Below are 144,179 nucleotides of genomic sequence, written 5' to 3'. Positions count from 1 at the left end.
ATAACTGTAATTTTGATATTGATGTGAATCATAATGCAAATATCTGATATGCAGGATATTTGATATGCGACCCCTGTGAGAGTCATTTGACCCCCACAGAGTTGTGACCCACTGGTTGAGAACCACTGCAGCTTTCTGAGGCCTTGAATAAGCTATTTCATCAGAAGGTTCTCATTGGTCACTTCTTGCTTCTATTTGGAGTCCCATTTAGAAAGTGGTTGCTCATTCCTGCAGTATTTCCTATGTTCTACTTTAGTAGTTTGAGTTGTCTCAGATCATACACTAAATTAAATTAGTTGAGTTTTGTACAGGAAAAGAGATCAGGACCTGTTGGCAGCCTTCTATATTGTTAAGGAAGCTGTCTTTGCCACTGTATGTTTTTGGTACATTTGTCAAGAATTAGATGGCTGTAGCTGTGTGAGCTGATGTCTGGAGCTGCAGTTCTATCCTGTCAGTCTCTGTTGTTTGTGTGCTGGTACCATGCTTGTTGTAAGTGATGATTGATTAATATTTACTATTGATATATCTTCTGGTAAAGCTGCTGTTAATCCTAAACAGCTGTATACCCAAATCACCACACAGACATTGGGTTTTATTTAATTAACCTAGAACACAATCCTGGGCAATAGTTGTTCCATCCTAAATCTCCAAACCCTCATAGTTTCCTAACATTTAGATTTCCCACGTTATACTTGCTTTTAGAGATATTTTAGGTCCAGTCCATCTCTCCATGTCGTTCCAAGATCTCTGCTCCTGCCTTGCTCTTCCAGCTGTGCTGCCCTTCTCTCTTCCTCTGCCTCCCACCTTCCTGTCCTCTGGATCCTCCTTCTCTTCCTGCTTCCTTTCCCTTGCTCAACATTGTGGCTAGTTGCTTTATTTTGGCATGTTAACACAAAGTTGAGACAGATGATGCTTAGAATAAATATCACAATGAAATGTCCAGATTGAAACCAGAGAGTGGGGGAGAGAAATCAGCATTTGAATGAACAAGGGTAAGGTGTATACATTTCAAAGGAACATTATACCAACATGTGCTGTTTTAAAATATTTTGCCTTTGTAGTCTTCTTTGTCAGCTGTTTGTTTTGTTCAGGATTGATTTGGGTAATCAAGGTCCTTTGTGCTTTCATATGAATTTTAGAATGATGCCATTGGAATTTTGATGGAGGGTACCATGGAGTTGTACATCACTCTGAATTTTTTTTCTTGACTTGATTTTTTTTTTTTTTTATGTTTCCATGATTCATTAACCTTAAAGTTTCAGTCCAGTAAAAGTGCCAAAGTCAGGATATATTAGTTATCTCATTTATTATTTCTTAATATAGTTTTTAATCTCTTTTGTATTCCATAAGGGTTGAAGTACAACATGTTGATTTCTATTGGAAACACCTGCTGAGGGTTTGATTTGGATGATGGGGAGCCTTCAACCTTCATATAAGGTGAACCTCTGTGATTCCCATGATGCTGAACATCCAGCCCACACAAGCTGAACCCCTACGATTCCAGATTTCTCCAAGTTCTTAGAAAAGTTATACACAGGGTCCGGTTTTGCACATTGCTTTTGAGTCTATAAATGTTAAATTTTTGTATTAGTGTTTGATTTTTAAATTTCAGATTATTCATTTCTAGTGTATAGAGACACAGCTAACTTTTGTCATTTGTTTATTGCAAAATTCCCTAGTTTCAGTTTCTGAAATTTTCTACCAGACTTTCTATAGAACCTTTCCTTTAAAAATTAGGAAATCTTACACTGTCCCCCATTTTGTTGAATTTTCTTGTTGTATATCATTGACTAGAACCTCTAAAAGTATGAGAATGGAGCAGGGGTTTAGTGGGATGACTCAGCAGGCAGGGGAGCATGCTGCCCTTGGAGGGGAGAGAGCTAGATTCTCAGCACACATATCAGGAAGGGGGCTACCACCTATAACTCCAACTCCACGCATGTGATGCCCTCATCTGTGGACACACGCACACACAAGAAAGTGATTTCTTTTTACAAATATTCACAACTTTTTCCAATCTTGGCAGACACACTAAGTTGATTATCACTATGTAGGGTATTAATTAGCTGTAGAAGTTTTACAGATCTCCATCCTTCAGTGAGGATTCCCATGAAGCCCAACAGAACCTACTCATGAGAATACAGTAATCAACTTATATGTTTCTTATATGAATCACACAAAATCAATTTATATGTTTCTTCCCTCTCTCCTCTCTCTTGTGCTTCTGGAAAGCTATTCCACTAAGGCAGATTCCACTAGTGGGGACTGCTCATGAGTTGGCCCTCTCCAGCAGCTCAGTAAGCCTCCATGCATTCCCAGCATGTTCACGTAGGCAGAGGTAGGTCTGAGGACTCCCTGAGCACACACAGCTAGCAGAGCACAGTAGTGGTACTAGCCTTGTCTAACTAGGTATACAAACAACACATAGTGTGAGATAGCTCTTCTAAATGTTCATTCTAAACCTGAACCTCCTCCACTCAAGGTGCATTGGTGGCAGCCCGGTCCCTAACCCTGTTCAAGTGAATCCTGACAGGCTTGATCTTGTGCAGATGAACATTTACGTATTTTGATGGCCATTTTCATAATTACCTTAATAACTTGCATTTTTATTGTGACTGTGGTCTTAGTTTCAGTTACTTCAATTTGTACGTTACTTCAATTTATATGTGCAATGTGTATCAGAATGTTTGTACATATATATATATATATATATATATATATATATATATATACACACACACACATACACACAGACAGACACAGATACATTTCTTGCCTTGTAATTTTTCAGATTTCCTGACTTTCTGTGTGCTTAGCACACCGGACACAAAGTGGAACTAAGCCAGCTGCCACAGGCCCCATTGCCTCCTCCTTATTGTTATTATGTAAATGCTTGTTTATGATGTATCATTTAAAAATTCTAAGTCTTCTGTTATTTAAAGTTATCATGCTGGTGTGTTACACTAAAGGCTTGTGATTCTGAATTGTGAGATAAGTGAGAATTTGCACCTGGATCATTTTTCCAAAAAGAAGTACAGGTGTGTGTGTGTTTGTGAGTTTTGCTAAATGACTCACCTATTTCCAGCAGGTTGCTAAGCTCACATATGTTCTCAGCTCTATACATATCATATATATTTGGATTTTTCAGCATTTGCATTAATACGAAAACAGCATAACCTAAAAGTAAAATTGTTTAAATAAATTTTACTGTTCTTATGTTGATTATTGTAGTTATGCTGTGAGACGACACTGCAAACAAGACAACTTATAAGAAAATGTGTGTAATTGGGGGCTTACAGCTTCAGAGTCCGTGATGGCAGAAAACAGCATGGTGCCAGGATCAGCTGGAAGATCATCTCTAGATCTACAAGATGGAGGTGGCAGGGCAGGGGGAAGTGTATGAGTCCTTCAAAACCTCAAAGTCTACCCCCAGTGACACACCTCCTCCAACAAGGCCCAACCTCCGAATCCTTCCCAAACAGTCTTACAAACCAGGACCCAACAATGGAAACATGTGAGCTTGTAATGGGCATTCTCATTCACACCACCACACTGGTTTCTGTTAATATTTAATCAAGCCACGGAACTGGTAGAATCTCCCTCTAAAAGGATCAGAACTACTGAGTTATTTGTGGATAAGCTACAGTAAATATCAAACTTTACTTTGGGTTTAATGTACTAGATTATCTCTCCAAATAACTCTAATTCATGAATGAGTAAAATGGTAACTCTCAGTAATAAAATATTCCCCCAAAGGAACCTGTGACATAATACAACACATACAATTAGAAATCAGTTGAAACCAGAAGCATTAGTGTAGTCCTTTATTTAAAATACACAAACAGCTGTTTCCAGGGAAATCAGGATTCCCTTCTGAGTTCTTAGTCTTTTAATTAAAGAATCTGAAGGTGGACACAGAGGCATCCTCAAGGCCATTTTATTAGATTTTGGAACAACAACAAAAGCATGGCAGGCAAATTGCAAATGTTGGCATTAGCCAGGAGGGAGAAAGGTTGAATTATGCCTTATGAGGGACCAAGAAGCAGGTAAGTTCAGCAACAAAAGTTAGCAAATATCTGCCTGGTGGAAGAAGTTTCAGAAGGAGTGGAAAGGCTTGGTGTCAGAGAAAACAAGCTTGCTTAGGCCTGTAACCAGTATCTGAAAGAAAAGGGGAGAGGAAGAAAGGGACAAGTTAGAACTCTGGAACATGCTGGCTCAGAAGGGTGTTGTAGGAGGAGCAGCTTTGGAGAGTGCTGAGGGCACCTGTGAGCAGCCATCTCACAGAGGGGATAATTATTCCTCCCATCTCTCTAACATCCCTTGGGTGCATAAACTTTCCTCAGGCATGGCCTTCTGCCTAGGCTATTGACAAGCAGGTCTGACTGGATTGATTAACTCTTATGGGAGCAGAAAGCAGTGTCCAGTGTTCTAATCTCTGAAGTGGATCAGATTGTCATAGCTCCTTGACCTTATCAGTTATTAAACAGGATTTGATGCCAAAAGTAGAGTGATGTTGGGCTCCTGAGAATTTGGTTCTGCTGCTATGGAAGGCTGGCCCTGAGTTTTCAGAGTCCCTTGCACACAGTGTGTAGAGTTAGTTTCTCTGGGTGGTCCTGTCTCTTCAGCACTACATGCAGTGAGAAGGGAAGTATGCCAGGAGGGTTTCTCCTGTATTCCCATGAATCATTGCTGCTGCTTTCCCAGGAAGCCTTGCTGCAGACCCACAGCACATCGAAAACCGTACATATTTCTAGTGTGACTGTGCCTCAGCTGAATGAGCTGTGTTTCACACTGAACACCATATTTAATTGAAATAACATCTGACAGAAAAACTATAATTATTCAGGCTTTGGTAGACATTTTCCGGAAAACAATTCAAGTGATTCTGACACTTCAAGTAAAACAGCTGTCAGCATTTGTTGCCAGGCAAAAAATTTGAGTTTCCAATCCTGCTCTTGACAGATTCTCAATACACAAAAGGGCCTTTCTGATGAGATTGGTGGTGTTATTAATAAAGGCAATTTTTGATGTTTTAGAAACAAAATGTGTCAAGATTTGGAATATCCGTAAAAACTCAGTGAACCAGTGAACTTTTAAATGACCACTGTTGATGTCACAATTTTATACGTGGATAAAAGTAGCATCCTTTGGAGGACAAAACAGACCACTGGATTTTAATGCTACAGAGCACGAACGTTTGATTTTATTTGTTTAAGATTCTACATTACTTGTTCCCTGATATCCATCTTCTTCTGATGTCCATCTTCTTTGCCTTTCTCAATGGGGACTGAGCATTTTACTCAGAGTCCTCTCTCTTGATTAGTTTCTTTAGGCAGACAGATTTTAGTAGGTTTACCCTATATTATATATGTCTATATGAGTGAGTATATACTGTATGTGTCTTTCTGCTTCTAGGACAGCTCACTTAGGATGATCCTTTCCAGGTCCCACCATTTACCTGCAAATTTCATGATTTCCTTGTTTTTTATTGCTTAGTAGTATTCCATTGTGTAGATGTACCACAATTTCTGTATCCATCCCTCAGTTGAGGGGCATCTGGGTTGTTTCCAGATTCTGGCTATTACAAATAAAACTGCTACAAACATGGCTACAAACAAATGTCCTTGTTGTGTACTTGAGCCTCTTTTGGATATATGCCTAGAAATGGTATAGCTGGATCTTGAGGAAGCTTGATTCCTCATTGTCTGCGAAAGCACCAGATTGATTTCCAGAGTGGTTGTATAAGTTTACATTCCCACCAGCAGAAGAAGTTGAAAACAGGGAACAAGTCAGGAGCCTGCCACAGAGGGCCTCTGAAAGGCTCTGCTCTGCAGACTATCAAAACAGATGCTAAGACTTTATGAAGTGGACACTTTCTAGAAACATACATTTTGTGAAGATAGAATTATTATGAAACTTAAAAAAATAGCTTGATAAAGATCAATATGAAGCATAACCTTCTAGGACGCCACCCTAAGTGTGGCTATCACCCTAACTTATGTTGTGAGTAGTTCCTCAGCTTGTAGAAATGCTGGATTTGGGAATTTGTCTGTCAGTTGTAGCTGTCTGAAGTTCCTTGACTCACTCTCACAGATCTGAGTGCGGGAGTTGCGGCTTACAACTCTTGTATGTTTACAAGAGTCATCTGCAAACACAAGCACATTTGCTCCTCCATTGGATGATTTTTACTTCCTCTCCTACCACTGCAACTTCAGGCAGAATACTGAATGGAAGGTGAGAGCAGCCATTCAATTTTAGCATGTTGAAGATCATCTCTTCTCTACCTAATTGTTTGGATTTTTTTTTTCATGAAAGAAAAGTTAAGTTTGGAAGGTACATTTCTGCAATGATATTTTCATGGAACTCATAAGATCTTCACTATTTACATACTGCATCCCACGACTGCGCTGTATCACATGAGAGTGTTAAACCATCCTTGCATGCTAAGAAGTAAATAGCAATTGTGGCTAGCACACGATCCTTTTAGTCTGCTATTGGATGAGGTTTGCTAACTGTCCACAAGGGCATGTCACTGTGCGCCTCTTTTCTTGCTGTGGGCCTGTCGCACTTTGGAATAAAACTCTCTTTGTGAAATGGATTGGGAGCTTGTCCTTCTCTTCAAAGTTTGCAAGGGTTCAAGGAAGCTGGCGCGGATTGTTGCATGATGTTTGATCCTGATTAGAATCCTGATTATTGATTCAATCTGTTGTTATTATTGACACCCTTTGTAGGTTGTATGTTTCCAGAGATTTTTCTATTTTATGCTAAATGATTTCAACAACACAGAGTTCTGAAGCTAAACTGAGACTATTCTGGTCAACACCCAATCTAATGCACAAGCTGCTTGCTAGTTGTGGGATTCAGTCTCATTTGTCATTTTACATACCCTGTGTTTACAGGAGCTTTGAAATAGTTACAGATCCAAGAAATAATATTTTCAGGTGGCTTACATTAGTCTGCTTTTATTTACTGTTCCATGTAGGTGTATTTTTTAGCCATTTTATTTGGGTTCTTAAATCTACTATCCTTCTCCACCCCAATCCCTTCTAACCCCCAACACTAGGTAGGAAAGGTTAGAGGGGAAAGGGGACATAGGCTTCTTTAAACTGCTTCCTGCTGCTCAGGGTCTTCTGTGTCCTAGGAGCAAGGCCAAGCTTCTCTATCAGAATATCCAGAAGTCCAGAAACCCAACAATAGCAAATGCACTAGCAGGAACCAACAACAGCAGTCGTGGCAGCTATAGGGGGAGCAGTAGCCACTACAAGCTCTCTCAGGCTTTCCCATTTATACCCTCTCAAGAGTTTCCAGAATTCAACTATCTAGAGCTGGCAAAGAAGACGCCCCTGCCAGAGCATGAGACATGTTATAGTTAGCTATTGTGGACAAAGTGAAGCAAACCCACATCTCATACCTATGATTAAAACAAAAACAAAATCATATAACATAACTGGCTGAACTTGGAGTGTTCTTTAGAAGAGTGGGAGGAAGGCTGGAGGGAGCTGGAAGAGTCAAGTACATCACCAGAAGACCTACAGAGTAATCTAATCTGTGCCCATGGGGGCTCACAGAGACTGAACCACCAACCAAAGAACATGCATGGACTGAACCTAGACCCTCTTACACATATGTAGTAGATATGCAGCTTGTTCTTCATGTGGGTCCTCTGACAATGGGAGTAAGGGCTCTCTCTGACTGTGTTACCTACTGCTGGGTCCCTTTCTCTTACCTGGGCTGCCTTGTCAGGCCTTGGTAGGAAGGATATGCTTAGTCCTGCTGCAACTGTCTGTTCTCATGAGAGTGGGACATATCCTATCTCCAACTCATTCTATCAAATCTTTCTCTGATTCATGTCTTTGTCTTCTTGATTAAACATCACTTTTCAAGATGGCTGCTTTTGTATTCCAGCCAGAGGGATTAAGGATGTGTCATTCTGGCCTAATCACACAGACCTAGGCGGCTTTGGATGTGACCTCTTGCCAGAGCAACTATGTTGCTGGATTAAAATTCCTCTGCATAGATAATAGATAGATGGATAGATAAATGGGAGATAGATAGATAGATGAAAGGATAAATAGTTAAATAGATAAGATATTGGTATGTTATAGACACATAGATAGATGATAGATATTTAAAGAAATAGATGTTAGATAAATAGATAGGTAGATAGATACATAGGTACTTAGGTGATAGATGACTGAGGAATGGGTAGATGGATGGATGGGTGCATGGATGACAGATGTCAAATATTCCTGGAACAGCGGGATCTTCCCATTCTCACATTAGTAAATGGAATATTTTGACTTTTTTTTTTCAGGTTACAGCATTAATTATCTATTCAAAGGGAGATTTTGGGAGCATGAGTGAAGCCTCATCTGGATAGAAAGTGAGAAAGTCTTCATTATACATGTGATGGCTACCTGACCTGGAAGACCTGAATTGATATAATTTTATTTCAAGGTTAAGTACAGATGAGGTATGTGTGTGCAGATTCTGATTTGACAACTGTAGACTGGCAATCTGCTTTTAGTGGTCATTATTGTGTCCCTCTCCAGGGACAACTCTGCAGTTTCAGGACAGTTCCAAGAATTCCTTTTAGATGGGGTTTGTTCAAGCTGGATGACTTGAATCATGGATTGTACATCTACTAAGTCTATTCAGTTCTCTGTCTTGTGCGACAGGCTAGGCATCATTGATCAGGCCTTGTGCCATGTTAATGATGGTCCTTATTCTCAGTCTTCTGGACCCCACTAAATTCTAGAGATATTCTAGATAAACCCTGTTAGCCTTTCCAGGGTCATGCCACTGTGGCCAATACCTGGCAGTTTCCTCAGCAGGATGCCTGGAGACAGATGAGTTCGGGTCAGATGTGGCTGTGGTCCTTCTAGAATCTGAGCTTCACTCTGTGCAGGATTCTAGTCACATTCTCCAAAGCTAAGAGGGGATGCCTTGAGACACATGCTTCATCCCCTCTCCAAGCATGTTAGCACATGTTTGTATGCTTATCATTAGTGAAATGTTTCACATTTCACTTAGCATAAAACCAGACATGGTAAACCTGTTAAAAGAAAAAAGTGGGCAAGAGCCTTGAGCTCATTGGCACAGGAGACAACTTCCTGAACAAAACACCAATAGCCCAGGCTCTAAAATCAACAATCAATAAATGGGACCTCATGAAACTGAAGAATTTCTATAAAGGAAAGGACAGTGTTGTCATAACATAATGACAGCCTACAGACTGGGAAAGGATCTTCAACAACCCTGTATCTGACAGAGGGCTAATATCCAGAATACATAAAGAACTTAAGAAGTTAAACAACAACAAACCAAGTAATTCAATTAAAAAATTGGGTACAGACCTAAGACCTAAACAAAGAATTCTCAATAGAGGAATATCAAATGGCAGAGAAACACTTAAAGAAATGCTCAACTTCCTTAGGGACAAGAGAAATTCAAATCAAACAACCCTGAGATTTTTACCTTACACCCATCAGAATGGCTACTATCAAAAACTCAAGTGACAACACATGCTAGAGAGGATGTGGAGAAAGGGGAACCCTCCTCCATTGCTAGTGGGAATGTAAACTTGTACAACCACTTTGGAAATCAGTCTGGTGCTTTCTCATACAATTAGGAATAGTGTGCTTCCTCAAAACCCAACTATATCACTCCTGGGCATATATCCAAAATATGCTCAAGTATACAGCAAAGACATTTACTCAACTTCATAACAGCTTTATTCTAATAGCCAGAATCTGGAAACAACCTTGATATCCGTCAACCAAGGAAAAGATACAGAAATTATAGTATGATTACACAATTGAATATGACTTAGCAATTAAAAATGAGAAAATCATGAAATTTGCAGTCAAATAGATGGAAAGAAAAGATCATCCTGAGTGAGGTAACCCAGAAGCAAAATGACACACATGGTATATATTCACTTATAAGTGTATATTAGCCATATAATATAGGGTAAGAAATCTATAGTCCTAAAGAAGCTAAACAACAAGGAGGACCCTAGGGTCCTTAATGTTTAATCCTCATTCAGTAGGACAAACAGTATAAACATTGTAAGTGGGAGAAAACAGGAAAAAGGGCAGGAGCCTACCAAAGAGGGCCTCTGAAAGAATCTACTTATTAGGGTATTAAAGCAGATGCTGAGACTCATAGCCAAACATTGGGCAGAGTGCAGAGAATCTTATGAAAAAAGAAAGAGATGAAAGAAGCCCCACAAGGAGACCAACAGAGTCAAAAAATCTGGGCCCAGGGGGTACTGCAGAGACTGATGCTCTAACCCAGGACCATGCATGGAGAGGACCTAGACCCCCTGTTCATACGAAGCTCAGTCTCAATGTGCATTCCTTAGTAAGCAGAGCAGGGGCTGTCTCTGGCATGAACTCAGTGGCTGGCTCTTTGATCACCTCCCCCTGAGGGGGGAGCAGCTTTACCAGGCCACAGAGGAAGACAATGCAGACAGTCCTGATGAGACCTGCTAGAATAGGGTCAGATAGTAGGGGAAGAGGACCTCCCCTATCAGTGGACTAGGGGAGAGGCATAGAGGGAGAAGAGGAAGGGAAGGTGAGGCTGGGAGGAGATGAGAAAGGGGGCTACAGCTGGGATACAAAATGAATAAATTGTAATAAATAATAAAAAAAGGAAAACTTCATACATGCATGAACTGAATTTTGGTTGTTTTCAGCCCCCACCACGCTCCCTCCTTTCTTCTGAAATGCCTTTCCCCCCAAAACAAGATCCATTCTACTTTAATGTCTTTTCATGTTTTTGAACAACTAGGTTTTATTATGGCTTATTTTAAATTTGCAAGACATGCCACATGATTAAAAAATGGAGTTTACAGAGAATCACTACCTAAGTCACTGCTCTGGTCACTCACTTTCTTCTGACAGCCATAGTTGTTTGTAATTGAGTTCTATCTGATCTCTCTCCAGAAACAGGCACACACAGAGAATCATACGCATGTCAGCACATACACCCAGAACAATATGTGCATAAATGAACGTGCACTGTGCATATGAACATATGTATTTGATGAACCACTTGGAAAAATTCGGTCACCTAAAACATTGAAACCTTACCCCTAAGAACTCATGGTTCCCTGTCCTGGACAAGTTTGTTGTATCATAGAACCAAGAATAAAAAGATTAAAATGATTTTAATACAATTTATTTATCCTACTGTGTGACTGCTTCTCCCCCATGTGTGCATGTGTACCTGTGGGTGCCTGTTGCTTCTGGGGGCCAGAAAGGAAACCAGATCCCATACGGCTGGAGTTACAGATCTCTGTGAGCTCTTGTCAAGACTGTGAACCAAACCCTGCTCCTCTGAAAGAGTAACAAGTGCTTGGAATCGCTGAACCCTCTCTCCAACCTCCAGCTGTCCTATTCTAAAAAATAATTCATTAATATCATATAATTATTTATTAGCCAATCATTGATCTAATCAACTATCCATATATGGCACATATATGGATATGTCATATGTATGGCATATAGCCACATATACGTTTACATATGTAATCTGCCTGCATGTGTGTAGTATGAATTTAATGTTTCAAAAATATAAAATGTGCTCACTTTTCTACTTGTCCCAGTGACTGAGAGTTCTGTTTGTTATTCTAATTTTCTTTTGACCACAACCATTTCTAAGCCATTATTTTTTTGGACACCCTACAGTTTGTATGTACCTTATAACTTTCTCATATCTGTATTTTATTTTTCTCTAAAACTAGAATTTTGTTCTAGAATGCATTCTTCCTCGTTGACCTGTGTTGGCAGGCATGGCCAACTGGCAATGTGACTCAGGTGGATGACAAGCCCTTTACTGAGTGAAAACCATGGATTGACATTTGGTCTTCATTATCTAGTTGGAGGAATAGTATATTATTGATGACAGATACTTTTGCTTTAGGTTTAAACTCTGGATAAGGTTCTTCTCTGCTTTACTGGTCCCGGACAACACTGAGAAAAACATGGTTTCCGGGATTTGTGTAAAATAGGTCTGTGCTGTATTGTGGCTAATGATTTATGCTACGTATGAGCTTCCATTTGTAATTCAGAAAAGCGTTCTATAAGGGAGTAAATAATTTAGTGTGTGAATTCTTCCGGATGTGACGAAATGGAAACTGATGCAGATCCTTTGTCTTCTTGACCTCCCACGACTTTGATGGAATGGTTAAATGAGTTGAGAGGCCAGTTCCTCACTGCTCAAGAGCTTAGCATCATTTCATAAGCGAGCCAATGTCAGCATGACTCTGGTGAAAAATTCCTTGTGCCAATCGGACTAATCGCTGTTAATGCTAGAGTGTGGCTCCTGGTATTAGCCGGGCACTCTGAGAGCCTGTGAGTTTAATTCAGGAGCATTATGGAGCATTAGGAGGCAATATGTACAGCATTAGCAATAACACCTTGTAAGACAACTCTGCTTCTGTGAATGCGAGCCTCTTCCAGCCTTGGAGCTGATTCACCTGGGTACCAACAGCAGTGACGGAGCGGTCTGCACCTTGGGAAGGTTCATCAGAAAACAGAGGGCAAAGCTTTCTTATGCTGTATGAACTGTGTCTTGGCACAGGACTCTGGTGGGCCCTACCACTGCTACAGCTTTTCCCACCAGACCGCAAAGGTCCCTCCAAATCTTGCAGCACTTAGCTTTCTGAGTTCTGTACCTGCTGTTGCTTTGGCTGCAGGGTCTGTCCCATCCCTTCTAATCAGGGCTTTCCCTGAACAGCCCCATGCTGCCTGGGGGCTCATCCTCATGGTGCTCTCCAGAGGCCTTCGGGGTCCTCACCTTCCTTCACTTCTGTCGCACTGGCTGTCTGTAAGTTCCCTTTCATTACTCTCCTTTGAGGCCCCTATCTCCTCTGAAGCGCAGTAGCCTAGAGCTCTGTGCCCAAAGAAGAATCCTATGAGTTGTCCACTAAGAAACACAATAATATGATATGTTGTTCTCCATTTGATTCCCCCTATGTGGGATGTGAGCTTCCTGCTGGCAGACACCTCATTTCATCCGCAGGCCTCTCCCAGCTGAGTGCAGCAAGCTGGCAGACACAAATTGTTGGGGTACTTGATCACCATGGAAATGGTCCTTTCTGTGAACTTGGGCTCTCAGGCTTCTCTGTGGTCTCCAGAGTTAGGGAAACGGATACCACCTAAGAGCTACCCCTGAATGTCTAAAACCCCAGGGACTGACAGGTTGGTTACCACCTTCATGGCTACAAGCAGAAGAATCTACCCTCATTCCCTTTCCTTCCCCTTCTATCCTCACTATATAGACACAAAATCTATGAAAGAATCCAATTAAGAAGGAGGGGTGGCAATAAATGGCCAGTTTTTCTACCAAACCTGAATCAATAGTCATTTCAGTGGAATTGTAGTCATTCCTTTGTGCTTCCCTCACATCCCACTATTCTGCCTTGATACTCTAGATTAATTTTAGGTTTACTATATGAAGAAAAGTTGCTATCTAGGAAGCTAATAGCTGTTAGTGTAAAATCATACAAGTTGATATAGTCATAGACCTTTTTTAAAGGTTTGGCACATTCCAATTCCTTGTAAATCAATCACACAGCCAAGTTAACATTATGGACAGTCTAAGACATCTTAGCATGCAAAGCTGGTTTCAGTAACATGAGCACAGCACAGCATGATGGCTTCCCTTGTTGATGCTGTGTGTTCTTTTGCTATCTTGCTGGCTTGTTTTATATCCTGACTTATGTCAGGTTCAGAACTCAGTTCTATGAGGAGAGTAATACTTGCGTGGGACCTCTGGCTTGATGATTAATGACCAGTGCTTAGTGTGTGTGTGTGTGGGGGGGATGAAGAAGCAGAAGGAAGGAAGCCACTTCCACTTGTTGCTGTGCTCTCTCTTCAGTTCCTGTTTTCTCTTGACTGAAAACTGAGCCAGTCTCACCCGCATTGCCAGTCTGGCAGACCAATTGCTGGACAGCTCCCCTGGTGGCCTGTGTGGAAGGCTGTCCTGAGCCTGGGCCCTGCACCAGTTACTCTTCTGTTACCATGACCATGACCATGCAACTTAGAGCAGGAAGCGCTGAACTGGGGACTTGTTTGCAGTTTAATAGGGTGAGTCCATGACCATCGTGGCAGGGAGCATGGCACTAAGCAGGCAGATATGGCACTGGAGCAGTAGTGGAGAGCCAGCGGCAGAGAAAGAGAGCCTGGGCCTTCTGTGAGGGAGGTTTCTACAGCCCACTTCCAGTGACACGCCTCCTGCAACAACCCTCCGAACCCTTTCTGAACAGTTTATTCACTAACTGGAGACCAAACACTCCAGTACATGGGTCTATGGGGCCATCCTGACTCAAACCACCACAGGCAACATCTAAAGCAGATGGTCTGGGCTTCTGACATGCCAGAGGCCACCTTTGGTGGCAGAAAGTGTTTTCTTAGTGTATGTTCTGTGTGGGATATTGAATTGCCAGATTTCGCCTTCTCTGGACTTCACAGTCTGTCCTGCTCTCTAAATATCAAATACAACTCTCAAAGGAGAAAGGAACCATGCTAGGGTGCTTGTTAGACTCCTGAGTGATAATGGATTTTTTTTTCTGTGAACACTTAAGCACTGAAAAATTGAAGGCTTGCTGCTGTATTTTACTGCAGACCCTTGTGATAATCAACACAAGAAATAAATTGTGATGATTACATTTCCTTTCCTATGCCATCACACTGTGAGGGGCATTTGTCACCATCATGCCATCCTCCCTTGCTTTCGTGTACACATCAGGAAGGCTGCTGTGATCAGAGTGATGGAGTCATGCGTGTCAGTAGCATGGTCAGTGAGGTAGCATGCTTCTTGGCTTTCACTCCTTGCATTTGTATTTCCAGCCATTTACAGATGGTATCTGAACACTGAAATGCAAAGGCTGCCTAATCCCAAAGGGTGTCTGTGACCTCCTGAAGCCAGGCTTGGGGGACACAGTGCATAGAGGATGCCGCCCAGGACAAGCTATCTAGGGTTCAGTCACCGCAGCTGCAGGTCAATCCTTAGTCATCAGACCTTGCCAGGATATTAGGGCTAATCTGGGACACGCGTGTTGCTCCGGGTAGATCAGAGGAGCACACGGTGCTTGGTGGGTGACAATCACCAAAGGAAGGTACCTGTCGTAGGGAAAACACAAACACAGCACAGGAGGGAGACTAGCCATCTGTCCTGCTCCTGAAAGGCAACGAATCCTGCAGAGGTTGGTGGACAGTTTTGTCTACTGCTACCATGATATGTGAACCACATGAGCGTGGCCTGGGATGCTTGAGTCTTTGGTCTGTTCTAAAAGGGTCTACTGGAGTCAGTAGAGCAATTTATTTCAGAGAGTCCTATTAAAGACTGATGAGGTGCAAGGGATGGGAATTATCAGTTTCTTGGTCACACCTCTGCCCTCCCTAATTCCTCTTGGGATATGCAAGTTTTGCTTTTGTCACTGGGATCTTGATAAAGTGTGTGTGTGTGTGTGTGTGTGCACAATACCCACACAGTGATTATTTCATCTAATGAAGCTGTAGGTCAGGCAGGTAGGCCAGAGAACCCCAGGGATTTGTCTGTATCCACCGCTTAGTTGTGAGACTATAAGTACACATCAGCATACCCACTGTTTTGTCTTATCCTTTTTTTTTTTTTACAAAGGTTCTGGGTATTAAACTGACACTTTTGTGCATGCATAGCAAAAACTTTACCTCTTAAGTCATATCCCCAACCCCCTCAATATTTCTTGAGCCAGGAATTGAAACAGAGGAGAAGGAAGATGCAAGCACTTTGTACTTGTGAAGAAAGTGTGTCCTTCTACCATGATGTCCATGCTGTCTCAGTTGGGACTGGTGAAATCACTAATTTGCATTTTACTTAGACAAATCTGACACCTGCCAATATGCATTACTGAAGAGGATCTGTTTTCTATCCTGGCAGTGTCCATGTCTCCAAGCCTTCATAGACAGGGGCATTTGCTTCAGAGATGCAATAGAGAGGGAGAGAGATGTCCCGTTGGATACTTCACAAGGCTAGTCAGGTAACTAGATGTTTATGGATCCCATCCACTCCCTCCAGAGCAGAAAGCAGAAGCATGTGTATGAAATATCTACCTATGTATCTATCTATCTATTATCTATCTATCTATCTATCTATCTATCTATCTATCTATCTATCTATCTATCATCTACCCACCTATTTAGACAGATAGATAATGCTGGAAAAAGAGTAAATCTGTAGCAAGAGGCCAACCAAAGTCAGTCATTTACATGGGATTCTGAGTTGCTTTTCTCTTTCCTACTTCCATGCCACTCCAGGGCAGATTTGTTCAAAAGAAGCAAGGATTCTGGGAAACAAACGTCATTAGCTCTGTACACTTACCCATTGTTCTGGTCCACATGGGTAGGATATAGAAGGAGCTTCTTAGATGTGTGAAGAAGACTTGGGTGATGTACAGTCACAGGAACTGCCCAGGGAGTCATGGTTGGACAGGAACAGGAGAGTGATGCTCTGTGAGGTGCAAATGAACACACACACATGGGAGAGGGTGGACCACCCCATGTTAAGCCCTGAGGAACTGCACCTTTTTCATGGAGAAAGCAGCCTGGACTGGAGTGAGGGTCATGAATATCTTCCCAGACATTTGGTCATCTCTGGCCAGTGTGAATCCTTACATAGGTGACAAACATTAACCTCTGTGGGGACAGTAGTCACAGCTATGCTGTAGATTGATGATGGTGAAAGACTGAATTACTTGACTTGTCTGCCATATAAGGGTGTTGACCCCATGGTTCCAAATAAACAGATAGTGGTATTCACTGCACTGCATAAGCGTCCTTATGTTTGAGTGCTATAACACCAAACAAGAGATGCTAGCATCTGATAGTGCCTTTCACTGAATGTGTTCTCACCAATGCATGATGCTGATCCAGGAAGTACACACACACACACACACACACACACACACACACACACACACAAGCAAATGTGCTGTCAGCAGGAGGAATTCCTTCCCAAGTGAATTCCCTTAAACTGAAGCCAATACTTGCTCTTCTCACAGACAGAAATCACTGTCATCACCACTAACTCCGTGTGGACACTGCATCCACCGTACCCAGTTTCCTTCAAGCCCACACCAGATCCTGCAGTCTGCCTTCCCAACATTGCCAAGGTGCTCCTATGGCTTTGTCATCATTGTCACCACTACCTGGCCTCAATGGGCTATCGAAAGTTATTGTCTTCTCTTCTGTACATTTCCATGCAACCTTCATAAGCCAGATGACCATTCAATTTTATATCTTATAGGAGCATAACTGTACCTTTCCTGAGACTGCCAACTTTTTATGCCGTCAGTGTTTTTGATTGCTGTTTCCAGAACTGACCACATTGCCTTCAGCTGGCTTCATCTCTGGCTCTCACTAGTGTCTCATCTGGTCCAGGGTCTGGTTCTTTGTACAACATCTTCATCCTCTTGAGGGCATAGTCTCCTGAAGCATCTTATCTTCTTGATTATCTGACTCTGCAACATCTCTTTTTTCTCCATGGTCTGAATCTCTGCAGCATCTCCATCTTCTCTCTGGTCTGACTCCCTAGCACATCTATCTTCTCTGTGTCCTGGCTCTGTATCATCCCAGTTCTCTTTGTGATCTGGCTCTCTGCAGCATATTCTTCCTCTCTATATTCCTCTCACTCCTTGTACTCATCAGTGTACTTTCTTTGTGCCATGAACTTGTTCTTTCCTAGGCTTTCAATGCAGGCTGTTATCCCTCTCTGGAATACACTTCCATCTGAAGCCAATCTCAGTTTCCTCTATATAGCATAGTCAAACTACAGTTGCAGAGCTTCTCCTCAAGAACTCCCTTTTCAAATCCTTTGTCGTGATGTCCTTTGCCTCTCTAGATCTCAAAGTACTGGCCTTCTCCATGCATTCCACCCACAGTTTCTAGTGTCAGTGTAGTTATTAAGTTCCTTCTTATTCCCCACCAGATTGACTGAAGGTAGGTATGAGCTATTTGTGTTACTCTGCTGAGCTTTACAACACACATGGAAGTGGCTGTGCAATGGAGAGGGAACATAAAGAAATCAGGGCCTCACAATAAGGGCCCAGGCCTGAGTCTCAGAGCTGGTTTGTTTGTGTCCCTGTGTTCTCTCCACTGATCTGCTAATTTTGAGCAATTATAATTCATCTGACTGATGTATGGAAACAGTAGAACTAAGGGTGACATGCGTGGTACTTTTAATATCAACTACCCTTTATAATTACTTTATAAAGTTGAGATATTTATTTAGGGGATGGAAGTAAATATTATCCCAAAGACAAAAATATCCAGTACTGAGAAATTATTTACTCTGTTGCTTTGGCTACCAGACATTTATCAGGAGCAGTGATGTAAGCAGCAGCTACCAGCAGATACAAGTGAATGGAGACAGGAAGCAAACCCTCTTCAGTTGCCACAAAAGTACTGTTTATTCTTATGTAATGCCTTTTGGAAATTCTGATGTTCCAGCTCCACCTCAATGACAAATGAGCAGGTCCCTGCCAGGCTTGATATACCTGGAGCCCATGTGCTATGGCCATCACCTCATTGCTTAAAAACTCTTCCAGAATTTACTGGACATTTCTTAAAAAATAAAAGCAAAAGAATATGTATGTGTGTGTGAGAGAGAAATAGAGAGAGTGTGTATGTGTATTTAAAATGCAGAGATAATATTATAAAGGAATGCTAAAACACAATTCAACAGGATTTTAAGAAGCTTGCTTGTTTGCTTGCTTGAGACAGGGTTTCTCTGTGTAGCCTTGGCTGTCCTGAATTTGTATTGTAGACCAGACTGACCTCAAACTCACAGCAATATGCCTGCTTCTGACTCCCTGAGTTCTGGGATTACAGACATGTGCCACAGCACCCAACTAGGATCTTAAGTTTTTAAGTGCTTCTCAAGTTAAAGTTTTTAAATTTTATGGACTATTATTAATCATTTAAGATCTTAGGGAAGGAGGGGGATCTGGAGGAGAGAAAGGAGGGGGCTACGATTGAGATGTAAAGTGAAAAAATACATTAATTAATTCAAAAAATTAAAAAATAAAAAGCATTAAACTGTTAAGGACTTTACAGAAGCCAACAGCAAAGAATAAATGTGTGCCATGATATTTCCAATCTTCTCATTAGCACTTACCATAAAAGCTAGGTGAAAAGGCCTTTGACAAAATTCAATACCCCTTCATGTTAAAAATCAAGGCAGAGAAGAGCAAGTCTGATTGCATGCGGGTTGATGCCCCAGGTCCCGCCTCTGAGAAAAAAGTATCGGACGGGTCTGATGCTCTTTGGGTGGATGACACCTAAATGAACATCTGTACAAAGTCCCAATTTATTTCTAATATCAGAGATCAGACCTCTACTCTTGCCTGATGCGTCTAAAACAAAAAGGGGGAACTGTAGAGAGCTGCGGAATGCTATGCCTTAAAGATGGAGCTGGTTTCCGCCTTCCACCTTCCCGATGATGAGTGCTCTCTGTCATGAACAATTCCACATTTGGCTAAGGCTGAGGATCTGGCTTGCTTCCATATATGTGGACCTATCTGCATTGCCCCCGTGGTATGCCTGGGTTGGCTACCCAGAGGCTATTTAAGCTGTGGGCTGGCTTTCCCTGGGGTCCGAGGATTGTTCAATGTTCCTGAATAAAGTGCATTGAAAAAAAAAATCAAGGCAGGTACCTAAATGCAATAAAGGCAATATACAGCAAGCCAGTAATCAACATCTATTTAAATGGAGAGAAGCTTAAAGCAATTCCACTGAAATCAGGGATGAGACAAAGCTCTCTTCTTATGTATTCAACATAGTACTTGAAGTTCTAGCTAGAGCAATAAGACAGCTAAAGGAGATAAAGAGGATACAAATTGGAAAGGAAGAATTCAAAGGATCACTCTTTACAGATGATATGATATTATACATAAATAGCCTCCAAAAATTCTACCAGAGAACTTCTACAGCTGATAAACAACGTCAGCAAAGTAGCTGGATACAAAATAAACTCAGAGAAATCAGTAGCCCTCCTTTATACAACTGATAAATGGGTTGAGAAAGAAACTAGGGATACAACACACTGCACAATAGCCACAAATAATATAAAATATAATGGTGTTACTATAAACCAAGCAAGTGAAAGACCTATATGACAAGAACTTGAAGTCTTTGAGGGAAGAAACTGAAGACAATATCAGAAGATGTAAAGATCTCCCATGTTCATGGATTGGTAGGATTAACATAGTAAAAATAGCCATCTTACCAAAAGCCATCTATAGATTCAATGTAATTCCCATCAAAATACCAACACAATTCCTTACAGACATTGAAAGAACAATTCTCAACAGCATATGGACAATCAAAACAACTAGGATGTAGTATCACCATCTCTGACTTTGAGCTGTACTCCAGAGTGCTAGTAATAAAAAGAAATCACATAATATAGGCATAAAAAACAGACAGGCTGATCAATTGAATCAAATCAAAGACCCAGAAGTAAACCCATACATCTACGGACACTTGAGTTTTGACAAAAAAAAAAAAAAAAAAAAAAAAGCCAAAACCAAAACCATACAATGGAAAAGAGAAAGCATCTTCAACAAATGGTACTGGTCTAACTATAGAAGAATGCAAATAGATCCATATTCATCACCCTGCAAAACTCAAGTCCAAGTGGATCAAAGTTCTCAACATAAACACTGAACCTGACAGAAGAAGTGTGAAATAACTTTGAATACATTGGCACAGGAGACATTCCTGAACAGAACACCAACAGCTCAGGCACTAAGATCAACAATTAATAAATAGGACCTCATGAAACTGAAAATCTTCTTTAAGGAAAAGGATACTGTCAATAGGACAAAATGGCATCCTGAATAATGGGAAATGATCTTCACCAACTCTGTATCTGACAAAGAGCTAATATCCAATATATATATATTAAAAAACCTCAAGAAAATAAATTAAACACCAACAAACCAAATAAGCCAATTAAAAAAATAAATGGTGTACAGAGCTCAACAAAATTCTGAACAGAATTCTCTAATGGCTGAGAAACAAAGAAATGTTCAATGTCTTTAGTCATCAGAGAAATGCAAATCACAAATGCCCTGAGATTCCATCTTGTACCCCTCAGAAATGAATGTTATTTAAAGTAAAGATGAAAGATTTCTGTTAGTTTCTTGAGTAAAAGTACTTCCCAAATTAAAAGTAATTAAATATTTATTGTGTACTGTCCCAGACTTTCCAATAATGTTTATAAACACTTTTATCTCTAAAAAAAAAAAAAAAACAACAACTCAAGTGACAGAACATACTGCATACTGGAGAGTATGAGTATGTGGAGCAAGGGAAACATTCTTCCATTGCTAGTGGGTGTGAAAACTTGTACAACCACTTTGGAAATCAACTTGGTGCTTTCTCAGAAAAATTAGTAATAGAACTACCTCAGATCCAGCTATACCATTCCTGGGCACATACCCAAAAGATGCTCCACTATACCATACGGACGTTTGCTCAACTATGTTCATAGCAGCTTTGTTCATAATAGCCAGAAACTGGTAACAACCTAGATATCCTTCAACTAAAGAATGGATAAAGAAAATGTGGCACATTTACACAATGGAATACTGCTCCGCTACTAAAACCAAAAAAAAAAAATCATGAAATTTTCAGGCAAGTGGGTGGACCTAGTGAGTTACCTGAGTGAGGTAACCCAGACCCAGGAATACACGCATGGTGTGTACTCACTTATAAGTGGATATTAGCCATAAAGTATAGGATAGATATACTACAATCCACAGACCCAAAGAAGCTAAGTAACAAGACGGGCTCAAGGGAGGATGATGACATTTCACTGTGAAGGAGAAATAGAATAGACATTGGAGGCAGAAGGAGCGAACTGGGTGATAGAGAAAGTGGGGAGGAAAATAGGAGGGGTCAAGTGCAGGGAGCACTGAAGGACAGAGAACTGGGGAAGAAAACGGAAATCATGTTGGGGGTGGGCAGCTCTGGGACAAGCCAAAAACCTAGGACAAGGGAAACTCCCAGTAATCTATAAGGGTGACCCTAGCTAAGACACTTGGCAATAGTGTGGATGTTGAACCTGAAATGGCTACCTTCTGTAAGGGGGTAAAACTTCCAACTGAGGGATACTCAACTTTAGATGCAAAACTTTAGATCCAAATTTTGTCTTGCCTATAAAGGGAACAGGGATAAAAATGGAGCAGAAATTGAGGGACTGATTGACCAATGACGGGCTCAACTTGAAACCCACCCCATATAGGGGAAAGCCAATCCCTGACACTTCTAATAATATTTGCTATAATGTCAGTCAGGAGCCCAGCATAACTGTCCTCTGAGAGACTCCACCCAGCAACTGATGAAGAAAGATGCAGAGACCCACAGGCAAACATTAGGTGGAGCTCAGGGAATCTTGTGTAAGACAAGAGTAGAGGATTGAAGAAGCCAGTGCTGTCAAGGACACCACAAAAAGCCCATAAAATCAACTAACTTGGGCCCATAGGGGTTCACAGAAACTGAACCACCAACCGAAGAGTATGCATGGGATGGACCTAGCCCCCTACACTTATATAACAGATATGGAGCTTGGTGTTCATGTGGTTCCCCTAACAACTGGAGCAGGGGCTGTATCTGACTCTGTTGTCTGCCTTTAAATACCTTTCCTCTAATTGGGCTGCCATGTCTAGCCTCAGTAGGAAAAGATGCACCTAGTCCTACCTCAACTTGATATAGCAAGTCAGGCTGATATTCATGGTAGAGCTCTCCTTCTCCTAGGAGAAAGAAAGGAAGCATTGCAGGAGGTGGGGGAGAGGGAGCAACTTGGAGTAAAGGAGTGAGGAGGGGGACATTGCAATCTGGATGTAAAGTGAATAAACAAATAAATGAAATAAAGAAACAAAAGCTATCCCAGGACAATGGTTGGCAATCCTAGAGGAAGATAAAAGATAAAGCTGACTCCCAACAATTTCATCTCCCATTCTTCATGGAATTTTCCATCAGTTGAAATACCAGAACTCAGAGCTGCATCTCTTCCTGTCCCAGTTTGAGGAAGAGTGAAGGACAGAAGATCCTGACTCTCTGCCTCTGCAGAGCATCCCTGACAACAGATGCAGCAGTGCTGAGATGCAGCCATGGCTGCAGGGCCATCAGCTCCCCTTCACATCATCCTGTGGAACTGGGTCAGCCTCAGCGGCGGGAGTCAGGCATAGAATGGCAGTGTTTCCTCCTTGCCCACCCAGGGCAGTTTCCTGAAAAGGGTTAAGATATCAGTCTCCCTGGTGTGCCCTGCTCCATCCTGGGCGTCTGTGAACTAGTGGTCAATCACATGAGCCTCTCACTCCTTTAGTTCTCACCAGCAACACGGTCATTTATAACACCACGTGGGCACTGCATTCTGAAGGAACTGTGTATGAGAACTAAACAGCCTTGCATTAGACAGAGATGTTCTGAGTTCAAAATATACCTTAGCCTCCATTCCTGTTGTCATGAGGAGGTCAATTTTCCACAGGTTCCCTTATCCTCATTTTGTACTGTCAGTGTGTTACCTTAGGATATTTTAGAGACATGGTGTGACCCTTTACATTACAAGAGCTTTGTCCAAACACTGACTCAGTGAAAGATTATGTGTCACCTTGGAAGCCCTTCCTTGCCCCTGTTAAGATCAAAGCAGCTGGGAGAGAATGGAGAGATGGCGCCTTTGGAAACACAACATCAAGGTTGGGAAATAATCATTTACACCTTAGATTTGCTTTGAAGTAACAAATGACAACAATTCTCAGGGCATGGTCAACCTTCCTGAAGGCCAAGACAGCAATATTTTTAAGTGGCAGCCTTTAATGCTTGTGGGCTGAGTGGTCCCAGAGGGCTACTGGTCTCCTGAACAGAGTGAGGGGCCTTCAGAATGAAATTAATATTACACACGCCTCAAGGCCCAGGCTGATTCTTCCTTGTGCCATCCCATGGGTTTCTCTAAGGGTATTGATTGGAATGGATGATGATCAGTGGCTGCAGACTCCAGCATATGCCACACTAAATAAGTGAGGCATAGAACAGATGTGCCTGTGGCAGGGGCACTCTTTTAACAAAGCCAGGGATGGAAATAAGGGGCTCCCCTCTCTGTCTGCGGGTAAAACTATTTTAATGCTCCTCTGTGGGCACATATCACTTCCAAGAGTAAATAACCTTAGTCTGCTTTGCCCTAACCATCCCCCTTTCCTTTCATGTCAGACATGTTCTCATTGTTTGCATAAATACAGTAGATTAATCTGCTTAGGGCCCGGCAGGATTGCTCTCCCTGATACCCACGCTGCACAGAATGCCCCTGAGGCCGAAGCTCACACTGACACCAGACTTGACAGCATCTGCCTTGGAGACGATACACCCCAATCGCTCTCAGATCATATTGATTGGCTCTTGAATGGTAACTTGGTTAACCAGGAAGTTGCCACTCCAGCTTGTGTTCCGACTAATCAATGCAAATGCAATTGCTTCTCTCTGTGTTCCCTCAAATGGCCTGTATGTACTTTTGCTTAAGAGTGATACAGGCTTATGCTGATCTCCATTGTAAAACTAATGTCTGGATGTGTTCCTCTCATGCTGGGGGTTGGGGAGCCTTCCCATGGACAGAGGTTTCTGCATGACTGTTTTCAAAGATCAGGAGTAGAAGGAGTTGCCACAATAGGGTATGCACTGGGCATCCCCAAAGAACTTTCTGTGGACAAAGACATCTTCTATCTGCTCTTCTCAGCAGAGACACCAGGTAATGTGTGAGCACATCACTCTGACAGTGTTTTCTCAGACCTCATCCTTACTTCAGTACATTCATTCATTCATCTATACATACATGCAGTACGCACACATATTAAATATGCTGTAGAGAATTTGGGGACACTGACATTCATATGCACATATGTGCACTCTCAAATTCATACAACAGACACATTTTCTGAGGTTCATACATATCTGAATACACATCCACATATCCACACATATCCACACATACATTTTGGCATATATACATGTATATACATGTACACACACATACATAATGAAACATACGCATGTCTTCTAAGATTTTTACAGACAGCCTGCAAAAGGCCCAGTGATCCCACACCTTTTTATCTTATATTTTTCATTGTTCTGTTCTCAGCTGTTTAACTTAGTGTAAAGGATACTTGTGGTAGGAGAGTAAATCATGTGACCAAGCTATCCAAAGGTGCCTTAGAGCTGGCCTTAGAGAGATTTGTGACAAATGTGGAAAAAAAAGTGCAGCGCTCAGAACAGGAAGGTCACTGGCATGAGGTACCCACAAAACCACAAGTAGTCCTAGAACATGCGGGTCACTGGTGTAAGGCTGTCACAAGCTTCCCTGCTGGACATTCCTTCAGCAGGACATAGTCTTCCTAATACACTCCAGTGATTGCCCCCCACAGAACACAACCCTCCTACCATATTCCAGTGATGACAACCCTAGGACACAGTCTGCACACAGCCCACTGATCAGCATCCTGTGAACAGTCCTCTACACAGCCACTGACAACCTTTCTAGGAAACAGTCCTCTGAACAGCCTACTGATCACTACCCTGGGATGAAAATGGGGTTCAGGCTCTTCCATGCTTTAGGAAGATGGGACCCAGTGGCTTCCATGCATGAAAAAGATGAGACCCAGGGGGCTTCCCTTTCATTCAAGAAGAAGATGGGAACTTTGGCTTCCATGCTTGAGGTAGGTGGGGTCCAGTGTTTTCTATGTATGACAGGGCCCAGTGGCTTTCATGTGTGAGGTAAATTGGGTCAGGGGCTTTCATGCGTGAGGAATGCATCACATATTTAATAACTTTTCACTGGCCTCAGGTTTTTTGTTGGAAGATAAGAGACACAACTCCAGGGATACAGGTTAAGGGTGAATGAGATCAGAAGAAAAAGTGGGAAAGAAGAGAAGAGTAGCTTTGTGATAATGCCAGGAGATTGGCAGCTAGGAAAAGAGTGGCCCCATCTGCAATCCACAGTGAAGAAATGACCCTCCCATGTAAGAGGCTGTGTTTCTGACTAACATGACTCCAAGCCCTGGTCTGTCTGCTAGAGCTAGCTACTTTTAGACAACTGACTATAGAAGAGAAGACAGACATGCCTTCCCTTCAGTCACCTGTCAGGCAAAGCTGCAGTGAGAATGCCAAGCCTTATCCATGTGTCTGAGGCTTGGACATCCTCTGATGTCCAAGGGTTGGTCTTTGGGTTGGTCATGGCATGGAAAATGACCTATTCTTTCTTGAGCTTCTGTACATTAAGTGGGCGTCCAACAACTACCCAACATCCCAAATGTCTTCAACGCCATTTTTACTTTTTGCCTCATCCTTTCTTGTGAGTGTGAAAATGAGAGAGTATTGAAGATGACTTACTCTCAGGAAGATTCCATCTAGATCTGACTGTATTTCAACATGCTGCACTACCCAGACCTGTGCACACGAAGACCTGACCACTGCTTTCTCGCCATTTTCTTCCACTCTTTGAAAAGAACACAGCAGGGACACTTGGCCCTGAGTTTGATGCCATCCTCTAGACTGGTTTTAAAGTAGTCGCAGCTCTTCATGGGATACACCCCATCCCCCAAATTCACTCAGCGAACTATCCATCAAAGCAGAACAAATCAATGTATTGAAAAAAAAATCTTAGAAATTAAATCTCCCCTGAAATATAACACCACACAATTGACTTTCTGTCTGTGTTGTTTGGAGACGGTAACAAAGAAATGTAAAACAGGATGGCTGAACCTGGAACAGCTTGTAAAATCTGGTTAAGCCGTGTTGGAAAAGGCTCGAACGCCCCACTAGAAAACAGACTATTTATTACTTCCTTTTCTTTAGCCCTACAAGGCATATGCTCCTTTTTTAGATTCTTTTCTCTCTTCTTGAAAAGTGCACTCATTCAACTCTTGGCAATTAGTGTAATTGAAATTTATTGACAATGTGGCTGATGTGGAAGCCCCATTGTCCCCAAGCGTGTGCTTCCGAGCAGAGGCAGGCAGCCTGGGCCTCGCTCAGTTACATCAATGGGCCACCGGCTGCCAAGGGTTCCTGTGGGGGTATGAATGTTACTTAGTGATAAGAGCCTTTCGAAACAGGATCCCTGGACCCCATCTCTGGTGGGAGATGGAAATGAAATATGTATTTGGCTGCTGTGGAAAATTAATGTAATTGGCTCCCACATAAAGCTTTGACAAGATGACCTGTTTGAAATCCAAGGAGGGCTTCTAGCCCTGTATCATATTATCTCCAACAAACCCAACCATGCTTAGTGCCCCCCACCCCAAACTCACTGGAGGTGAAATGAAATGGAATTTGGGTACCAATGTTTAACAACACTTCTGTAAAACACAGTTATTCTGTTTGCATATGTAGCTTCAAGATGAAGGAGCTCGGATGATTGGATTTTCCTGTGTGTGTGTCTGTTGATAGCTCTCAGTCTGGGTTTCCTTTTCATTGGTGAGCCAAGGGTTAGAATGTTTGGAATACACATGGACACATTTATCCCTGTACCACTTTTTTGCCCTCAAATATTCTATATGATTCTAAAATGTAGATGTGTGATTTGATTACATTTAATTGGATTCATTTAGAAGCCAGTGCGGCTTTCTGACTCTCTCTTCATGGAAGATAGGTATATGGTGATTTTAATACATGAGGATTTGGGAATGTTAAACCCTAGAGGAGATGTTTTTAAATCTCTTCCTGTGGAAATGGGCGTGTTTTTCTCCCGGGTAGGTTCCTGGGAGAGGATCATATGGTGAATTAGTTTTAGCTGCTGTTCTGTCTGGCTCCTAATTTTAGATAATACACTGTTTTGATTCATGTAATAGGAACTTAAAATGCAACACCACAGAATTTAAGAGAATACAATGATAAATTGGAGTGAGCACAAGAAAGCATGCATTTTTCTCTTTAAAGGAATTCTCCATGCTGTTGTTAAACCTTGAATTATTTGCATTCATTAATGAACATAGGATCTCTGCTTGGTATCATTTTAAAATACTCCAGAAACAATAAGTAAGTGGGTTTTATTGATTCATACTTAAAGACGGACTGGGTGAGCACATATTATTATTATTATTATTCTCTTTGCACTGACAGAATTTGTTTCTCTGAAGAGTTTTCTTATAGCACAGAGACACCTGAAATTAATCTTCCTCAAAGACCTCAAACTTCAAAGCACTTGTTTGTTGATGATTCTATACTGCATAATCAAGTGTTGGGTCACCATCCTGGTATTTTTAAACAGCAGAAGACAAAGGGGCAAAGAGGCAATGCAGTGGCACAGGAGTACAGGAGCTTGAGAGTGGTGTCTGGTGCTGTGAGAATTAGCTGAAAGGATGTCCAACCATAGAAGGACACCTTGGTGATAGCTGTGGGTGTGTGGCAAGGACAAGCCCAGTGCCACAAATTGTAAAATACAGGAAATGGTAAGGAACAGGAAGCGATGTGACAGGAGGTATAGGGATCAAGAAGTTGTGAGGCACAGGAAGGGATTGAGCTTTGCTGCTCAGACAGAGCTCAAAGCCAGCAATCAGAGATAAAACTCAGACACTTCCTCGGTTTCTTTTCTTGACTTTATCTACATACTTGCATTGAGCTGTTAAAGGTTATAGACCAAGGGTGAAAGTGAGGTGACCTGACCAGAGCATACACAGGGTATAAGTAACACTCTCGGAAAATGCCTCTTCCGAGGCCCCACCCACCACTCTTCCTGCTGGTCACCTCTGTTGAACAGATTGCTGCACTACTCCAACTGGAAAGCTGAGTCTTCCTAAGTCAGAGAACCAGGCTTAACACACATTTAGTAGTTTGCTTGTTTAGCTTTAAACATGGCTTGTTTCCCTATCACAGTGTTCTTTCTATTCTGAAAGTTTTATCAACATTTTAAGTTTACGTCTTTTAGGATTAAAAAACATTTTATTTCCTATTTTTTTTCATTTTTACTCTGATACAATTTTCAAATACATTTGCATGTGATGTACAACTTGCTCTTTTTTTTATCTCAGCTGTGGCATGGTCGCCACTGTCAAGATAATGCGCACATTCAACTACTCACAGTTGCTGCGGTTTTTGTTTCTTTTCTTTTTGTGAAGGGAAAACACACTTCAGATCCAAACCTTGCACCATGGGCTGAGTTAGCCCTAGATGGCATGCTGTAGATGACGTCTGAGCTCACTCCTCATCATGCTGTGCCTGTTTTTTGTCCTGGCTGGAACCCTGGAGCCACATCTCCTTACAGTCACTGTGGATGTTTGCTTTTTCTCTGTTCTCTACTCTCTGCCATCCTCTCACTAAACATTCTGTGACTTTCACATTTGTAACCTTATCAGATTATACTCTCTTGAATCTGTGTGATCTGCTTCTCCTTTAATGTGCCAGAGATCCCAGATGCAGTCCAGTAAGAACAAGAGAACTCCTGGTTCTCCTATTCTGCCTGCTAGCACCCTCCCTATCTATCCTTCCAAGACACGAGGTGCATGTGGGGCTACAGGCCAGCCTCTCCATTGCTTCTCCTCACTCCCATCATACCACAACCATCCTTCAATGCTGCACATATATCATGTCAATGAACTTGGGCTGCCTTCCCCATTCATAGGCTTATCCTCCTTCATGTCTGGATAATAGCAGTCACTTACCTAGCTTTCTTTTGTTTTACTTTGCTCCAGTCTAAAGTACAAATCACAGCTCAGGTCACTGACCTAGGATGAAAACCTGGCCACACATGGATTCAGGGTAGTGAAGTGCCTCCCAGGTAGGTAATGGCCAGCCTCTGGCCATCTCATAGGCTGTTTCCTGAACTTGACTCTGTTGTCACTCTGGTCACATTCTCCCTCTCCTTCCTCCTTGCCCAAGCCACCTACAGGGTCCCATCTATGGCCATTAAACATGGAGTCTCAAGTCTTTGTACCCACCAGTCATTGCCCCTCAGCTGATTCCCTTTTGATTCAATGTGGGTTCCACTGGGGTAGCACCTTGGCCTGTCTAAGCAGCGTTGTTAACTGTGGCTGCTAGGAACCTGCTCACCTGAGTGTTCCTGCCTCTTAAGAAGAAGTAACACCTGGAGCCTTGAATGTGTTCACTGTTGCAGCAGTGGGATAATGACCTGAAGACGAAGACCTGTGGATGTGAGCTAGATGTCCAAGGGACTTTGCAAATATAGTTAATTTGGAGACATTGTTGTGGGAAGATTTAGCTGATTTATCCAGAAGGTGATTCCACTACAGTCAAAGAGGCCCTCTCAAATGCAAGTGGGGCCCACGAGGTGAAAGTGGGGTCCTTCATTGTGAGAGGACTTCAAGACAGCATTGTAGCTGGCCAGCAAACACCTGGTGCTGGTTCAGGAGACCTGCATCATACTGCAGTTCTCTCTCGTGGTAAGACAAAGTACTGATGTCATCAGCCCCTAACTCTGTATGGTTGGTTAGATCAATAAAACAGAACCAAAACGCACAGAAAATGATTATTTCTCTAAATCGTTCTTCTGGGTCACTTAATGCATGAAGTCTAGATTGAAAACCATATTCAAAACTTTAGTTATCTTATATAAACGCCACCTTTTGTGTGCTTTTCAATAGGTTTTGTGATTGTGGGAAATTATTTTTATGTATTAATAAGGGTAACCTTAGTAGAAAGTTATGTAAAACGGTTTTCTAAATGTAGACTAATTATAAGCGAATAGTGTAAAAACTCAACTGACAGCACACTCTTGAGCACACTCTGAAGAAACTTGAAGGCATTTTAAACTAACTCGTTGACTACTAGAAAGTTGCACAGGTTCTCAAGAAATTAACTGCTACAAATAGTCAAAGGTGGGATTATGATTTATAGGATTAGCTAGAGCCCACCCTGATGAGCCACGTGGTTGAACATGAAACATTAGTGAAGGCTGGGAAGCATCAAGAAGACCTGGGATGTAAAAGGCAATTCAGTTCATTTTGAAACAAAGTTTTAAGGGAGGCTCTTACCCCAGCAGCAACTACACTCCCAGAGAACCCCAGTTGTTGGAAACAGCGGGAGAGGAAGGAGCTCCATTTGGGTGGCTGTGCTTTGGGGGAGCTGCTTGTGGGCAAACTGGCACTCAGTGGGTAGCCCGGAGTGTAGGCCAGCTGGTGGACTGTTTGCCTTAAATGCACAAAGCTGTGGTTTGGAGCCCTTGGGCAGCGTAGTCGTATGTCTGCACTGTTCATGGCTGCCATCCTAGTGCTAGGGTGGCAGAGACAGGAGAATCGGAAGTTCAAGGTCATCCTTGGCTACCTGGCACATTTGAAGCCAGCATGCGCTATGTGAGACCCTGTCTCAAAATTCTCAGAAAATAACTCCCCTGGATCCAAGGCACAACTCCTAATGAAACATGAATTGTACTTCAATTTTTTTTTTAAATATTGTTTGACAGTTTTATTACATTCGTATAATGCATCTTAGTCATTTTCATCCCATATGCTCCCCAAAATCCTTCTCGTAGTTAGTCACTCCTTCCCCCAATACTGTCTTGACTTCTGTGTGGCCCCCATCCATCCTTCTCGTGCTGCCAGAGGCACAGAGGAAAACTGGAAGACATGACTTGATCTTGAAAGGAGAAAATGACAGAAATTATTCCACCAAGAAGTATAAGGCTGGGACTTGACGGGCAGCAACATAAGACAACCCATTTAAATATGCTGATGGAAGTCGGTGGGATTTCAAACGAGAGCCTTCTAACCAGCCAGGGTGGCACAGTGATGCCACCTTTTCTACCAGTGCAGGCGCACCTTGGGCAGGTGCAGCCCAGCTGTCCACTAAACCTGTCTCCCTGGTGTTTGGAATAATGTGGATCTAATCATTATGTTCTTAAAGTTTCCACGTTTTCCAGGACTGGAGTCGTAGTAAGTCACCCTAATCTCTACCATGCTCATTGGACAAGAATAGCTGGAAAGCCACTCGTGAAATTCCTCTATTACAAAAGAGGACAACCAGTGGGAACAAGTCCAAACTCCACTCGCCTGAGAAAACTCCTGTGCACCTCAGTGAAAGCAGGAAGGACAAAGCAAAAGATCCAAGTGGAGGGGGCATCCTCTCAGGGGGACCCAAGGGGATTCCTTCAACGTGAAGCATTTCCCTAAAAAATTAAAAGTGATAATTCTCTGATAACTTAAGAGACATCCAAGAAGAGTCATGTAACAGCTACTGAGGACCACTGCTGTCAGCTACAACATTGTAACAGAGAAGGGAGATGGATGCCTAGGGTTGTAGGCTTTGGACAGCCTTACCTTAGACCTTCATTTTTATATCACAAGACGTGTTTTAAGAGGTTTTCAGAACCGAGTGGCATTTCCTTCATTTTGCATTTTCCCAGAGATTTTGAAATCACCACTTCAATGCAATAGCGAATTAAAGAAACAAAAGCATCTGTGACCATTAAGCTCCACAAATGTCACTCCAATGTCTGTGTGCCTTTGCCTGATCCAGGTCATCTCTTGGAGGTGATGCCTACATAACCTTACAGACTATGCAGGGAGGCTGGACATGATTGTCGCACAATGTCTCACAACTGCTGAGCACAGGGGATGCTTTTTAGACCAAACCCCAACGAGGCTGTTCTGCCTATTTGGCCCATGTGCTCTTTTTGTCCCTCTGCTCCCAGGCTCACAAATGAGCTGCCACCATGAGTGGCCTGTGCATGGTCAATGAGGCTGGTCTGTAACCTTTGTTGGATATGACCCATGCAACCTGATAGCGAATCTTTTGTATTCATCTCACACTCATGAGACACAGAGCCCCCTTGACTAATGCTTCAACATCCAGCTCTAAACAGTCTTCTTTATTGTTGTAAATAATATGTCATTCTAAGAAACAAAAAGGCACACGTTCTATGTCCTATTTCCCTTTCAAACAATGTAGGAGATGCTGTTACAGGATGTAAACTGTTAGGGAATGGCTGGCTTTCTGACAAACATGTTTGTGTTAGACATCAGCAAGTACCAACATGAGTGAGTGAAGGGGCTTGGAGTAGCTTTTGGGCTTCATCTCAAAGCACACTTGGTATGCTTTCCATTACGTGCAGCCAACAGATGCTCAAAACCCAGGCAGCTGGCATAAGGCAGAGTGTCAGTACAGATGCATTTGCTTATCAGAAATTTGGTAGACCCTAATATTGTAGGCCTTTCCAAATGGCCCAGTAATGACACAGACTTCTCTCACTCAGATGCAGAGCAAAGACACTTTGGAAAGGGTCCTACTTCCTTTGGGTGGGGGGGTGATGACATCTGTCTGTCACAAATAAAATATTAGCTGTGACAAAAATCTACCAGCTGAAACCACACCCACCTCTTGGATATTTTGAGTAACTACAACATGAAGAAATTAAGAAAAAGAGTTATAATGCAGCTTTGGCTTCCATGGAGTCTACAGTAAGGAGGGTGGGGCAGTCAAATCTTGAACTACACCCTTTCTCTAGGGAAGTCCATATTGGGTCTCTGGTAAGACCTCTGGTAAGCTACCTAGTGGAGGCAGACTGGCCGCTGGAAGGAAGTAGCAAGGAAGGCCATCTTAATAGTGCCCCTAGGACTGGCTAGCGTATCCAGGCTTCTCTGTGGGTCAGCAGGTCAAAGAGTTAGCTGCAGCATGAGTGGATGAGTGGTGGCTTTCTGATTTCGTAAGTGGAGAGAGGGCTGATGAAATTACATGGCAGCCTGTGAAATTCATGAGCACCCATGCTCTTTAGTGCACACATATCAGGTAGCATGTGTTATGTACATGGAATATGCATTTGGGCGGCAGTGAGACAGAACAGCACAAGAAATGGCAACCCAAAGAATGCCATGTCTGCTTGCTCTCCCACCTATGCATGTGTGACATCTCTGAGACAATATTGTGCTAAAATACACATGGGACAAAGCTGCCTCAGTACCAGAGAAATGTTCATGGTGGTGAAAAATGGTAAAGAAAAGCCTATCTCAACCACAGCATACACCATTCCAGAGCTTAGAATTTTCTAATTTAACCATATCACCCATAATTTACCGTGTCTGTTATTATTATCATTGTTGGTGTTGAGGAAGCGAGTGAAATAGTTAAGTAGGGAAGAGCACTGGCTGCTTTGGCAGAGGACCCAGGTTTGGTTCCCAGAATCCATATGGTGGCTCACAAGTGTCTGTAACTCCATGGGACCAAACACCATCTTCTGGCCTCTGCAGGCACCAGGAACTCACACAATGTAAGTGCACACATGGTGGTGAAACACTCATACAGTAAAAAGTGATAAATCTCTTTGTAATGTTAATACTGAAGAGACTGGAGGTTGGCAAGAATGAAAACAGTGCTCAAGTTACACGGTTTGGGGATCAGAACCTATATTCGGTTTTAATTTATTAATGGGCCCCCAAACCCCAGGGAGGAAGGGACAGTATTTATTTAGCCTTTTGGCAGCTGCAGCCACCAGGCCTCAGCAAAGTTTGCAATGGAGCATAGGGCTGGAAAGTCTCCTCTTGTGGCTCTAGTCTCTGAGACCCATGTCTGGCAAGAGACAAGCAACAGAAATCAAAGGAACAGATGGGGAAAAGGCAGTGAAATAACAGAGGGGTTGGCTGGCAGGAAAGTCAGAGCCCAAGGTGGAGAGTGAGTACGGTGAAACGTCCTCAAAGAGACAGGAGAGACCCAAGCCACACAAGAAAGAACCCCTAGCACACACTCCTCCATGTTCCTCCTGTCTCTTCCCACTAATCAATGGCTGTCTTACACAATTTTCCCCCTCATATGTGGACAATCAAAAAAGGATGAGTAGAATGTAGAAAAGAGCCTGTCAGGATAGGAAAAGGATGGGGGATTGAGGTGGATTGGAGAAGGCCTAATTCATGCATGCATGCAAATCTCACAGTGAAACCCATTAATTTGTATAGCTATTGAGTTAATCATTACAATAAGAATTTTAAAAAGTTTCCAGCAATCAGACTCCATGTTTTATGTCCTTTGTACCAACAGGTCCTGCATCAGTTACTTTCCTCATCCCTGTGACTAAATGTCAGTCAGGAAGTTACATAAGGGTAAAAGTATTTAACTTACAGTCTGAACCTACAGTCAGACCGTGTGTAAAGTCAAGGTGACAGGATGAAGAGATGTCTAGAGGCCGGGAAGCAGAGAGTGGGCAGGACGTAAGGCCAGGCTTTCAAGTAGTAACACCTGCCACCCCATTATTCTCTTCCTTGAGCAAAGATCCATCTCCTGAAGGTCCACAAGCTTTGATCTGCTGAGGACCTTTCACACTCAGCGCACAACAGGTGGTCAAAAACTGCATGCTTCATAAATGTGGTACCTGCATTCCCACAAGTACACGTCCCAGCTCTGCTTCCTAGCCCCCAAGCCTTCCCTAGGTCTGCAGCTCACATTTGCTGGTACAATGGGGTCTCCACTTGGATGACTTCTGTTGTTTAGCAGAACCATGGTTACCGCTGCAGATACAGCACCCCGTGAGATCTTTCTGCAACACACACTCACTCACGGTTTCCCCAAAGCCCCAGAAAGACCTAATTCTAAACGTAGGACAGCATTGTCTTTGGACTCGAGGTCTGGATCCCAGAGGATGACAAGGGCAGGCATGGCCCCTCTGCTCCTCCACTGAAGTGCTACACCTCCTCTGGTGGAGTTCTTGGCCTCTCCATGTCTCAGTTTCTTCAGTTACCAGTTATGTTTGTGGTCTCTGGAAAACACTCCGAACAGCACATGTTTATTAAGCACTTCTTAGTGGCTAAATGGAGTGGACGGCTTTGGTGAAAGGACTCAGCGTTTTCTTGGGTGATGTGCTTGGCATGCTTAATATTATTTCAGTCATTCTTCTGAATCTTAACTAATTCTGGTATCCTTGGGAGTCGCCACTCAGAATAAATAATGTGTCCTTCTTTTGTTTCTGTACCAGCACTCGCCACAGGTCTCCTCCGAGGAGGGCACTGGGCTTCCCATCACCCTTTGTGGCCTGGATCTCTCTTTGTGCCTGGCACACAAGAGGCATTCAGTAAACAGTTGTTTAATTAATTTCATATTGTCTGAGGGTGGCAATTTGCAAAGAAAAAGGAAGGCCATGTTGTCCTTTAGATAGAGTTTGTTTGGGCTGCGTTTGCCTGCACTTCACAAAAGCAAAGTGTCTTCTGGTTCCATTACATCACACAGCCAATTAATCAACACTTGAATGAGTCCCCAGACAGACCCTTCATTTTGTCTACTTATTAACTTTCATTATGTGCACAGCTAAAGTGTAATTGTGAGCAGGATGGATTATGCTGTAAACTTTTTTCCTATTACACCATTCCTTCACAAATCCCCTTATTAAAGTGTTCCAGGGGTGATATATTATGTTAAGAAGGTTTAAAACATAAGGTGACAATGACCTTCCCTTTAATTAACTATGATGGAAACAAAGGTGAGAACAATGATGATGAGGCTGGGCTGAGAATCATAAATCACCTCCACGAGGGAAGACAGGACACAGCTACAAAAATAACCTTGTGACTCACAGGTTAAGTGAGCGTTCGCACAAGCTGCCCCCACTGCTACACATCTGAACGCAGCCTCGCTGTGTCAGAGGCTCAGCAGCTCCTCAGAGGAGAGCCCAGATGCCACCTCCTCCAAGACCAGCCCCAAGAACTTAGCTCTGTTATTCTATTTTTTTTTTTAAATCCAACTCATTATCAGGTGACTTTCAGTTAAGAAAAAAAAAAAAAAAAAAAAAAAGCAGGCAAAGCAGGGGCCTTATCATTACTGTTGGCCAAGTATAATTTACGCAGTCAAATCAGCAAAAGTATATCTTAGGTGTTCTCTCTGAGTTGTGAAAACTGAATGCGTATGAATAACTGTCACCCAGAATATGTCAGAGAGCTCCTATCACAACCCATCATCCTTAAGTATTGTTTCTCTGACTGTTACTTTGATAGGTTAGTTTTTGTCTGTCCTTTGGCTTGATAAAAGTTGGATCACATTAAAAGTTGATATAGATATTATATAGAATATACAATATATGTTCTTCCTTTATATATGATATACATGCTATAGATTACATATATGCTTTCCTTTGTGGATGCTTTTACTTCGTGTATGTAACATGTTTAGCCTCCTCTATGCTGTCTGTATTCTAGCCTTGCTTTCTCACAGGATCTACTTACACTCAAGTGACTAAGCCGGAGCCCCACCAGCCTCTTCAGCACTGTGGTGGTGCGTCCACCCAGCATACTAGATGGGATTCCACAGACTTGTCTACATGCAGGCTCTTGTTTCTGTTCACTGCTCCCCTTACTGTCCTTCTGCATACAGCAAGGTGGCCTTTACCTGGACTGAAGTTTTCCTCTGGTTCACATTCCTAGACTTGTTTCATTTCATATTTTGAGAATGAGTCGTTTGATGGTGGGTTAGAAGTTTTCATTAGTCATATCAGCAAGAACAAAGTAATGCAAAAGCTCACCTGTAGCACTGTCTCGATGAGTTCACTGCTAGAGGGGAAATGCACCAGAGAAGAATCAAACTCTTGGTCATAACTCTAATCCTTTGATGCTGTGTCTGCTTCTTGACAATCCTGACCAAAGTCTCAATAAGTCCTTCTGACATATCCTCAGAGTATCAGCTGCTATTGGTTCCTGGGGAGAATGGGATGGAACTCAACTGAGTATAGCCTTGTGGAAATTTTTTGGTTTCTTTTAAGTTGCCTTTTATGTTACATCAGTCCATATATCACAACTGAGCCAGCTACCAAACTTGCCATTTATACTAACATCTGCCCCATTCAATATAGGGAAAGCCCCCTTGTATATGCAAAGACCACACCTCTTTGTATTTAAACTAAAACTAGCTTTAACATGACGGTGATGGTGATGATGAGAAAATTCCTCTCTACAAGACTGGAAGTTTCCATGTCCCATGACAGTGTGAAATCACCCCCTGTCACTCCATGTCTCTGGAGGTCTAAGCAATAGTGACTCACAGTAGGTACTCCATATTGTCCTCTGTTGAAGAGCATCGGGACTCTGCTCTCTTGTTTGGCTGCTTGCTGGCTCAGGGATGTGCTGGCCTGTACTTTGGATGGAAGGGAACATATGACATGGTTTTACTGTGACACATGCCACATTTTCTTTTTTTGCTATAAAATAATTGTTTTATTATTATTATTATTATTATTTTTTTCAATGCAGTTTATTCAGGAACCTTGAACAATCCTCGGACCCTGGGGAAAGCCAGCCCACAGCTTAAATAGCCTCTGGGTAGCCAACCCAGGCATGCCACGTGGGCAATGCAGATAGGTCCACATACATGGAAGCAAGCTAGATACTCGGCCTTAGCCAAATGTGGAGTTGTTCGTGACAGAGAGCACTCACCATCGGGAAGGTGGAAGGCACATTTTCTTACACAGAGACAATATCTACCATAGTGTTTTATGAGGATCATATTACAATTGCTAGCACCATCAGAGAGTACATTCCTTAAGAATATTTGCTCCTGTGAGGTAGAAGAGGACACTCAATCAATTAGAGAAGAAGGAAAGTGACTGGTGTAGACAAAACATGGAGTTTGAACTCAAGATAAAAAGCAAACAAAGAAGCCCCCTGCAGTTTACTGGCTAGAGAAGTGCAAGAGAAATCCCAGGGAAGTTCTGAGGTCCTGGTTAGGGGACAGCTTTAGGTGGCTGGTAACCACAGTGCTTCAGCGCAGGCCCAGAAGGTAACCGTGGTTTGCCTTTGCTCTCAGAGAGGTGCTTACTAACCCCTGACAACCCCAGACAGTCCTGAAAAAGGGTGAGGATGTTGTATTGCTGAATTGTCCTTGGTCTGTGATACATTACGTTACATTGTCATGTGATTAAGGAGTCCTTAAAACTAGTCCCACCTTTTAGGCAGTTTGGAACTTCAGAAACATTCAGCATCAAAGGCCAGTATCCAATAGCTTCTTTCACAAAGCTTACAATTCCTGTTATTGACAGAATGGCTGTCTACCCCTTTGTGTTGAAAATGTAGTTCATGGTGATATTCAAAGGCGGGTTTGGGAGAGGTGGGTTTGGGATTAGGTGTAGATGAGGACATGAGAATGAGCCCAGTATGTCCTTATAAGAAGAGGAGGTCTCAAGAAGCTCTGTCTACAGATAGAGCTGAGAGCATCATTTATGGTTAAAGCAGACCACAGGCTCCAGATCCTGCAGAGCTGTCTAAAAGCCCAGTGCTGCATCTTCTCCCAGCATTCAGCAGTGAGATAACACCTGCTGTTAAAGAGAGGTGGTAGACTGAGAGTCAGCAGCGGGCTGTGTTCCCTTTCTCTTCTCAGAGTGAGATTCTCCCATCTGGAATAATCGATACTGTTATTAGGATTAGCAACGTCTGACAGCTACATATTCTATAGCTCTTAGTTCATTTACATGAGCACAGGGCTCAGTCAAATGTGATGATAATAATTTCTGGGTGGTTCCATGGGGATAAGGCTATTTGTAATTGCACCTCTGTTTTTCAGGGCTTGGTCCCAGAGAGCTTTTGTAGATTAAAGAACAGGAGGAGGAGTGGGGGAAGAAGATGAGGAAGAGGCAGGATCTTATCCTCAAAGACTATTGTCCTGGTGTGCACAAACAATGCGTTGTACCTGGCTTGCAGTGTTAGCGACAATTTATGCTGTGTGTGTGGTTTAAAAAGATGCTGATTTAATCATATTTTCCATCAAGTTACATTGTGAGGATGGGGTATTAATAAATTCATATTTTACATGGCTGTTTCTTTGTTACTAGTACACAACACCTAAATAATTTGTTTTTGTTTTAATTTGATAAATGTTATAATATATTAAGCGCGCGCGTGCGTGTGTGTGTGTGTGTGTGTGTGTGTGTGTGTGTCTGTGGCAAATGAAAATGGTGTGAAAGGAACATGGATTACACTATGAAAAAAAGAGTTCTAAAAGTGTGTGTATCTTGGATTCAAATGGCAATACTCCCTGAATACACACACGAAGACATTAGGCTATAGTAATGTATATTCAAACTCAGTCCCTAAGGCTTTACTGCAGATAGCAAGCCACAGTTCTGAACCTGTGGTTCTGCCTCAGTCTACCCCTCAACTCTTTGATGTGACACTGTCTAGAAGCAGCTCTCAAGGCTCCCCTCTGTCTTCTAGCCAGTGCAAGTGAGATTTTGCTTATTTCCTATGCTCTCAGACACAGCATTTGGGCCCATGCAAAGCACAGCAAATCCTAAGTGTTAGGTGAATGGGTGCATGGGGAGAGAATGAAACCACTAGGCAACACTATCAAGATGGCTGCTAACCCACAGCAAAGATCATTGGTAGATTGTGAGGTTGTAGACAAGGACTTTAAATGTAGGTGTGCTTTATCCAGTGATGACATGCTTAAACATTTCTCAGAAAGAACCATGATTGAAATGTGCTTAATCACTTTGGAGCAGGCAATTATTTATCATAAGTTGTTTTTGTTTTAAGCAAGTATGACAAGTATGACAAGGTTATCTTTAAGTTATAATGTTTACACATAAAGAGATTCATATTAAGTCATATTGTCATTTTAATAAGGAGAACACTACATTTTTTGGTCTGTTTTTACTAACACAGAAAAAAGTCTTTCTGGTCTCTGTATGTCTCTGTATTTTGACTTAAAATTGTGTTTTGCATATCAATATACCAGGCCATACCTGGAGTTAAAAAAAAAAAATTGGTCACATGGGAATAGTGATACAAACTTGTCTCGAAGACTGACTTATCCAAACATAAAAAAGTATCATCCAAAAGTATGATACTTTTAAAAGACAAGCTGTGCCATCATGGTCAGGGCCATCTAAAGGAGCCAACACACTAAAAACAGACTCGCTTTCAGAGGGACTGTGGAGGTACAGTTCGTTGCTATTCTACTATTTTCCATATTTTGCTAATAAAGCATAACCTGCAGCCCCTTTGGGATGTTTTGTGCAGGAACAGTGTCTTGCCATATCCCCCTTAATTGTGGCTTCTGGCCACTAGTCCAGTCAGCAGCTTGTGGCAGGCTCTCCCGGGCAGCGTTCCTGGGAGGGTCCTTGCTGGTTTCTGCCAGCTTTGCACTTACAAGAATGTTTTAGAAGTCTTTTAGGACAAGGAAACACCTGGCTATCTTTCAAAGCCAGTACATACACCACCAGCTCTCCGCTAGGCTGTTATGATTAATATTTCCCACTTGGAGGAAGTAGAGGGTGCTGTTGGACCATTGAGAGATTGCTTCAGAAAAAGGGTCTTGTATTCCATTCCTGGGTTCAGTGTTGCCAATTGACATTTGTATTTAAAATACTGAGTTTTGCTTATGCTTTTCCAGGGCAATTTTTTATGCTTTTACATTGGGTAGACATTGGGCATAATTACAAATGAGCAGCCTACAGTTACTGATTCAGGAGTTAAATAAGCTCTTCTCTGTGAAATAGTTTTGCAGAATTAAAGGCCAAGGGGCCTGAACCATTAACAGAAGAGAAGCAATTTTCATCAAATCTCGACACCACTGTTGATTATGTGACTTCCTTGTTCTATTTACCACTAAAATATGATGTGAAACTGGTTCTAAAAACATTTTAGGAGCTGTCTGATGTAGAGAAGTGAAGCTAGTTTTCTGTTTTCCTTCTTCACATTCTTGAGAACAATAAGATTTGTGATCACATAATTTCAGTGGCAATTTAATGCTAATGAGTAACCTTTTTCTTGTTAATATCTAATGGAAGTTGCAAGAATTTATTGCATTCACCAGACTTTGGAAAAGGCTATCAAAGCTTAGTGGTACCTGTGCATGCCTGTCTCTGCTGGCTGCAGCCTGAGGAGCCGCATTACCAGCTGACCAGACATCACTCTTTCTTACCATGCAACCTCATTGTGGCTGTATGGAAGGTGAGGAACAAGTCCGCTGTGAAGGAATGTAGCCAGCAAGTGTTTTGCACAAGAAAGACGTAGTAGTAAACCGTCATTTACTTGCAGTGGCCACAGTGACCATTGTAGGAGCAAATCACAGATTCCAGTCTTAGTGCAACTTCAAGGGTGGAAACCCCACATCCCAGTGTGACTGCTGAGTGTCTCTCACTGTGGGACACAGTCTGCAAGATTTTCCCAGCATGCTCCTGATTAACCACACTAGCCCTTCCGAGTCAAATTAATTATCTCAGGTCACTAGGATCCCATCAGGGACTGGAAGGTGGTTGTTAAAATTCACTAACAGGAAGTAAGCTAAGTCTGGTCTCAAAAAAAAATATTGATGGTAATAATTATAGCTTTAAAATACTTGAAAGCTGAAAACAATTACTTTATGAGGCAAAAAGGAAAATTTAAAACCAATTTTCAGATTCCCAGACCCTCAGAATTTTTCACTATATAAGTGAAAATTAGGTGAATTAATTTGAAAAATTAAAGCAAACTTTAACTGTTTTTCACTGAGGCCCCCTTTTCTTTGAGGTTGGGGTGCAGCATCCCTGAGTTCAGTGGGGATTGAGGTGGAAGCATGCTCGGATGCAAGAAAAAGAAACAGCCATGTGTCTCTAGTACTTTGGGTTTGTTTTATGTCAGAGCCAAGTCTACAATCAGCTAATGTGCAGAGCTGGTGGCTGGATGTTACATGCTGTAATTATAAATTTCAAGTAATTATTCAATCTTAAAGAAGTTAAAGATGTGATATAGATGTTAATATCATTTGACTTTCATTAGGAATATGATTGTTTCTGCTCAAAGAAACGAATCAGTGAGATCAACGCCTTGTTCAGAACTGAAAGTCCAGGAGGTACCCAGTGCACGGGTGCCACATTAGAGCAAAGTTAGCTCTGTCTGGATGCACTTGTGGTTAGAAAGCCAATTCTCCTGTCTACGGGGGCTTAGAGTGGCTTAGAGTGGGGACACATGATGATAAATATTTCTCCCCACTAGTGTAATCAATTGTAGCCATCACTTAACATCAAAAATAATATAGGACTGCCTCTAAGTCTGCAGAGACAGTGTTAATTGTGTGTGCTAGTGGCTGAAATAAAAATAATTGACATAATGATGTTGTAATGAGCACACCGAGTTGTACTGTCATTCTAGCCATTATTACTCCCCCGGCAGACTAAAGTGCAACAGTAGATATCCTGGTGTGGTTTGTGGATCACTTTCCTGACACGATTAACCACGAGTGACCTACTTAGTCAGGGTAGTTAGTAGACTAAGTGTCAGATACTAGATGGTGCCTCTCAGCAGGCTTGCTCAGAGGGCGTCTTTTTCAGGAAAGCCTCCTCAAAGACCTGCACCATCTGTGGGTGACTTCTAAAAGGGAAGCGCAGAAGCAGCAGTGTGTCCGCATGGAATTCTGGGAGGAAGTCATATAATAACAGAGTGTTTCATTTTTAACTGATGAATGGATTTTGTAATGAGAAGTCAAAAGGTGTAATTTGCCAAGATTACATGGAATTGTCGGTTCCTAATGCCCAAGGATAAACTGTGCTAAAGAGGAATCAAGGAGTCACTGGGAGGGAAGCCTGCACTGCTGTGTAGGGATTGTCCAAATTACACAGTCAATTTCATCATTCCTCAGACAAGCTCAGAATTAAAAGGAAAGCTTGAAGGATGTGGGATCCTTCACTGCAGCTGTGATCTGGTTCACTTTTCATCTATCTCTCTATTGATCGATCTATCGATCTATCTATCATTTATTACATCTTCTTCACATTATCTAGCTTTAGTCTATTATGCATCGCTCTATTGTCTATTATCTATCATCTATCTATATATAATCGATCAATCTGTCTATCTACTTGTCTGTCTTCATCATCATCTATTAATCTATTATTTATTCATCTATTTTTATTACCTATCACCTATTTGTCATTAACTGTATCTATCACTATCTATTATCTATTTATATCTATAATCTATTTATCAATTATCTGTATCTATCATCTATCTTCTATATCTATTTATCATCTATCTATTATCTACTTACCTATCTATCATCTACTATCTATTGATCTATATACTCTATCATCTACTCAGAGAGAGAGAGATCAGAGAAAAGGATAGGCTTTTAAGAGGAAAATATTGAGTATATTTTTCTAGCTATAATACAGGAAGAACACTTGTCCTGCATGAGCCCGTGCCTATGCACACTCTATACATGCATGAGTACACACATGTACAGTGTCTTCTTGTGGAAACTTAGGAATGTATTTGCAGTATACAATCACCTCTCTCACCAGCAGTAATGGAGATTACTTTACAGAGCCCCTTCATCTTGGTCTGGTTTATTTACTTCCAAATAAAACTGTGATAAAAGGCTAATCAATGGTTCACTGCATTATGCATGATGCAATAATGAATTCCTGTTGTAAGGTGTGTAACTGAAAGGGAGTAAATCTGGTTTGGGGCATTGAACTTGCTCTTCTGGCATCAACTACATGTGCAAAGCCCTCTGTGGTGATTTCCAATGGACAGAGTGTGCAAGTGTGTGAGAACCACCAAGTAGCTTCTAAGAGTAATCCTTTGCCTCCTCTTTCCTCCCTCTGTAGGGAAAAGATCTGCCGCCTGCACGGACTTAGGTCCTCCCGATGTGTGGGAAGGTGTCGTAATGAGACACTAATGAGGGTCTGAGCCCAAGGAAAGCATGTCACCTGAAAACTGCGATCAGGGCTAGTGAGCTGGTGAGAAACCTTGGCGCCCTGTGCCAGCCTGCCCTTGTTCACTGACACAGACCTGGCAGCCACAGAAGAGGCTCTGTGACCAGCCCAGCGCTCCAGCGTGCCTGTTTCAGGCTGGGGCAGCCCCTGTGCTCATCAGAACTGCACAAACTGGGAAAGGCAACCATAGCACAGAGACAGAGGAGAAGAGCAAGCTTTCATTTAAAATAATCATCTCTTACAGCTTCGTAGGAGTTGTTTTCTTTTTTATTATTATTTTTTTTTTTACAATTTATTCACATTATATCCAGATTGTAGCCCCCGCCCTCAACTCCTCCTAATCCCACACTCCCTCCCTCTTCTGCTCTATCCCCTTCCCCTAGTCCACTGAAAGGGGGAGTTCTCCTCCGTTGCCATCCACCCCTAGCTTAGCAAGTCTCATCAGGACTTGATGAAATCCTCTTCCTCTGTGGCTGAGCACCGACCAAGGTCCACGCATGGAGACGTCCTAGAACCCCTGCCCAGATATAGCCTATTGGCAGCTCAGTCTCCACGTGGGTTCCCTGAGTAAATGGAGGAGGAGCTGCCTCTGGCATGAACACGTAGGCTCTATTTTAGCAGATGTTTTCTTGTCTCTTTTTGCTTAATAAACTGCGGTCAGTTCCTAGCTTTTGGAGTTTCATACTCACTGCCTTTGTGGTACACATTCTCCGTGATTCAGATGGTGGAGCAGAACTTCAGTCTAACTTCACATGTTTAACAGATCACTTGAGTCTGTGTTGATTTTTCCCCCCATTGGAGATAAAGCAGCCTTATGCACAAAAACTAAAACAAAAGCGTTCCTTTCTCTCCAGATGGTTTTTCCTATTCCGAGTCTCTTCTGTTCATTTGAAAATAATCATCCCTTTATTTAAAGGATTACACTGAATCAATTGGTACCTTAAAAGATTATTCCATTGAATGGAGGAAGCAAACATGGAACCACAGCATATGTAAAATTGCATTTATTCTCTCATTTCTTCTTTCACCACCTCTTCAAGTGCCACTAGCATAGTGCCGTGTCAGTGAACATATGCTTCTGGTACTTAAAACAAGATTGTGTTTTGTGACATTCGTTAGCCATGCCAGTGCTAAATTTGGGATTGTCCTGAATGTCAGCCCCCCACCTTCCAGCCAGCACAAAACAGAGCAGGCTGGCTTCACCCCCATTCAATGCCCCTCTGCACAGCCATTCCCCGCCAAGAATGCTTGGGTCCCCTTCCATTGTTCGGCTGACAAATGGTGACTGTCCGAGTTTGCAGTGCCTGACCTTGACTAATTACGGAGAATCGGTGCAGCTGCCTCTCCCTTTACCAAGCACCAGAGCTCCGAAGCATGCGGGCAACTCCTTGCTGCCACCATGGAGCTTCGATTTGAGAACTTCATCACGGCACACAATGCCTGCTTTTTGTGCTGACTTCGAGTTCACAAACCCTCCGTCACCATATGTTGACAAATAATTTATATTCATACTGGGCTTTGTTCCTTGGTCTTTGGCATAGACTTTTTGAAACAGGGTACAGAAGTTTCCGGTGAGTAATAGATCTAAACAGCCTGGCTAAATTACAAAAGGGAGAGGGCTATAAACACGGAGTGGACTTGATGACTTTAGTATTCATTTTTCTATCACCTTCCACGACTCTGTAAATGTTTGCATGGATGCTCTTTAAAATAGTGGTTCACACTAGTAAGTAGGATCACAAAGTATACTCTATAATGAAGCTCCTCCAATCCCACAGGCTTGGCAAAACAGAGTCAGGCTCTTATCTACTTACTATTTTATTTCATTTCATTTCACAAAAATGAAAGCAAAGCATGTGTTTAGTGGATAAAGAGTGAAATCATGCTTTAATTCTATCACATATTTCACAAAGTGGACCTTTTTACTATATTTCATCTTAATGTGTTTTCTTTCTCATTCTTATTTTTAGAGTTATTTTCTATAAGCTTTGGAAGTCAGTTTTTCATCAAGGCATTTGGAGGATAAAACGTTTCACATTTTCTTGTACACAAAAGTGCTGGAAATGGGAAAGTTGCTGTTTTTAAAACAAAGAATTGCAATATAAAAATTATAGAGTAAAATTATATAATAAATTTAACCATCCTATTTTAAATCCATGTCACAGTGTATCCTAAAATTAAAGCTTTAGTGACAACGGTCTGAGCAGCGTTATGTGCCATAGACTGATATTGGGGAGGTGTCCTACTTTGTGACCTGACCCAGAGACTATTTCTAGACTGCATTTTGCCTAGACAGCATCACTGAACAGTTCTATGTGAAGTGTGTGGCGTGTGTTTTGGTGTGGTATGTGCCTGTTTCTATGCTGAGCTGTGTGATGGAACACACGTGTTCCCCAGCCTGGCTCACACAAGTGCCCAAATGTGCTTCCTTGGCTGTGGGAAGGAGAAGCCCTCTTGGTCCTGCCTCTCATAGAAGAACACAGGAAGAGCCACTTCTAAAATTGTAGATTGAAATAATACTAATTTTAAAGATACATCTTACAACTGGAAATACATTTTAAGAAAAATGTACCTTTGATTTCAAGCAAAACTGAAATAGGAAGAGAAAATGGGAGTGACACATTTGTATGTCCTTCTTGACAATTAGTGTTGTGCATGAAGGAATCATGAACTTAAATGTAAACTCCTTAACAGAACTTCTGTGGCTTCTGTTAAGGCAAAAATGATAATAACTGTTAAAAAAAAAAACCTAAGTGGAAAGAATAAAGTGTTTTTAACGAAATAAAAACTGTAGCTAATAATAGCAAATTGGATTCACTAAAATCTCTGCCAGTGATTTGCAGGACAGCGTTGGTGATGTACTGTGCCAAGCATCTTGCTAACTCACTCCCACTGAGACCTGTTTCTGGGTGTGTACAGAGTGCATAGCATTAACGACACTGACTACACAGATACTATTAGTTGGGCTTCTATCTTGTGGGTTTACCTGTTTGCTTGTTTGTTTTAGCAAAATTGCTGCCCTTTCTATTCAGAATTGAGCTGCAGCATTTTATATTAAACTGGTTCAGTGAGAAAGTAAACTTTCATCTCTAGAAAATATATCATTTTCTCAGCTGTTCTTAAAGAGACGGCCTGTGTGCCCAGCACGGTCTGCTGGTACCACTCCACACTGAACACCACTCTGTTTCTTCTTTAAAACCACATGTGGTTAAATACCAAGCCTCCCCCAATGCTGGAGTCTCAGTGTGTGAGCTGAGTGCTGTGTGCTCTAGACAACCACAGTTTCCCAGTTCTGATGATTGCAAAAGGCTAGTACTTCCCAAGAAGAAGTGGGGACCCTCTTCCAACATGAAATGGAGACAGAAATAGTTCTAGGGTCTGGGTACAATCAGACACGGTGATATTTTAGGCCATTTAAATGTAACTAAGGGATGGAGCTTTAAAGATTTTCTTTGAAAGAGTAGGAGTTTTGTTGTGTGATTAATACAGAAAACAAGCATCATTTTAGGGTTGTGTAGGGTTATCTAGGGTTTTGCTATCATTAGTTAAAACATAACCCAGAATTGCTTATTTTGTGCTAAATGGGGAATCCCCATTTGAAACAAAATCTAGCATCAAAAGATATTGAATCTGTCTCCATAGCCAGAATCAAACTGTAATTAAACATTTACAGGATTCTCCAGCTTAGTCAGCTCTTACCATAAACAGGGCCTGCCATTCTGAGAGGGGTAACAGGGAAGGTACCCGGCTCATGCCTCAAAGCTCCTGTTTATGGTGTTTGTCTACACCATGAACCTTTGTAGGCAAAGTGGAATACTTTACCACCTCATACTCAGAGGGACATAGCCCCAAAGCCCAGGACTCCTCCAGAGAGTTGCATGAAAAATAAATTGTTTTGAGCATAGTGTATTTTGCCAGCCTTCTTCAGAGGATAAATTCTGTGGAATCTAGAAGATATTACCAGGACCGACAGGTGTGCAAGGCTGGAGAAGGCACCCCTAGTTGACAAAGGAGAGGTGTGTCTTCACTGAAGACATTGTAAAAGATTACTTAAAAGACACTACTTGATGAATTCCACAGGCCCAAGCCCATGCTAAATCATTCTCCATCTTGAATGAATTAAAAATATGCTCACTCCTGGCCTGGAGTTGCAAAGCTGTGAGTCCATGGGAAGAATCAGAGTTCTCTCAGAGTGTAGGACAGCCCTCACAGAGGTGGGGCTTCAGTCAGACACCACAAGAAAATCAAATAATTTCAGAAACATCCTCAGGAGGGACAAGAGAGGAAGAGGGCCTGTGAGTTATGAGGATGGACTTTCTCCTTTAGGGTCTGAGATCCTTGAGGATTCACATGAAAAACCTTGAGTGTTCAGCTAAGGCATCCAGACTGAATGTACAAAGTGTCTGCTCTCATCAGTAGTTCATAACTAAGACCCCTTGGTAAGTGCTGTGTAGATTTTCATTTTCATGCAGATAGATGCAAAGTTTTAAATTAAGGGCTTAGGAGAACACTGCTCACTCCCAGTATCAGCGCACTTGACAGCACTGCACACAAAGTGTCCAGTACTGACTGACCTGAAGGACCACAGCAGCGCCTTTCTCCCTGGGGTTGTTCCAGGTTTTAGAGACTTGATAACTGCTTGCAGTAAACACAGGGAGATGCTGTGTTTTGTCTTAATAAAGGATAAACAAAGAAAAACAACAACATAAAACCTGTGTACAAAACTGGGCATTGTGGCTCAGACTTGTAACCACACACTTTGAGGCTGAGGAGGGGGCATTACCGTAAAAATATATATATATATACATATATATATATATATATATATATATATAGTGAGTTCTAGGTCAGCTGAGTCATAGAACAAGATCAGAAACCCTAAATCAAACAAAATCACATAAACTCAAACAACAAAAGACATTAAACGAGGCTCAAGGGAAAATTTTCTCACAGACCCTCACCTCGGTGATAGACTAGAGCAACACCGGAGGCTTGACCATTAAATCTTCATGCCGGAACTTTCTGGGGACTCCCTTCTCCACACCCCCTCCAACTTCCCAAATGCCAGTATCTCTGCATAAATTCATTGCTAGGGAGCAAATTTGCCTGTTAGCCAGAAAAATAAATGCTAAAAATAGACCTGTCCATCACTTAAGTCACAGGCAGCCACAAGGACACTCAAAGTTTTTTCTCCCCACGGCTGCACAGCTGACACCTCTCTCTCTCTCTCTCTCTCTCTCTCTCTCTCTCTCTCACACACACACACACACACACACACATGAATGCATACACAGCTTTAGCATGGTTGGGTTTGATGGCCTTGTATATCTTTGGGTATGAGGGACAATTAAAACATTTTTCTTCTGAATTGACAATAAAATTGATTTCCCCTAGCTATTGAACAAGTGAACAGTCCAGAGTGAAACAGGATTCTATTTTCTGAAACTTACTCTTTCTCCTCAGCATGATCTTAAGTCTTTGGGTGCAGTCTTGAATGGTACATCAGTTCACCACGCCCATTGTGTATAACATACCTCTAATTTATTTCTGTACAAACAGCGATTATTTCCCCCAAACTGAACCAAGTAGTTTCTAAGTCTCTTCTTAAACTATATTCACATGAATGAGATTTGGAGGAGCGTAGCTGAGGGTGTAACTGAAGGTGGGGCCGTCTCTTCAGGCTCTCTCAGCCGACTCTGCCTCATTTTTCGTTTCATTGTCTGGACTAGCCGGCTACGTCACACAGGTGCCCTATCCAAGGTCAAGTCTTGGGTCTCCGCAGCGCAGAGCCTTCCATGTTGCCGGGTAGTGCTGTGAGGAATCCAGGAGCTGCACGGAAGCTGTTCCCAGGCACTTCAGATACCACAGTCAGAGCGGATACACTGCCGGATTTCCTGTGGAAAGTCCCAGAACCAAGTACTTGGCAGGTGAATCTGTCAGAGACATCTCAGATGCTGTGCCAGAATCCCACAGGCTCGCCCTCCCATTCTCTCAAAGTGCCCCAGTTTAGGGGTCTGCTGTGAATGTGCTTTTATCATCAAGTTGGACCTGAAACAATTTTGTTGACTGTGAAGATGGAGATTTGACCAACGGTCCCCAGCTCACCTTCACAGCAGGATCCACGAGTGGAGCGGTTTCCACAAAGGCAGGGAGTGTCCCACAAGGACAGCCTCACTGAGGCCGGTGTCTGTTCTCCAAGATGGGTGTCTGCACCCCACCTGTCAACCCTCCCAGTTCCGTAGAATTTTTATTTGGTGTGCCTGGTATCCCCTGGCTGAGAGGCCCATGCTAAGCTTCAAAAAGTGAGTGGGTAAATGGAGGAATCTTGGGCAAATGTTTAGCCATAAAGAGCTCTTAGCAGGCGAGAACACTCAGACTGAAAGGATTCGCTGTTGTCAGTTGTGAAAGTTCCCCCAGAGATCAGTTTTAACCCACAGGCCTGAGTGAGATCACCAGAGCAGGGCCACAACAGCCATCCTTAGGATTTTCATTCCCCACTGCAAGAGAACCAGAAACTTCCAGAAGACAGTGATAGCAGAGGCAGATACAATTTACATACAGTAGCATAATGCATTTCATAAATACATTTAATTACATTAAGAAAAATTGTTAACATATTAATCATGATCATTTGTTATACCCAGCTCACTGATACAAAATGGCTTTTGTGTATTATTAAAAACAACCGTAGGAAAAAAAAAGTTTTTCAGGAATGCAATTGTAATTTTTTAAATTAAAAATTAAATACTCTCTTACAAACAGCTGACAAAAAAAGAAACTTTTTCAGATTCCCATTGTGCCCATGCCCTCATCCTTCTACTCCAAGTATTTATTTTCCATCAACCTTATGGTTTCATCTTCTTTAGCCCATTTTGCTTCTGCAGTCGGGTGTTTCCCTTCCCCTGCATCTCAATGTCAGGGTAACAGGGATTGGGCCCTTGGCTCTTCCAAGCATAGTGGTGCCATGACCTGGCCCTCTGAAATACTTGCCAGATGGAAGAGAACTTGCCACATATGAGTACTTTGCTTAGATCGGAAGTAACACAGATGGCCATTGCCCTGCCCAAACAGAGCAGGAAGCAGAAGCCGCTGTCAGAGCTGGGGATGTGGGGAGATGATGTTGCTATGTCCCACCCCTGAAGGAAAGGTGCAATCACTGCATACACACCTGGGCAGAGTCCCTGCTGTTGCATTTGTCTGAGCCCTCAGGGAAGCGCTTCCGGGAAGGAACTGTGGTGGTCCTGTTGGTATGCCTCACTTGGAAAGAATTGGGGGTTGGGAGCCCAAAGACTTGCAGCTCCTGCTCAGTTCTAGATGCCTCCCAGCTAAGACTCAGACACCTACTCCTAGCCTAGTTGAACTTGCTCTCATAGTTCCTATCCCTGAAGGCTACCACAAGAGAAGACAAACTGGAGAAATGCTGACTTGGGTTTCTAAAATGAGGCTTGACTTTGAATTTAAGGTTTGACAAGAGAAAGAGAATGTGGATTCCCATGAACAACATCATGCTACATTCTCCAGTCAGAGGCCAACTCAGGGCTTCTCCTACTTTGGATCCCTCTAAGGCAGTGGTTCTCAATCTGTGGGTCTTGGCCCTTTCAGAGATGAATGACACTTTCACTGGTTCACATATCAGATATCCTACATATCAAAGATTTACACTCTGATTCATAACAGTAGCTAAATTAGTTATGAAGTAGCAACAAAAATAATTTTATAGTTATGGGTCACCACAGCCTGAGGAGTAGTACTGAAGGGCCACAGCATTAGGAAGGTCGAGAAGCACTGCTCTAAGGAGTGGGGTGCTTTGTTATCAGTCTAACTTTATCTTTCGGTTCTTTCTGTGCTTTGTTGGTGTCCCCAAGCCAGATCAAGCGGAGCCGTCTGGCATAGAGACACTGCTAGAGACTGAAGACCTGTGGTGAAGACTTAGATTTGCATGAAGGCACCATCATTGTGTCTGCTCTTGCCCCCAGTTTGGTAGACTACACCTCTCATATTTTATTTTGGAAAAAAAAATTGTCACAGGTTAGGAATCACTGCATTATTTTGGAAAGTGTTATCACATTCATTGCTGAGTGGCCACTTCCATCACTGCCCAGATGGCAGCCTGAATTGGCTGCCATTTAGGTCCAGTACCCAAGGGGATGTTTACAAATTAAATCTGTACACAGAGAAGTGTAATGACACGAGATCTAGAAAGCTAATCCAAGAGCATGGGGTGTTTATGAACAGAGAGACACCAAGGGTTAACACAGTTTCCATCCCAGCCACTTTTGCTTGCCTTTATTATTTTTTTTCTTCTTTCCCTTTTAACTGATTCGTAGCATAAAATCTTCCCGGACACCTAATTACCCAGCCAGCTTCCAGTCACAGCTGTCTGCGTGGAGAACCCATTAGAGACAGCAGTTGAAGCCTCCATAATTCCCCAAACTTCCCGGGTGTGAATATTAAGAAAAGATTTTTACATGTCATATGCAATTCGAAGGTGGTGTGAATGGCCTCGGAGATGAGGAGCCCTGAATGCCTGTCCGTCACTCCATTCACTGGTTACAGGTGGCCTCATTTTCCACTTTCAGATATCGGCTGGCTATGACAGCAGGCACTTGATTTGCATGTTCGACAGACAACAAACGGCCCCGTGCATGTCAAAATAGGTGGTGATGCGTGACAGCTCCTACACAATACTGTCTCCTCTTCGCATGACCTCTGACCTCTCTGCATGTCTTTTTTCCACAATCAGAAAAAAAAAAAAAGAAAAAAAGAAAGAAAAGAAAACCCACACTTCTTTCTTTGGAATAAATTTGTTACTAAAATGGTTATTTTCCTTTCTTCCTCTTCTCTTCTTCCTCTTCCCTTTTCCTCCATTTAAAGAGTGCCATGCATCTGTATTTTTGTCTCAATTGCTACAAAACTCTGCCATATGAACCTCATACAATTTAAAGACAGAGAGGCTGTGCGGACAAGAAGCTGTCATGTCCAAATCCATTGTAGTTACAGAGCTTGGAACTTTTTTCTTAATCAATGTCACCTCTCAGACTGCTCTCTAGTCAAGTTAATTTTTGCTTAGAGAGATCATAAAATTGGATCTGTTCAAGACTTTCTTCAACTTGTGTTAATTGGATTCCCATCCTTGTAATGCTTTCAATATTAACACTCCCCCATGCTATCTAACTATTTTCTTTAATCGTAGGTTTGGACTCCTGAGTTCTGTGTGCACCCAGTCACTCTAATTTTCTGTAATGAGCCTAATGCGTGTCAGCCCCTCCCCCTATTTTCAACAAGAACCTGCTAATGAGAACCATGTCACTCTGGATGCGGCTTACAAGGTCAGAAGCATAAGGCTGCCAGTGCCCTGCAGTGCAGCACCACCACCTCCCCCAATTCCAGGCTTCTGTGAGCCTGGAGCCCTGGAGTGCCACGAGCTAGGCAGCCTCACGATCTCCGCATCTTGGAGGGTCTCAGCAGTTACAGTGCATCAGTATTTCTTCTCAGTGACTCTTCTCTTTAGAGGGCCTCTCGGACTCTGGCTGCAGGCTCTCAGGGAACAAGCATGCTCCTCATCTTACCAGGGGAGTGTAATCTCGTCCCTGATCCTGTTTGAGTGCTGGTTCTTGTTTTAATTAAGAATTAAATCATGGCAGGAGATAATCACTCCTCTCGGATGATTATAATGTCTGAGCTACAGCTGTGAACCCAGTACCCATGGGCTTGATTACCCATCATTGCCACATCCTCTGGAGTCACACTCTGGGTGAGAATGCTGATAGGCACCCATTGTCAGTTCAACCACTTAAGAGGCCAACACACACACACACACACACACACACACACACACGTAGATCATAAGGAAACAAGATTCATTCAGTCCTAGGGCCAGGGCTTGATCTTATCACTGCAGGAATGGAAAGGGGAGGAGCAAATGAACTTACTAGACTATAGAGTTCCAGGCTGAGCCTACTGCATGTGTTGCTGTGAGGAGGAAAGAGGCAAACAGATGGGAAGTGCAATATGACGGAATATATCTCATAAACATTGTGTCTACTGAGAACGTCAGAACACAGCATTATTTACCAAGACCATCTTTGCTAGTATTAATTAGGGACACCAATTTTTAAAAGCTTTAGATGTAGATAATAACCTGTTTTATATAGCTATATGTGCTAAATATTATATTATGTTGTATTATATAACACATTTGTTCATAACGTGCTTTTATTTCAATTAGATGTTAATTTTTTCTGATTATTACTTTTTGATAGTTATGGAGAAAGAGTGGCCTAATTTACAGGAACTCCTGGTCTTCTAATTGAATCTTTCTTGTCCATCTCTAGGCAGGTGCCTGTAGTGGAAGTTTTGGTTATGTTATGTAGATATGTTTTTGTTGTAATCCCAAGTGTGGAATTAGGGAATGCTTTATCCAAAGCTGATAAGAGCTTCTTGAGAGGCCAGGGATCTTTGTCAGCTGATAGGCAGTCTCATGAGAGGGCTCGTGATCCTTGTCAGCTGAAACTGCCTCATGAAGGGGTGTGGTTTTTCTAGCTGAAGAAACAACCTGGTGTGGACTCTGAGAGGCTATAAATAGGATCCAGAGAGAAAGAAGACACTTTGCTTTGAGACACTTCTAGGGAGAATATAAACATGGATATAAACATGTTTTTATTTTGGTCCCAGGTGTGGGATGTGGGACTGATTCAGATGATCCACAGCAGCAGACTATCTTCCTCATGTGGGCTCTGAGAGGAGAAACAATAAATGCCAGATCTCAGAGAGTGAGAGGCTCAGAGAAAGAACAAGGTTGCTCCTGCTTCTCCCTCGCTGCTCCTGGTTGCTGTTGTGAGACAAGTTGGAGATCTCCTGAAATGAGGATTGGAATGGCTCCAAGGAACCTCACAACCAAAACCAGCAGGAAGCAGCTAAGAGAACTGTTCCCCCTCTCCCACAACCCTTCCTCTCTCCTACCTGGTGTTGGAAAGGATTGGGGTGGAGTAGGGATAAAAAAGGTAAAATAAATGTAAATAAAAGACTTTTAAAAAAGTTTGCCTACAAAAGAATGCTTTGGAGAACTCTTCAAAGAAGTTGTTGCTGCTGCTGCTGCTGGTGGTGGTGGTCCTTGTTGCTGCTTTTGCTATTGCTGGATTGCTGGTCTGCTGGTTTGCTGCACTGCTGGATATCCCAAACATGAAGAGTAAAATTGCCCCCCAAAACTCTGTATAAAAGGGTCTACTTCCCCTGTCCCTATTAACTTTCTTTCTCTCCTACCTAGGGTTGAGAGCTTGAAGGGAGGTAGAGGCTTAAGGATCCCCAAATAAAGTAAGTTTCAAAGTTAAATCTTACAGGTGCCCTTTCAAGAATATGGATCCTGGGGAAACACAGAGGAGAGACAAATGATGAAGGACGCAGCAGTCATTGACTACTCTTCATCACAGAATACGGTCTCATGGAATATGGTCTCATGGAATTTCCTCCATCCATCTTCCCCTATCACCTGGTTTTGCCATTATGCCAGTCCCATTTATGCTGTCAAATTGTTAAGTTTTATGTGTGCATTTTCATTTGCATGTCTAGAGGAACTTGTCAAGCAGCACATGTCCTGGTCCTCTGGGTCTTACAGTCTTTCCACAATGTCCCCTGAACCTCAGGTACAGGGATTGAGCTGTACTTGTATCAGTTGAGGCTGGGCACCTCAGGAACACTTATTCTGTGTGTTGTCCATTTGTGCATCCCTGTAACAATCTCCATCTCTGTGCATATATGGATCAGTTATATACCTACTTATACTTAAATACATTTTTGCCTTTCCTTTACTGATGGGTTACTTTTGTCCTGATATTTGAAACACTGTTTTGATAGCCAAAGGATTCTTGCTTTTTTTAAATTTAATTTAATTTTATCTATATTTAGACTACAGTGAGAAACTACTTCAGTTTAGGGAAATGACAGCAGTAGGTTCTCCTCTATGACCTCTCTAGCCATAGGGAGTTGGTTAGATTTACAGCACTAAACATGAGTTCCATCTCATCAAGCATGTCTTTAATCCAGTTAAGCAGCTGATGGTTATCCCCAATATAAAAGTGCAACTGCTGCATCCTTGGGTGTATCTCCCAGGTCACTCATTATGCTGGATAAACTTTACTGCTGGGCAGGGAGAACTACCAATGTTTGCCTTTTCTCTCTACAGTTTGCATAGTGCCTTTAGAGAGGATAAAGGCCAGTTGTCGAGGAAGCTGCCAGGGTAGGTCCAGCTAATTCCTCTAAGTCCTATGTCCAAACTATGTGATGTCTTCACTAATAGGGCTTACCTTCACGTTTAGGAAGTTGGCCAGGGGAAATGCTAATAGCCTGTAGTGCTTTGGGAGACACTGGCTTAAGTTTTTCCTTCTTCATTACTATACTGTAAGCCAGTACTTTCTGGCCTCTAGAGCCCCAGATGAGAACAATAGTACTGAAGTCGGGTGATAATCTTACTGAGTTCCTTCATGTGGGTGAGTCACATATCACTTGATCTTTCAAGAGTATCTCTTTTGAGTAGAATAATGAAATTAAACCCAGATCTACTACCTTGCACAAAATCCAACTCCAAATGGTCAAACTTTTGATTGTAAAGTGCAGTGAGTCTCTGTCCTGATGTTTATATTTGTATTCATTAAGTTGAGAGAAAGCTAACAAGTATTTCTTGTCTTTTTCTGGGACTCCCACAATGGGTTTTAATGAATTTAGTCTTCAGTTACACTTTGCTGCTCCAGAATTTCTTTTTTTTTTTCAATGCAGTTTATTCAGGAACCTTGAACAATCCTCGGACCCTGGGGAAAGCCAGCCCACAGCTTAAATAGCCTCTGGGTAGCCAACCCAGGCATGCCACGTGGGCAATGCAGATAGGTCCACATACATGGAAGCAAGCCAGATCCTCAGCCTTAGCCAAATGTGGAATTGTTCGTGACAGAGAGCACTCACCATCGGGAAGGTGGAAGGAGGAAACCAGCTCCATCTTTAAGGCATAGCATTCCGTAGCTCTCTACAGTTCCCCCTTTTTGTTTTAGACGCATCAGGCAAGAGTAGAGGTCTGATCTCTGATATTAGAAATAAATTGGGACTTTGTACCGATGTTCATTTAGGTGTCATCCACCCAAAGAGCATCAGACCCGTCCGATACCTTTTTCTCAGAGGCGGGACCTGGGGCATCAACCCGCATGCAATCAGACATGCTCTTCTCTGGGTCCAAAGCGGCTGACCCTGAGTGCAGTGCTTAGCCTCGCATCCTGAGTGTATCAGAATTTCTTTTTAAGCTTTCTTATATCTTTACTAATGTGGCCTTTAGCATTTTAAGAATCATCAAGGGAACCATTATGTTTTTTAATTCTGTTTTGTTCATTGGGGCATTTTTAGGCATGGTAATCAAACCCAGAGTTCCTTTCATGCTAAAACAGCTGATGCTGTTTATACTATCAAGCTAAAGAGCAGTCTAAATCTTTGCTAGTAGGTCTGCAAGAAGGCTCTCAAAGACAATTTTCTTGATTTACCATTTCCCTGGTTTACCCTTTCATATATTTTTTGTAGCTTTGTTATTTAAAAAAAAAAAAAAGATCTTAAAAAAATCACACATTTGTATCTAATAATGTAGTATATCTGGAAATCAGATTCTATCTATTCCCTTGGCTTTTCTGAGATTTCAAGCTTGCTTAAATTGCGGTTTAGGCTAAGCCTTTATCTCTACCAAGGATTAGCCTGCGTTATATACTTAAGATTGCTCAAGATCTTAAGACTTCTCCAAGCCTGCATCTTTCCCTTAGCCTGAATAGTGACCTGCTTGTAATTTTCTTCCTGTATGCAGTTGCTGTTGGGTGTTCAATGTTAATATGTCAGAGGAGAAAAAAAGTAGGTGAAAAATGTGGGGTGAAAACAGTGTGCTGGCCCTTTAAAAACTTTGGGGTCCGTTGGAGGCAAGGGAGGAGAGGATTGCAGAAATTGTGAAGAGCTACAGAAGTAGCAGGCAATTTGCCTGCCTATATTCAGAAACAACAATCAGTGATCAGACACTGTATTTAGAGGTCAAAGTCCTTTCTGAAATTTGCCCTGGGAAAGGTGTGTAAGGGTTGACTCAGGAATATATGTCTGCCCAGAGGCTGGAGGCAGCCAGTGACAGAATGTACTAGGAAATGAAATGGTCTCCACCCAAGCTTTTCCCTGGATGTTCAGTCTTCCACAGAACCTAGAGTTATATAAAAGAGAAAACAGTTGCATCAGAGGAATTCTGGAGTATAGTTATAGTCTAGGTGGGAGAGACAAGTTCCTTGTATGCTTTGCCATTGTCTCCTAAATTTATGTTATCTTATGCCATGATATATGGGTCATTCTCTTCCAGTTTTAGTATATGTGTTGGCAAAGTGAGCATGTATATGTGGTAATTTTCCACAGTGGCTCTAGGAAGCAAGACCAGAAATCATTTGCAATATTGATGGGCACATGACAGGTACTGCCTGATTGTGTATTACTAAGATGAGTGAAAACACCCTTTATAAGACAATTCTGAGACCCTGAGCACTTTCTCAACCTGCTGAGCATTATCTTTGAAGCATGGCTGTGAACTAAACATTTATACCCCACTAAAGTCAGTGTGTGGAATCTCCCAGTGTGGAGCTGCTTGGGAGGGACACTTTTAGAAGACGATTAGGCCACTGGAGCACTATGCGTAGGAGTGGGATTAATGTTTTTGTGACTGCAATCCTAGAGGCATCCATTGTCCACTTTTTGTTATGAAAAGATAGAAGACACCATCTGGAAGTAAACCAGGGTGAGAGACCCTCATCAGTTGTGGCAAACACTTGCAGTGAGCATATAAGCATCCAAATGATGCAGGTGTCTACTGAGCAAGGACTTGAATAAAAATGAAAGCTTGTTCATGGTACAAGGGTACCAAACATGGCTCTTTATCTCATAGTAGAATCCCCTGTGTCCAGAGTTGACCACAATTACAAATTTAGTTCTTATTATTTTTTGTTTTTATACTTACATTTTACATATAAATTGTTAAGTATTTTATATTTCATTTAATGTAACATTTATCTTGAAGCAACATTATTTCCTTTACAGTTTGTTTAAGTAGCATCATAAATGTCCATGTTAATGTTCTCTTCCCTCCTTCCACTATGCGGGCCCCAGGGATTGACCTTAGGCCATCAGGCTTGGCAGGAAGCACCCTTATGTCCTGAGCTATTTCCCTTGACCCCTTGTTAATATTCCTGTTGTGGGGATCTTTTGTCTTAGTTATGATTTTCCGGCTTATTGAGATTTTATTACATGAGAATGTGAATATTTATGTGCTTGGAACCATTTATAAGATGTTCCCTGCCGAGGTCATTTACGTTGATGTTAAAATTGTTATAAACACACTCAGATGTATTGGCCAGAGGCTGAATGTATTCAGCAGTAGAAGTTGAGGCTATACTATGATTTGGAAATGTGTATTAAAGACCCGTGTTTGGTTAGCAAGTTCATTATGTATCTCATCCTTCTTTCTTGCATCTTAAGTTGTACAAAGTGACGCCCATTAATTTTTCCTTCACCATGCATGCTCAATGCTCATTTTAACAAAGCAAGTAATTGTGGTTTTCCTCTGAGAATGGGGGACCCTATGCTTCAAGCTCTGCTCTGTGTGTATGGCTCCCCTCCAAACACCTCTGAAAGCCTTAGACCTTCCATAGATTTGACACTCTTTCCTCAAACAGTGTTTCTGGTTTGTATCCCAAGGTCACTCCCTAAGTTGTTTGCCTGTGTGCCTGCTGTGTCCTGGTGACTTGCAGAGGTAAGCAGGGACTCCCAATAGCTCTAAAGTAGGGGCTGTGATCTTACCTTCTATGGCAGCTCTGTCATCTTAGATGTGAGCGTCACTCCCCTGCCGCTCACCTGCCTCTACTGCCCTCATTTCCCTGCTATTTTTCTCATTGCATTGTTCTCAGGTAATAGTTGAATGCATGATGTTTTTATCCACCAAAAGATACAGGTCAGAGGTCAGAGAAAATAGCGGCTTAAGAGAAACACAAGAAAATGTTGCTGACACTGGATACCCCATGGCCCACTGTCATTTTACACATTTGTTGATGATGCCATCATGCTTGTTTTGTTATGAAATTTATTTCCAAACTGGGCTACTCAAGGAGTGATACAATACTCAGTTATATACTTATCACTTGATTTGAATGAGACTTATTACCATGTTTTTCTCACATTTGTTTCAGATTTTTTTCTAATAATATAAAATAGGTATCAGTTGGTTTGAAGAGCCAAAGTACTCACATCCTGATCTGCCCAGCTCCCATGGGATAGATCCACTTTCCTTATGTTTGTCATGCCTTTATTTATATTTACATGTTTTTAATTTTTCATTTTATTTTTGTTGTTTTATTTTTTTTGAGACAGAGGCTTGTTATATATCTCTGCCTGTCTTGAAACTTACCATGTAATTCAGGCTGTCCTTGAACTTGCAAAGAGCTTTCTTTCTCTGCCTCTCTGAATTCTGGGATCAAAAGTGTGTACTACTACACCTAGTTCAAAGCTTTCATTTTCAAAATGTAAGTGACATCACACATATTTCTAGACCTCATATATTTTGTTCAAATCAAGGTTTTTAGCTCATCCATGTTGATACATATATGGTCTTTCCGTCATTGTATTATGTCCTAGATGTCCACAGAACTTTGGTTTATTTTCACATGTGGCTATACACATTTGTGTTCTGTTTTATTTGGACTCATTCTATTTGACTCATTCTAGTTCCACTACTGCGTGTGTGCGCACGTGTGTGTGTGTGTGTGTGTGTATTCAAAGTAGGTCTTATTCTGTTTCCTTTATATAGTGAACTAAATTTTAAACTCTAATTAAGACATATGTATTTGTTTCTAGGCAGAAAGGATGACCTCCAAGATCATGCAGTCTAGAATTGCATTCTATCACATTCAAAGGAGACATTTGCAGATATGGAGAATAGATGAGCTGTTCTCAAGGGTTAATGAAAGAGTGAAGCTTGAGAGAGAGAAGTCGCTGTATCTGAGATGCTTTCAGCTTTCCAGGTGTTGCCTGAGAATGCTAGCACAGCAGCGGGCCCTTTTCTTTAAGTTACTGGTAAAGACATGGAGTCTGGGTGCTTACTCTTGCTACTGCCCTTACCCACAAAGGAAAATATTAATCAAAGCAAGTATGCTTGTTTGATGCAAGCATCATATGCGCTCCTGTAGATAGGCTTCTCTCTGTGAAGGACTTCTTTGTAAAACCCTGTAATGCTGTCTTGCCATCCTCTTTTACTGAACATTGGGTTATAGATAAAGCTTACAGGACCCTAGGAGAAAAAAGACATATACTGGTGAGCTAGCAAGCACTGTAACAGAACTCCTCTCTATAGTACAGTAGACACATGTGATCTTTTGCTGACTCTCATGGTTCGCATCCATTTTTCTTGGATTTTGGATTGTTTTCTCTGTCTGTCTCAAGGATCTGATAAAGTAACCAGCACTTAAAATCATTGGGTGTTATAGTAAAGTAAAGTTTAAAAAAGTAAGGTAAAGTTTAAAAAAAAGTACAAGGAGGTAGTTTCCATCTATTTGGGAACAATCCTGCTGAAGTTATTCTGGATTCACTGATAACAATCTGGGAACTTGCAGTCTGAAGCTCCAGCTAAAGTAACTCGCTTCACATTTCACAGAGTCACACAAAAGTGTCTACCCTTTGTTGGTTTACATGGGGATTTGGGCTTATTTTCATTTCATCCTGAAACACAGTCTAACTTGTCAAAGTTTCTCTAACAGTGACAGAGAACTAGGAGAGACAGGGGTTGCAATCCCATGGGGGCAGGGCCAAGAAATCTTACAACCTTAGTCTGGACCTGACTAAAAGCCACCTGTGGCTAGAGAGTGATGCAGAATTACCTGGAGTAAAAGTTAATTCCCTTTGTTTATTATGCAAGAAACAGCTCAAACACAGCCCTGCTGCTGCTGTCTGTCTTTATCTGACCTCTTCAAGTCCTTTTCCGTCTGTCCTTCATGGATGCCCATTATGGTGGTTTAGGTTTGCACTATACATCTGACTCTGCAGTAGACTTTTCCATAAAAAACGTGCTGGCTTTCATACAAATATTGCTTATTGGGACTGTATCTAGTGAACTAATGGATACTTGAAATTTTATTTTCTTCAACTTTCCATCGCCACTTGTTTCACCTCACTGAATCTACATGTTCTTGGATTTTATCATAAAAGAGAGCATTCTAGAATGCCTGGGGAATTCAACGTCTTTAGCTGTGCACTGTCCTACCAAGTGAGAGCCCATACAGGAGCATGGGGCTGGTCCTGTGGGTGTGGCTTGTGTCTGGTTTCAGCTAGCCCTTGGACTATTGGCTTCTCTTACAGGTGGGTGGACTGAGGGTGTTTATGGGAATGTCGTTCTGTGTTCACCTTCTCTCGAAGCACCCGTTTAGGGAGCTGAAGCCCTGTGTTCTCCAGCTCAGCCCATCAGAGCACAAGCACTGGCCTCATTTTAGAAGAGCATCAATTTTCTTCTCCAATTAATGTTTAGTTACCCGTTTGACAAAAAGCAAAACTAAGTGTATTGGAAAGTTATTTATTGCATGTTTATTCTTTCTCTGTTTTAAGGCCTCCTGGGAACATGGCATGCCTGTCATACACAGTGCCGCCTCAGTGGCTGAGGTGATATTGAGATTGCACTGCACACAAAGGCTTCAGCTTCTTCTACCTTCTCTTGAAAGCATCTGTTCTCAAACTACAAAGCTTCTTAGTAATAAAGACTTCTAACTGGGTCTTAACAGCTGAAGAACAGGGCTAGGGATGTAGCTCAGTGAGCCAAGTATCTGCCTCTTCTGAAAAAAGGCTTCTGTTCCATCCCCAGAACTGCATAAAAATAGGCATAATGGGGTTATCCTGCAACCCCAACAGCAGGAGGTAGAGGATAGAGGATCAGGAATTCAAGGTCATCCTTGGCTGCACAGGAAAGTGGAAGCCAGCCTGGAATACACTAGGGCACATCTTAAATATTTACAAACACATAACTGAAGAGCATCATTGGTTACTCTGAGAACACTACAGCTGCAATTTTCTGTCATGAATAGACCCGAATTTAACTTGGAAGTCCCTCGGATCAGTTTCTTGGCCCTTCTCTTGCTTCCACTTGTCTCATATCTACTGAAGTCAATTAAAATCTCAGGAGTCCTTTAAGTGGGCTCTGGTAAGAAGCTCAAATAAGCAATCACATAAGCTCACATAAGCAATCCAACCCCTCACACTGTCTCTACCTCCTGATCCAACTGTACTGTTTACCCCACCCATTGCTCTCGAGTTCTTTCTTGATAGGCTCGGGAGCCATGCTGCTCAACTAGAAAACCTCTCTATTTTGTTAATAATGCATCCTTATACTTTATGGGTATCTTTGGGGCCATTTGCTCAACACTTGTATAAAGTTTGGGGTGTGATTATTTAGATGATTATTACTGACATCAATAATGAGAGCATCATAAAATATCACAGACTCTTATACCTAATAGACCCTTTACAGATAATCATTTTCACTGCCTTGTCATCAATAGAGAAATCTTTTTGAGTGTGTGCCCCTGTCTACAACTTCCTGTGAGGAGCCTTCCTCTCCCCAACCCCTGCGAGCAATCATGGCCCACATTATTTGACACCTTTCATCTTTTTTTTTTTTTTTTTCAATGCAGTTTATTCAGGAACCTTGAACAATCCTCGGACCCTGGGGAAAGCCAGCCCACAGCTTAAATAGCCTCTGGGTAGCCAACCCAGGCGTGCCACGTGGGCAATGCAGATAGGTCCACATACATGGAAGCAAGCCAGATCCTCAGCCTTAGCCAAATGTGGAATTGTTCGTGACAGAGAGCACTCACCATCGGGAAGGTGGAAGGCGGAAACTAGCTCCATCTTTAAGGCATAGCATTCCGCAGCTCTCTACAGTTCCCCCTTTTTGTTTTAGACGCATCAGGCAAGAGTAGAGAACATCAGTACAAAGTCCCAATTTATTTCTAATATCAGAGATCAGACCTTTCATCTTTATAACCATGTTTTTTCCAACACTCTCTGAATCCCGTGGCTCTTGGATTGTTGCTTCTGACAGCTCTTTCTACTTCTTTGATTCTCTTTGCTCCTGAATATATACCCTGACCAGTCAGCCAGTCCAATTGCTTTGCTTTCACTACCATGATAGCCTAGTGTCTACATAAGTAAACAGCCCAAAGTGTCATTTGAAAGGAAAATTCCAAGCTTACACAAATCTCTGCCTCTCTTCTCTGCATTTCCACAGAGAAACTAGAAGTTTTTTTGTTACTATTAGTCTTTAGTCTTTAACAATTAGAAGTACATTTGTTATGACTGTGATGGGATGAACAAGACCTCTATCATCTCTCAATCCTTTTCTACCAAGTCAATAGAGATTATTGTGCATGGTCAGGCTTGGTTAGCATATTCAAAAGGTCTTTGTCAGGACAAAACTTGCCATGTGTAGGTATTCTGAATTGTTAGATGAAATAGATCAAAAGGAACTTGTGTCACTAGTTACGAAGTCAGGGTGTATGTTAATAGAAAGAGTCAAAACAAAGATCTCCGCTGTACTTATGGTTGCCATCATATCACAGGTGGCAGAGTCCAAGTCCATTTAAACACTGTGAGTCTGTCAAGATGTTACCATCCTTCTTAACCTGCTTTCTCTGGCTGTTAGGAGAACAACTCTCCTGAGCATTTTAACAAATGGACTGCTTTACTTTAAAACATAAAATAAGAGAATTAAGTATCCAATGTGTAATTCTAAACGTCAAGCGTACTTTGGAAGAGATATGTCGGGTTTGTGTTGGCAAGTGTAATTTTGAAAAGTGTAGTGGCTATCTTAGGAGAAATGTCACAACATGGGAGATGAATTTCAGAGCTGTTCTTTCTAATTTAAGTGGAAGTCGAGAGGCCCGGCCTTGACCCCTGATTCGAATGCATGCTTTTCCTTAATGCCCTACTTAAAGATATTGCTGGAAGCCAAGCCAATGCACTTCATTACAAAGGTCAGAAGGCAAATCCCTCAGAAGACATCATAAAACATGCTCTACATCCAATGAAGCAAATGGGAAATGCTTATCGCTAACTGCTCTGAGCTTGGGCTGAGGGGAAACAGCATATGTTCTCATTTGAATCATGTTTCTCTTACCAGAATTAGACTTATTTATCTAGGGTGGGCCTGGGTCATAAGTTAGAGCTTAAAAACATACTATTGTTGCTGCTATGTTAAATAACTTAGGCATTTGAAGATGAGATTTTTGTTCAAATGGTACGGGCATCAACCTTGTATACACTCTCAGTGGCTGACTAATCAGGAGTGACTTCTGGAACCACCATGGGGTCTCAATAACACTCATTCCATCCCAGAAGGAATCAGAAGAAATGGCTTCCTACATGATTAGGTGAATTTGCTGCTAAACCTAGATGTGGTTGTGGATCCCTGCCATCACAGCACTGGGGTGGTTGAGGCAGGAGGATTAAAAGGTTCATTATCCTGAGCCAAATACAATTCTGAAAGTTACCCTGTGGTCCAGACCCTGTTTCAAAAGAAATCAAAACACACAAACAAATGAAAAATGGTACCTGGATGGAGAGCTCAGTGGCTGAGTGTTATCCACAGGCTTCTGTTTTTGTATCCCAGGATAGCTTTCAACCAGTGCTACCCACTGGATGACACACCATCACACAGGGATTCTATCCCACTTTGGAGGCCGAAGTCTGAGGCTAGGTACAGGCCCTAACCTCAGGCTTCCTCTGAGGCTATGAGGGAAGGTAGGGCTCCTAGGCCTGTAGATAAGTGAGTGATCACTTTCTTCCTGTGACTCTTCATATGACTTTCTCTCTCTGCATGCTGGCCTCTGGACTAGCTTTATATTAGGGCTGCTTAAAGATGACCTTTGCTTACTGACATCTATGAATACCCTATCTTCAAACACGACAAGTTCAGTCTAGCAGTTAGAACTTCACCGTACGGGCCTTGGAGAAGACAATCCTATCCATAAGTGTATGTACAGGAGCCACAGTTCTATAAAGGAATGATAAAAAACAAAAAAGCAGTTCCTTCTGGGAGCTGATCTGTGAGTCCATAGAACACCTGTGGTAAAAGCAGGAGATGCCCCTTTCTGGAGGGCCTCCCAGAGCAGAGTAGCACCTGCTGAGGTGAAAGTTTGATGCAGTTGAGACACCCATAGCTTGCATCACGACTATTCATAATTGATGATTGGCTCACACTCATTCTAAACTAAAGTGAATAAATCTCCCCTCATGGGATTTTGGGTTTTAACTGAGAGTGAAAACATAGCTAGGAGTTGTTGAGAGCAAAATGCATCAAAAGTAGACTTCTACCAAGAAGTCTCTTGATGTGCTAGTATCAGACTCCTTGCTTCTCTCCAATTTTGATACAGCAGCCTTCCTTGCATTCCACTCATTTCTCATGTGTAGATTTTCTGTTTTTCCTCAAGCTGCTCAGATCTGGGCAGATCTGATCCTAGCACTTTTCATCCAGATATTAACCTCCCTTTACAGTATTCAATGTACCCACTGGAGTTTTAAAGATGTTATTCTGATTACTAGGCAGAAATAGAGCATCCTGGTAAGTTTACTGACAGTACTGTCTCTCTTCCCACATGAGTGGTTTCTCAAGGCTTGACAGAGCACTCTGTATTAGCTCATGGCTTCAGCGGGGCAGGGACAGAGGGTGTTGGACCAGTAGGATCATTCCAAACTCCACGGCAAAGACTCAGTATAAAGATGACCAGGCACAAACAGCATGAAACCCTAGAGTAACAACAGCCAACGAGACAGCAAATGACACTGAGTACTGATGGTTTTTAGGGTCTGTGCACAGACTTATTTTCTGAGCTAGATATCATCAGAGACACACTCTACTAACTCACTGAGCTCACAGTATGTGATGCTGTGTCTAGAAATCTGTGGTGCTGAGTCTGTATTTGGTGCTTTGAAGGACAGACTTGAGCAGGGAAGCCATGCTGTCTGGCAAGGAGCTGGGAAAACAGCATTCTCGCCATAGCCATTTTTCACTCCTAAGTGTCTTCAGCTCCAAGTTCCTGCAGAGAATCAAGAAAGCTGTGGAACCAAGAAGAAGGCTCGCAAAGGAAAAGACTCATTTTGAAGTGCTATGCCATTGGTCACCAGTGTTTTGTACACAGGCCCCCAAAACTTAAAAAAAAGTACCAATTTCTCTTTAAATTAAAATGTGACATTTAAAAGTAAGACATTTCCCCACAATTTGATTTTAATTATTTCTTTAATTTTTTGGATTGTAAAAAAATTATATTACACGCATCAGGCAAGAGTAGAGGTCTGATCTCTGATATTAGAAATAAATTGGGACTTTGTACCGATGTTCATTTAGGTGTCATCCACCCAAAGAGCATCAGACCCATCTGATACCTTTTTCTCAGAGGCGGGACCTGGGGCATCAACCCGCATGCAATCAGACATGCTCTTCTCTGGGTCGAAAGCGGCTGACCCTGAGTGCAGTGCTTAGCCTCGCATCCTGAGCGTAACAGGGGGAACTGTAGAGAGCTGTGGAATGCTATACCTTAAAGATGGAGCTGGTTTCTGCCTTCCACCTTCCCGATAGTGAGTGCTCTCTGTCATGAACAATTCCACATTTGGCTAAGGCTGAGGATCTGGCTTGCTTCCATGTATGTGGACCTATCTGCATTGCCCACGTGGCATGCCTGGGTTGGCTACCCAGAGGCTATTTAAGCTGTGGGCTGGCTTTCCCCAGGGTCCGAGGATTGTTCAAGGTTCCTGAATAAACTGCATTGAAAAAAAAAATTCCCTTTTCCTCTCTTTTTCCTCTCTTCCCTCCAAATCATCCCCTGTACCATTTCCAGATAGCTTTCAAATCATGCCTCCTGCTTTTATTAATTATTGTTGCCTACATATATGTATAGAAATTTCTATTTCTAAATACATAACTACAACCTGATTAGTCTGTATGATGTTATTTGTATGTATGTTTTCAGGGCTGACTATGTGGTGTTGATATCCATTTGGCATGCTCTTTCCTAGAGAAGACTATTTCTCCCACTCTCAGCATCCTTTGGTTGCTGGCAGTTCTTTGTTATATAAGGGAATACCAAGTAATGCTTTTTTAAAATGGTGCTGGGCATAGAACTCTGGGTTCTATGGCCAAGCATATGCTATACCACCCGGTGGCACCTCAGCCTCTTAGCCTGCACTTCTATATGATGCCCCTCCAAACAGTTACAAACTGTAGGTGTAAATGTTGACATTGTGATGATTGACAATTGATACCTTATATTCCTTCTGGGATAAATCCATTATAACCGTCACACAGTTGAATCCCTCAGTTGTGCTGTAGTAAGCAGCTCTAAATAAGATCACTAGGTCACCAAAAAATGAATATATATATTTGTTTGTTTGTTTATTTGTTTATTAAATGAGATGAATAAAAGGAAGAAAAGAAAAGAACATGACATTTGCAGGGGACACTTGGAAGGGGATTATTGGCCATGTTGGGTGTGGTAAAGGAGATATACTGAGATCAAAGATCCAAGATACAGCATTTGCATGTTTGAGATGTGATAATAAACCCATTATAAAGTCTAATCAATAAATCTAATTCTTTTTAAAGAAAAAATAATTTCCTGTGTAATTCAAAGTCTCTTAGGGACCACCCTATTAAACTTACCTAAAGCAAAAGTATGTATGTAAATTCAAAATTTTATTTTTCATATTTTCCATAATACAAGGCTCTAAAGATTAAAACTATAAACAATATTATTATATAATTGAAATCATGAAACATACTCAATGCTCCATAAAGTTTAAGGATAACAAGGTAAAACTTTATTATACATACTTAATGCTTCATAAATTTTAAGGATAATGAGGGAGATTTTTATTAGAAATGCAATTTTGAATGAACTAGCTCCTTGGGATTTTGTTATATCAAACCAGGGTTGTAGATTAACTAGTATTTTATTTTAAAATAACTTATAGTAAAACACAGCATACATTGTACTGGATGAGTTGAGGATTGTATTTGAAAGTATTTTGTGATGTACTATAGAATGTACTTTCAATTCTGACAGAATAATGCAAGAAATATCTAAGAATAGCAACACAGAATTCAGATATAGTTTAGCCGAAAGGTCTGATCTTAGTAACCTTTAGAAGATTGCTGTTCTATACAGTGCTATGTGGTAGTAGGTAGGCCTAAGCACTTTGGCATACAAACATTCCTGTGTTCACACGTGAGAATCATGAGCTAAAGTCTGCCTGCCAAAAGTCATGCCTATATGAAAGAGTCTACAATCTGGGTTGACTAATTATAACTTCATTATTGTGGAGTGTTGGAATGCTATAAATCCAGAATCAAAATACCTTGAGCTATCTTTTTGTCCTCTTCACTAAGTACACATATCTGACATGACACTTGTGACTATCAGGATCAACATTTTGTAATGTTTTAACTAGTAGATCCTTCCCATCCACCAGCACTGACATTAAGAATGCCACAATACAGAGAGTCTTAAAACAATAGTGGAGATTTCTCCACTTGCCTGTGATGTGCTGTGGTGAATGGGCTTAGCCTCTAGTTGGTGGTGCTGTGTGAGGAGAGGGAGTCCTTGGAGAAGGCACATCCAGGAGTGAGCTTGGTGGGTTTATAGCCGTGCATCCTTCCTGTTTGCTCTCTCTGCTTTACGCTTTCAGCTGAAGTTGTGCTTTCTCAACTGCATTTCTGTGCCTACTGCTGTACCTCTAAACCTAAGACTAATCAACTCTTCCTTTTCGAAGTCACCTTGATCCTGGTTCCTTAGCAACAGAGGAATAAGAGAGATAACTGCCTACCTGATGTTCCACCCATGTACTTAAAAATGCTTTGATATTCACCATTTCCACAATGGAGTCTGTTATTTGGAGCAACCAGATACAGGGCATGCTCACATACATTTGGGTTAAAACCAAAGCCACCTGCTATCATATTCTCTTAAAGAAATGGGGACTGAGGAGCTTGGCAGAGAAAGACCAGAGGAAGATGCCCAGAGCCAACCTCTGTTGTATTTGCACACGCACTGTTGCACATGTGGGTGGGGTGTGGAGAGGGAAAGAGGTTTTGCATAGTCAGGAGGATCTGTGAAAAGATCACTCTCAGGGGTTGGAGGGTCTCTTGCATCAGTCTGTATTCTTTAAAGGGCTAGTGAAGGGGAAATAAGAAATCACGAGAAAGAAAACCCATATTCCCATCACCATTCATACCCTAACTTGCCATGGAAATACCCCAAGAAAACACTGAGTTTGGCCAGGATACACAGTGGATAAATGACTCCTTTCACTTGACACTGGTACTGGGACTCTTAAAAATGGCTGACGGGAGATGTTCTTAATGGAAAAATTGGGAGCAGGGCTGAGTTTGTCAGCCCTGGAGGCCAGGGCACAGTCAGGAGATGTAGCACCTCAGGGCCAAGTTCATTCTCCTGTAAGTGAGGGGTACTGGGACTGAGGGCTCTGGCTTCTCTGACTTCAGATCAATTTGAAAAGACATGGCTTTGGGAATAGCCACCAGCCTTTACTGAGCTTGGCAATGCTCCATCCCTCATATACAGCCCACATGCTTTAAAGCCAACGTGTTAAGCTAACGGCAGTATGTCCCATTAACTTTGGCCTTAGAATACTTTAACTAAGGCAGGAAAAATAAGCCATAAAGTTTTCAGGAGCTAAGGACGTAGAGGGTAGAGAGGGTACACCACAGTGATCATATGAGGTCTGTCCTGCTCGGCTGTCATCTGACTTGCCCTGAGACAACACCTCCATAGCTGGGTTCACTCACAGTGACAGCTCCCGTGGAGTCCTCAAATCTACCTGCTGCCACCAGTGTTTCAGGAGACATTTGATGAACGGGTGCTGCGGTTAGGCGGGAATATTAGAAATGTACTCAGAGCTAATTGCAGATTAGCTCTGGCTCAGGGATAGAAAACTTAGACTCATATAAAGAAAGGTTTAGGAAAGATTTCTCCAAACTCTTATTGTCTCTTTCACTGACAAATCTCTGACAATCCTGCTGTTTTTAACAACAACTTTGAATATTAAGTCTATTTGTTTGGAACAGAAGCTTGAAAGAACACACAGCTGTCATGACGGCCAGAATAACAACAATATTTTTATATCAAGTAGATATCTGCTTAAAAAAAAAAAAACATTGGTAGAAGCTTTCTGCAAAAATTTTCTATCAGTCTTGATATAGAATGACAGCCAGATCATGTTAAATTCAATCAGTGGCTAGTCAGCCTGAAAATCCAAAACTTTGAGTCTCATGAAATGAGAATAATATTCTTCTGGAGAAAATGTTATTTCCATGCATGGGAAACATAGAAACTTCAGCTGCACCAAGATGCAAAGGGAGCTGCAAATGCCTAATCTGTGTAGTTCAGCTAAGAACGTAGGGACAGGAAATTTACCCTGTCTCTTACACAATCTATCTTCTGATCTTCTGATTAAGTTCCTAAAATAATATACTTAGTATTCATTGAGACATTTCCATAGAGGCTGGAGCGATGTCTGAGTGGATGAAGCAGAGGAGCCGATTTGATTCCTCACACCCACATGGTGCTCCAGTCTGTGAGACTAGTAGAGGAACTAATGCCATGTCAGACCCTGCTGGCCCCGGGCCTCCAGGTGGTGCACAGACCTACATGCAGACAGAGCCACGAACATAACATAACAAAATCATTTTTAAAAAATATTTCTATTTCTCCTACTTCTGCCTTCTTACAAAAGGAATCTCTCCTTACTATATTTGCTTCTTCTTCTAAGTGTTCTGAAAATTTCTCAGGTTTAGGGAATTATAAAATTTGATACCAAGCCCACAGACATGGCTAATTTGCTGTGTAAAAAGCTCTGAGCCCTCCTCTTTCCTGCTGGGCACCAAGTGATGTCCTGCAGTGCTCACTGCTTCACTTACAGGTCTCACTTTCCCTGATGCCTTCCCCAAGACACATTCCTACCTTCGAGCCTGTGAAGGGGATCTCTTGGGGAAGAGGATGTTCCTTGTGACCCTCGTGTTCCTCCTGCCCGCTCTATGCCCTTATGGCCCCGCAGCAAGGGACACACTGCACACACCTTTCACATTGTGATCCAGCAGCAGGTTACTCAGGCAAAGAGCAGGAACTGCAGCGATGAATGCTAAGACTGCAGTCTCTCTCCTGTTTCAGCCACTTGTTATGGTAGCACACACGAAGTGCTTGACACTCGTGGGTCATGTATAAAAGCAATGACAAGCTGGTTGTCATTGTGCATGCCTGTGACCCCAGCACTTGAGGATGGAGAACTGGTGGCTTGCCTGGGATGCAAAATGAGGCACTCTGAGTAAAAAAAAAGAAAAAGAAAGAAACAATAACATAAAATCAAAGATTAAATTAATTTCTATGAGGATAGAAAAAGTTTATTTTCCCTACTCATTCCATAAACTACAGTGAAGAGCTCTGGATATTATATTGAAAGTAAAACTTTGATTAGGTCCTGAATGGTTATCCATGTCTGACAGAGAAAATATCCAAGCATGTGATAGGCACAGGAAAAGATGTTCAACCTCACTACAGTGAAAAGAAGGGAACTCAATGCCCACTGTTGCCCTTTGGAATCAACAGGCTGAACACAAACACCACAATGTGTCTTTATGTCTTCAGAGAGATCAGATCGCTCATATGACCACAGTGGAACCTCAGATGAGAGGTTGTAGGGGAAGAGCCAAGCATGGTCATGCAAACTTCTAATCCCAGCGTCAGGGAGGTGACATCACATGATTGTTGGAGCTGGCTGGGTGGCCTAGTCAGAAAGACTCTGTCTCAAAATTAACGTAGACAGTGCCTGAGGCATAACAACAGAGGTTGTCCTTTGACCTCCAAGTTCACAGTTACACACACACACACACACACACTCACCCACACACTACTGATACATATACACACACATACACACACATACACACACACAGAGAACTGAAGTTATAATGCGTGTGCTTCATAATAAGAAAAGGAAAAATGCAAACCATGAAGTGTTGTCACTCAAAAATCTGCATACTAGTGTTTCTGAGAATTTCACCTAGAGGCATTTCTGGTTAGAGGTTCCTAACCAGCTGACCAGTAAGATTTGTGGTGAATGCATACACCATGGACCATGATAGAGAAGAAGCCTTCTTATCCATGCAGAGGAAACCCCCCCACACCCTTTTCAGTGAACAGAGACAATGAATAGAGCAAATCTGAAGGTTACATCATGAGATATCACTGTGCAGTTAGAAACACTCTCCATTCTGCCTGAGCCTGTATCAGTACCCCAGCATACTTTTGCATACCCCGTTATTTTGGGGCAATTTGGGAATAGCAGTGGGCAATCTTTAGTATTTCTAACTGTTCCCTGTGCGGCTACCTCACCTCAAGGCTCAGAAAGCATGACTGGAAAACCTCAAGGGATGGCTAAGTGACTCTCTGGAGGTCAGCAGATAATACAGCCTGACCATTTATGCCAGATTGCATTCTCTAATCAAGGAAATTTTTTTAAGTTCCATTTAATGCCGGCATTTTATGAGTCTCGTGATTAGGAAGTGTGTGCTTTTGGCAAAACTAAGTTCATAAAATTGCTCAAATGTGTCCAGATCAGGTAATTTCCCCTTGCTTGTTATTGGGTGCTGAAATACAGCAGGCAATTACCCGGGATGAGCAATGAATAATTATGTGTTTGGGGATCATTTGTAATTATGCAGGGCTATGGGTGGGTTTAATTAATAGGCATTTAGTGCTCCTGTTTAGGGAACCCATCTGTCCTGCAGCATGTACTAGGACTGACTCTGTAGCTGCCTGTTAGCTAGTGCCTACTTCAGTTGGGCATAGGTCCTCATGTCCTGCTAGGAAGTTCAGTATGCCTCCCACTACCACCTGTGAATCTTGGCTCTCCCACTCCCAGTGGAGGGCTGGAGAGTATCCCTGTGGACACAGCACTCCAGCAGAGCTTTGCCCGACCTGACACTTCCTGGGCCCATCAGTGTAGCTCAGTGCTCTGGTGCTATGCACAGGTGTGTCTCTGGACTGTCCCTCCACCTGCTCAGCCTCAGCTCTATGAGCTTCACTATGACCCTGGATTGTGTCCCAGTGCCACCTTAGCCCTGTGGTCCTGTGGACACCTTGGTTGCTGACTTTGTTCCCACAAGACACACACACTTGAGAGATGTCGGCTCCCCCTCCTTCTTGCTCTACCACACAGATTCTCTGGATCCTCTCCTTCATTTGTCTGTTCCAGTGCAAGTTTTCTGAATTTGTCCTGACTGCTTGAAGAGAAATGTTGGCAAGCAATGGTGATGCCTGGGTTGTAAGTATAGACCTCTTCACTGCATTTCCATGCTGGGCAATGGGGAGAAGCCTCAAGGAGCAAAGACATTGACATTTTACAAGAAGAGAGTACCCAGAAATGGACATTGAGGAACTTTAATGAGATTATTTTTACCAAGCACATAATGATAATGTAGGGCTCAGAAAATATGCAGGAGGTAAACTGAACACAACAGTTCTCCTTAACTCAAATGAAATTCTTGCATGACTAAAGAGACCAGGGCCACAGTGACAGTAAACAGCTTTACTCGGTACAGCAGTCTAGCATCCTGAACAATGGCTGAAATATGTTGTGACATGCAACAGACCCAGGTAATACACAGCTTTCTAACCAGAGGTAATCTTGAAAATAACCACTAAAAATTATTAGAAATTGACCAGAAATGAACTCTTCAGGTAGAGATCCACATATGCAAGAGAACCTAGAAATGTCAGTAAGATGATGGGGGCCAGGGCCACATATTCCACAAGAGGATCAAGTGTGCATGCCTTGGGATAGCACAAGCTTCTTGGGAACTGGAGAAATAGCGCTGGGTTATGTGATGCTCTTGGTCATCATTCTTAAGTCTGTGACATAATTCAGAGTCCAGATACCACATTATCATCCACTGTCAAAGGTGCTTACTCTTAAGACAGATCTCAATCATCTCAATGTTTTTTTTTTTTTTTTTTTTTTTTTTTTTAGGATTCACACTAAAGCATAGGAAAGTAGACATGCTTTGTTGAGGAGTGGGACAAGAATGTGATACAGCAATGATTATGATATCGCTAATGCAATGTTCAGGGACACTTGTAGTCATCCATGCCTCTGGCTGAGGTGGAGAATGAGGTGGGGCAAATAGAAGTTTGTGCTCTGCAGAAGTAAAGATGAGCAAGGTACACAAACAAGTAGAAGTAAGGGCATAATGAGCATGGAAGCAGAGGCAGATGAAACAGGTGGGGTGGGGAAGGACAGAGAGATTCCGTGACCCTAAGGACCAACAACATGGAGAGGGCTTGAGCCAGTCGCTGGGAAAACTGAGCGAAGACTGAAATTGCAGACATAGGAGTTCAAGACAACACTCCTGACCTAACACAAGCTGGACGAGAGCAACGGTGCTGTGAACAACTGAACAAGTGCATTAGAAGCTTGGTGCCACGTTTAGGGAGAAGAGGGTCAGCCTGGGGCTGGGTATTTGGATGGAGTGGATCCTGAGTGCCCATCAGGATGGAGCTCTGCAGACCCCCGTCCTACTGGGAACATAATCCATCCAGAGTGGGCACATGATCTCCCCTCAGCAGAGTCTGGACATGGCATGGTTGGACTGCCATCAGCTCTCTACTAACTCACAATCCCCTCCCCTAACATAGTTAACTCCTTACACAGACTCCACAAACACCCAGTGAACACTGGGTCTTCCAGGCGCCGGAATGAGGGGCCGCCATCTGGTCCTGAGCAGTTTTGCTTTCAATCTTTATTTTATTTATTTTTTTTTCTCCAAAACACAATCAGACTCTGAGGACTTAATCCTACACACACTCCACTATATATTATGTATAGATAATTACACGTACCTCACCAGAACTGGGTGTGATGGCGCATGCCTATAATCCAAGTACTAAGGAAACAGAAGCAAGAAAACAAACAACAAACAAAAATTGAAATCCAGGGCCAGCATGGTCTTCATAGTGAGCCCTTGTCACAAAAGTCAACATAAACAAACACAAAAAGATAACCAAGTTTGAGGAAGGAACAGAAGTCTGAATGCTCACTGAGTCCCCGGCCTGTTTGGATTCACACTGATCAGAGTGGATCAGCTTTTCCTTCAGTCAGTAAAGGATTTTCATTGTGCTAAAAATGCAAGTCCTAAGTAAACTGATTTTATATTTAAAAACACTTAAAGAGAAGTTTTGAAGTCCTACATCAAGGGCTCATTGTCTAAAGCCCCGTTCCACAACACTTGACTGCATGAGGAGGCTTTCATGAAGCTTCTCTGAGAAACTTTCCAAGTTCAAACACCCAAAAGTCATGTGGCCTTTTCAGTGTCACAGCCACAACTGTGATACTGATAAGAGAGATGGACTTTCTTACCATGTTTAAAAATTTGAATGTCTTTGTCTGAACTATAACTCCAGATTAGTGTATCTCTCAACATTCATTCCTAAAAGTCTCTTTGTAGCTGACATTAGTTAACAGAGACCCACAGATGATCAATGTGCAGAGAACAAGTGACTTCAGAAATCTCATCCCTAAATGGGACACCTGCATCACACCCCTCCCTCAGGAGGAGTGTGAAGGAGAGAGGCAGTACATGCCCTCAAGGAAAGAGTGTTTTCTGAACACAGCGGGACAGACAGAGATTGCGACTGTGACAGCATTCACAAGACCTGCACAAGCTCAAGCCAGAGGAAACCCCAGCACACAGCGGGGAGGTGGCACAAAGTCCATCTGCAGCTGAGGAGATGCTGGCATTTGAAGATGCTGAGACTCAGTTTTAATGGCTTGGCACTTCGTGTTTTGAGCACACATGAGGGTAAGCCCTACTTTAGCAGGAGTAGGCAGACACAAACTGAAATTAGTGGGAAGGAGGGAGGGACAGAGAAGGGAAGAAAGAGAAAGAGAACAAGAAGGAAGATGAAGCTGAGTGTAGGGAGGCAGAGATGAATATGATCAAAATATATAGTGTGGAATTCTCAAGGATTTACTAAAAAAAATCGTTTGTTTGTTTGTTTGTTTGTTTTTTGAGACAGGGTTCTCTGTGTAGCCTTGACTGTCTTCGAGTTGCTTTGTAGACCAGGCTGGCCTCTAACTCACAGTGATCCACCTGCCTTGGCCTCCCCGAGTGCTAGTATTAAATGTGTGCACCACCACACCCAGCTAATGCTTTATGGGTTCTAAGTAAATTTTTAAGGAAGTTACAGGCAAAAATTATGCTTTTACCTAAAAATATGCAAGAGGCAGTATAACTAAAATGCATGCAGCACTCCACAATCACTGAAGGCAGAGTGAGGGAGACAAGTGCTTACCCCCACCTTGCTGTGTCTTTCACTTATAGATAGCATATATTTGTGGGTTAAATTCTAAAATTAATTTTAGAATTTATATTAAAAGTAAAAGGTATATGTTTTAAGGTATTGACTTGTTCTGTGTAGTCCAGAGACTAATATATAATAGCCAGACTGTCTGTTTTCAATGAGTGAGTTTATTAAGTATATAGCACACTGAGGAAAAGGAATAAGTAGGAAGAGAGGAAGAACAGTTCATCATGAAGCTATAATCAAGGACACAATGGCTTCACTCTTTGGCCGTCTTCCTGTTCCCATCCCTCCCTGTCATAGAGTTGCAGGGTGGTTCGGGGAGTATTTCACAGAAACATGCTTCAGTCTGGAATATGAAGGGACAGTCACACTGGGAGGGGCAGCGTCTCAGTGATCCCAAACAGCACAGGACATTTTACCACCAAAGTATATAGTGATAATCATGGATTTAATAAAATTTCAATCTTAATGGCATGCCTTTAAAGAGCGTAGGTTAATAGAACAATGAAATGTTCTCTCCTGGCTTTGTTATGTTTGCAGTGATGTCATAAAGGATGGCATTTGCAGTTTGGAAGACGTGGGTTTGGAATGGTGTTCAATCACTCACTGGTTCTATGAGGCCAGTCACTCCCCTGATTTACAATACTTAATGCACAATGCATAGACAACTGGCAATTTGCACCCGATTTGGCAGTAAACAGACTGATGTTGGAAAAGCTACAGGCTTAGGTAGCTAAAACAAACTCAGCCAGAGCTCCTAACAGGTAGCTATTATCACAGTCGGAGTGGAGGCGTGCCACCAGCCTCATTAGAGACCTGAGCTGGACAGCCATTCCAGCAGTTCAGAGCAGTGAGCCTCTGAGCTGTGGTTAGGGCTTAAGTAACTGGGCACTAACACAAGAACACAGAACTGGCATCTTATATCCACTCTAGATGTATAATTCCTCTGCCTCTGACTGTAGATATTAATAAACTTTGTTTGAGGGGCAATAAAATCCAGCCCAGCTGTGAAGATCTCTTCATTTCACCATCCAAGGACAAGCTTTGCATAACCTGTCTGTGACCATAAAACGGGGTTGCTCACAAACGTAGGAATAACCACTTACTTAAGATCTGTTCTGCAAAACAGATGATGTCATCCTGAAGACACAGAGTTCCTCTTCAGAAAGGGAAGGTGTACATTACCGAGTAGATGTATAACCTGCTGTAGTGATAAGCTTAGCAAGTCTAACCAGGCCCAAGTGCACTCTGCCATGAGTAAGTGGCTGCAGATAGTATGTGTGGCATCACGCCATTCAGACTGGAGCTTTCTCCAAGAAGCGTCCACTTCTGAATCTCCTATGTCCTTGATGAAATGAGTAAATCGTTACTGTGCAGATGGAGTGCCATCAAGACATTGCAGTCCCTCAGAGGTGACCATATGGCTCTCTCTCACCTCCTAATACTTAATGATGGTCCTTGGGCATGCTCCAACTATTTAAAGAGATTAAGTTTCAAGAAAAATTATTATCACATCAGTTAAGAGTGTGCTCATTAAAACGCATTCTACCATAACAATATTTTAACTTCTTTTAAATTAGGTGCTTTGTTTCAACTTAAATTATTTACTAAACATTTTGGTCAGAGACCAATTATCATTGGTGAGTGTTTCCTTTGCCGGGGAGATATAATCAGTTTCAAAGACACTTCCCAGGCCTTAATTCCATGAATCAGGGACAGGCTGCTAACACCAAGTCGCAGTCAGTGGGCAACCTGGGGAAAGCCGAGGAAACCAGGGCCTTTCATACAGGCAGCCTCCAGCTCAATAAAAATAATAAAAACAACCTCCGGGTCCTGGCCAATGTCACCCTATCAAATGCCCTAAGCTGCAAGACTGCTCCAAATAGAGCTCCCCCAGGGACTGCACCTGTCGCCGTTCCTTCCACGAGCAACCTTTAAAGATCCAGAATGTTTTTTAGCTTTGAGGGAGTTGTTATAAGCTTTTTCCAGGCCCTGGGGGAGGACTTTATTTGCTTCCACAAAACAGATGAACCAATCCCGGAAGTCTAAGTGGCAAAACGTCCTGTGGAAGCATGTAGCTTTTTTAAAAATAACTTTCCAAATGGCGACAAGGTTATTGAAACAAATGTTTGGAAAGAATAGTCATATCTAGTTATAAAAGTGTTCACTGTTTCTCTGCAAAGAGGCCATGTGGTCAATTGCTGAGCACGTTTAGGAAAAGGTCACTGTACTGTATTCTCAACTAAACTTCAAATAAACATGTTTCAATGCTTCCTCTGATAAAATATATATAACTCCTTTCAGAATAGTCAGCATTTCATGGTCATCTAGTCAAGCAGTTGTGCCTGTAGGTGATTCATTCAAAGTCCTGTCCTGGTCTCCCATCACAGCATCTGTGTTTTCTCTGGTCAGTTGTTTTATCATTCAAAGTCTGTGTATGATTCTTGGGACTGGTGCAGGCAGTGGACACTCAGAAGTGGGTAACACAATTCCTGTTGCCATCTCTACATGACCCTGCAGGGGTGTGGCCAGATGACATTGCCTCTATAAAACACTGCAGTGAGGATAATAGGGCATGGTCCGACACAGAGAAACTCAGAGATGGAGAGTGTAAAGAGAGAAGAGGTTCGACAGTGAGTGAAACTGAGCGAAGACAGTAGAATTTGGACCAAGTCTCTGAAGTCCTAGGACTCCTAGTTTGAGAATGAGTCTCTTGGGGCGCTCTTTCGGATGGGTGAGGGTGGGTGGGTCTTAGCTTTATGCAGTACAAGGCTCAGATAAGCTTATGGCAATGTAGCAAAAGTATGAAGTAGAGGAATGTGGAATGCAGAAGGCGAGGCTTAACATTACACACTGGCAAACACACATGAAGTGAATGTGTAAAAATAAATAACTAAAGCAGAGGACTTGGCTTATAAACCTGTAATCCAGCAGCTTAGGAGATGGAGAGGAAGGTTGTAAATCCAAGATATTCCTTGGTTACAAACTGAATTCAAGGCCAGTATGAGCAACTTAATAAGACCCTGCCTTTAAACAAGTGTTAAAGAAAGAGGTGGAAAGTGGAGGAAATGAGGAGTGAACCAACCACGGAGACTGCTTGCTTAGCATGTACAAGTCGGATTCAGGCTCCATCACAGAAAAGAAAGTAGTTACCCCAAGTATTAAATATTAATTACATGCATTTATAGTTATATTCCGCATGAGATTTTAACTAAGGAAATTATATTTTTTTAAAGCAGAAGATGAATTTGTTACTCAAGAGTGAACAACTTGAGAAGTAAGAAGAGGCAGTGGGCTCCACGACACTGCTGTAGACTTTACAAAGGGAGAGGTGTGATATGAGATCAAGAGGGGGAAGCAGGAAGACGGAAGGTGAGCCTCAGCAGGGAGCACGTGCAGTGAGGGTGAGCCTTTGGGTGCCTCTGCCTTCCTTGCTGAGATTGAGGCAGGAGCTCGCAGGCTAGGATGTAGCCGAAGAGCTACGTCCAGGGCAAAGGTGTTGTGCCTCTGAGGACACTGAGAGCTACAGGGCGAAAAGCCCTTCTACTGGTGCAAAGACCCTTCCATCAGCCTCAGTTGTCCACAAAGGAGAGACACCGTCCAACGAGGTGACAAAAGTGGTTCCTCTGGGGGGACTGCAGGGAAAAACAAACTTCCTCTTTTTTTCCTCTGGCCACAAATGCATATGAGGTTTATGGAGTTTTATATGTGGGAACTGCCCGGTGTAGTGGCTCTGTGGGTAAAGCCCACCGTCCAAGCTTGGTATGACATTTATAAAGTTTATACGTAAGGACTGTAGGCTATGGTGTATAAAGGTACTCACTGTGAGAGCTTGGTGACCTGACTTCAATCCTTAGGGCCCATATAAAGAAGCTGCTAAAATGGCTCTGGAGAGCTGGCTTGGTGGTAAAAGCACTTGCTGCTCTTGTAGAATGCTGGGGTTCGTTTGCCAGGGCCCACACGAAGCCCACAATGGCCTCTAAGTAGCTGTTTGGCATCCAATGCCCTTTTCTGCTCCCTCCGGTACTTTCTATGCAGCACCATGGCCTAAAGACTCCATAACCTCCCTGAGGTTGTTGAGGGAGAATGTCCTCTATGGGCATTTGAACATTTGCTTTCCCAGTTGGTGACGCTGCTTGGGGAGGTTTATGGGGTGTGGCCCTGCTTGAAGAAGTATGTTGCTAAAGATGGGCTTGGAGAATTCAAGGCTGTGTCACCCCCAGTTCACTCTGTGTTGTGCTTGTCAGTCAAGGTGTGGTCACTCCACTCCCTGCTCAGGCTTCAGTGCCTGCTGCTTACTGCATGTGGTAAGCTCTCACCCCTCTGGACTGGTAAGCCAAAGTGAACTCTCTTACTTTGCCTTTCATCATTTTTTTCCCATAGCAACAGAAAATCAACTAATATACTCCACAAACAATGCCACCAACTGAGGACCAAGTATGTAGATACATGAGCCTATGGGAGAACATTTATTATTTTCTAAGATTTTATTTATTCACTTCACACCCTGATTGCAGCCTCCTCCTCCCCTCCTAGTCCCCTCTTCAACATCCCTCCCTCCATTCTCCCCTCTCCTCCTCAGAGAAGAAGGAAGTTCCCTGTGGGTATCAACCCAATCTTCCACATTAAGTCCTTGCAAAACTAGGCGCATCCTGTCTCACTGAGGCCAGACCAGACAGCCTGGATAGTGGAAAGGGATCCAAAGGGAGGCATCAGAGCCAGAGACAGTCCCTGCTCCAGCTGTTGGGGGATCCACATGAAGACCAAGCTGCACACTGCTACATCTGTGCAGAGGGGCCTAGGACCAGACCATGCAAGCTCTTTGTTTGGTGGTTCAGTCTCTGTGAGAGCCCATGGGCCAAGGCTACTTGACTCTACAGGACTTGTGGTGTCCTTGACCCTTCCAGCTCCCTCAGTCAAGGGAACATTTCTTTTTCAAACAGCCAGCAGGAAGATAGGTGTGCCAGAGAGACAGGCACACTGAGGGTGCAGGGGAGTGTATGCACACATGGAATGCCATCATCTCTTTCATCTGCTCTCTCACAGGATTGACTCTGGCCCAGGCAGATTGCCGGGGATGATTTCCTTTCTGTAGCGTCAGCTGAGTGTGAATGTTGGCCACATCTACACATACCTTCGCAGCAGCGCCTGGACAAATGTTTGATTCAATAACTGGAAAATACAGATCAGCCAAGCTGACAGGTAGAAGTGACCATCACAGGCCCCAATTTCAAAATCATTATCAGCTGCTCCTCCACAGTTTGAGAATGTGCTGGGAGCGATTATCCCTCTAAAAGCCTTGAAAGGATAATGGAGAGACAGTCCTCAGAAGCAAATGTGTGAGCTGCCCATGCCCCACCCCCATTCTGTTAACTCAGGCCAGGCCTGAGGAGTGCTTTCAGAAGATGGAAGCTCACTACAGAGACAGCACCCGGTCTGGGACAAACACACAAGGGAACAGGAATCAAGGTTTTTGGTTTTTGTTTTTTTTTTTTTAACCTTAATTTTAACATGCTGGAATTAATGTACTTCAAGAAGCACTTGCTGAAATCTTCCACCAGTGTAAACTGGTGAACTTACAGAGCCTTCTGTGCCACTACTCAGACTTCATACCAGAAAGCATTAACACGCAGGGATAATGTTAGTAGCAGGGTAGGAGGTGTGAGGTGACAAGTTTGATCTTCATCCACAGACCACAGAAATGGAAACCATGAGTTACTGTGTCCCTATGTACCAGTAGCCAATAGACCAATGCCTGGGAGTGGGCTATGCCACAGGCTCCACCGTGGGCTTTAAAAGCAGAATGGAAGTTACTGAGCGCCAGCATTTCATTTATAAGCAGAATTATCGCCACCTCTCTAAGCTTATAGCCCAGATCAGCCATGCTCACAGCACCAGGCCAAGATGTCACAGCACACTCAGAGGTGTCCCTGCCCGTGAGCTCAAAAAGCCATGGAAGGAACTTCTGTCTCATCTGGAAATGACTGGACAGGGAACATTGGACAAATGTCAGGAAATGGACCTGAGTTAGTTACAGAGTCTTTCCCTGGCTGGAAGGTCTGCTTACATTTGAGAGGTTGATCTGCTTTGCTGCTAGCTATGGATTCAAATGTTTAGATCTCCAGAAATGTGTTCATAGTAACTTTTGTAATGTTTGAACAAATATCTAGGTTCTTTGACCCAGTCAAGTAAATACATGAAATTGATCTTTTAACAGGATCATCCCAAAGCTGGGAACATTTAGGAGACAGGGCTGAGGATCTGAGTTAGGTTGTACTTTTCTATAAGGCCTGTCTGAGCCTCACACTGTGAGGTTTGGAGCAAGCGCTTGGCACCAAGCCACTTCTACTGCTCTTCATCCAGTGCCTCCAATCTCCCCTCCTCACAGAACAGGACATCACCAGCAGTGCAAGTTCAATCAGCAGGCAGACCAGCTTCAAGTGGACCTGATGTATATCTCCAGGAGATTCAGTGGCCAGCAAATGCTGCCCAACAGAAGGTCCCAAGAAAGCCATAAGAAATTAGAAAGTGCCCTGAGCTAGAGAGACGGCAGTGACAAAAAGTACTTGTTTCACGATAATGGGGAGTGGAGTTCGGACACCAGAACCTAGGTAACAGGCCAGACGTACTTGTAAATGCCAATGACACCAGGAACTGGGTTGCATAGGTTGACAGGTCACTGGGGCTCGCTCTCTTCTAGCTGAGTCAAGACAGATGTCCTGTGTTCAGGAAAGGACCTTACCTGTAAGGAATAGATAGTGATGGAAGAGGACATGAAGTGTACTTCTTGCCCGTGTATGTGATAGGCAGGTATGTGCACACATACACAAATACACACACACACACACACACACACACACACACATTCACTGGTCGCCAACAATGTCATGAGAACAAGTTTTAAGGAAGTGCCTTGAGAGCATGCTCTGTAAACAACTCCACATTAAAACAAACAAACACACAAACAAACACACAAAAACTTCATAGTTTTTCTAGGGGAGAAAATGTTTCTACCTAATGCCTTTCCAGGGCAGCTGCTACAGCGTTCTAATCTGAGTCCACAGCAGCATCCTGTGGCATCCTCCCTGGAATCCAACAACGACATACCATGTTCAGGTGTACCACATACACCCTGACACATCACCCTCTTCAGGGTAAACTGAGTCTCTCTGAAGACTTGCTCCCTGCTCTGGCAGGCGGCAATGAAAGCTTTCTGCTGGGGACACGATGGTTCCTTCTGTGCCTCCAAAGCATGGGGTTTATTCTCTCAGCCCTCCTTTCTGTCTGGCATCCTGCCTGCTCAGCTGCTGGATGGTCCCCTGGGATTTGACACCACCTACTTTCCTCATCACAGAAGCAAATCGGAACCAGATCGCCAGCGGCTGCTTTCCTTTTAATCAAGTTCATTCGCAGTTACAGTAATGCCTTGACAGTTTGAAAGCTAACTACCAAGCCAGAAAGCGGTTTGGGATTAATGGAAAGTAAAGTTGTGTCAGCTTAGGAAAACGTGGTGATTTATGAACAAGTGCTGTTCAAAGGTACAGGCTCACTGTCCCTTCTTAAATGGGGGTCCTCTTGACATTCACTCACCGGGTCAGAGGTCACCTTGATCATTAGCAAGAGCCTGCTATTGCATCTGACTCAGTTTTGTTTTTTATTTGCTGCCATCAGATCAGGGCCCTGCTGATTTTAAATGTCACTCATGGTGTTGGTTCTGTTCCCTGTTTAACTTCAGTGGAGCATCACATTGACACCACCGGAAGAGGGTGCAAATCCCGGGCACTGATGACTACCACAAAGGCTAACAAGCCCCACTTTGGGTGGAGGAGACACCAGAGCTGGGCAAGGACTGGCATGTGTTAGGGATGGAGCTAAGATGTGTCGGCCAGGGTTCTCAACGTAGTCTCTGTGAGTGGTGTGGGTTCGAGAAAAAGCTGTGCCTTGTGTGAGTGTGTGTGTGCATGGTGTGTATGCATGCGGTGCAGCCTGTGTGTATATGCGTGTACCTTCCCAGGAAGGTCTACATTGACTAGACCCACCTTCTGCCCCCATATCCTCCTGTACTCCCCATAAGTCCTGGTCCCTGAACACAAGTGGCCTATTGCTATCTCTCTCCTTGGAAATTCTCTCAAATTCCCCTTTCAAGAGAATAAGCATCAAGCCCATCTCAGAGCCCATTTTCTCTTCCAAATCTTCAAATCTGTATAATTTCTATCCCTTTCCTTAAGGGAGTGTGTTGTGCTTGGGGAAAGTGACTCCTCTTCCTCCCCTTGTGCTGCCTGATTTAGAGTGTGCAGACCAGGAAAGCCTTGTGTCCTGCTGGGAACTGCCCGAGAGTGCTGGCTGCCTGTGCTCAGTTGGAGCTGTCGGGTGCCTGTCCTTCGGAATTTCTCCTTTTTCGCCATGTTCAGGCTACCCCTCTCTAGTTGTGTCCAGTGTTTGTCCTTGATGCAGAGAAAACAAGGAAACAAAACCCAGAGCTATGGGTGGAGGTGACTCAGTAAAGTACGTGCTGTCGATACAAGGACCTAAATTCAGATTCTGGGACTCAAATGAAAACCAGCTTCTATGGTACATGCCTGACACCCCAGCACTGCACAGGGAGACGATAAGTGAGTCCCCAAGGTCAGAGTAGCTGGACAGATATAGTATGGGTGTGCAAAGATTAAGATGGACAGTGATTAAGAAAGATATCCAGTGTCAATCTCTGGCCTCCATATGCACTTTTCTGTACACCAATATGTATACCCATACATACACACACACAAACACACATATGCATGCACACACACAGACACACAGACAGACACACACACATGTACAGACAGACACATACACAGAGACACACAGACATACGCAAACAGGCACATACATACCACAGGAAAGCAGGAGAGCCCAGAGCTGCTTGGAAAACCTGTGAATCAAAAACAGTACAGGATGGTGAATTTCTCTCCCTGAAGCAGACCTGTACCTGCCCTGCTGGGATTCTCTTCTGAATCCTCATGGCCCAGAAATCATGTGTTTTCCATCTTCACTTGATGTTCATAGGCTCATGTATTGTGTCCTTGCAAGTTTAAAGATAAAAACCGGGCAAATTTGACAGATAGGCAGGACTGGGCCTCATCCTTCTCTGGGGTCCTTGAAGTATCTCAGGAGTCTGTGTGGTAGTGAGCCAGAAGTGCTCCTGGGACATGACTCAACCATTTCTACCCAAAGGACCAGAATGAGCGCAAACTGTGCACAGCTCCTTGATGCTAACCAGGCCAGTGACCCCGAAGCTCAGCAGGCAGATGTACTTCGACTTTTTCCATCTGTGACACCTTTTCATATGAGAAATTTTAACAACCCTGGGTCTATAAATATGTAAAATAGATTCAAATATTTACTGATAAATATAATTTTACTATTAGTAAAGACAAAAGCTAATTTGCATCCTAAACAGGCTCCACATATTTAGGTAAACAGATATGTGGGATTTTTTTGTACAATAATTAAATATGTTCTGAATTTTTGATACGGCAATGTGTAAGAATCTTCAGTATGTTCAGAATTGATCAGCACTCTGATTTTACGAATGCCAGCACTGAGAACATCGCTTCCATAAGCACAGTATAAAATGGCGGAAGCATGTTTAGGATCTTTTCAGAGAATGACAGAAGTTCTGTCCTAGTGTCAAGACAAAATCCAGGTGGCAGGAAGCAGGACACAGACACACCTGAGGGCAATCTCAGTGCTGTTCCTCACTGTTTATCTCACTGTTCACCACCTTCCTCTGCTCAGCAGTCTTCCAGTCTGAGTGTGGACTGAGGGTCTCCCTTGGTGTCCCTGCTTGTGAGGCAAACTGCTTGCCACTGAGTCATATCACCCAGCTCCTGTCATTTTTTTTTAATGACATTAGAGTCACTAACTCAAACAGTAATTTTTAAAATAAAATATTTTATCATAATACAACTGAAAGATGTAGTGGTGTGATACTTAACGATAACTTTGGTTTCAAGTCTGCATTTTCCCTTTTGAAGGCATTATGTTCCTATAAGATCTGAAACCTTTTTATGTAGTAAAAACGCTGCTGTTTGTAACATTGGATGATCTTAAATCTAGTGGAATCAGTGTCTGTTGGCAGGTGGTGCAGCGGCCTGAACAGTGGAAGGTGCTGGTGTCCTGTGTTCAGAAAGGAAGACACCGTGAATTCCTTAGAGATAACACAGATAGAGGAGTTCTGCTGAAGACACCTGATTCATTACGCATTTGACTTTTCAATTAAGTTTTGATTGTTACGTGTTCAGGCATACTTTGCTGTTTCCATATTCTTTTTATGATCTCCATATTTGTTTGCCATGGCAGGTTCTGCTTCTGGCTTCCGGTTGCCCAGGCACTGTCGTGCACCGGGCTGAACCGGAAGGAATGAAGTTTAGCCCAGTGGGTGGATTAGTAGGATGTTGGTGGTGAGTGTGGACCAGCCTCTCTGAGATGGTTTTCTGTGAAACAGATCTACTTGATTGGGGGGTCAGGATGAGGATGGGGAGCAGATAAGGGCTATATAGACCTTGGGTAAGTTGGTAGGGGTTTTTGGGTCAGTATGCATCATTGGCTGAGGTTGAGGCACTGGGGATGCTTCATTTGCATGAAGAGGAATTCTAAGCACTATTTGGACTTGTTATCACAAGGAAATAAAAAGTTTTAACCTGAAACCTGGCCACCAGGCTATGCGACTACGACTACCTCAGGGGTGACAGAGGTGGAGTTGGAAAGGCTGCCTGGGCCAGGGCGTGCAGGCCCAGGGCAGGAAGGGAGCGGTCTCCTGTCGGTCTCAAGATGGGGTTTTCAGGGTTTGTAGACATCTCACCCTTCCTCTTGTTCCAGACTGGCTCCCAGGGTCCCACAGCTCGCATGCCCTGCATTCATTAATGTAGCCTACAGTTAAGGATCTGGGATATAAATAAGGGCATGTACCCAGTCCTTAATGAAGCTGGTGATTTCACTACATAAGACTGTCTCTGTAGCACATTGTATATGTTTAGTTGGCATAGGTGGGAGGCCCGAGATGGTCACTACTGCTATTCCAGAGAGTTCTGATGGCCTGACCCCCATCTCCCTGGTGCTTGCAAGGCCTGGATGCTGGCTTTTGCTGCCAAGGTGTCAGAGCCCGGTGTCAGAGCAAAAGTCCCTGGCTTACTTGGTACTGCAAACTACCACACAGCAGCATTGTACCTCTGTAGACTTCCTCTGTTTGCTAATAGGATTAATAAAGAAAGCTCGAAGAATGAAGACAGAGGAGCAGTGTGTGAACCAGATTGCTCCACTTGAGTGTCATGGGGGGAGTCTGATAGCAATAACTGTGGGCCCAAGTACCTGTTCGTGTACTAGAATGTTCGTAGCTTTAAACAACTGGAATTGAAAACTTTTAGAGGTCAACAATTCGCCCAAGGCATTGTGTCCTAAAAACTTGTGTTCATTCACTTGCTGGCACACTCTCCGTGTGAAGGTCAGAGAACTACTTGCAGGAGCCGATTCTCACCTTCCACCTGTGTGTCCTCAGGTCATCAGGCTTGACAGCAGGCACCTGTCTCTGCCGAGCCCTCTGGCCTGTGCTTCAGACAGTGTTTTTAAACAAGGTTCCCGGTTGTGGCTTCTGGTCTCTATCACCATGAGGCAAAACCTGTGCTCCTAGCTATGACATATGTGTTCCTGAGGCTGGAAGTCAGTAGCATGGAGACAGTATTCTCAGGTCCCTTGAGCATACTGTTGGTTGTAAACTATGTTCATAATGTGTTCTTCAATACAAGCCCTCTGTAGTACCCTTATTGACTGTCACTTGCTCGAAAGAAACTAGAACAAAAGCTGTAGTTTCTGAGCCTTTAGGTTTGGGTGAATTCATGGCACATTCTAGCATACATGGACAGCAGGACTGTAGAAGGCAGCTGAGGAGCTGAGTGTAAAGTATGCTTGGTTTTGGAAGAGGAAGAGAAAGTGCAGAGATTATCAAATTAGTCAGAGAGAATCAGTAAAAATGAAAGACATTTGTATAGCTACAGAAATCAGACAAACTCGGGATTTTCATACTGTGAGACGAACTCAGGGCCTTCACACTGCAAGATGAGCTCAGAGTCTTCACACTGTCAAGTGGGATCAGGTTCTTTACATTGTGAGGTGAGCTCAAGTTTTCATAATGTGAGATGTGCTTGAGTTCCTTGCACTTCCCGGCCTGTGTTTAGAGTCCTCTTGGAACATCTTTATTTATTCTTTTTCCTCAGCTGAGAAAGATTCACAGTCCTCACAGGCAGCAGCAAGCGTGAATGCTCAGAATGTACTTCCCATGGGATAAGATGTCAAACATGGGACCTTTGTAGACCGCTCTCCTTGCCTGTGTAGACCAAAGGCCAACAGGAAAATGGCAGCATGTAAGCCTGAAAACCATGCTTATTTCCATTGCAATCCAGCTTCTCCTCTCTGTCCCCACCCCACCCACTGGGACCTATATCTAGGTGACCGTGGCATGCTTACCTCAGAGTTGCGTAAAACCCAGCTCGCACAGAGTGACACTTAGAAGCATCTTCCATAATCCAGGTTGAACTTGTCCTTAGTTATTATACCATGGCCAAAGATCCAGAATAGGTATAAGTTTGTAAAAAGGGGACATGGCTACAGGTTCATTCTCCAAGTGAGGAAAACCTTAGTTGTTAATGAACATATGGAGGGCTTCCTGCCTCCGTGGGATGTAGCCCTCTCCCTTTCCACAAGCTCCCAGATTCACTCACATGCGCTGACACCCACGCACCTACTGATGAAAGCCCGGCAAACCAAATCAGGCACAACCGGACACCACTGCTCCTCCTTCCACCCATGTGTCCCTACATCTGCCTCTGCCCCAGGAGGAAAGTCACCTGGAATCACTTCCCCTTTCATGTTCTGCTCTGTTTCCTTTGCAGCTTCAGTGGCTTGCCCTGCCCTGCCTCGTGCTAATGTGTGGGGTTTGACTGACATCTTGAATGAGCTGCTAAGGCGAGAGTTTATTTTAACAAAGACTGGATTGAGAGAGGTTAGTCCCTTGCTTCACTTCCTAGTGTCAAAAAAATTTGCTCTGTTTTGATACTTGCCTTTGTTCCCTCCATTGGGGAATTAAACCCTATGATAAACAGACATTACAACTTGTTTCGGGAAGTGAGTGGCTGTGGCTATGACGGATGCCCCTGGCTTGCTCTAGGCTGCCATTCTGTAATTGCTGCCACCAGGCACATCGTAAACCCACCTGCCTTCAGCCCTCTTTTTGGACAATGTGGCCTCTTTAGAATCCTCCTGCTCACCTCTGAGCTGATTTTAACAACTCCCTAGCCATGTCCCCAGGCTAGCTATCTTGGCTCTAAATCCTCCATCGTGTAAAATCCAGTTGCTTAGGTAACTCTTTACTCCCTGGGTATGATGTTCTGTGATTCCTGCCCTCACACACTCCCGCAAGGTTTAAAGAAAGAATCACGTTGTTTACTTCAAGCCGTATTCTAGTTGCTTACCCTGTCTCAAGGAAGAGAGGAAGCAGAATTCACCCAACTACCAGGAGGTAACTCTCTCTTCTCAGTCATAGACTCTCTCACATTTGCCTAAACCCCAGGGTTTTATTTGTTTGTTTGTTTGTTTCTAAATCATACCTGTAACTTTCTCCCTACCATTTGGTAGATGGCAAGATTGCAAGAAGGGGCATTTTCTCTATTTTGTTTTCTGGTGGAAAAGACATTCCTTGCTTGCTCAGTGAACACAGAGAAAATGGACCTTTATGTAGTTTCCAAAGTTTGACCTCTGCTCCCGGGTCAGACAAACCATGCCTCTGACTGAAGTGTCCGTAGGTGAGCCCTTGCTTCCTATGACAACAGACAGGCTGGGAAGGAAGTGGCTTAAAAAACTCAATATGAGTCAACCTTCTTTGCAGCAGCAGAATATACTTGATTTGCAATTTCTGCTGTTTTAAGCTCTGTTATTGGAACTGTCTTGTTGAAATTTTGAGGGAGTATTAGAGAGATAATCTAGAAACAAGATAACTTCACTGCTCCTGAATTTTGTCACACCCCTGGACAGGATGCTCCCTTGTACTAGCATCAAGAGGACACACTTCTATAAACACAATCAAAAAGCATCAAATATGATTTGTAACCTTATGGTGCACAGGTCTAGGCTTAAGTAAGTACTCCTGCTCTGATCATTAACTAAGGTTGTATAAGTCTAAACTTTACATAAATCTGTTGTGTGTATAAATGCACACATCTTTTGAAAAAAGAATATGACTCTGGGTATTAATACAGGGTGGTACTCTCTCATTCATGCCATATACCCTGTTCAGTGTTACGATAGCATGGCTGATAGAAATCAGAGGGGTATCAGGTTTCCCAAGGACTCTCCTTGCTTTTAGAGGCACCTCAGTAACTCATTCGTGAAGGATTTTTTTTTCTCTTTCATAAAAATGCAAACACCTGATGCTACTTAAGGAGATCACATAAGAGAAAGGACAGCCCCTAGAGAGGCAGAGTGGAGCAGCCACTTACCATGGATCTCACATTTAGTCACCCTTGAAAACCACTGAATGACCACAGTGGTCACGTAAGCTCTTGTGTAGATCTGTGAGTCTTTATTTATTCAGAGTCTCAGGGAAAGTCCTTCATCTTTTAGACTGTAACTATGTATGTTTGTGTGTGCACACACATGCTTTGCATCACTGACCTCATAATTGTTCTGTCTTCAGCTCACTTTCTCCTTCAGGACTAGGCCTTTTAGACAGACTGGCTTTGCAAGATGGCTTATTCCAGGATGAATTAGGCTCAGAAATGTTGCTCAGTACTTGCCCTGATCACCATACAGTGTTGAGTGACTAAATCAGTGAGAAAAGAGCTGCATTTTTACCCGCAGTTTTCAGTGTAAATTCGGAGGGCATTCTTCTGAGCCCTTGTCATTGTTCGCTCTCTAACAGCCTCTTGTTCACTGTGCTCTCTCCACTCTGCATGGTTCCCAGTTCTTCTCTGCTTCAGTCAGGGGTCCTTCTCCGAGCAGTTGGTACTGGTGTCCTGCGGGTCTCACTTCTGGGTCTCATGTGGGAGCAGGGCATGGATTTGTTCATTCCAGAACACTAATCAGGGAAGATCATGACTTGCATGGCAATCCTGACAAAGTTAGCCTGTTCCAGGCAGGGCCATCATACTCTCCCGAGTCTTTTGACCATGCCATCAATTTTGGGAAGGCACTCCACACTCATTTTGGCCTCATCCCTTGCATTATCCTCTGTCTTCACTCTCAAGCCTTTTTATTACAATGCTACTTAGACAACAGGATCTGGGTGCTGATGTGCTGCTGGGTGGTCATTGAGTGTGCAGCACTTCATCTGTCTGCAGAGCCTGCATGTGAGTTCACACTCAGGGCTGCAAACAGTAGCCAGGCATTTCAGACTGTGGCAGTCCAGGTTGGCGTGGACCCCTATCCTCTCATGTGGCTTCTCCCCTAAATTATGGCATGCACATACCACCCCACTAGCAACCTTGGACAAACAACTGAATACATTCTCCATTTGTCCCTTATGAACCTTGAAAGCAGCCATCAGAATGGCAAGGGCATCACTATTACTTCGAAGTTCTCGATTGTACAAATGACTTGTTCAGTGTTGGCGCTCTTGAGTTCTGTCAAATATACTGCCCTGGTAGCACCTCCAACCCCATTCCCTACCACTGTTTCCACAGACTTCATATAAGAAACATTAAATATGAGTCTTTTCTACAGGATTATATAAACCTGTGTTTAAGACAGAGAATTTAAATCTTTTTATATCTCTGGTTTATAAGACTTTTATTCTAAAGTTTTAATTCTCCTACTCAGAAAACCTCTGTGTACACAAAATCCTGATACATTCTCTAATGGAAGTGGCTGGCTTCTTTCCCCTTCATTTCCTGTGTGCCAGTTTTTTCAGAATAGAATAAATAGACAGTGAAATTACTCCCCAGCCAAGGGGGAAATACACAGTCGTCAAGTCACCTGAGTTATGCTTCCTGTCTGTGCCTTCTGCTCGTCTGAGCATACCTTCTTAATCAAGAATAAAGTTTGCCATAGACTTTGATTTTTTTTTAAACTTACTTTATTTGTGGTTCCTGAAGCCTTCCCTCCACCTCCCCAACCCTGGGTAGAAGAGAAAGAAAGTCAGTAGGAACAGGAGATGGAGACCTCTTTAGCAAACCAGCAATCCAGGAAAAGTAAATGTAGCAACAAGGACCAGCACCAGCAAATTCCTGTAAGCATTCTCTGAAGCGTTTCTCTCCAGGAGCGGCTCAAATCCTTATCCCCTCCTCTCTCTCCTCTTCCTCCTCCTATTTATACCTCCTCAGAGTCTGCACCAGGATGTTTTTCAGATTGTAAAAACCACTACCCCTGCATGAAGCAGTTTCCAGCTTACAAAGATCATGTGCCCTCTCACAAGGCTCTTATCATCTAGCAAAGATCACAGGCCTCTCACGAGGCTATTATCAGCTATGGAAAGATCATTCTCAAATAGCACACTTGGAATTACAAGAAAAACATATATATATAAACTTCCACTACAGTTTGTCTTGTCTAGGAATTTCAGTTGGAGTGGAGGTCTTTTTCTTTGCAAACCCAAACTTATTTCTAATGTTTAACCAGGCATTTTCAGCCCTCAGGTTTTCCTTCCTGACCAGGTGTTTATAAATGGTCAGCTGACACAATGTACCAATCAAAAGTTCTGTCTGGGATCATCAGCCATGTTATTTGTATGGACTTGTGCACAGCTCACTTCCACTATCCTTAGTCTGCAAAGAACACATTCTCTGCTCAATGGTGTTGTGTGGGCACACAGTGAGCAAAGGCTAGAGGCTGCTTTTCTGCCACAAGATGCAGTCACAGACAGGGCTGCGCATCATGGGGCCTTCTTCTCCTGCTGGCTGTGCAGAGAAGCAGGGAAGTGAGTGTCTGCAGGATAGTAATTCCTCCCTCTGAAATGAAAGGCTGGGCCACACAGATCCTGTGGGACCTGTGCTCACTGACTTTTGGAGATCACTTACAGGGAGGGGAAGAGGGGGGAGTGCAGAATTTCTCCCCACAGTCCAAGGACTTAGCTTGCTCAGCTCTGCTTTATTTGTTTGTTTGTTTTTAATTCTTCCCTTTGAAGACAGTGACAATATTGGTTTCTTTTTCTCCTCCATCCAGACTTTCTAAAGGGCTAGGCTGCAAGCATCCATTGAATTCCCCTCCTCTGCATTCACCCCACCATCTCCTCTGGGGAGGTAAATATTTGTCAGCTGTAATTCTCACACTCTGCTTCAGCAGCACAGGAGTTCCGCTCGTTTGCTGTTCTCTCTGTACGAGCCACACTACCTCAGTTGCCCCCTCCTCGCAGCCCTGCCTCTCTTTTATACAGGATTGAGTTGTGTTTTATCGTCTAATCCTTTCAAAATACTGTGTACCTTTCTACATGATGGCAACTCCTGACAAGGCCAGGGAGATGAGAGAGCTGGGAGCCACATCAGAAGGAGCTGCAAAATCTGTTGTGACATCAGAGGGGGGAGGCTAGGACCTGCTTCATTTAGGGCTGAACGCACCTTTGTTACATTTCTGAGAGAAAGAAGGAGGGCAGAGGCCTGTGAGTGTTTAGCCTGTCCCTCTGCCTGTCAATCACACTAGCTTGGGGTGGGAGGACAAGATTAAGGGAAAGTGGAGGTGAAATCTGAAGAGAGAGGTACAAATAAAAGAAACATTTGCATACTCCATATATCAAACATTTTCTGTTTCACAGTGAGATGATTGCAGCTGGGAGAGTTGACTAACTAGAGCAGTGTGACTCGGGCTAACTCACCTGCACTCCTGGCTTCCATCTTGGCCGAATAAGTCTGCCCTTCCTTCCTTCCTTCCTTCCTTCCTTCCTTCCTTCCTTCCTTCCTTCCTTCCTCCCTCTCTCTTTCCTTCCTTCTTTATTTCTTTCGAATACTGCAGACCCTTTAAAGAAAAATATATTCAGGGATTTTCCTTCCCTTGCTTGCTTAGTGAGCTACTCATTTGCATCAGCTTGTCAAGAGTTATGACATTTAATGTTATTAATGTCACTTCCATTATTCCAGGGGATCTCAGCTGCCTTCACCTACACAGTGTAAGTGTTTCTGATTACATGACCATAACTAGAGACCCCAAGGAGATGAGAAGCAAACACAGGACTTCGTGCTGTGGATAGGCCAGCCTGAGAGCACACTGTGTCACTCACCACCATGAGCCTGAAAATATATTCACTCAGATGTCACAAGCGTTACCTGCATGCAGGCACCCTCAGGAAAACACACACACACAGTCAGACACATAGATGACATGCACAGGCAGACACACACACACACTCAGATACACAGACGACATACAAAGGCAGACACACTCACACACACAGGCATTCACACACACACACAATCATTTTTATTCTATGAATTCAGTGTAATTTAATAAGCAATGGGCCTCAACACTTCCATGTCCATATTATTAAAAAAGAAAAATTTCCTTCGAGGAATGAACAGTAGGTCCAAAATTGATCAGAAATCTGAATTCAGGAGCTGTAAATCCTGAGGCAGACCACTCATTGCTCTCTAGAGTTAAGGGTGGAAACCCAACAATAATGTTCATGTGTCAGTCATAGACATTTATTATTTGATGTGCAAAATAAGTTTGTAACACAATCAGAATGGTTGCTCTTTGTTTAACTTGGGATCATGAATAATTTTAATGTAATTGTATTTTATGTCTGAAAAAAACTTAAAGCCCCAAAAGATTTGAGTAAAAGCCAAACCTTTTATAATTATAATAGACCTAAAAGTCTATACTATACACACAAGTACCTTAAGTAATCTTACAAACATTTACAGAGATTTAAAAAAATTTAATAAATTGCCTAACCTGAGCAGCATGTTTTTGTCAATGTTTTTAGTTTTAATTTTATTTATCTTTCACTGTCTTTACCTATCTCTATGTTTAAGTGTGTAAAGATCATCAGATCAGGGTGTCATTGTCAAGTATTTTTAAATAATTAAATTTAAATTGAAAAATTATTTTCTAACATCACTTTCCATGGTTTCCATAGTGGTGCTTAGTTTTTCTAAAATATTTTATCACTGGCTTTTACAAAACTTGGGTTTCTGTCTGGGTGCAGGCCTAGTTTTTGTCTGTGTTTTCTGTGTTTTGGAATGGCCCCTTTCTCCCTAGAGTCTTCTTAATTCTGTTGTTTTTTTTTCACGACGCGCTGGCTGTTGAGAGGCCACCCACATTCTGGATCTGTCTAGTTGCTTTCTTGTAATATCCTTGCACTTGTTCCTCTGGCATTTCTATGTCCCGTCAACTGAGCTACGGGCCCCATTCACTGCAGTGAGGACAGGTACCTAACACTTAGCTTAGCAGACAGGTGGCTCTGCTCTCAGTGTATCTACATTGAGTCTCTTGGTTGAGATGGTGACAGCTTTTCAGTCTTTGCCATTTCACACCCACAGGTAATTCACTGTCTTAATGAACACTAAATGTTTACTAAAAGTTACTAAATTATTTTGAATTTCAAGCCTCACTTCTGTGCTCATGAATTGGCTTCTTATGGAAAGAACAGCTTCACTTTGTCAATTGAATTATCTACATTTTTAACTGAACACCTTGAGTGTGTGTAAGCATGTGTGTTCATGAGTATGTGTGTGCGTGTGTGAGAGTGTGTATGGTGAGGGTGGATGTCAGAGAGAGTGTGAGGGTGTGTTTGTATGTGTGAGGTGTGTGAGAGTGTGAGTGTGCATAAGTGTATGTGTATGTCTGGAGTCAGAACAGGGCATCAGATACTGGAACTGGAGTAACAGGTACCTGTGAGACACTCTGGGTGCTGAGAACTAAACCTGGGTTCCCTGCACGAGCAACCATTGCTCGGAACAGCTGAGCTGCCTCTCCAGCCCCGACCACACTGCATTTTAGGAAGGAAGAGACTCCCAGTGGGAGCTGAGGGATCAGCGATGTGCTCTTTGCTCGATTTCTCCTCTCCTTCACATGGAGGACCACTGCTCTGCACTTTCAGTTCTCAGCCACACCATGCTCAACTGTGCCTGTCATTTCTATTCCACAGGAATATCTTCTTGCTTAATGCACGTGCCTCCCACCCACAAGGCACACACTTGCATCCATTTATCTCCTCACAGCTTTGACTAACCCAACTTCCCACCTGGACTTTGACTTAGTCTGAAGTAGCATGGGCCCTGCCTAGGCCACTGCAAGCTGAGGAAGGGTGCAGATCCCTAAGGGTTGCGAGGCGTACCTGCTGCACACTCCTTCACCAAAATGAGCTGTGGCTGGTTCACAGGTTTTAAAAGCATGTCATCAAACCGTCCTTCCAAATAAAGCATGGCATTAGCCGGCACTTTCATTATCTGGTTTCTCTAACATGGAAGCTCTTGTTTATTAGGTGGTTAGCATTTACTTACTATTTCCCCTGCAGTAGCAGGCAGATGAGAGCCACTCTCCAAGCAGCCTCACTAAACTGTCCTGGTGGCACATGTTTGTAACCCCAGCACGTTGGACAATGGGGGAGGAGGAGTAGTTCAAGGCCAGCCTCAGAGCCACAGTAAGTTCAAGTCAGACACCAGCCTAACCTACATGAGGCCTTGTTCCCAAAACAGAAACAAACAAGACAGATAAGAAAAGAGAGAGCGAGAGAGAGCCGCTTAGTGAAATTGAAGTCTTGTCTGTAGTAACTCTGATCTCTGAAATTCAACTCACTGAGCACAGGTGATCAGAATTACGTGCTTAAAATAACATTCTCCCTTATCTTGCTGTCATGGTGGTTTGAGTTGTGTGGTGTGTGCCATGGGCTCCTGTGGTTGATCTCAGCACCTGGCCTCCAGATGTTGACACTGTGTCAGAAGACTGGGGAGCACTCACTAGAAGGAGCTTGGGGAGCACTCACTAGAAAGAGCAGGTCACTGGGGTCTGATTTTCTGCCACCTGGCTCCACTTGGCATTAATTCCCTGCACCCTGACCATGATGGCTACGCTCCTGCCTCCACACTTTCTCCTCCATCGTGGTCTGTGTCTCCTTTGAATTGAATGCAGAAATAAACCCTTCCTTTCTTAATTGGCTTTGTTGAGAGTTTGCTCACAACAACAAGGGGAATTAACTACTATAGTGGTTGTGGTAGCCATCCAATATGTAATTAAGTTTATTTTCACTACATAGAGTGATTAAGCTACCGTTTCTTATTTCTTGAGACAGAGTCTCACTGTGCGGAGTTCTACCAACCCTGTCATAATGCTTCTTTTTAAAATTTCCTCTCATTTGGTAACATAAAATACGGAAATGGTTCAAATGCTCTGCAATTAACTTGAAGAGCTGCTACTGGGCCCTGGAGAGATAGCTTGAAGGTAAAGATCTTGCAGAGTTTGGGTCCTTGCTGCAGTTTGAGGGGCTCTGACACCTTCTCCTGGCCTCAGTGGGCACTGTGCCCATTCATATACCCATTCACGGGCACATTTGCATGAATGCTGTTAAAAATAACATAAGACAAAAAGTAATAACATAAGGCAAAGAACAACAGCATCTTTCCCTACTTGCCTGCTGCTCTATTTACAAACAGCCATTTCTGTTTGTAGTGAGCCCATGTTTCACCGTTTCATTTTGCAGAGAAAAGCAAATGTGTGTATTGTTTTCAACCCTGTCCTTATATAAAAATGTAATAAATATGCTATTGTGTAACTTTCCTTATGCTTTAAACTAAAATTGTGTTATGTCTATCACCTGATAATGTTATCTCCCTCATTTTTATGCCAAAATAATATATCCTTGGGTGACTGTACATTTTTCTCTGATAAGTAGTCTTTGTGTGCTTCCTTCTAATTTTCACCTTTGCTGTCTAGACTCAGATGGCAATTTAATCTTCTTTCCTTGTGTGTGAGTTGAATTTTGTTTCACGTGCTGAACAATTTTAATGGCACTACAGGCTTTAGATTATTGTTTTGAGTCAAAATGGCACTCATATAAGCCTGTGTTCTTAATTATCTTGAGAAAGTGTATGTTCCTACATGAGTGTGTGTGTGTGTGTGTGTGTGTGTGTGTGTGTGTGTGTGTGCTTGCATGCTCCTACAGGTACAGAGTGTTAAGTGTGTTGCATGGTTCTGTTTTTCCTCAAGGGAAAAGCTAAATCAGAGGAGAAGAAGAGCTGCGGCCTGCCTGTGCTGAGCCTGCCCTGACAATCATTTGGGAAGTCCCCCCCTTCCCAATCATTTGATAGCTTTCTTGATGCTTTTTAAAATCTTTAGCCTTTTGACATATCTTCAGCTCTATTGTTATTTTAGTTGCATGTCCTTACTCAGGCCGAGTACAGGCCAATCCTTTAATGCTTCCTCATTCTTTTTTTTCCTTTGATCCAGCTTTGGTCTGAGGACCATAGGCCCCAGTTTTGACTTCCCTTTCTTTTGTGAAAGCACCACCGTGAACTGCTTGAGTTCCTGCACCACAGTCTGCATTATATCTGTGTTCACACGAATGATTACTGTCTTAAGGGATTAATGTGGTAGTTTAAAATGTCCTTTTCTGTCTGACAGTATGTATACATGTATGTACATGTCTGTGTATAGACCACACATGTGTGTACATGCCTATGCATGCCCATATATGTGTGTGTTCATGACCGTCTTTCAATAATTCTCTTTTTTTGCCAGAGGAAGTTGAATCTCAAAATAAATAGAATCTGGGCCCTATATCTCAGTGACAGACTGAGAGAGCATGGTGGGGTCAAACAACACAGGCCCACCACAAACAGAAACATTCCATAGAAACATTGCTGCCCAACAATAAGCTGATTGACTGAACAGAACTGGAGGACAGTGGCTTATCTCCTCCATTTGTGGTAGCTGCCTTGTTCTAGCCATGGTCTCGAAGGAAGCCAACACTATGAGTATTGTGGAGCATCACACATGACACATACAGGGCTGCATTCTGGACAACAGCTGAGCCGAAGGCGTCTAGATACGTCCACTTAGGTGCATAATGTTGATTCTTTAAGCTGAAAAGAAAGACGAGAGAATGAAAAGAAAGTGAATCTTCAAAGAGCTGTCAGTAACATTAAAAGGACAAAAGTAAGAAATATACAAAAAAGTTATAAACAACAGCGTTCATAGCTCTAATAAAAATGTGTCAAATTATGTTCAGTAAACAAAAAGCACACATTGTATTTTCAAGCAGACCATAAATTATGGAACAAAGGTAAGCAATCACTTCTAAATAATGAGCTCTTCACTGTGCTTCTAAGTCCAAAAACCAGTAATAATAAGAAAAACAGGAGTGTTAGGTGAGTTTTAAAACGTAACTGAGGCACTTAAGTAACCCTATTGTTGAAGCAGAAGTAATGGTGGAATTACAAAAATATACGATGATGATGATAAATAGATACAGGCATGCGATGGTGTCTTTTGTTGTTGTTGTTTTTCTATTTGTTTTTAAGCAGGTATATCTTTGTTGACATGGTTGGTCTTGAACTCAAGTGATCCTCCTGCCTCAGTGCCCCTAATATAGCAGACTACAGGCATAAGTCTCTATGCCAGGCTACCCACAAAGATTAAAAATAGATAGAGGCCTGGAGAGATGGCTCAGAGGTTAAGAGCACAGGCTGCTCTTCCAGAGGTCATGAGTTCAATTCCCAACAACCACATGGTGGCTCCCAACCATCTACAGTGAGGTCTGTTGTCCTCTTCTAGTATGTAGGTGTGTCTATATGCAGGCAGAACACTACACATATTAAATAAATAAATCTTTATTTTTAATTTAAAAATAAAAAAAATATAGAAAATAGAAACAAGACACAACTTTCTAATTTTAAGAAAGCATTTGAGAATAAAAATATAAATATAATTTAAAACCTAATCTTGAAATGTATGGAAAATTAAGTAATACAAGAATAAAAAGTAAAGTAAAAACTGTTTACTTTAAAGAAAGAACAGCTCAAAATAATGCAATGTTTCAGAAACATTACACTTTTTTTACAACCATATTTAGACTCATTTGTTGGTGGTTTTCCCTTTCTCCTAAGTACATGTTTCTGATTACAGCCCAAAAGAGTTCTGATAAGAAGACAAAGTAGGTCAGCGGATACTGAAGTCACCACCATCGGGCTCAGAGCTTGGACAGGTTCTATCTAAGCATCAAGTCACACAGACGCTTCGAACTTTTGTTTGGGCAAATTCCTGCTACCTGAAGAATGAGTACAGACAGATTCATGAGTGCAGGAGCAGGGACTTTTGAGACAGCAATTCAGACATATGCACAAGAACTCGATGGACACGGAGGGCAGAACGAACAACTCAGAATGTTCTAGGCGGAATCAGGAAGGACCTGCCCACAGGTGGGAAGCAGAGTGAAGGAGGGTCACCGGAAGCAGAAACCCGGGGTTTGACATGACTGTGGACGATTGATTTCGGCATCTAGGCTGGGAGGAGTGGATGCTGAGAAGTGTTGCTGTGCTGAAAGTCTCGCAGGGTGTTGAGAGGTGATAGGAAAGTGTGGGACTTCTGCCGTCAGCTACAGACCGAGTGCATTCCTTGACAGGCAAGGCTTCCATGCGCCAGTGCTCAGTTTCGTCACTGCTCTCCACTGAGATAAGCATAGCCTCTCTCTGCTACCACCATCTTTTCTTATTAGACCTCAACTCTTAGGTGGGGAAGCCATTCGTGGTTCTTCAGGCCTGGAGCGTTTTTAAAGACCTGGAGTTACTTCATCATCACCACCCAAACTGAGATGACACACCATCCTTCTGACAGGTGAGTGCTATGAATTAAAATGAATGAAGGGCATCCTGTAGACCACGGGCAACAGACTTTTCTAGGAAGCTCACAGCGGGAGCCCACAGCGACTGGACACAACCAGTTTAACCTTTGCTAAAACCCCATCAATGAGAGATATGATGGAGCCTTCAGGAGTTTTGTGTGATATAGAAATACCCACAGAGTACACACAGTGAAGAATTCAGATGTGAAGAGGCAACAGTTAAGGAATTTCCCATCAAAAGAGAAAAAAATACATAGTTTTAATCAAACTTCTAATATATTTTGAGGTCCACATTTGTTTAAAAATTAAATGGGGAGGGTAATAAAACCCCCCAGGAACTTAAAGACTTCTAAGTTCTTAGCTGCCCTTCTAGAATGTTCCACACCAGGGTGTAAGGAAGTGATATTTTCAGTTGTTCATTTGAAATGGATAAAGCAGTCACATTGATTTGACCATAAATATGCCATCCTATCACTTACATTTTTATGATTCCCCATGTTCTCAATAAACTAAACACTGACCAGGATTTGACAGCAGCCTCCTGTAAACTCGCTCTCCCCCCCTCACCCCCCCATTGGTGCATCAGATCAACAGGTGCGGTGTGGCATCCTGTCTCTCCAGGGAATCTTTGGAGGGCTTTAGGGGGAAGCTGAGAGTTCCCCTGTGAAACTGGGATGAGTTGGCGTGCCGTCTGCTAATTGTCCGGTACAAGAAAAAGCCTGGAAACACCAAGATGTGATTATTGCTTCCGGCTCACTGGGAAGCACCTCTGAGCTGCTTGTTCAGGGACTGTATTTGTTGTTGATACCTGGGAGAGCTCCCTTGAAGAATGCAAAGCACATAATTACCAGCCTTTCGTGCAAACCCTTTTGGAGAAATTCTCAGTTAAGCCCACTCTTTAGAGGTAAATAGCAAGGGGGCTTGTAATTACATGAGCTGCTCTGTAGACATGAACGGACACAGATAATGCTAGATAATTAGTAGATAATTTTCTAGGTATTCCTGGCACCGAGCACTAAATTCACAGTGAAGTCAGACAGAGCTCTGAGGCTCACCCGTGGCCAGCCTGTGGACAGTGCTAATTGGGAAGAGAGAGGAGGTCTGCATTCTGAAATGGGAATGCCATTGTCCAGTTGCTGGCAGGCCCATAATGCCCATGGCTGACTAATGTGGTAATTGAAAGGCTGTGCACAACAGCAGCTGCTAAATGCAAAGCTATTTCGCCTTTCATCGCAGGTTGGGAGCTGCTTGAGCCTGCTGGGGAGGACCTGGTAAAGCTCCTTAGCAATCACACCTTATGTGCATTGTAATTTTTCCAAGCTCACTTCATGGACTGAACTGCTGACATGGACAGTCACACCTGTGTTAGAAACAATTTGGTTGGGTGGTGTCCTCTCTTCAGAAATTAATATGGGATGTGATGATTGTCCTCAAAATATGTCACCAGTGAGAAGTTTTAATTATATCTGGAATTTCTGGAAAGACCTTAAGAGAAAACTGGGTTCAGTGTAGGGAAAGCAAACCAAAATCAAAAGCAAATCCACTTGAGAAAATGTGAGGGAATAATAATAATAATAATAATAAAGCCCAGGGCTCTGTTGGTGAATTGTCTTAGAGCAGCTTGGAGCTGTACTCCTGTTCTCCTGTTGTAGTTCTCCTGGTGACCAAAAGTCTCTCCTGTAACCTGTGACCTGGGAAGAGAATGTGCAAAGTTCAGTTGTGTGACTGTTAGCTGAGGATGCGTGCTATTCCCCTCCCTGATAAGCCCATGCTTCCTGTAAGACCACACATGTGTCACTTGCTTTCTTGCTCCTCAGTTTCCTCATCCGTACAAACAATAAAATCCACATCTCCAGAAGGCATTATCTGAAGGATAACAGAAGATGAGGTGCAATGTGCAAACCACAGAAGCCACAAGGTACCGCTAAGTGCTGTTTATGTTGGGATGATTGATGGGGCAAGGAATGGAATTAAAATCCCAGATGGGATAGGAATCTATTCCATCATATGAAACCGATGTGATGCTTAGAGTTAAAATTTGTGGACTCTTTTTTTCCATTTTAACTCTTTTGTCCTTTTATCATCAGCCACGCCTTTGTATTACCTTATGTTCCTGTCATTCTTTATCTTCAGATCCTCAGAACTGATAGATTGTCTCCTCCTGTCTTCACCGTTTTTTTTCTCATTTTCCTCCCTTTAAAGAGAAGAGAATGTTCTAGGCAACTGTTGTGTACCCTTTCCAGTGGTTTCGAACTGCTTTAGTCGCAGAAATTTCTTCATGGTCAGTATTCTTGAAATAATAATGTCTATAAATGTGTGCCAATTAGATCTGAGCTTGCATTGAAATAGCAGACAATTTGGGAATACAAAGGAACCTTTTTTTTTTTCCAAAATGACAAACACTGTGGAACTGAGAACACACTATCCCCACATATCTTAGAATATTGGCTTTGAGCCTTTGAGCCCTGTGGGTCAGCAGGAGGCATGTGCCCTCCAGAGCCATCTCCAGGGGCAGGTGTGACAGGACCAGGTCCCTTTTCATCCTTTCATTCACAAAGAAGAAGGAGAGAAGGGAGTATTGTGGTCTCTGGGGTGTCCAGGGGCTCTACCTTGCAAACCCTGGCCTTTAAAAGCCTTGCTGGGAGAGCACCTTGGGGTTCACTGCCTCCTTCAGACCTTATTGAATGTTTCCAGGAAGCTGAGAAGTCCACTGTCTACTGTCTTCTGGAGCAGCTGACTTGGGGGTGCAGCTCCTGAGAGCATGCAGTGAGCTCGCTCGCCTACTCCACAGTTCCCACAGTTTCAGGGAGAGTGCTAGCCACGCACATTTTTATTTATGTAAAACTTGTCCTTTGTGTTTCCAAGATGCTTTTTTTTTAAATATATATTTTTATTCCAGACAAGTTTCAGAATTAAGATGTGTTTTTAGATGAAGCCTTCCCTCAAATCAGAGCGAAAGACAGTCCTCCATCCAGATTGAAAGGACCAGCAGCATTGCTGAGACTGTCGCTGTGGAGGACCTCTGCCAGATCTCCAGGATGCATCAGAGTGCCTCAGTCCCCAGCCTGAGCAGGCTTTGCTGGCTCCAGAGCAGGGTCTGTGTGCATGTTGAGGCTGACTGCGATCATCCATACAAGTCAAAGCCTGCTTGCTATTGCCCTCCTTGCCTCTGTTTACCCACAGAGTGATTTTGTATTGTTACTTATTTAAATGTTTTATTACCATATGTTAATTACACAAAATAATGGGTTTCATTATGACGGTTTTCAGGTGGGCACGTGATGGGCTTCGGATATATCCACAACTTCCTTGAGAGACACTTTTGACTTTTTCTATGTTGATATTGCTTTAGTTTTGTTGGGAGTAGCAAAGTAGTAACCAAAGGCTGATATTAGTGAGTTGAAGACAGCCTTCCTGTCTGCCTTCTACCCTGTGAGGTGCACTGAAAGGTCATGAGCTCCCAGTGGGTGTGGTCAGTGTAGGTTCAGGACGCTCTATGATCATAATAGTGGGGACCTGAGTTCCACTGAGAAGCAGTTTCTCAGAGTCTTGTCACCCTCTTAGAAGCCTCAGGTGGCTCCTGCCAGCTTGGTGGGCTCACAAACAGAGGCCTACACAGCTGTCCTCACCAACTCTGAGCTGATGGGTGACTGGCTCCTCTAGGGCTACAGACCGTTTGTCGCTGAGAAGCTCCTGCACATTCTTCTCCTGGTTGCCCCATCTCACAAGGATAACTAGTAAAACTTTGGAAAAAGAAGCCCTGCTGTTTTACTGCTGCAAAGGTCTGGCAGAGAGCTCAGCTACACCTGCATGATGTGAATGCCCACAATGCCATGTGCTCTCTCTCCCGATGCTTCACACCTTTTGCCATTGTTCCACGGGCTTCTGTCTTTCTGTCTTCCTCAGCTCCAATGCCTGCCACCTCAATGCTGCACATGAAGACCAAGCCACCCATTGGTTACATATGTGCGGGGACCTACGTCTAGACTATGCATGCTCTTTGCTTGATGTCTTGGTCTCTGAAAGCCCCTAGGTTAGTTGTCTCTGTTGGTCTTCTTGTGAGGTCCTTCTCCCCTCCAGGTCCTTCCATCATTCCCTTAACACTTCCACAGAACCCCTGGAGCTCTGCCCCTTTCTTAGCTGCAAGTCCCAACATCTGTCTCTGCTGGATAGAGCCTCACAGATGACAGCCAACTTAGGCTCCTGTCTGCAAGCATAGCAAAACATCATTAATAGTGTCAGGGACTGGCTTCTACCATGGGTCTGAAGTTGGACCAATTATTGGTTGGACATTCCCTTGAAAGGGTTAGACTAACTTTGTAACCTATATGTATTCTAAAGCCTATAGTTTTGAGTTTTAGGTCCAGGTTAAGCTAAAGCCTCTTAGTACCTTTCCAGAGAGTGAAGGAATGTGACCTTATCTGTGAGGACAGATATAAAAAAAGGGCAAGCAAGCAATGACCTTCACTCAGCAAAAGAAGGACCAGACCCTTGTCCTTGAGATAGTGTTTCTTAGTAATGAACCTAGAATTCTTCTGAGTAGCTTTTGACCTCCGGCCAAGAGCCCGCAGCCCTAATCTTCAAGGATGAGCTAACCACCCCCACCTTAAAGTACAGCTGCATCCACACTTGGCAGGACTGGCCAAGCTTGAGCTCCTAAGACTAACCAATTATCTTACTTTATAACTTCCTCATCCAATCCTAAATTGCCAAAACTGCAACTTCAAATTTCCCGAAATTTTTCTTTTAAAAACCTAAAGTCTTTGTCTCCTGGTGCCACTCTTTGCTGACCGGCAGGAGGGACCCCGTTGTACAATGGTTAATAAACCTCTTGCTTTTGCAACGAGTCTTGGTCTGGGAGAGTTTCTGGGAAGGGCGCGATTAAACTCCTGAGCTGTGAGACCCCAGGTCTTACACCCTCAATCTTTGTTCCTTCTTTATCCCTACACTTTTCGTCAGCAGGGTAATTTGTGGATCAAAGGTTTTGTTTGTGGGTTGTTGTTCCCCTCCCTCCACTCGTCTTGCCTGGCTAGGAGATGGTCATGTCCCCCCCATTAAGAGTCTCAGCAAGAGTCACACCATTATCCTCCCAGAAGCCTACCCTGTTGCAATCTCCAGCTTGACAAAGAGATGCCTTCCTCAGTTTTCCTTGTTCCCAGCCCTCTCTCCTCCTATACCTGTTATCAAGTCCAAGTGGATCAAAGACATTGATGTAAAAAACCAGAGAATCTAAATCTACTGTATCTGCACACATATCTCTCATTTACCTTCAGGCAACTATCAAGTTATTGCATATCTTACTTTCCAACCAATCACTGCTGGGGAGACTATGTGGCATGTGCCAGGGAGCCCACTCCTTCTCTGTGCCGATCACGTCCGTGGCTGTCTGACTCAGTGGGAGGAAACTCCTGCAACATCTCTTGAGCTGTGTCTGCTAGTGAACTATACCTACTAGAACAACACCCTGGAAATTCTTTTTCAAATACTCAAAAATTGGCACAGCTTCTCTAAAAGATGTGTGAGATTATTGCTAAAAGTGAGAACTGAGCTCTGGATGCTCACCAAATACACAGAAGGCATGTTGCTTCCTAAGCACGTGATCCAGTCTGCTTCATCTTGGCAGGCATGTGGCCAGCAGAGAATATTTGGTGTCTACTTTACATATGGGGAAACTGAGTCATACAGCTATATCTGTATAAGCTTTTGACCATGCTCCCCACTGAACTGGAGTGGTGCTATGCTGTAAGGAACCCACCAATCTTCCAGGCTGCCAGAATCAAAGTCAGGGTTCATAGCACAGTGAAAGGCCCTCTTTGCACAGTGCTTCCATGAGTGGGAAGCTGGGGTTTCTCAGCACTTTCCACAGTATAGTTAGTGATCACCCAGGTCAGAATTGTCAGCTGCTTTTGTTCACATCACTGAGGATTGTTGCAGGGGAAGAGAAAGGTATGAAAGGACCAGGCCTGAAGCATCTCTGTGTGGCCCTGTGAGGTGCCTCTGCAGTGTCTGCGGGGCTGAAATATCGCTCTGTGCCCCTGTGAAGTGTGTCTGGGTTTCTGGGTAAGGAAAAAGGCGGAACATAGGACTCCATGACCCAGAGTGCTGTGCCAGCACCTGGCTTTAAGCTGTGAGTGGGTCATTTACATTTGTGTTCCTCACCTTCCAGAACTTCAGTGAGAGAACCCTGAAAGACAGACAGCTCCTTCTGAGAAACCATAGTTATGCTGGGATGTGTTGGGTCCAGAGATGGCTGAGTGGCTGTGTGAGTAGGCAAAGGCACTTGCAGACAAGCCTGATGACCTGACTTTGATCCCCCAGGATCCGTGTGGTGGAAGGAGAGAACAAATTCCTGCAAGTTTTCCATTGATCTATGACATAGCATGAGTTCCTCTCCCACCAAAACATATACAAAAAAGTCTATGCATGGGACAGTCATATTAAATCAAAACTAACTTGTATGTGATTAAAGTTCCTCACAAATGAATTCTGTTTTATAATAATTATCAACTAATTAATTATCATTAACTAGTAATATTAATTAAATATTATTTGTGATGAAAATATTTAATAATAATAACCATTATTATTATTATTATAGTATAGACAAGGTAAAGTTAAATACTTAACTTTGAAAAGTATTGAGAGGAACTGAAGATGGGTTGAAGAGGAGGAGTGGGTTTCAGAATTGACGTTTGACCAAGAAGATAACACGTGGCCTCCTACAGCTTAGGGAATGGAGCTCGGTAGAGAGTGAACTCTGAAGGTGGGGAAGGAGGGCACCACCACAGCCAGACAAGCTAAAAAAGTGAATCAGCAGGCTGCGGAGAGGGCTCAGCCAGCTGTGCTGGCAACCACTTACAAGCTCAAAGCTGGGAAGGCTAAGACAGGCAGATCCACCTGAAGTTCATTGGCCAGCTGGCATGTATTCAGGACTGTGAGGGACTTTTGTCTGAAAGCCGTTCACAGTACCTGAGGAACAACATCATAATACTTCTGACCTCTACAGGCACAAATGCAGGTGTGCATCTCCTGCCCCAAGGACATGATTCACATCTAACATGTAATGCCCACATGACTCAGAAATGAGGCTTGCATTAGCCATGAGTTTTTTTGTTGTTTCCCGTTTGCTTTCCCTCACACCCTCTCACCTCTCTGCCTCCCTTCTGGTCATTCCTTCTTTTCAGTGCCAGGAGCCAGGCATGCTGCCTGATCTCAGTATGAAGAACTAAATGTTCTGAGTCCTTCTCAGGAGGTGACAATTATAAGAAGACCATATTCTCCTAATTCTTAATCATTTTTATATCCAAACTATATCCAGTTGCAAGTGTTTGTGATGTCAGAATGAATGAGACACTAGTATATGCTGTTTAAGTGGAAATTCCAGCTATTTATTTCTTCACAATTCTCCCTTGTGACTCAGCATGCCATGTAAGAGCCATTCCAACTGTGGTGATGTGAAATGGAGTTTCCAGTTTCTCTGGACAGTACACCACTGATGTCTGTACCTCCTGGGTGTCCTTCCTGCTTGAGGGCAGCCCTGTTCCCCTCTGTGGGTGATAGGGTGTTGCCTCCAACTTTCAAGTCATGTCTTCACCATGTCTTCCAGGCCTTCCTTTTGATACTTTACCTCATTTGGCAGGTACCATTGTTCTGTCTCCAAGCAAACACCTCCAAAGCTCAGGTAGGACTTTCCGGCACCTGTCTTCTTTCTGTTTACCTTCTCCACTGTAGCCTCCTTAGCTGTGGTCCAGTCAGCAGGGGCCTATGGGACCCACTGTCTGTTGCCTTGTTGACTTCCTATTGTACTTGGGAACTGACCCAAATCCCCTTGTTATCCTTGAGAATCTATCTCAGCAGTATGGCACCCCTACTCTAGGGCTCTTCATCCCACAAATTCTCCTGACCACAGTGGCCCATAGCATCGTGATTCCGGCTAATTCCAAACATCTTAAGAAAGAAGAACCCCGAGCCCTCAGTTTCCAGTGTTGTTTTATTTCAAAGACATTTTGGACTCCCAATTAAGCGTTGACATGCATTGCCAAAAGTTGTTCTAGGACCTTGCACATTCCTTTCCTGGGACTGTTCACCTTTGCTAATTAATTACAGGCTCATTTATGTGGCTACATGATGAACCATGATAAAGTCCTCACGTCCACTCTCCAGTTTTCAGCAAGCTACTTACCAGAGGGGGAGCTAACTGTCGTTAATGTATTCGCTGACACACCATCAGGTAGTTTTCTCTTAGCAACTGCACTGCCTTCTCTCACTCCTGGGAGGCATCCAGAACTGCTTGTGTGGCAGGATCTCAGAGACCAGTCCCCTGTGTCTCCGTGCCCTTCATGGAGATACAGAAGCTCGGGCTTCAGGGTAGACCAGTCTGTACAAAGGCACAGCTCTTCCTACCCAGCTCACACCTGCACACGCAGATAGACTCTTGCCCTTCCTCCACCTTCTCAGCACAGCTTCCCTAGGAGCTGTGACCATTTACCCAGGTCTGTGCTGAGTAATGCTGGGGGCGAACACGGGAGGAGCTCAGACTGGACTCTCTGCCATTCAGACACTGTGCTGCTGAAGGGGGTACCATTCTGTCAACACTGGGTCACTCATGTCTATGCCCATTTGCTGGATGCTGGATGTCCAGTATGTGTTCTCAGTGAGTCCTGCAGCCTTCCAGGAGGGATTCCAGTAGCAACAACAAACAGCACAAGCCTGCCATGACAAAAGGGTAAGGAGACCTGCCTGGGAACTCTGTGGTATTTAGCAGAGTGCTGTCCTGTCTCCAGCTCCAGCTCCAGGCCTACTCCGTTCAGACCCTGAGAACAAGTCTCTGTGACATCACCACATGTCCAGAATTACTTTTCTCAGACCAAATGGCAGAGTTTGAGGATGAATACCTATTTAAAACCTATGAAACTAAACCTACACAATTAACAACACAGCAGAGATTCCAGGACTCCATGGATACCACCTTGTTGAGAACTGATGGCTTAGCAACTCCATTGGCCCAACAGTAGTTCAGGCAACCAGAACGGAGTGCTCAACATCAGATGGTCTCTGAAAGAGCTATGAGATTAAATATGGGGTTTAGTGCAGAAATGACTAGCCCATACCCAAGGGAAGAATCAGTTCTATCTCCTTCCTTTTCTAGCTCTCCCCCTCCTTCTTTCTTCTTTTCTTGACCCATCTTCTTCCCCCTCTCTTCTTCTTCCCCATCCTTCCACTTTCTTCCTTCCCCTTCTCCTATAAGGGAGAACCACTCCCTTAATGTGCCATTGTGGAGAGGAATTATTCCTTGTCTTTTCCTGCCAGGAAGTTATGAGAGACTATTAGCTCAGGTGTGAGATCTCATTCAAAGTTTCTATGTTATTCCTGTTGCCCTTAAATATTTATTAACTACCAGCAACAGCTCTGCTTCCCCAAAGAATCTAATGCTGCCAAGGTCTCTTTGCTGTGTGGCTTGGATTCTAGAAGCAGAGCTGACAAAAAGTGGGAGAAAGGCAGATAACAAGCACACAAACAGGCAGAAATGTGTTCTGGAGCAGAAGCAGTGACCCCCAGGCTTTGGTGGAAGGTAGGCAGTTGTGGGGAAAGAGCCAGTCTGAAGCTGGTGCAGGAGGGAGAGCACAGAAACTCCCCAAATAGAAACCCAGCATTTCTACTGCGCCTGCCCCTGCCCCTTCGCTAAAACAAGCTGTTTATTTTTCATGGAGTTTGTTTTCCAGCAGGGTTCCTAGTCACATGCAGAGCAGAAGCTGGACACTGGTGCAACACAGACCTTATTGGAAGAATAGGCAGAAAGAGCAGCATGGGGCCAGTGACCAGTCTGTCCAGATACTCACTCTGAAGTCAGCTCAGGAGAGTGACCATGTCCTGCCCAGGTATTCACTCTGAAGTCCACTCAGGAGACTAACATGAAATACAGGAAAAGACAGAAATGAAAGGATACCCGTGAACAAGCCTACTGAGCTTTCAGGTGTTTGGATATTTTTATTAGGCTGTTATCCCAACTCCATAGAGTATTTTTAAATTGAAGGCTCATAGGGGTGAAGCAAGTCAAGTCGGAAGTCTCTAAAGGTGCCTCTACTCAACTACAATTTACTGAAGAAATATGTTCCTTTTATTCTCTTCTGAAAATTGGAGCCAGGTCTGACTATCCAATATGTTCATTGTAGTTACTTTAATGCCTTAAATTTTATTTATGTAATTATTTTTATTAATTACAGTTTATTCACTTTGTATCCGACCTATACCTCCCTCCTTCCTCCCCTCCCAATCCCACCCTCCCACTTCTCCACCTGTGTCCCTCTCCCAGTCCACTGAAAAGGGAGGTCCTCCTCCCCTTCCTTCTGATCCTAGTCTATCAGGTCTCATCAGGAGTGTCTGCATGGTCTTCTGTGGCCTGGTAAGGCTGCTCCCCCTTTAGAGGGAGATGATCAAAGAGCAGGCCAATCAGTTCATGTCAGAGACAGTCCCTGTCCCCATTATTATGGAGGCCATTTGGATACTGAACTGCCATAGGCTACCTCTGTGAAGGGGTTCCAGGCCATCTCCATAAGTGGTCCTTAGCTGGAGTATCAGTTTCAGAAAAGACTCCTGTGCCCAGACTTTTTGGATCTGTTGCTGTCCTTGTGGAGCTCCTGTCCTCTTCAGATCTTACTATCTCCCATTTCTTTCATAAGATTCCCTGCACTCTACCCAAAGTTTGGGTATGAGTGTCAGCATCTGCCTCGATATCCTGCAGGGTAGAGCCTTTCGGAGGCCCTCTGTGGTAACTCACCAGAAGCTACATATGTCACCTTGCCAGCAATAACTCATAGCTGGGACATGCAGACAGGCCTTTTCTAAGGCTCCGATCTGTACTGGTAGTACAGTCGTGTCCATTCTGTTCAGCAGGATGCTTCAGGACTGTTTCGTGCCTCCTCGGGATATCTGTAAATACCCTTGGCACTGGAAAGATAGGCTATCCATGCAGCTGCTGCCTCCCAGCCCCCCGAAGTTCTGCCTTCCTCCTTGTCAGTTTGGCCCCACAAGGTTCCTCAGTTCCCCAGTGTCCTCCTAGGCCAGAGATTGGGAGACCGCATTCCAGACACTGAAGTTCCCAACCCAAGGGCAACAGTCAGCCTCTGTCCAGAAATCCACATCTCTGACTGTACAAGTTCACCTCTCCTCTCATTACATACGCTCTCATCACCCACTACAGCTGTGCCTTTTCCTTCATTCACGAAGAGGGTTCTGAGTAGCCCTCTGTGCTCATCCCTGCTGAGGAGCATGTGGCCATCTCCTCATCCCAGTGGACAGTGCTCTCTAGAGAGTACAGGTCTGCAAGTCCTCAGGCCATATCGGCAAGTCTTCCATTCCTCTCTCCTGTGACTGGTGACTTTAAAACATGCCATCTTTTTAAAGCTAGTGACTCCCCTGTTGTCATTTCAGCTTATAACTGGCTTGAATGAGGATTCCTCAGGATTCCAGAGCCGCCCTGCAATCTCATGACCTGTCTGTTGCTCACAGAGCTAAGATTAAATGACAGGGTTTAGGCCCAGCCTGCATCCTCTCCTGCTCATATCTAGCTTCTACCTAACTTGAGAGAAAATGGAAAAAACAAACAACAAAAATATCCAAACACCTATTGAGATCAATATTTAAGAGTAATGCCCTTAAATGTTCTTTGATAATTATCTTTCTATTAAACAAAACAAAAATGGTGGGGAGAGATGACCTAAATGTTAGGCATTATGTTTTGGCAAATGTTCAAGGTTTGGGGTTCAAGATAAAGAGGGAGGGAGACAGTGAGAACAAACACTCTTTACTGGCAAAGTATAGGTTTAAAATACCATGTGTGTGTTCAGTTCTTTGTATACAGACATGGTTTGCTTTTAGAAAGGATTTAAGGTAGAACAACAAAGGCACAGTGTTGACTGTCCACATGGCTGTCTGTCTGTCCCCAGAGCCTTCCCCCACACCTCTCTGAGAGTCTTGGCCAGATCCCAGAAAGATGCTTGGAGACAGATGTGACAGCTGCTGAGTGATGGTTTGTTTTGTCAGCCTGTCACAGTAATCCAATCGTTTGCGATTTAAGACAAAGTGTTCATTTGAAAACATCAGATGTGTTTTATTGTACACACTCGTGTTGGGGATGACCCTGCTAACATAGGGGCTTTGTTCATTTCAATAAATTAGACATGTTAGTATCAGGGGAGAAACACACTGGAAGGTATAGGGAAACATGGGCCTCCAACATGCAGAGGCAAGGAACAGAGAGCTCCAGGGACTCTCCTGACTTTCCCCAGAGATGCTAATGATTCAAAGCCTGTCAAGAATGCTTCCAGTTTATGCATAAGGCAGGATCGATCTGCTTAATAAAGTGGGGAAACATTTTCTACAGGTGAGCGCCATAGATCAAGGGTATAAAACGCAAGTTTTAGAGCCTGCACATTTGAAGGAAGCTTTGAAAGCTTCCTACCAGATCCTATGTTGAAGAGGACAGAGGGCTGTATACACAGTGACACAGCTCAGTGTAAGTGCCAGTGAGAAGAAGCAGGGGTATTGGGGCCCCCCTCTTCTCCTGCTGCATGCATGTGGACAGCAGTACCACAGAGTTATTTGGACTACCAGTAATAACTCAGTCCACCAACGTTTTTATTTTATATTATGGAGGCCTGGCCAACTTCTTGAAGCCCTTTCTCTGGTGGGACAGGACAGCCTCAAGGACCCTTCTTAGAAAGGTCAGGTGGTTAAGGAGAAACCACATGGCTGCTACACAGCCATGGCTGCATTAGCTGAGATACTTGGAGTTCTGATTCAGAGGGAGGAAGATACCTTGGTGAGCAGGCACCCTCCTTTTCCATCTGCCTCAGATGTTGATAAAGCAGGACCTTCTGATCCCAGATGTGGATGTCCTGACCCACTCTGCACCAACTCATTCTGAACTCCCAACAGCCAAAAACCCAAGATGCCAGTTTCTTGTTGTGTTAGTTGCTGTAACAAAACACCTAGCAGTAAAGAACTTCTGGAATGAGGGATTTAGTTTGATTTATGGTTTCAGAGCTTCAATTCATTGTGGTGGACAACACACAGCAGAGTTCACAGTGATTCAGAGATGCTGCAGATTTGGTAGAACAAAAAGCAAAGAGCTTAGTTCAGAGCCAGTCTGGAACCCTGCCCTACACTACAGGTTGACCAGGTGTCTTAAAAATTTTGCACACTTCCCAAACAACACCACCAGATGAGGACCCAGTGTATAAACAAATGAGACTTGGGGACATTTTGTTCAAACCTTAACATTTGGTATGTAAAGGTAATTTTGTACACTGCTGCCTGGGTTTCAAAATACATGTGTAAGAGGTGTTGTCATCAAAGACTGGCCCAGTGGAATAAGCACGGTTAGAACACACTGCTTTCCTGAGAATGACTGAATATATGAGCCCTTTCTATAAGGAAACCTTATCGCACATCTCTGCTCTCTTTCTTCTATTGAATTTCTCAAGTTTGACAATAATAAAATCATCTTTTCCCTTTTGAGAAAGCAGAAAAGCAATGAAGGAGGCTATGAGCTTGAAGGCTGGAAGGAAGGCTCGCTTCTCCACTCTGGGGTCTCAGGATAACCCCGACTTAAAGAAGCTGGGGCAGGAAATAGACAAATGAGGCATTAATCAAAAGTGTCTTTTTAAATGCCCCATTGCCTGAAAGGCCTTGTGGGGCTTCTTCCTAGAGCACCAGGTCAGCAGCAATATGTAAATGTTTTCCTTGTCAGTTTGTTTTCCCAGGTGAACACTCTTCCTGTCTGGGACAGGCTCTTCTGACCACAGCTCCCTTGTTTGCAAGAAAATCAGAGGGATCAGGTTCCGCTAGGGAAAAAAAAAAAAAAAAAAAGAAATCAACTGTTGTCCAACTTCTACTCTGAAATACACTTGTCAGAATCCAGGGCTGATGAATAAGACCTATTTAGGTATAGGTCATTGTAATCTGTTAGAAGGAGTGGGCTGGGGCATCCAGCTCTCCCCAACATAGGTAAGAAACTGATGCTTACAAAACCTTCTGTTAACTTCAAGGTATACTTCCTCACTGGAAGGCAAACAAAGGCCTTCGTGGAGGGATTGCTCATGATTTGTGTCTCCTGGATACCTCCTACTGTGACAGCAATGCTCTTTCTGTAGAGAGCTATTATCACTATCACTCCCTCCTACCCCATTCCATCCTAATTAAGTTTTCCAAAATTGGGGCACAGTTTGTTGGCGTGAGCTGGGCTTTCTATCCCAGGAACAATGACAAGGAATTCCATGAGTCTTGGCCTTTCATAGAGGCCACATCAGGATCATAATGTGCTCTCCAGTCAAGATCCAGTCCTGGGTTTAGGGCAAACACCACAGACATTCTTGGGAGCATGAGCTAACCTCAAGGATCTGTGGCTTCAGCCTGGGTGATGGTATGAGCTCAGCTGGGAAAGGCCATACTCCTCACTCATCAGGAAGCCTGGCTGCCTTGCCCTTCTGCCCTGAGCTCCTGGTATCCACTGACAACAGAGGTTCTTTTACCTAGATTTCAGCAGCATCAGGGCCAGCCTATATGTACATGCATCTGGGGCTCTGACCTCCTGGCTTGGCTCCTCAAGGTGTTGACTTTCTCTGACTGCTGCAATTTCAGTCCTGGGTGTCATGTGGATGTGCTCTGTATGCTGTATGCAGGAGAAAGCTGCAAGAAAATCTTCACTGGCAAGAAACTTTCAGAATAAAAGGAAGAGAAATTGGAATGCAATTCAATGAGCACTTTTAATTTAGAAGATACTATGAGGGCAAATCATGAGTTTTGCTCCAGGCTTCAATTTCTACTTGCATTGTTTTCTGTAGAAGTTGATAGTGCCTGTCACAGGGTTGAATATATAGAAATTGTGATAATCTAGAGGGCTAACTCTAACATTAGAAAGCAGAGTTCTTGAGCTATTCAATAAAGCTATGCTGACAGGCTATAAGCCAACTTCTACCCTCCCATAGCACAGGGGAATTCACATCATTGCCTTATAATATCCAGATACAACTCAGAGTTAAGTAAAGGCTGGAATTCTCCCAAAAATAACACTGCACACTGAGAGCTGGCATGACCTGAGGACCTACACACAGTGAGACAGGAACAGGTAGAAGATGCCTTTGCAGACTTGAGAGATGGACAGGATCCTGACAGCTGCTCTGTGTGGATGGCTACTCCACAACCAAATATGAATGAAGGCAGACATGGGGACTAGCAAGATGGGGACAAATGGGTAAGGGAGAGCAGCAGGGAAATCAAGTGAACATATAATAATGACATTATTATGTATGAAAGTGATATAAAGGAATCTTTTACTTTGTATGTGAACTTAAAATTTAATAAAATATAAAATAAATAATAAATGAGATGGGCTGTTGCTCTCCTGAAGCACCATGCAAGTCATGCCAAGCAGCTGGAGAGTGGGGTGGGTTCACTCTCAGCTCTTTGGGTATGCGGAGATAACTGGGAGTTCTCTTATCAGCCCTCCCTCACTTTCTCCAGATCTTGAGGAATCATCCTGGCCATGCTTGCACTCAGAAGGTGGGCCCTGCTTACACCTACAACACAAAGCAGTGGCTACACCTACAACACACAGAAGTGGTTACACCTACAACACAGCCCTGGTTACACCTACAACACACAGTCATGGTTATACCTACAAAACACAGGCATGGTTATGCTTGCAATGCACAGCAGTGGTTGGCTTTGCCAGTTGTTCTTAGACTACTTTGAAATCTTTGGAACATTCATGCAAATCCCCTAAGAGGGAGACAAGGCCACAGAACCTTCCTTCAGGCCCTGGACTTTATGCTGTAGGTTGAGGTGTTCAGAGCTTCTCTCTGCATCCAGCAATCTTCAAGCTGTGGGGAACATGGACCAGACAGAGTTGAGTTTAGTCTGTGAATGTGGGAAGAGTGACAAGCAGGGGATGGCAGGAAACAGACCCATCTTTTTGGATAAATTTCCTGGGTTTCTGCTATATTGAGAGGGCTTCCTCTCAACCCTAGCATTCTCCTGCATTGTAACTCTAGACTCAGACTTGCTTCATGGTCCACAGTGATGTTCCCATTGTATCTCTAACAGTAGCAATGCAATCGATTAGGTTCAAGGTGACCAATATCATTTTTACTCTACTGGTAGAGAAGGTAGAATAGATACAACCCAGGGCAAAAATTTCAATGCATGCCATTGTTAATGACAGGAGAAACCATACATTCTCCTATTTTTTTTGACTGAGATATAAAATGAACATGTGTTTGTCACATCTGCTATGTGTTTAAGAACCTAGGCACCATCCTAGCAGACAGGCTGTGTGTGAGAGCAGGCCTGAGCTATGGTTGAGCATGAAGCTGACCTAGCAAGGGTCAGTCATTCTCCAGATCTGCTTTCTCCAGAGGCTCAGAATAATCACCAAAGTGGGTGGCATGGGAACCACCAGCCCCTAGTTCCCATGCTGGAGACAGAAGAGTTTGGCTGATTTGCTATTTAATCCAATGGAGAAAGAGTGGCTCTCTCATGTCTCAGGCGTTCAGCCATTTTGACAGATTCCCTGGAAGAAATGAGATGTTTTTGTGTGTTCCATGGCTCTGTAGCTGTCCTCCAACCATCTCTTTTCGCCATGGAGGAGTGCTGCTGTGGCCTAAGTACCCATACTGAGGTTTCATCAGATTCCTCCAATGGCCAGGACTCTGTTGTTCTGTCCAGTCCCTTCGCCACACACCACTGTGGATGCAGGACTGTGCACTGTGCCCTGTTTTCCTGTTGTCACCAAAATCATACCACAGACATTAAACCCTTAGTACAAAGCCCGCCTCACATGCTGTGTGTCATATGACACCAAGCTCTCAAAACCACTTCACCCCAATCACTCAACAAGGATGAATTACAGGGTGGATAATTTAAGGGGAAAACTTAATTTTGAAGTTACTTCTAAAAATATCTCTTTAGGTCTTAAATATGATCTGGTAACATTAAATTAACATCATATAATCTAAGAAGTCAGTTTTTTTTTCCCCTTAATCTCTTAAATTCTATCTTTGTGTTATCCTCTTATTCAACCAATGAGGAGCTGGTCCTGCCAGTTCTGGGATTCTATGAAGGAATGTTCTTTGCGTGTCTTAGGCCTTTATTAGAGAAGTGGGTGGCGATTAAGTGGGTGTCTGCTGCAAATACTCAAATCTAGAGATCATGGTGTAGGGGGGGGTTCGGTGTTCTTAAAGAGACGGTAGCTCAGCTCCTTATCTTCTAAAACATTGTAACTTTCACAGAGGCCGGGGATTCTCTCCCAGCAATGGCATTGGTAATAGTCAGCTGAGAGTAATGAGCAGCTTGCATCTTGGAGTCTTTCCTGAGTGAGCTTTGTTTTAAAACCTTGTGCTGACATCACAGATCCCAGACAGCTAGGGCTTCCAAGAATGGCCTGGAGAGTGGCCAGTTCAGGGTGCCTTGTTCCCCAGCCATAATCTCAAGACTGTGCTCTTGGTTGCATCTAATTGTATTTCTGAAGAATTTCAGTCCTCTTGGCATTATCGACAGGCCACATTCTTCTCAGTGAAAATCTAAACTCTTGGCATGAGCAGGATAAGCTGAATACAAGGAATGATTAAACTCATCCCGTAAGTTCAAGTAGCCTCCTTCTCCTCTGTGATGTTCCATATGCACATTGAAGGGCTGGGTCCTGGGGCCAGCCTGGACATGCCTGGGATACCTGATGAAGAGGCCCACCCTGTCTTCCACTGTTTGTCGACGGGATGCCTGGAGCCTTGCATGCATGAGGCTTTAGTTTTCAGAGTGCTCTCTGTTTAAGACAAGATGCGCTAAAGAGAAGTGAACAGCCCTCTGAGCTTATCCTGAATGGTTGCTTGAAGGTTGCCTCCCCCAAGTTCACACACTTCCTGCCAGTAGATCCCCAAAAGCCCTTCAGGAGGAAAAGGTAATGCTGAACCCGGTATCTGTCTTGTTATCTCCTACCTGTGGATCTTCCCCACATAGATCTCATAGTATGTCCTTGATGGGAGGGAGGACTCTGGAATGCAGATTTTCACTGTGCTTGGCCCTGGCTGCTATGCTGGCTGCCCTTAAAGAAAGGCTGTTCACTGTTTCTCTGAGCATCAATCCAGAGAAAAGGGTTGGATTCTGGAGAAGCACACCCTCTTCCTATCACAAGGAAATTGGGGAGTTCTGCTTTTTGGTTCTTGAGAAGTCCTAAGCTGTGTGGCTTTCAGGAGGTCATAATGATCCTGGTTACCAGTGGAGGGTTCTGTTTTTGTTGTTGTTTCTTATCAAAACAAAGGACACACACACACACACACACACACACACACACATGCACACACACGTGACTTAGTTCAAATGCAAACAGAAGAGGAAAACTGATGGTCATCTTATCCCTTAAATAACATTATACTCTGAACAAGCCTGTGTTTTTAAAAATATGAAATAATTTTGTTCTTAAGTAAATTTTTGTTGCCTGTTTCTTTTTGGCTGCCTTCTTGTTCTTCTGTTTTCGCCCCTCTGAAGTGGCCAATTTAGCTCACAATAGAAACCAAATGCATCTTTGAACATCTAAATTTACTTTAAACTGACTCGGCAAAAGGAGGCCTCCACAGTTCTAGCAGCAATATTTCCACCCCCTTTTACTCCTTAAAAGTGCTTATCAAGATGAATGAGAACCATGGTGTGTAATTTCAGAGATGAAATTGCTTTTCTGTCCAGCTTTCCCTCCGTGTTTTCAAGGTCACTGGCAACCAGGAGCAACCCAGCCCTGGTCTGAGTCCCTATCGTGCCACATTAGGCTCCCAGGCAAGAACTGGGCTAGAGAAGTGGCTTAACATTCACCCCAAGACAAGGTGTGAAATCTCTGCTTGTTTGCGAGCTGTTGAGCAAAGCTGAGAGGTTGAAAGGACTAGACAGCTTCCACCTTCCTGGGTCCCTACTAGCGTGGTTCCCATTGCTACCCATGTGCCTGAGCCACAGGCCTACCCTCTAGATGTTAGGGACGGAGACCTGGTGCACCCCAGCACCTGCTCCTGAAGAGCAATGCAGGTAACAAAGCAAAGCTCTTCACGATCCTCAACCTCCCCAAACTGTGCTTGACTTAAGCTTTGACAAGGTAGCGAAGTGCTGTGCTCTGATTGCTCAGTCCACAGTGTGAGGCAAGCTGTGGTCTGAGGAGACACAATGGCATCCTGAGGGGCACTGTGACAGGAGAGACTCTGGCTACGGGGTCGGAGTGGATGGACACATGGGCTGGCAGCATGTCCTCACAGCCAGGTGAGGTTGTGGCCATCTTGTAGTATGGTGAGGAGATGTGACAGTGGTGAGTCACTGCTGAGCAGAGTGTTTAGTTACTGCCACCATTACCTGCTTTCCCTAAGGCTTTCAGATGCTCAAAGACCCTGGTGGGGACCAGGTCCAGCTCAGCCCAGCAAAGCCCGTAGCACTAGGGGACAAGCTGCCACTTGCTCTTTTGTTGCAAACAGGGTAAGTTGTTTTGATTATTCGGTTCATATTCCCCTTCCTCAAGGCTTGGCTAAATTTTGGTACATCACAGATTGCAGCTATAATACACAACACACCACAATAAATAAAACAAACTAACTAACAAAAACATGTTCATTATAACAGGAAGTTTTTTTTATCAGTGTGTGTGTGAGAGTTGCACACACGTGCATGCTTGTGTAGATGTGGGTTTGTATGCTACAGCATTCACATGGAGAGCAAAGAACAGCTTTTGTAGAGTTGGTTCTCTCTTTCCATCTTTTTGTGAGTTCTAGGGATTGAACTCAGGTGACCAGGCTTGTGCAGCAAGCTCCTGTGTTCACTGAGGGATCTTGCCACCCATCTGATCGTCATACTACTGCATATCTTTAAGGCCAGCCATGTGTTGTTCTGTCCTTGTGTTGGGCTACTGGGGACTCTAGCACATCACTCCCAAGAGAGTGATTCTCATTTCACCATAACCTGGCTTTTGGATAGATTTTACGATCCCATGAGACAGATAGTGAGAGAATATGTGAAGACTTGGACAGAGAGCTGCTTTCTTTTCAGAAACTGGGCTGCCAACTCATTTTCAAACACATCACTTGCTCTGAAATTTGGATCCCTGGAGCATGTCCTCTCTGGAGACTATTATGTTATTGAAGTATACCTGTGCAGAGTGTTGAAAGTGTGCAATGAGAAGTCTCATGCTGAAACCTAAGCTGAAGGTCATCCTGAGGGATGCTCCATCCTCAGTGTCCTTGTTTTGCTCAATGCCTGTGTGTGCCCCTTGATATAATTTTCACAGACAGGTCTGCAAAGCATGTCCAGTTTGCTAGACAGAATAGTTGTGACTCCTCTTCACAAGCAGTGGTGACACCCACTTTGAGAGCACTCAGAGCACTGTGTTAGGAGCTCTAGGGCTACTGATGGTCCTTGTAGAATCCCTCTCTCTGTATCTGTCTTCCTGTTCTTTCCTATATAGTTTTCCCCTGTCATCAGGATTCTCAGGTTAGGGACCCAAAACCCAGCATTCGTTCCTTGAGGACATCTTGTCCTTGTGAGAAATATGAGGACAGTTTTCCTTTAGGAGGTCTACCTTATGATTGCATGACAAGCTCTTCCTCAAACAGCTCATGGATTTTTGCTCCAGATTAGAGAAATTCCATTCAAAAGCCTGAGCAACTTAAGATGAAGTTTGTATTGGAAGGTTTTGTTCTTTCATCACAGGAGCCTTCTGCCTTTTTTAAGGATAGAAGCTCCAGTTAATGAGTCTTCCAACCCTCAGCCCAAATGAGCTGATCAGTAACTAGGAACAGGAAGTCCCACACAGACCACCGTCTCTCCTGGCCTCTGGCTTGGGGCTAATCCACGAGAGGAAGGAAGGGGATATTTTTTCCTTCTTTTTATTCCTCCACCCTCCAAAAAAAAAAAAAAAAGATTTTTCTAGTTTTTAAAAATACCTGTTTCCTAGTTCAGAGTAAAAGTGTATTTGTGAGTATGAGCAGAGTGTAGAAGAAAATGAAAGTATGTCTTACCATGTATGTTTATAGTCACATGTTGTAGTAAATAAAAAAGAGTGTTGGACTATATCATGTTTATTATTAGCCCTAAGATTATCATGGTGGTATTACTCAACCCACTGTCACAAGCAATGAGACACAAACATTTATTAGATTTTATAATTGCCTTGTGTGCCTGAGGCAGGGCAGATAGTTCATCTACGCTGGCTCAATAACCTCACCATCCATCTCCAAGTGCCCATCCAATGCCATCCTATTCCCTGTCCTCCAAAGCAGGAGAACCTTAGCCACGCCTACCCATTCTGCCCTGCCCATGTGTAGACTGTTTAATCAACCAATCAGATATGTCTTAGGCAGGTTTACAAAATAAGGATAGGTGTAACCAGATCTTGAGAGCCAGTAGCATGTGTCCAACAGTCACATGCATGATCAATGCACACAGATCATTCAAGAAGACACACTTGCCTTTGCTAGTTTAGCATACATTTATGCACTTATACTAGATTACATGTATCTTTTCATGTGTCAGTCATAAAAGAAAATAGCCATTCCATGTTAGTGACTGTATAGAAAGATGTTATATGGCCATTACCTAATTTAATTTAGTGGCAAGTCCTTCATTGATGTACATTTGTGCTTACAATTATTCACATTTTAATCAATGTTGTTACAAAATCACTTGTGCACATTTGCTGAGAATATGTTCACAGAGATTAAATGTCTAGTCTTAGATTTTTTTATGTCTAAATTTATGCTTCATCAACACATGCCATCTTGGTCATTTCCCTATTCCAATACAAGATTTACATACAAATATCTTCGGCACTTACCATGTTGGTATCAGACACTGTAGTGCAAATTACACTGTTGTGTTTGCTTCTGTTTGGAGCCTGGACAATGCTCCGAGAATCACATGTATCACCTTGAATGCACCTTTATTTAATTATCTGTGAAGTTGGATATGTTGCACAAATGTTAGTCTTGATTTTTGTGCATGAGCACAAAAATCTTTATCTTCCTGTTAACTTTCTTGGCATACAGGTTTTTGTGTGTAAAGTTTTAAGAATAACTTAGGGACCATTTAATAGTGTTTGTCACTTGGGAAAGACTTTTTCCTTTGCTGTAGCTCCTTTTGTCACAAGTAAGTACATTTTTATTCTATACTTATCATCATATTGTAGAAGAAGATAAATCCAAATCATTATAAGCAGCCACTTCTCCAAGAGCACACACATTCATTATTTCAATAAACAGTGAGTTATATGTCTGCAATGAAAATTTGATTGTTGCTCACTACAAAATAGAAAACAAAGTTTTAAATACAAATTATATCTCATGTTTTCATTTTTTCCTATGTAAAGAGTGAAGAAGGCCAAATGCTCTCTACCTCTCAACCTTCCTGCCTTATGTCCAAAGACTTGCTCAGCTGCTTTCAACCTTGGCCAAGGAAGCTTCTTTGTACTTTGCGGTGGTCAGTGGAGAGATTCATCATGGAGAATGTGCTGAGAATGGGAAGCTGAGTCGCCAACCCTAGATGCGACTTCTGTGTTAACCCTACCGCCACAAAGGATCACGGGACACTGAAGAAGAGAAGGTAGAAAGCATGTCAGAACCATGGAGTAGGGATCAGTGCAGTGAAATGCTCTTCTGTAAACATGACAGGGCTAGTGCTTGAATAAAACACACAGCTCTATGTCCATCTGTACAAGGTCAACCGACCAAAAGTTTCAGCGTGGATGCGTAGGGTGATCTCCAGGCCCTGCCTCTCACTAGGGAGCTATTGGCAGGGGCAGGGGAAATGACTCTTTTTTGAGGATGTGGCCATGGGTAGGATTCTCCATTCCAGAGGACAGTCCCACACTCATGTGGGCAACACTAACTGGACTTAGCATATTATTGTTAAAAAGACAAGAAGCTGGGGCAGAGTTCTGTTCAGCGCTGGTCTGTATGCACCAGGACCCACTTGAGCAACCCATCTTGTCCTCAGCGCCCATGCCCTGTATGCTGTTTTGGCGGATAGACTTAACCTGTGTGTGGCTGCTTTCTCATGAGCCATGTGATCCTCTCATGTTCCCACTCATCACTCTCGTTCTCATTATATCTTCTCTGCTTTTGTTGTAGAAACACTTTGCTGTGTCTTTTAAACCCTGGTTGCATTTTGTTTTAAAATCCTTGAATTTGTGAAGTAAGCTGTGAACTGCTGAAGTTCTAAGGGATGTATCTCTCCATACAGGAAATAGCTTTACTTTCAATACAGACTTTATATACTTGAATATGCAACACATGTTTAAAACTCATTTGGTAAAACAACACACATAAACACAGGGTACAAATGTATGTACCTACAGCCAATGGAGCAGCTGTGCTGCCTTTCACCTTCCAGCCTAGATCACAGCTACTGTGGACTTGCCCACGTATGAGGCTGGGAAACTAAACGCAGGGCCCAGAGACTGAGACTCCCTTCTTGGAAGAATATTCCATCTTTAATCCATCTCTTATGAATTAATGGGGCAGATCACTGAGTGCTCAGAACCGAGGGTTGAAGCTTTGAGCACCTCTGGGTAAGAGTGATGTTTCATCTCCCTGCTGCCTGCTGGTCACGTGGGGTTTCCTTTCATTTAGTGGAAGTTCCTTCTGTCTTGCCAACTCCAAGGGCTGCTGTGCCCTCTGCCTTTTCTTTGTCTATAGACCTCATCACCATGTACACTTTGATTATGTCTTTGCTAAGTGCTGGAACTTAATACGAGAATATTCTAGTACATTTAGCCTGGACTCCTGCAAAATCTCACGTTTTGATTCTCCTGTGTAATGAAGCTGTAAGCCCGTTGTCTTCTATTAGCAAATTACAACCTGGGGCAAGGAGACCAGTAAGTCACTAGGCTTTGGAAGTGGAGCTAGAAGCCAGGCAAGCTGCTGTAACAGGAGCCCAAGGCCTGCAGTTCCCAAGACTCCTGCCTGTGGGGTTGGGCTACATCACGTCAGTCTGTGAAGAAGGGACTTCAGTGATATAGCTGCAGTCGAGCAAGAGAAAGGGGCCTTCAGGAATCCTCTGATGAAAAATAAATTTTCCACAGATCTTCTCCAAATCTGAAATTTTATTTTATCCTGGTAGGCAGCCACCAAGATGTTATAGCAACCATGCCAAGGGCACTGTCCTTGGAAGGTTGAGCAGCTCCTACCACCCCCCGTCTTCCTGTCTGTGTGCCCAGGCTGTCCTGCCTGGCCAGCTACTTGGTCCTGGACTCTTCATGAAGGATGAGGAAACCATACTCACCTTCTCTGAGCCTGGTCCATACAAGACCGCAAATGATCTCAATGGATTTCCCATTTCCACCAACTAATGGAAAGGAGAGTCCTACAGACAGGAAAAGGAAGAGGTGATCATGGCAGGTCCAGCTACTGCCAGTTAGACTGCTGACCTGGCTGGACTTTGCCTGGAAGAATGAACCACTTTGATGCTCTTTGTTCTGCTCTGTATTTGTGCCTAAGCCTTTTGTCAATATGGTCAATTGCGTGTACTTATGTGTCTGATTCTTTAAAAGTCAAAGGAACTCTGATTAAAAATAGCTGGCCCAGTTAATCAGGGCCAAAAGCTGGTGGTGAAGTGGCCAGTGGTCAATTCCCAGGGGAGAACCTACTGCTATTATTCTGCCAAAATGACACACCATTAAACTGCCTCCTGGCTTATCCATACAGCCATAGATTACAGTCCTTCTTGTTTTTTTCTGCAGTGTACGGCATTATCACAGAGACTCATAATGGCTCACGAAGTAGAGAACAGACTGCAGAGTGTTCAGTCCTAACCAGGACATCCATACCACAATCTGTCCCCTAAAGATTGCGGAGGTTGTTCTGGAAGGAGGGGCAGACATACTGGAAGACCCAGAGGTGGTGGATGAACACAAATAAACTGTCTTCTGCACACAGCAGTGCACTTGAGCATGTGAGCTCACAGCAGTTATGATAGCATCCACAGGACCTGTGCAAGGTCAAGCAATTAGAGTTAGCAGCCTGGAGGAAGATGTGGGCAGGAAGTCCCAGCCCTAGCTGAAGAGCTATTGGTGATTGACAGCTTCTGGGAGAAGGTGGGTTAGTTCTTTAAGGGTTCCCCTAGTAGACTGACCGTGGTCATTGAATGGTCACACATCCAGGAGTATAAATTGGGCTTGATAACTTGTGTGTGCTTGTGTGTGTGTGTGTGTGTGTGTGTGTGTGTGTGTGTGTGTACAGGATAGAGTGGTTAAAGAAGCAGTTGGGTCTGGGAGTTACTGGGACAGGTAGATGAATATGACTAAAGCACAATGTTTGAAATTTTCAAGTGATTGATGAAAATATTTAAACATAGTCCATATTAAAATGCATTTTGAACTTCTGAGAAGCCACAAGGAGGATGAGAATAAAAACCTGAGTAGAGCCAGGGGAGACTGATTCAGGCTAAGAAGCCCTTCAGGCACCAGCTTAGAGATAATTTTGACTCTAAAGTAGAAGCAGGAAAATGAAAATGAGAGACAGAAGTAACAGCTGAACCTTTATTCTGACTGACAGAGTCTGAGGTCCCTGTGCCCAAGGCTGGACCCTGATCCACATGTATGGATACAGGCCAAAGAGGGTCACACAGCTCTCACCCATGTCACAGAGACACAGGTTAAGGTCACACATGTGGACTGCACTTACGCTTGGAGCAAGTTTATAAATGTTGCCCTGATGGCTCCATCTCTGATGCTGTGGACGCCTTACTCCTCAGTTCCTCTGCATTCTGCGGCACACAGCACCAATGGCCATTCCTCTCTACTGCACACACTCTGCCCCTGTTCCCCTGATGATTTTCACAAGCCCCAAGTCAGTTACACACCTGCGGCTTCTCCCCATGACTCTTCATGTCCCACGGATGCTGGTGTCCCACGGATTCTGGTGTCCCACAGATGCTGGTGTCCCACGGATGCTGGTGTCCCACGGATGCTGGTGTCCCACAGATGCTGGTGTCCCACGGATGCTGGTGTCCCATGGATGCTGGTGTCCCATGGATGCTGGTGTCCCTTGGGTGTGTTCCAAATCACTCCTGCCTCTGAGTGTTCTGTGACTTGAGCCTCCTTTCCGTAAGATGCTGGAAACCAACCTCTGTGCTCTTCCCTCTCCCCAAAACCAAACCCTGTTGGGTGCCTGCGCCACGCGGGTCTGACCTAGTCACCCTACCCAAAACACATCTGAAATTGGAGTCACGAGCTCTCTAAACATGACCACAGGTGAATGGAGTTCTCAAGGAATAAAGAGAACAAGCAAACAACAGTACACTGAAGTGTGGTGTGCGCCACCTAATCATGGGCAGGGAGTCACCCAGCAGCCCTCACACCTCACACCCACATGCTCTGCATCTGTGTTTTCAGTATTGATCTCTATGTACTTTGCTGTCAGACAAAAGAATGACAACAGTGAACATATTTTATGATCATGGACCCAATATGAACTCATTGGAGAAAACTAAATACGAAACATGGTAAGAAAGAGAAACAGAATTCTGTTATCAAGAGGAATGCCGAGCATATTTTTGCACAGTTCATGCTATTTTTACTCTTACTCTTTGTACAGATGGCACTTTTTCAGTCTTCATGCTGAGTTTTCTCCACGCATTATAAGTTCCACTTTTTTACGTATTATTTATCAACAGAATTTCAGTGTGCACACATGCTATTTTATTTGCACAAATGCATGTTTTTTCTCATTAAAATATTCTAATCCAAAGGCTTAAAGGTGGTTAAATGAGTTGCTATAATATTTAATTTAGCACTTAATTACATTTAATTTCATTTAAATGGGATCACTTTGTAAAGGGGAGCCACTGGGCACATGTTGCCGTCATTCTGTTTCCTCGCTCTCGTGTCCACATGGATTTCCCATATTCTCTCTGCAGTTGTGAGGGCCCTATCTGGGAGGACCTGAGTCTCTTGCTGCAATGGGAAATGGTCCACAGTGTCTGCTCAACTTTTATCTTAGCAAATTAAAAGAGTTCAGCCATGGATCCTAGCCCATACCCGGCCTGTCACTCCATTGGATCTTGTCCCATCACTCTTAATAAATGATATAGACCATATTGGAAAGAAATTATCATTCAACAAATGACCCTTTATCTACACGGGAAGAAAATTGGCTTTGTGCCCTCTTGCGCTCCCTGCTCCTTGATGCAAAAGAAAACCTCACTGTGACTGATACAGGTTATGGGATGCTCAGGCAATTTCCACAGCTCTTTATTGGTGATGAGACCTGCTTGTGCCAGCTACCTACCAATTTTTTATGTCACCTATTTTTGGAGATGTCAAAATGTAAGAATTAGGATTGTAGAAACTTGTTTTAGATGTCTCTCTCTCATCTTCACAATTAAAGTACTGTAACATTATCCTGCCACCTAGGGGTATTGGCAAAGAAATTTACACATGCATAGTAAGAACAAGCTAAGCATGTGTGCTAAGATTCAAAAAGAAATACTCCATTATTGAAATACATAAGTCACAGCCATTACCCTATAACTATATTTTGTCATCCACTTTATAATAATCTATTACCTTAAAGCTAAGTGAGAGTGGTGCGCTGTGAATTCTAAGTTTCCTGTTTTAGGACTAGGGACACTAGGAATCTACTGGTTCTTTGTGCCCCAACTGCCTTTGGAGGCCTTTGTCATCGTTTCTCATCTGGGACAGTGTGAAGCATCAGGAGACACATCTCCAAAGAACACTGTTTTATATACTTTCCTCCCTTCCTAAGCTTTTCTATATTTCTCATTTATCTTTTGATCATAGTAACTGGGATTGAAGGGGAGAGATGAGCTTGGCCACAGGTAGAATTAGAAGTCCTTGCTATTCAAAGCAATGATAAACTCACACCTACCCACAGCTTGTTAAAGGTGTTTTCAGACTCACTGGACATACAATTAGCCAAGTTTTTCCTTGACCTAGAAAAGGTCATCATTTTTAAAAATTAAATTTGCCAAGGTGAAAAATCTAAATATGCAACCCCATAGTAAAATTTCCATGTTGTTTTGCCTTCATGGTTCTAACAGATATAGAATGAACAAATACATAGAACAAATATCTAGATTTTTGGCTAAGAAGTTTGCTGTTCGTTACCAAAGCAAGCAAACTGAGTCTGGTTTGCAAATGTGTACTGTGTGACTCCCCACCATCTCTGCTTGTCTAGGAATTTGGAGTTCTGGTGGACAGGTTGGCAGAGGGATTTCCACCACCTTCTGTCCCAGCACGTAAAACATGCTAATTGGTCGATCAAAACGGTTCTTCAAGTCTTGAAGAACTTGAGAAGGCAGGGGGAAGGGCCAGGTGGACACTGAGTTGTTCTCTAGGATCGGAATGGTATCCTTATTCTCTGTGACCTTCCATTCCACCAGTAGGAAAAATCACACCATACCTGTTTTCTTCTATTTTCTCTTCTTTGGCAGTGAGATGTGAGGACTGGGTTTTTTACCTAGCCTGGACTTTCTTTCATGGTGACAGGCCTTTGTTAAGTGCAGAGAGGGATCCCTAATTACACCTTTCCACCCCAGGGCACAGGGTGAGGTAGCAGGAGCCATGTAAATGTCAGTCCTTTCTCCTCTCATTACAGCCTGCCTCTGTCCAAGCTCACTGATCTCAGGAAGGGTGGGGCTTTTCCTCCTCATCCTCTTGACAGTTTGGCTCCAAAATCCACTGCTACTTAGAAGACATTGAAAAGTGTGTTTATGATGCTTTGCTCTGTGCACAGTATTCAGATTCAGAACTCTCTGATGAGAACATAGAATTGGCCACATAGCCCTCACATAGACTCTAGAGTATGCAAGAAGGTACTAGGGATCCCCATGCCAATACAACAGACACCTCATGGTATCATGACCAAGGAGAGATAGACCGAGGCGTTGGAAATCCTCTCCATTTAGCTTTTTTTTTTAATGTAATTTATGTTTGTTTTGTGGCTGTTATTTGAGCTAGGAGGGTATGCTGCTGGCACTTTCAGTGTACATTGCTCTGACACCTGGACTCTGGAATGGTCAGTGTTGATGGACTGGCTAGGAAGAAGATGGTGGGGCACTCGGCATAGCAGCCATGAGTGACTCTGGGGTGGGAGTTCTGTACAAGTTTGTGCAGTAAGAACATCCCACAGGAGTACTCTGCTTTCAGGAGAATTACCATTTGCTCTCAAGGAGCAGCACACAGAAAATCTTTAACTTGAGAACAAATTTGATATGTTTAAATTTTTTAGTGTTGCACCATAAAAATCTGTTAAATGCTCATGAAAAGTGATGACAATTTTATAGAAATGTGTTCAAATTATGGAAGTGATGGAGATTAACCTAGATAGGAGTTAATACTTTCTTGCAGAAAAAAGAAATTATTTTTTGAATCTTCAGATAATAGATACCAGGCTAATTTTTATATCTTATTAAAACATTGTTTGGCAATTAGGGACCAACACATATTTTAGATGAATCATCCCACAGATAACCAATTGACAAGTTTCTGAGATGACACCAGACCTCAGATTCCCTAGATAGCTGTTAGAGGTGGTGAGATGATGTATAATCTCCTCAAAGTGAAGACATTGAGTTAAACAGACTTCAAGCCAACTGTACTCAAAGGATCAGCATTGTCCATGTGTCTATGTGTGCTGCAAGGGATGCTGGGAAGACAGACCATCTTAAGGTGCCATATTGGATGGACACAGCCTGCACAGTGGCAGTCTCAGCCTTGCTGGGCTTCAAGCATGTGCTTCTGAAATCCTGACAGAGAGAGGGCAGTATGAAAGCTCTTTGCTGCCCTGGGCACTCTTGCTGCCTCCTGGACTTAAGAGACTTCAGGGGTTTTAGGAATAAATGCCTGTAGTCCCTGGCACATTATTTAATGTGCTTTTTAATATAAAATAAAATGAAGCATTGAGCCACTTAAAATAAAGGTTTATTTTATATTTTATTCTTAATTTTTTTGTATGTTGAGATAGTAAATGCATGAGTGGGGGATGCCTACAAAGGCCAGAAGAGGGCGCTGAGTTCACTGAAGGTGGAGCTACAGGAGGCTATGAGCTGCCTGACTGTGTGTTGGGAACAAGACTTTAATCCTCTACAAGAGTAGTATGTGCTCCACACCACCAAGCCATCTCTCTGGGTCTCCAAGGCACTTTGATGGAACACAGATGTGTCATAAATATTATTCACTGTTAAAATTTGAATTGACAATCATGTGAAAAGTCCATGGCCAGATGAACATTGCATGAAAGCAAATTTAAGGAGACTAAAGTATAGTCTTTTGTCTGTCTGTCTATCTATGTCAGTCTGTCTCTGTGTATGTGTGTGTTTGTGTGTGTGTTTCTGTGTTTGTGTGTGTGTGCACACAAGTTTGCCAAAGGGAATTTCAATGATTACTGAACTAGAATATAAAAAGAAAGCAAACTGAATATTTGGTATATAGTTCTGAGGTAGGAGGAGAGTAACTGTGCTCACTCACAAAATGAAGAAGGGAAGGTAAGGTTAGGGAGAAGGATTGGGTTGTCTCCTGAGCACTGCAGCAGTTTCTTTTTTAATTAAATTTTATTTTGTATATTAATTACAGTTTATTCACTTTGTATCTCAGCTGTAGCCCCTCCTTCATTCCCTCCCAATCCTGCCCTCTCTCTCTCTTCTTCTCCCATTCCCCTCCCCCAGTCCACTGATAAGGGAGGTTCTCCTCCCTTTCCATCTGACCCTAGCCTATCATATCTCATTAGGACTGGCTGCATTGTCCTCCTCTGTGGCCTGTTAAGGCTGCTCCCTCCTCAGGGGAGGTGATCAAAGAGCCAGCCAGCCACTGAATTCATGTCAGAGACAGGCCCTGTTCCCATAACTAGGGAACCCACTTGGAGACTGAGCTGCCATGGGCTACATCTGAGCAGGGGTTCTAGGTTATATCCAGCAGCAGTTTCTAAAAGGATGGAGCCAGGGAAAGAAAGAAGACAACAGACTGAACTATAAAAGAGACAAGAGGAAGGTGTTCATGATTTCATAAATAAGTCGTTAAGCACTGGAGTCTTCTGGTTAAGAGCAAAAGCAGAGGACTGATGTGTGAGATTCTCATGCCAGACCTTTGTGGCACAGGGAACAAGGCAGAAGGGATAAGCAATAGTCCATGTTCACACTTCTCTCAGGTTGTTAGTTGATGTTGGAAGCAGACATGCCGTCTTGATAATTAAACGTCAGACACTGATATAGCTCTTTGCTATGTCTGTGAGTGGGCACCTGCCAACCTTCATGTATGGATTGTGTGGACATAAGTACGTACATGTCCACATATGTTGTTCATGTGTCTCTAACCCTAACAATTCCAAATAGTCTTCCATATAAAAGTCCTATAAACATAGAACAGATACAGATGAGTAACATATATAAAAATGGGTACAAGTTAAAACATTATTTTAAAGTTTTCTTTATTATTTGTATGTGTGTACACATGTGCACACGCAGGCATGTGAACACACACACACACACACACACACACATACACATACACACACAGAGATAAAGCCAGAAGAGGGTGTTGGGTTCCCTGGGGCTGGAGTTTTCATCTGTTATGAGACCCCTGATGTAGGTGTTGGAAGCCAAACCCAGGTTCTTCTTAGCAGCAGCAAACATTCGTAACTGTTCAGCCACTTCTCCATCCTGGAAAGATTGTTTAACATCTTCTTGAAGAACAGCTTTGTAACCACTTTCTCATCTGCTGTCTGTTTTGCAGTTGCTATTTGTGGTTTCCTATGTTCTTTTCTTCTGTATGAATGCAAGATTACTCAGCTCACGGACTACACATAACCACATCTTACACTTTCTGGTTCAATGCTTCCCACACAGTGGGCAGCAGATAAACACCAGCCAAATGAAATTCAGTTGGCATTTATTGCAAGACATTGTAATTCCTTGTTCATTTTGTGAGTAGAATTTAAGGAGAGCCTTGTTTTGCAGGTTTGATGTTAATGAGAATTCTGGACCATCTGCAATGATCAGTTTAAATTCACATTCAAGTTCTCTTTCCTTCCAAGTGCCATATATTAGAGAGAAACAGCCAAGCTTGTGGGGAGTTTTCTGAATATTCTGAGATACCTTGAGCAGGCTAGTAACGCAACACAGAGCAGCGGGAGAAGAACCATATTTTAGGAAGAGAAGACAGACATTAAAGGGTGATTTTTGAGTTCAGATGCATATCAGAAGTCAAATATGAACAGAGATGGCATCTTTGGCAAGAGGCCATCCGCAAGAGGCCTGTCGTCATGAGTGGCCAGTTCCATCCCTGGCAGTGGCACTGAGTCCGTGGATGGGATGGCTTTTTTCGACTCCACATTTATTAGACCCATTACCACACAGATGAAGATCTCCATTGTTTGCTTTCAACGTGGCGCTACTTAAGGACACAAATGTGGTATAATAGTATGTCCTCTCCTTGTGTCAAAGGCTGCTATTAACTGGATAAAGCCAGTCCCAGACCTTATTAGTCCAGGTTTGTCTTGTGGCAAGCCTCAGCACTCAGCATGAGACAGGCTGAACTCTTCTCACCCCTGTTTGATTTCCAAGTCAAGCAGGGTTTATGTATAAGCCCTCTGGCATCAGGCTGAGGTGCAGAGGCCCTCTGTCTACACTGAGAGTTAAAACAAGACAGGCCTTTAAATTGATTGGATTGCCAGAATGGGGTGTGTAAGCATGCCCCTTTCTCTCTCTCTCTCTCTTTTTCTGTGTGTGTGTGTGTGTGCACACACATATTTGAGAGCTTACCTATGGCTTCTGTTTGGGAACCATCTATCCAAGATAGGTAGGCACAAATCCAATTGTCAAACTTCATTATCAAATTGATGTCAACAAACCCCAAAGCTCAAATAAAAGAAGCAAACGTGATAAAGGTGCTAAGATAAGCGATTTTTTTTGTGAAAGAATAAAAAGCACCTTAGATAATGCTCAGCTGATTTTTTTTTTTGTCTGTCTTGGATAGTATGGGGGATACTAATTAGAGATGCTGGCAGAAGGAATCAGGGGATAAAGGAAACCTAGGGAAGTATGAGAAGCCAAACCTCTGTCAATATGATAGCTCAGGAGACAATATGAAAAGATGGGAAAAGACACCATTTGTTTTAATAAAACATCTGGCTCTGTAACATGCTTTACAAAGCAGTGACATCACTGGGAGATCAGAGACAGGCTATTAGGAAGCATGGCTTAAGTTAAAATGAACACATACATTAATCTTGCCCAAAGCCCTCTCAACAGTAGACATGTGCCCTGTGTGAATCCTAGAACATGCTAGAAGGTGAATGATATAATGGTGGCCATGACCTTCGTGAATAAGTCAGATGGAGGAACTCTGAGCCTGCAGTTTGCTGGTCTCTGTGGGCCACTATCATTTTCCCTTCCCTGTATTTGGCCATGTGCTTTATTTTCCAGCATAACTATTTGACACTCTGATCCCTGGGGATAAAGGTAACACCAGTTGAGGCTACTACCTGCTGGCATCGGGGAAACAAGGACAAGGACCGGATGCACAATGGAGGTGTAGTGTCAAATCAACAGCCCCCACAGAAAGTGGCTTTATGGAAGATGTTTTTTTCTGTTTTCTACCTGACTTTCCAGGGAGTGGAGGCCAGTGTATCAGCAGTTGATTTTTCCTAGGAAACAGGTTTGTTTTCTTGTTCTCAATGTCTTTTAATGTAATTACAGACACCCAGTCTGATGTTAAACAAACCTTTCCATGATTGATACCTTTAATTCACCTCTTCTGGCCACATTGTGTTTTGAGATAGTCTTCTTTCTCCACCCATGGCTGAGCCTGCATGACCCTGCACATCCTCATCATCACCCTCTCTGTTGATAGAGAAGCAGGCATGGACACTTCAAAAGCAGGGCATTCTACCATCCAATACAATATATTCTTTAGTTTTTCTTTGCACAGCTAATGACACTGTCACATACCTAATTACAGTTGTGTGGGTGGGAGAGAGCAAACCATCCTTCCAAACATGATTCTGCACATGGTCAACTGTCAAGAGCCCTTGGCCTTGTTAACAGCAAACACCAACCTTTCAAACCCAACAGACCGCAACAGTACGGCAGAATGCTGAACCCAGAAGTGCTATGGGAACAGGAATAGCTGTTCTCAAGGCCAGGCTGGTTTAGAGCCTGTTGCAGTAAATTATCAATCAGGAGGATGGCTTAAATTCCACCCAGGCCTGTGCACTCTGACAGGTGACACAATCATACTAAATCATTATTTATGGCCATTTTGCCTCATAGCCAGACAGGAAGAGCAAGGCTTGTTCAAGTTTTTCTTCCCATTAACTGCAGATGAGAGCAGAGCCATCTCATCCTTTTGTTTCTCTCCACTCTGGTTAATTTTCAGTGATGGAGGGTGGGGGTGTGATGGAGGGTGGAGCACTGAACATGTTGTGACCTGCTTATGAGACTTGAGGCTGAACTTGAGACACCTTTGGAAGCACAGTATGGCTGCAAGCGCAAAGCAAGGAGCGCAGCTCCTAATATGTTCCCTGTTGGTTGTCACCTGAAATAATGCAGCTGGGGTAAGCAGAGAGCAGCTAAGCTCTTTCTGCGGGGGACACTGGCACCCTGGGAGCCCTCAAGTACCCTGAACAAAGACTTACTCCGCAGCTGGCTCTGCAGAGGATGCAAAGCCCCTGCTTCCAAGCTGCCTGTAGCAGCAGGTGGCAGCATTGTCAAGGCCTGCAGCTGGGCTTCTCTGAGAGCGGGTCCCATAGGGATGTCAGGGATTTAGACCAATTGTGAATTCATTGTCACTTCCTCTAGGGTTCCATTGTCTGCCTGTGACCAAATCTAGTAATTAGCCTCACTGGTCCTCGGAGCTGACTTGTCTGAAATAGGGCCAATCTGCCCTTTTGACTGCCTGACTCAGCCTGAATTCCTTCACCTTGAATTTGCCAGACAGAGGTCTTGAGACCACACAGGAAAACAACGATAGTGCTCATGGGGTGGGACTAGGAGGAAAGGAGGGAGTAGGGCTGTGATTGTGATGTGAAGTGAATAAATAAATACATTAATAAAAACAAAACAACTAAACAAAACCATAGCCGACTAATGATAAAAACAACAACAGCAACAAACAAACAGCATGGCAGAGTGGTGTAAAAGGGAAAGATTAAGAGACAAAATAATCAGTAAACACATTATTTTCTTTTAAAGAGCCTTAATATTGAGAATGGGGTAAACCCCGTATAGTGAGGGAAGAGAGTCTCCCTTGGTGATCAGCCCACAGTGTCCGCCTCTGCAATAAGCAGCTGGGATTCCCCTCACACATTATAGGAAGGAATCTCCAGGATTCATGGCTTCACTGTAACAAAGTGAGGGAAAAGCAAGGTCCAGTTCTCAGGCCCTGAGCCTGAGACAGACGGGCGGCACCACAATTACTATCAGGAGAGTGTGCCAGGCTAACCGCAAATTCACCTGTGCAAAGGGAGGGATGTGAGCAGCCCAGGGCTGGGGGCTGCCTACTCTACCATCAGCCAGGCCCAATTAGGCACTGTGCTGATTGTGACATAAAATGACTCTCTTTCTTCCTCACGGTTTCACTCCTGTGCTAATGCACACAGGACATCCCATCCTGATTAAACCTTGCCCTGTTTTGACAGCCCAGTCATTTGCTCATTCTATCTCCCCTTCTTTGGGTTCCTGCGTGCGCGTGCACACACACACAGACACACACACACACACACACACGCACACACTTCTTTGCCCTCTCTGCCTGAGTAAATTAGTAGTGATTGCTTATATATGCTCGATAGTTTGCAAGGAAGCACCTTCTGTTAGGGACACATTCAGTGCCACGGGGAGAGGCCAAAGCTGACACATAGAGGAATAGACGCGATTTCTGTTTAAAATGATGCCTGGGTGAAGATCCTGGATTCATTAAATTGGGCAGAGTTCCTCATTAAATGTGCAGATTGACAGTCTGAACTAACAGTCATTTGTGGCTTCCTTACGTCCCCCAACCTAATAATACATATACATACACACATATATTAATATATTAATATATGATATATATTACCTGCACAGACAATATTATATTTAGATCAAAGTTTGAAACTCAGACTATTGGTGAGTAGATGCAGTGCTGTGTCTAAACAGGCCTGCTGTTTGCTCCTGGACTGTGAATAGTTATCCCCAGACAGGAGACTATTCAGAAGCACTGAGACAAATTAATAGATGCAACGGGTAGACTGTTCATTTTACCTGAGAGACAGTCAGATGCTAATTACATAGAAACTCACAGCTAAGGTTTTGCAGATTTTTAACATTTAGTCTATCTGTGTATTTCACTTTAACTACGCCCAGTAACTCCTTTATGGAAAATTTTTTTCTTAATATCGTTGGGGAGAGAGGGTCAAAAAATTAACATGTCTTCGTGCTTGGAAAAGTGAGTTGATGGAGGAAAAGGACACACTCATTACAGAAATACCATTTCTCCTCAAAGATCTGAGGCCCCTAGGTGACACTGCTTTGCATCTTAACAAAAATATGTAATGTAGAACCTTCTGGTATTAGCAGATAGCGCCAGAATACTGTGCCCTGGGCAGTTTGCAAAGATGCTAGATACCCAAGCCTTGGGGGAATGCAAAGCAAATATTTCTCCCATAAATACAGGACCCTGATCACCAGTGAGCGAATATTCTGGAAGGCACTGTCAATTTGGAATGTCATCTCTAGGCAGGGTATTTTTCTGAATTAGAAAAAATAATAATAATAATAAGATGTGCACATAACTAGGTGTATGTCTAGTGTATTTACATATTCAAAAACACATGTGAATGTTAGGAAAAACTGCAGGAAATATTCCTCAAAAACAAACCATGTCTTCTAGGGAACAACCCCAAGGACCTATTCATTACTCAGAGGTCTGTTACCAAGAAAAGACTTGCACCAATTCATATCCTGCTGGGACTCACATATCAGGTATTCACTTCCATGAGTGTGCTCTTTATTAGAAGAAGCTGTGAGCTGAGCGGGCACTCTCTCTTCAAACCATTCTTCCCTCCCCTCATCTGCTCTGTAGCAAAAACATTTGCACCGACAATGCACTCATTTCCAGCTCCCAACCTCTTCCCCTGCACTCTGGCAGGAGCTTAGATTGCTCTTAAGGTAGGATCCTCCAAGGCCCCCTGAGCAAGTGTGAATCTGAAAGCAGTTTGTCTGAAAGCTTTTCCTCATTCTCTTTATTCTCACCCTTTCACAGGGAGAAGGCATTTCAGAAGGTTGCTTTGTACCCTTTGTGTGGAAATAGAGAGAGATACAGAGCAGAGACAGATGGAGACGTGCAGTGGTGTGCCAGTTGCCGGTGTCACTTGCTGTCGATTCCCATGTCTGCCCTGTCTCATTGTCCCCTGGGGCGGGTAGAAGTATTATGCCGTTTCTTGTATACCACTGACTACCTCTGTCAAGCACTTTAAAAAATAAATGATTAATAATTTTTGAAAAAAAATATTCACCTTTGTCCTTGGATCTTAAAGTTTTACTTGAATGCTTTTTCTGAGTACAACATGTGCACTCTTAAATCAATGGTATCTGCTTGATCTTACATTCATAATTCTGCAAGTCAAGCCAAGATCAAAAACAATAGGCGCCTTTAGCTATCTCAAATGTTTTGAATTCATATGGTATGAAAGAACCCAGAATATCTAAAAGTATGTACGACAAGGGAACTTGGCAAAAAAAATAATTATTTAGAAGGATATGATGAAATCTATGAAAGATCTTTCAGTTTTATTCAAAAGGATTTTGAAAAATAAATTTGCCTCAGGAATTTCTCATGGTTTTGTGCCCATAGTGGATTTCCTTTGGAGTATAGTTCACAAGAAAAGGTTAAGGAGGAAATTAAATATATTCTGTGCAGAGTTTCATTAAACATTGTAATTTGTTAGAGTTTATATTATCCAAGAAGATATGAGATTGGTATATATTATAACATTGTCATTTTTAGCTAGTGGGAAGGATGGCTCACTCAAAAAATAGCAATGGCAGAGTTGCTATAGATCTAAAATCCCATAAATGGCAAAAACACTAAAGCAGCTGCAACTGTGCATATGTATTCTAAAAATTATGAAAAAGTAAATTAGACATCACTGTATAGCAAGTGCACAGTGCTCTAGAATTTAAAAATCAAACAATTCACTTTTTAATTACGTGCAAAAATCCCTCAATGTCATCAGATACTGAAATTTCTTCTTAATTGAATTAAAATGTAAAACAATAGTATAAAACTTTATGGAAAGTAGATAGAGTAGTGCTTTGGGGAAAATTTATAGCAGTAAAGATTTATATTAAAATATTAAAGGACTCAAATTGGCAAAATCCTTTCATTAAAAATTAGATGATAAAAATTACATTTAAATTAAATGGGAAGAACATTAATTAAATAAAACAATATATAGTGTTGCAAATCAATAGAAATAAATGCAGTAAATGAATGTAAAAAGGAAAATCACTGGAATCAAAGTAGAATATCTTATGGAGAATAAGAAAAATAATGAATCTTAGACCAGCTGAATTCAGAGAAAAGACGAAGCCAGTGTTAGTCTGACTAAGTCAGAAATGACTGAGAGGTTCTCTAAGCCACCAAGAGTATCACTGAACACATGGCTGAACTGTATGTGAGTTACTTGGACAGGCTTCTAGGCTCATATAAACTATCAGGTCTCAATGCAGGGAAAGTGAATTATATCAATGGTATAATTCTATTAAATATATAAAAATTACCTCTTCCTTGCACTAAGTCAGGAGTTAGAATGCCTCCTAAGGTATGCCCTCTCAGGTCCCTGTGGCCAGTGTTCTGTCGGCAGGTCTGACTGAGAAGTACCTTTTCCTCACCTTTCTATCCTCATTCTTTCACAGGAGAACTTACTTCAAAAGGATGCTTTTGTATCCACTGTGTATAAATAGAGAGAGAGAGTGAGAAACCAGACAGGAAAAAGGGAGAAAAAGGTGAAAGCTCACCTTTACTTCAAAATAGTCTACAAGGAAATCTCTGGTTTCAGGTGTCTCAGTGGGAAGTTTTGTCAGGATTTTGATGAGAAAGCAACAACCTCCTGCAGAATACAAGACAAAACAATTCAGTATCATAAAGCCATCAACACTATACAGAGGTACTAACTATAGACAGATAATCCCTGTGAATAAATGTGCCGAATGCTTAAGAAAACATGAGCAAACCACTCAAATCAACATAAGCAATATATAAAATTTTACTGAGTCAAAGGACACAAGCCACTTAATATTTGCAAAGTCATCAGTGTAGTCTTCTATGTCAATACAACAGCATTATAAAGATTTTACCTTCACAAATGGAGGGAAAACACAGAAGAAAATTCAACAGCCATTCCTGATTGAAAGTCAGTAACTTAGCAATGGAAGGGAGCTATGTGGACCCAAGGTGTTCTGTCTCCTTGGCCATGCTAGCACCACAGCCACTGGTGTAGGCTGAAGTTTTTCGCCTAATATGCCCATCAAGCAGGTGCCCTCCTCAGCCCTACTGTCCCTCATCTATATTGCTTCTTGTTACTGTTGACAAATTGACAAACGCAGGCCCAGGAACTTAAAGCAACCCGCTATTGGTTTCTGTGGGTCAGAGTGTGACACAGGTCCACTGAGCAGGAGCAGGTTTCCCACAGTGCTTCTCCTGGAGCCACGGGAGGAACATCTTTGTTACTCACTTTCTTTGCTGGATGCAGCCGTGGCATTGAAATACTCCTTTTCTCCCTGGCTGCACTTCAAGGACCGCTCACGTACCGCTGGTAGATATCTAAGTTCCTCCACTCCTGTTCTCCATGTTCAATGAGAGAAATGATCACCCATGTATGTTACTCTTGCCCATTTTCCTCTTTCTTAACCATTGCTATACTTAACGGATTCTCTTGATTTTCAGTCTCCTGTGTGATTTGATTAGGTCTTTGTGGAAAATCTAGAGTAATGCAGTTACTAAATTTTCCCCTATTATTCTGCTAGTTTTGTTTAGAGACAGGGTCTATATAGTTGAAGCTTGCCTGACAGTCATTGTCTAGCTCAGGTTGACATTAAACTCATGACCTCAACCTATAGAGCACTGGAATGACCGACGAGCACTGCCATGTGGGCCCAGTTTCGAGGTCTCTCTTCTTAATAACACCTACAAAGTTCCTTTTAGCATGCACACATTCAAGGATTCTGGGGATCATAGGTGTACATTATTTGGGGGGATTGTAGTTGTGGTGTCTGTTTTCTACATATCATTAAACATATCTAAAATGAAAAGGAAGAAAGAAAAGTTTTCTTTATTGATAGACTAGATGACTGTGTAAAACACAAGTGTGGATGAGACAGAATACAAGAGTTTGAAACAATCAACTGTGATTTCTATACTGTGATTTCAAAGCATGGTTAGATATTGGTTTTTCACAGAAAGAAAACTCTTACAAAGAATTAAAATGATGATCGACCCAAGAAAACTTGCTTAATCCAAATTATGAGATTTGGGCCTGAGGAGATGGCTCAGTGAGTTAGGCATTCCATGTACAATCTGAAGAAGAGGGTTTGGCTCACCAGAACCAAAGTAAATATTGGGTGGGCAGGTTAGTTGGCCAATAGTCTAAGCCTTCAGGAGGCAGAGATGGGATTCCAGTGTTGTCTAGCTATCTGGACCAGACACATCCAAAAGCTCCACATTCAAGCGAGAGACTATTCCTCAGCATAACAACATGTAAAGACATCTAACATAATAACGATGCTATGCACCATAGTATTACTGGTTAAAACTGGGAAAAGGGCTAGGTATAAAAGACTCAGTCATTGATCACAGCAGAAGGCTGATGGGCAGAGAGAGCCTCAGAGTTAAAAGTACTGACTGAAAAGTAGTATCGTAGGGCAAGCAATGGGCCACCAAAGTGAAAGACTGCTTAAATACCAGGTAAATATAAAGACAGGAGAGGAAAACTGAACAGAAAGGCTATTAGTTTCTATGAAAACAGAACACATATTAAATAATAGCACAAAACCTATCCAAACATATTTTCAGTGTACTAAAAGTAATCAATTAAAAATTATTCACAAAGATTCCTTTAGCATAAATCAAGAGGGTTCTGCAGAGATTAAAAATACAAAGAGCCAAGATATAAACAAACTAGAATAAGAACATAAAATCTATAGATATAATTTTCATATCAGATCAAAAAATGTAGTCATTTTGGTAAACCATTAAACCCAACCAGAAAATATCAAAA

This window comes from Meriones unguiculatus, chromosome 3 (assembly GCF_030254825.1).
Source record: "Meriones unguiculatus strain TT.TT164.6M chromosome 3, Bangor_MerUng_6.1, whole genome shotgun sequence".
Classification (NCBI taxonomy): Eukaryota; Metazoa; Chordata; class Mammalia; order Rodentia; family Muridae; genus Meriones; species Meriones unguiculatus.
This window is presented reverse-complemented; position numbering follows the sequence as displayed.